General features: G+C 39.7%; 2 protein-coding genes across 3 annotated transcripts; both read left to right on the forward strand.

Annotated features, from left to right (window-relative positions):
* The first annotated feature begins 11,789 nt into the window (after window positions 1–11,789).
* Window positions 11,790–89,560, forward strand: LOC131007651 (G-type lectin S-receptor-like serine/threonine-protein kinase At4g27290). 2 transcript variants are annotated; one of them, XM_057934567.1, is made up of 8 exons: window positions 11,790–13,207; window positions 13,272–13,406; window positions 13,506–13,630; window positions 13,720–13,930; window positions 14,038–14,275; window positions 14,354–14,504; window positions 14,624–14,732; window positions 89,426–89,560. In XM_057934567.1, coding segments are annotated over exons 1-8 (2,376 nt in total). In that variant the 5' UTR covers window positions 11,790–11,802; the 3' UTR covers window positions 89,428–89,560. The 2 variants fall into 2 exon arrangements, with proteins under 2 accessions (XP_057790550.1, XP_057790549.1); XM_057934566.1 differs by lacking the exon at window positions 89,426–89,560 and having other exon boundaries at window positions 11,791–13,207; window positions 14,624–15,164.
* LOC131007671 (G-type lectin S-receptor-like serine/threonine-protein kinase At4g27290) lies at window positions 86,168–89,850 on the forward strand. The gene is made up of 7 exons (XM_057934603.1): window positions 86,168–87,983; window positions 88,048–88,182; window positions 88,282–88,406; window positions 88,496–88,706; window positions 88,814–89,051; window positions 89,130–89,280; window positions 89,400–89,850. The coding sequence occupies exons 1-7, from the start codon at window positions 86,702–86,704 to the stop codon at window positions 89,694–89,696; spliced, it is 2,439 nt and encodes an 812-aa protein (XP_057790586.1). The 5' UTR covers window positions 86,168–86,701; the 3' UTR covers window positions 89,697–89,850.
* The last annotated feature ends 17,198 nt before the right edge of the window (window positions 89,851–107,048 follow it).

Consider the following 107,048-nt stretch of genomic DNA (forward strand, 5'->3'; position numbering starts at 1 on the left):
AATCCTAGATTTGTTTCCACTAATTTAGAGATTCTCATTCTCCAAAAAATAATCCTAGATTTGATTCCATTAATTTAGAGATTCTGCTAAAATAATCCTAGATTTGTTTCCACATATATATTTTATTTTTTCGATTATTATTTCTTATTTTTCAAATTTTATGTTAATTTTATTTGTTTCCACTAATTTATTTTCAAATAATTAAAAAAAACATTTCGACGTTGATTTAAAAAAAATCGAAATACAAAAAGATTCTCCTAAAATAATCCTAGATTTGTTTCCACATATATTTTATTTTTCGATTATTATTTTTTATTTTTTGAATTTGATGTTAATTTTATTTGTTTCCACTAATTTATTTTCCAATAATTAAAAAAATATTTCGAAGATGATTTTAACAAAATTGAAATACAAGAAAAAGGTTTTTGGGAAATTTGAACCTGAGACCTCAATAATATGTGAGTGATTCTTTACCACCTTGTCCAGTAGTGTCAACCGCAGTAGTCAATGGTTAGAAATAAAAATAAAATGAATCATACGATGGGACATCGAAAAATAAAATAACATATACTTGAATCAAATGTATTATTATAAAGAGGTAAACACGATATAATAATAAGAAAATTGAACTAGTGTGAGTAATGAAGTCGAAATAATTATAGTCAATAAAATACAGTTGAATGATATAATAGAAAACATTAGTGAAGTTGAAAAAAAAAATTGTGAATACAATGGGACATCGCTCTGAAAACTATATAACATATACTTGACGACAATGTATTATAATATAGTATTGAAGTCGATTTGATAATAATAAAATGAACTACTATAGTGTAAATAATGAAGTCGAAATAATTATACACAATGAAATAAAGTTTAATTAGTTAATTGAAATAAATTAGTAAATTTGAAAAAAAAAATCATACGATTGGATTTTGCTCGGAAAACTACATAACATATACTTGAAGACAATGTATTATAATATAGTGTTGAAGTCGAAATAATTAAACTCAACGTTCATCAAATTTAATTATATAATTGAAATAAGGGTTAAGTATCAATTTCCCCTCTATCGATGGCGTCCCTATCGCGTATAGCACCCTATAGTCAGGGTAAGTGCTGCTTACTACCTCAACGTGGCAAAATCGAAGCAAATTTCCCCCCGCTACTTAACGAACGTTAACGCCGTTAGAACAAAATATTTTTTCTTCTCTCTCTCTCTCAATTCCGGCCAAATCTCTCTGCGACGCCGGAATCAAACCCAAACTCAACTGCAGCATGTAGTTTCCGGCCATATCTCCCTCCACCCTCCACCTCTTTGTCGCTGCCTCAATTTAATAACACCGACACACACATCCTCGCAAACTCACCTATGTTCTCAATATTTGTGAAATCACAGCAAAAAAAAAATCAGATCTCCTTCTCAGTTTTGCACCTCCCGTGGATGCTCCAGCGTAGCCTCCATCATCTGCTTCAGCCGGAGAGTAGCAGCAAAATCCATACGTCGCTGTCGCGCGTTCTCTCCCTCTCTGAGCCGACACTTGCAGCCCTTATTCACCACCACGAACCATCGCGCGGTCCATCTGCGGTTTCGCACATGTTCTCCACCAACCCCCTCATTCTACCGCTTCAAATCAAATTAATTTGCCAATCAAAGGCCCGTAAAACAGAGCGAATAATGTCTCATCATCCTCTCATCTTGGTGGTGAAAATTTTCTGGCCAAACTCAACTGTAGCATGTGTGTTTGAGGGAGGAAGGAGGTGGCGAATTTCGAGGGTTTCCGGGGCGGGAGAGGAGGGGAGAAGCTGCTGGGTTTGGAGCTGGAAGAGAAGAGGGCTTTGATTGCGACGGAGGCAGAGGATGGGAGGCGGGAGAAGAAGGGGGTGTTGGAGGAGGAGTTATCGACGACGGTCGACGGTCCTACACCGGAGGAATGCCGCGGCGGCAAATTTAGAGGAGGGGACGGACGGATTTTCAGAGAGAGAGAGAGATAGGCCCCACCATAATTAAAAATAAAAAAAATATTTTTTTTTCTAATGGCGTTAACGTCCATTAAGTAGCGGGGGGGGGGGGGGATTTGCTTCGATTTTGCCACGTTGAGGTGGTAAGCAGCACTTACCTTGACTATAGGGTGCTATACGCGATAGGGACGCCATCGATAGGGGAAAAATTGGTACTTAACCCTTGAAATAAATTAGTGAAGTTGAAAACAAAAATAAAGTATACTCAATCATACGTAGGGATTTTGCTCGGAAACTGTATAACAAATACTTGAAGACAATGTATTATAATAAAGTATTGCAATCGATATGATAATAAGAATAATTCTACTCAATTAAATAAAGTTGAATTAATTAATGAAATAAATTAGTGAATTTGAAAAAAAAAATTGAAATAAAATGAATCATACGATGGGATTTTGCTCGGAAAACTATATAACATATACTTTATTTGAATGTATTATAATAAATTATTGTAATCGATATGATAATAGCAAAATGAACTACTATTGTGTGAGTAACGAAGTCGAAATAATTATACTCAATGAAATAAAGTTGAATTAATTAATTGAAATAAATTAGTGAATTTGAAAAAAAATTTAATAAATTGAATCACACGATGGGATTTTGCTCGGAACATATACGTTATTTGAATGTATTATAATAAAGTATTATAATCGATATGATAATAACAAAATGAACTACTATTGCGTGAGTAACGAAGTCGAAATAATTACACTCAATGAAATAAAGTTGAATTAATTAATTGAAATAAATTGGTGAATTTAAAAGAAAAAAAAATGGTGAATACGATGGGACATCGCTCGGAAAACTATATAACATATACTTGAAGACAATGTATTATAATATAGTATTCAATGTATTATAATATAGTATTGAAGTCAATTTGATAATAAGAAAATGAACTACTATAGTGTAAATAATGAAGTCGAAATAATTATACTCAATAAAATAAATTTGAATTAATTATTTGAAATAAATTCGTGAATTTGAAAAAAAAATGGTGAATACAATGGGACATTCGCTCGAAAAACTATATAACATATACTTGAAGACAATGTATTATAATATAGTATTGTAGTCGATTTGATAATAACAAAATGAACTGCTATAGTTTAAATAATGAAGTCGAAATAATTATACTCAATGAAATAAGTTTTAATTAATTAATTGAAATAAATTAGTGAATTTGAAAAAAAAAATGAATCATTGAGTATAATTATTTCAACTTCGTTACTCACACAATAGTAGTTTATTTTCTTATCATCAAATCGATTACAACACTTTATTATAATACATTGTCTTTGTAATACCCCGTTTTTCCCTAGCTAAGTTTAGAGTAATTTTGAACTTAGAAGTTAAGATGATTCGCACTGGATAAAGAAAATAATTTATTTTAAAATTCCAACAAAATAGTTTACAAAGAGCTTTTATAAAATTTTATTATTTAAATTCTTATACATTGCATATTTATTTAAATTGAGTATTTAAGCATACACGAGCTATTTATTGAGCTAAACCCTGAAAGATTATTCCAGTTCTAATAATCCAAAGCACAAATATTTAATTTGTCAAATCATTTCCTCAATTTCCTCTCACTCAACCCTTACCATCACCTCCTTACTTTCCACCCACTATAAAAAAAGAGGCGTATAATTAAAGAAAAAGGCGCATAAATTAAAATGTTAATATAAGCAAAGTGTTAGCTAAATCCTTCGACCGCATATTCCTTGGAGCAAGTTCAGAGTCTATCGAGCAAGACAGATGAACTAGAACCCAAGTACAAATGATGGTACAATCATCTCTGTAAGGATTTGTTCCTAACACATATTATTCTCATTCTTGACATTTTGTGACAAACAAATATTAGTATGAGATGTAGATGAATATGAAATAACATATATTAAAGTAAAGAAATGGATATGAGATGCAGAAAATATGAAATTTGAATATATTTAATACACATTTTAAAATGTGAATAGTTTGCAACTGCCCAACATAAATACCTCAAAAAAGCTCCTTTTTTTTTGATGAAATTACATTATAAATAATACAAACCACCTAGTGGTTATTATGGACGAGAGTATTCGAACCTGTGACCTCTTGGACAACAGACAACCACCTCAACCACTAGGTCATCCCAAGGTGACAAACAAAAAAAAAAGCTCTCTTTTGTTTTACTTATATGTAGATCACCTACACTGTACTACTCATGCTAGAAAGAAACACTGCGTTTCAAAAGTACGGAGGAAATATTTTTTTATCCCAATTTGAGGTGGATTCGTGTAAGATCGTTATGTTAATAGCAGCTAGTTTTGCTTCCATGTGATGTATGAAAGACATTATTTTTTTAGCAATAAGTATTACTATAAAATATTTATATATTTAAAATTCAATTATTTATTAATATTATATAAATATTAAAAAAATTATGTTGTACAATATATGGATATGAACCATTACCTGTTCTTTCAAATAAAAATGATCATGGATGTTGTTAAAGTAGGACATGTAAGTGTTTGAAATGATGTTTCTTATTGAAACTTCATGATTTAAACATTATATCACCAAAAAAATCGATATATGCATAATCATTATCACTTGTTACATCTGTAATACCTAAATTTACTAAATATTTTATTTACATTTACCGAACATGTGTGATCGATCATTTTATACAAAATTATATTATTACATATTTAATTCAAAAAAATATATATATATGTAAGAGCATCAACAACAGATCTCTCAAAATTTTACTCCTAAAAATACTCCTAAAGTCTTCCCGAAATTATTTTTAACCTCTATTTTACAATTGCACACAACAGCTTTCCTATTTTTCATTATCTATTTTATAAATTTAGGATAAGATTTAGGGGGGTGTAAATTTAGGATTAAATTTGAGGGGGTGTAAATTTTTTTGTGGGCCCAACTTAATATATGTGATCTGTTGGATGATCATATTCTCTCACTTTTTATTATTTTAGCTAAAATTTAAAGTTATGATTACTTTTGAGAGATCTGCTGTGGATGCTCTATAACTATTAACTATAAAACATTTAAGAGATTAAAAATAACTAATGCAATAAATTATAATGATATGTTGTTATAATTAGTTTATTGGGATTATAATTGATACACAATCATAATGATTATGATTAATCTTAAATTTGAAATGTTTTACCTATGTTGATTAAATATTCAAGAATAAATAAATAAATATCTTAAAATTTATTTTTAATCATAAATCTTATCAATATAAATATTTTAATAATATTATAAATATTTATTAAACAATTTATTTACATATTATCCATATGACTAACAAATATAAAATTTTTAAAAGATAAAAAATTAACCAATATATTAATTGGGGCAACATGAAAAGTTACAATAAAAAATATTCATACAATTTGAAACAGATGAAATTAAAATAAACTAATTTTCTTTTTCTAAAAATAATAAGATGATTTTGACGAAAAAACATACTATTTGCGTAAATGGTTTGTGCAATTGTTCTTTTATATATAGGTAATGGGAGTACTATTTAAAAATAGAAAAAGTTAAATTTTTTTGTAGGTATCTCAAAAGAGGGACACTTACATGAGCGCGCGCGGATCCTTCCACTGACCCGACCCGGATCCGGGTAAATATGTATATTAAAAAAAAAAAAGGTTACAACGGCTTTACTATATTATAATCGTTTAATGAAATAAATAACAATAGTGCACCTGGATCAGTTGGTTTAGGCACTACCTTGTAATCCGCTAGGTCTTGGGTTCGAAACCCATCAGGAGCGAAATTTTGAATTTTTTTTTGTAGTTTCTTTTTATAATACTTGTAGTTTCTTTCTTTCTATTTAAAGGTTTCATTTAGTAAGAAAAATAGTATCATTTGTTCTTTTGTTCTATATTAAGGGTTTCATTTAGTTTGAAAATTAGTATCATTTGTTCTATATTAAAGGTTTCATTTAGTAAGAAAAATAGTATCATTTGTTCTTTTGTTCTATATTAAAGGTTTCATTTAGTAAGAATAGTATCATTTGTTCTATAATATTTCAAATGAGACATGTAAATGTCACTATAAATGACACTAAACCCTAAACATTATGACACTATGAAATGACACTACAAGATTTCAAATGACACTACAAGATTTCAAATGAAACTTCAACAATTAAAATGACACTATAAGAATTCAAATGATACTATGACATTTCAAAGATACTTCGAATGACGCTATGACATTTCAAATAACACTATGACATTTCAAATGACATTATAACAATTCAAAATGACACTATAAAATTTCAAATGACACTACAAGATTTAAAAATAACACTATGACATTCAAATGACACTACAAGATTTTAAATGACACTATGACATTTCGAATGACACTACAAGATTTCAAATGACACTATGTCATTTCAAATGACACTTCAACAATTCAAATGACACTAGAAAATTTCAAATGATACTACAAGATTTCAAATGACACTATGACATTATTCCATTTCAAATGACACTTCAACAATTCAAATGACACTATGACATTTCAAATGAAACTTCAAAAATTGAATGACACTACAAGATTTCAAATAACACTATGACATTTCAAATGACACTATGACATTTCAAAGGATACTACAAGATTTCAAATGACACTATAAAATTTTAAATGACACGACACGACTTAGTTATACAAATGACACTATAATATTTTAAATGACACTTTTTTGATATTCAAATAACACTACGTATAATTGACACTATAGCATTATAATTGACACCACAATATTATAAATGACACCACAATATTATAGTGTCTTCTGAAATCTTGTAGTGTCATTTGAAATGTTATAATGTCATTTGATATTTTATAGTTTCTTTTGAAATGTTAAAGTGTCATTTTAAATGTTATAGTGTCATTTCAAATATTATAGTGTCATTTTAAATGTTATATTGTCATTTGAAATCTAGTAGTGTCATTCAAATTATTAAAGTGTCATTTGAAATCTTGTATTGTTATTCAAAATGTTAAATTGTCATTTGAAATCTTGCAGTGCATTTCGAAATCTTTTAGTGTCATTCGAAATGTTTATGTGTCATTCTAAATCTTAAAGTGTCATTTCAAATGTTATAATGTCTTTTTAAATGTTAAAGTGTCTTTTGAGATCTAATAGTGTCATTCGAAATGTCTAAGTGTCATTCTAATTCTTAGTGTCATTTCAAATGTTATAGTGTCTTTTGAAATATTAAAGTCTCTTTTAAAGTCTCTTTTATGTCGGAGTAGTGTGAAATATTATAGTGTATTTTAAAACATTAAAGTGTCATTTGAAATATTGTAATGTCTTTTGAAATCTTAGAGTGTCATTCGAAATGTTAAAGTGTCATTTTAAATGTTATAGTGCCATTTGAAATATAGTAGTGTCATTTAATATTTTATAGTTTCTTTTGAAATGTCAAAGTGTCATTTAAAATGTTATAATATTATTTGATATTTTATAGTTTCTTTTGAAATGTTATAGTGTCATTTCAAATATTGTAGTGTTATTTCAAATGTTATAGTGTCATTTGAAATCTAGTAGTGTCATTCGAAATGTCTTAAGTGTCATTCTAAATCTTAAAGTGTCTTTTGAAATGTTAAAGTGTCTTTTGAAATCTTGCAGTGTCATTCGAAATGTCTAAGTGCTATTCTAAATCATAAAGTGTCATTTCAAATGTTAAAGTGTCTGTTGAAAGCTTGTAGTGTCATTTTTATGTTGTAGTAGTGTCATTTGAAATGTTATAGTGTCATTTGAAATATAGTAGTATCATTTGATATTTTATAGTTTCTTTTGAAATGTTAAGTGTCATATTGTCATTTCAAATATTGTAGTATCATTTCAAATGTTATAGTGTCATTTGAAATCTAGTAGTGTCATTCAAATTATTAAAGCGTCATTCTAAATCTTAAAGTGTCATATTAAATGTCATTTAAAATGTTATAGTATCAATTTCAAAATCACATAGTGTCAATTTAATGTATTAATAGTGCCACTTGACAAGTAGTGCCATTTATATTTACGAATAGTGCCAATTATAGAAAATGTCATTTACAATGTTATAGTGTCAATTATTATTAGTTTCATTTGTATATTTGAATAGTGTCAATTATAGCAATTGTCATTTGCAAGGTTATAGTGTCGTGTCACTTAACAATTAATATAGTTTCATTTTGAATAAATGATAGTGTCATTCTTACAAGTAGTGCCATTTATATATTTTAAAAGTGTTTTTCACTAAGTTAAACAGTGTCATTTTTGTATTATTTAAAATGTCATTTCAACATAAATGCCTAAAACCAAAGCTGCTATGATTAATATCATACAGAAATCACATAATCAAACCCAAGAGTTCACTTTTGCATCAAGAAAGGAAATGGTTTTACCAACATTACTCCCTAATTATTAGTGCCTTCTCAACACGAATACATTTGAACCAGCGAAGGAATCTACACCAGTTGTTGAAATCTCTATAGAGATACATAATTGGAACTACGAATCAATGATTTTGATCAAAACAATAGCAAAACCAGCCCTTCAACTTTGCTCCACAAGAACAAGAACATAAGACGAAACAAATAAAAGTGCAATTAAACTTGCAATGCCCCTAAGAGCCACCAGAGAAATCCAACATTATACATTAGCTTAACTTTAAACATTAGCCATGAATCCACAAAAGAACACAAAGAAGATTCCCTCCAATTACTAAAATCAACAGTTATGCTGCGTTCTAACACCCCACTTGAACCCCTCAAGACATAAAAATCACAGTGAATGGTGTCGTTGTGACCGAACCTCTCTCTGCTGCGAATGGTGCTTCAGAGTTTCCATACTTGTTATCTTCCTTACCTTGGCTTTCTTTTTCTTCACTTGGGGCCAAAGCCTCATGAATAATACTCCTGCTTAAATCATCTCTTGATCATGCCCATCAATAAACCTCATTTGAATGTAGTTTGTAGAATTAGAATTCCTATTGTAGCAGTAGGAAGTTTGAACTTAGCTTTTGAGGAGAGCGGAGCGACACTTCCTTGAGAACGGCAGTCTGCCCTGATGGGTTTCGGAACAAGGAGCGGCGGACCATCGGATTGTGAGCAGAGATTCAGTGAGGTAAGATGAAAGGAGAAGAGGATGCCGGATTTCAGAGGCGGCGACAACCAGCCTCATCGGAATGTCAAAGCCGAGGGATGAAGAGCTAATACAACAGATGGGTGGCAGCTATGGTTGTTGTCGAAAAACGAGGGAGGCCGAGATCTGGAGCTTTGGGTTCGGGCGGCGCTGCTCTTTGAAACCCGGACAGCGGCTGTCAGACTAGGGCGGCGGCAGGAATCGAAGAGAACTTGGAGGGTTAGGGCTCGACCCGCCTTCGCTGAAATTGAGAGAGGATTTCAGAGATAGTGAGACATAGACGAACGAAACGTCGTCGGGGATGAAGGCGACAGCCCTGACTCGCCGGAGAAGGGATGCGGCAGCGGCGACTCCAAAAAGGATCTAGGGCTCAATTTGTGATTATATGTTTTCTGAATGTGAGGAGAAACACGTAAGGAGTGAGATGAAGGAGAGGAAGGGCCTGCGACGAGGCGCACCTCGCCGGACGAAGCCACGGCGGCTGATGCCCCTGAAGAGAGAAGAGGCGGAAGGAGTGGAAGAGAGAGAAAATAAGAGAGAGAGACAGAGACAGAGAGGTGAGAACTGAGAAGTGAAGCGGTCCTGCCCAAAAAAAGCGGAATTCTTTACTTTTTTAATTTACAAAATGGGTCAAAAGACCCATTGTAGAGCGGGTCGGGCGCGCGCATATGGTGAGCGCAAATTTATAACAGCGCTCATTTAAGTTTTTGTGATCTCAAAATTGCAAAAGTAGACTGTTTTTACGAATAATGCGAATATTTTTTATCACTAAATTCACAGTATCTCTTTATTTCTCTTACCCTGTTCGTGAATCGTGAGGCATAAGAAACATGTTGGTAATTGGTAAAAGAAAATGATGCAGGACCTAAGTTTCTTTGCTGGAAAGCGATGCAGGATCTAAGTATCCGAAAATGATGAACCTCCCGATAATGAAAGTCGTCTTCAATTCCGGCGCAACCGTAGGTTTCGTCGTTGACCACCTTAGTCTATTGTACGCCTAATTGTTGTCAAAAAGCCTGAACCACCACGGCTACTAACTCGATTCTCTGTAACGCCGGTGATAGTGATGGAGGTATCAATTTTGATGTAGGTGGTGGTGACACCGTGGAGACGGTGGAGCACCGACAGAGATGAGAGAGAGAGAGAGCCGGGAGCTTCACCGAAAGGGGGAGGTTTTTATTTTGGGGTTAATGCCCATAAATTCCATAACTATTTGTGTTTTCGCGTTTTGCATTAGTTTTAAAATTTCTGCCACAGTATATCCCAACTAAGCATTCGAGCGATTTTTGCATTCTATGTAGTTTTCCGGCAAAATTGAAGCTGACTTGGCAGCCGGACTTATCTATGTGTCATTTAATTCCGATAATCAAAGCGACGTCATTTTGCCTCATGTTTAATTGAAATTACTAATCACGAAACGACTTCGTTTCGTCTTCTTCACACGTTTCTCTGTTTTCGCGGCCTCCGCGCTCTCCAGAACACTCCCGATCAACTCCAACCCTAATTTCCTTGCTGCATCTGCCATGATTTCCAAGACCCAGGGCTTGTTCTCGCATAATTCCAGAAGCGTACTATCCTCAACACACGTGGTACACCACGGGAGGCCGACGATTTCTTTCCATTCTGCCTTCAGTTTCGACCTCCACCCATGGATGGTTGTCAATCGGCGGAATGTCGGAGAAGAACTACAAAACACTCATGCTGGCCCGACTCGGCCTGAGTCAAGGCAATTCAGACTCGGCTAGATCTAGTGAGGCTGGGAAACGGAGAAGCTGGAGGGGCCGGTTGATTGACGGCTCGGGTACACGACGGTGGCTCTGCTGCTGTTCATCCGAGGGCAGGGGTGCTCCATTGGGTGGCTTCTCGTCGGAGTTTAGAGGGGAGATAAAGGGGGCGGCACTACCGCTCGAGATACGAGCGACGATGGTCGGGGTTCAGCAATGGAGAGCTAGAACGGAGGGGTGGCAAGGGTTAGGCGGCGGTGGCGGCTCTATGGCTATGCGGTCGCCGGTAATTGAAGGAGAATGGTGGAATTTGGGGATCTAGGATTTTCTTTTGGGGCTGGGAGAGAAATGGAGGTTGAGGGTGACGATCTCGCTGGAGAGAGAGCGGTCGAATGGTGACTCGGCCGACAGCTTCTCGCCGGAAGGGAAGACCCGGCCGACAGCTTCTCCCCCGAAGGGAAGCCACATCCTTTTGAGGGTTTTGGAAGCCACATCATTTAATAAATAAATAAATAATCCATGTAATGGACACGTCAACCAATTTAAGCCACGTGGACTTTATTTCATCTTGTCATCAAAAAATTTGACACATAGATTAAGTTAAGTCGCCAGAATTCTTCGCCGGATGCAAAAACCGCTCGGATGCTTAGTTGAGATATACTATGGCAGAAATTTTGAAACTGATGCAAAACGCGAAAACGCATATAGTTATAGGATTTAGCGGTATTTACCCCCTTTTATTTTTAAGGTGGAACTTATTTTTATTTTTTTAGGTGGAATTTTTTTTGAAAAAAAGTCGAAAATAGTGAGAAAAACGATAATTACCCGAAAAAGAGATTAGGTGACGAAGGTTGGACTAGAAAGAAAACAAATCTGGTAAGATATATGTCACCCAAAAAGTCTCCTTTCAATTTGATTCCTCTTTCACTTCCCAAATCTTTTCATCGTAAAATTCGACCTCATCTTTCTCAACCACACAAAACATTTTTACGATCAGCGATTACGATGGCGTCTTCCCTTATCACGGCAATCCTCTGCTGCTCTTTGGTTCACTCCATCGCCCTTTTCAAATTAACCTCAGCAGCAGATGATTCACTTCTCCACAACCAAAAGATTGCTATTGGGCAGACTTTGGTCTCTGACACCCAAGTCTTTGAGCTCGGATTTTTCCAACCTGGAAAATCGACGAATGTATTCTTAGGAATTTGGTACAAAGCCACGCCCGACATTGTAGTTTGGGTTGCAAACAGAAACAATCCCATCACTGATTCACAAGGAGTCGTCTTCGCCGTTGCTGAAAACGGCAATCTCCTTATAAGCAGAGATGGAAGCATTATCTGGTCGGCGAATCCATCGACGGCGGCATCGCGTCCAGCTGTACGCCTCCTCGATACCGGAAACCTGGTTGTCGTGGATGAGACGGCGGAGGAAGGCCACTACTTATGGCAGAGTTTCGATTTCCCAACTGACACGTGGCTATCAGGTATGAAGATCGTCGATGATAAAGACGCCGGTGTTGCCACGAACTTGACTTCATGGAGAGATTGGGACGATCCTTCGCCCGGAGATTTCGTGTTCAAGATCGAGAACCATGGGTTAGCTGAGATAGTGATTTTCAGCGGCATTAGGAAAAGATTTCGAACTGGGAAGTGGAATGGCATCTATTTCAGTGGTATCCCTCGCTTTCGCAGTACTCTCCCGAGAGTTGAACTCATCTTCAAAGAAGAGAGGCTGATGATGTCTATGTCGAGGCCTTATCACAGCTCCATTATCACCAGAGCATCAATAGACGCGTCTGGCACGGTCCACCGCTATATCATGAATCCCAGAAAGGATAAGTGGAATCCTGTGTTCACGTTTCCACGAGACATCTGCGACGAGTATGCCAACTGCGGCCCCAACGCCATCTGCACGATTGAGAAAGCACAAAGATGCGAGTGTTTCAGAGGATTTTCCCCCAAGTTTCAGATCGATTGGGAGCTTCAAGATTGGTCTGGTGGATGTGGTAGAGTTAGGGCATTGAATTGCGAGAGTGGAGATGGTTTTGTAGAGATTAGAGGTGTGAAGCATCCTGATACGTTGAGATACTGGTTGAATATTAGCATGAGCCTTGAGCAGTGCAAAGCTGAGTGCTTGAAAAACTGCGACTGCTCCGCGTGTGCTAATCCTTACATAACTGATGGAGGCAGAGGGTGCTTGATGTGGTTTGGGGATCTCCTTGATACCAGAGAGCTTTCTGCAGCAGATAGCCTGCAGAATATCTATATTCGCGTGCCACTTTCAGAACTAGGTAAGTTCCTTTGCTCGAATTTTGAAATTAATGTTATATCTGCCTTGACTTTTGTTGCCTATAGATTTTAGCTCTAATCTGGAGGAGGAGAAGAAGAAAGGGCATATAAATTTAATACTAATATCCATTGCTACTGGAGTCATTGTCTCGAGTTTTATCAATGGAGGTATAGTTTTACTGACAAGATGGAAGAAGCAAGGTAACAATAATGACTTGTGTAAATCTGTTATAATGTTCACAACACAAAATCAGGCAGAGCCTGAGGCATTGAGTTCCTTCGTCTTTTCGTGCTTCACAGGGGTAAAGAGGAATAACGAGGATATAGAATTGCCTTTGATCAAAATGGCAACTATTCTGGAAGCAACAAACAGTTTCTCCGAAGAGAACGTGATAGGAGTAGGAGGTTTTGGTCCTGTTTATAAGGTAACATTCCTTGACACATTGCTCAAGTTGTGCATTATTGCCTCTACTTCAGCAGATATCCTTAATCCTATATTGTGATGCATAAGCAGGGAAATCTGTCATCAGGAGAAGAAGTCGCAGTCAAAAGATTGTCGAAAACTTCTAGACAGGGTGTTGAAGAGTTCAAGAATGAAGTCAACTTGATCGCCAAACTTCAACATAGAAACCTCGTCAGACTCCTTGGTTGTTGCATTGAACGAGAGGAAATGGTGCTAATATATGAATACCTACAGAATAAGAGCTTGGATAATTTTGTTTTTGGTGCTGGCCAAATATATTCCTATCCTTTTGTTTGTTTAAATCCAATAAATTTATCCTACCATAAATTTGAAGTGTCTCATGATGATAAAGTATTGGATCATGTGCAGATCTGGATCGAAGGACACTTCTGACATGGCCTAAGCGCTTCGACATTATCATGGGAATCGCAAGGGGACTGCTTTATCTTCACCATGATTCCAGGTTAAAGATTATCCATCGGGATCTAAAGACAAGTAACATTTTACTAGATGCAAGTCTAAATCCGAAAATATCAGACTTTGGCTTAGCAAGAACATTTGAAGAGGATCAATCTCTATCTAGAACTAAGAGAGTTGTTGGAACATAGTATGTTTTCTTTCATCTTATCAAAGCACACTGCTATTTTCCATGGTGGCCTAACTAATGAGTCATATTTTTATGCAGCGGCTATATGGCTCCGGAATATGCATTTCATGGGAAATTCTCAGTGAAGTCTGATATCTATAGTCTTGGAGTAGTACTACTAGAGATAATAAGTGGGAAAAGGAACAGAGAATTTAAGCACAACGATGATCATCACAGCCTCCTAGGCCATGTACTCCTCTTGGCTACATATTTGTTAGCTATATTGGTTGATAATTGTGATATGAAAAAGTGTTTTTCAGTATAAACTGAGAAAAATCTGATGAACTTATCCGGTGGCAATTGGTGCAGGCATGGCTGCTATGGAAAGAGAAGAGGATTATGGAAATGATGGACGATTGTTTGAAGGAAACATGTGTTGAATCCCAAGTAAAGAGATGCATACATGTGGGGTTATTATGTGTTCAAAATTTAGCAGAGGATAGACCGATCATGCCATCGGTGGTTTTAATGTTAGCAACTGATGGAGCAATCTTGCCTGAACCTAATGAGCCTGGATATTTCATTGAAGGAAGTCGAGGTTGTAAATCACCTAGTATCAAGTCCGAGGATGGAACGGTTAGCATTACCGAGTTGGAGGGCAGATGAGGATATTGCTACAAATGCATTTGAGCTCCTAGACCATTCGAACTGGAACTTGTACATTGAGGCATTGTGTTCAAAATGAGAATCAATATTGGAGATGTAAGATATATGCTTCTTCACGAGTACAACTGTAGAAATATTGCGACATGATTTTCTGGTTTGAATGAGAAAATTGAAAATATTGAAGAACGAGAAAGATGAGAAGCTATGTGAGTTTCTTGACTACTATGTCATACTTTGAGCATCATCTCCAACTATCCTTATTTCCACATGCAACTTGTTTTGTATGGACAACTGAGTTTTTAGTGAAATAATTACAACTTACATGGCTAAGAATATGAGGAGCAACAAGCTTCACATTTTCATCGATATATATGGGCACTGAAATATGCTCATAAAGTTGGTTTAAAATTAAATTCGGAAAAGCAACCTCATGTGAAGTAACAATATCTATCAACAAATTCCTTTACAATTTATGTTATTGTTCCAACTCCTATCTAAAACTCACAGCTATAAATCTCCTCCATCATCTAATTCAAAATTTCTTGCTAAGCCCAAGTCTGAAATTGTTGGGTTTAATTCCGGTCTAGTAAAATATTGCTCAACTTGAAATCCCTGCCTATAATCTTTAATCTTGAATCATGATGGAGATATAGCATTAGCAGCCCCCTTGAAATTCCCATGATGATGTGAAAAGTGTCCTTCGCTGCTGATCTACACATGATCAAGTATGTGAATATATATCAAAATATTTGGTTGGATAAAATAGTAAAAAGGATTAATGAAATGCACCAAAGACAAAATAATCCAGGCTTTTATTCAGTAGATATTCATATAGCAGCCTTTTCTCTTCTCTTTCGTCTTGCAACTAAAATAATACCTACATCGATTAAAGCCTAAAACAACAACTCCAGAAGCAATTGATTTCACACGCCCTTTCTTCCCCTCCTCCAAATTGGTGCTTCAAGCTTAGACCAAAACTCACTAGGAACTAGACAAGCTCGGAGAATGTCATCTGATTCGTCATTGGCAGTAGATTTCGTACTCTCTTTCGAGGAAATATATAAGTCTATTGCAATACTTCATGCACATGTATTAATCACTTCCTTGTTGAATCATAAGCAATCTCAACATATTCAAATTAACACACACATTATGCCTAAATCACAAGTTCCTAGTATATGATATAGCCTATCTATGACATGTATGCATTTCTGTTTAGTACTCATGTTTAATTTCACATAATGTAAGCTGGTTTAAAACAAATTTATCCAGTACCAAACAATTAGCAAGCGAATGTAGAAGTTCTGCCTCCATTAGTGCAGCTGCATTCAACCAACACTGCAGCATATGAGGATACCTCTAAACCTCATGAAAACCATCTCCACTCTCGAGCAGTCGCATCTGATTGGCTTGTCCACACTCGTCTTTACCGCAGGAACAAACCAGATGAGTCTATCATCAAAATCATCCTCTCTTCTCTGAACAGTACCATATAAGGATGGAAGAAATGGGTTGGGATCTGTGGACCAGAAAAGAAAATCCCATTCCACTTGCCTCTTCTTCTCTCCTTTGAAATCTTCAGGTGAAGAGTCATCACTATTTCTCCGTGTAATAATACAGAGCTTATCATACTAAAAATAGAATATTGTAAGAAAACATTTAGATGTGTTCTCTTTCGTTGTAAGTTTATCATCAGAAAATAAGGGAAAAAATTTATCACATTTTAGTAGTTTGGTGAAAAAATATATGAAAATATTATGAAGAGAGAGAAAAAATAGAGAAAAATAAACGGTGGAGAGAGAAAAAGAGAAATATAGAGAGAGATGAGTTAAATTATACTCCATCTGTCCACAAAAAAGAGTCTATACTTACTCCTTTTTTTTTAGGGGAAAGACAAATTATATTAAATCATGATGAACAATATCTAGAAGTCAAGACGGAAAGTCCGACTTTCAGATCATTACATCAGAAGACCTTGCGGCAAAATTCACAACACTATGAGTTGCGAGTTGAGATGGAGATGGTAAATTGATTTTGATGTTGAGATGAAAGATGAGAGATAGAGTCGAGATAGTGATTGAGAATCACTATAAAGAGGATTTAGCTAGAGTGACGATTAGAGTGATGATGAGTGATGATCCGTTAATGTGATAATTTTGTGAGTTTTGTTTGACGTTATGTGATTTATTTACGTGTGTACTTATTTTTGAGTCAGTGTGATTTTCGAAAATTAGCATACATGATTTTAAAATACCGCCGCACACATTCCTACACTCACCACCGATTTATTTTAATCTTTTTCCCACATGGGGATAATTGGCGATGAGACTTGCTGCTAAGGGGGAGACAAGGCACTATTCAAGCATTTAATGCTACTTATCTTAAGGGAATAAGAATCTTGTTAAAACCAAAGAGTTTCTCTCTCTTTCCGTCATTCTCATCATTTTCGGCCTTCAGCTTCTTCTCCCCCCCTCACGCCATTCCTTCTCTCCTCCATTGGAGACTAAGCTCAAGCTTCTAAAGACGTATCTACGATGAAATACTCCACTAAATCTAGCCCCTAAACACTTTCTACTCTTGGTTCGAGAAGATTAGTGGAGTTTGATGCTTGAAGAATAGAGAGAAAATTCCCTTTTTCTCGAAACTACCTGAGTAAGTGTTTGAATCATTTGGGATCTAGACTTTATTATGTGAAATATGTGTATAGAAGGATGATGAAGCATGAGAAACTCCCCCTCCACCATTTTCTTTACTTTCGAAAATTAGGGTTCATGCCCTTTAAAAACCTTTCTGGTTCTTTTCTAAAATTGGGGTGAGAAATACGTTTTATGTGATGATTTGAAGTGATTAAGGTGTATTTTGTAAAACTGAGTCTTGAGATATGAGTTTTTGAAAAACCAGTTTGATGTAAGAGTTTGGGAAAAATCTGAGGTTATGTTTTGAATGACGATTTGATGATGAGCATGAATATATGAAAGGATTAACGTGATGTTGATGAATTAGTGTTTAAAATGAGTTTTGAGCTGATCATGATGTAGAGTGTGAGTATTTTTGATGTTTGAGAGTGTTTGATGATTTCTGGGAATGAAAAAGTTGATGAGTTTTTCGAGTTGCTCTTGATTGCATCGTTCTGTCTTGAGCCTTGCTCTACTCAGCCGAGAGTTCATTTCCCCGCTGGCATGCCAGAGAAATCGTTTCCCCGCGGGCATGCCAGAGAGTTCATTTTCCCGCTGCTCTGCCAGCGAGTTGATTCCTCTGAAATCGATTCCTCTGAAATTGATTCCTTTGAGTCGATTCCTCTGACGATCGATTCCTCTGACGATCGATTCCTCTGACGATCGATTCCTCTGATGTCTGATTCCTCTGACGACGAATCCTCTGACGATCGAGTCCTCTGATGTTTGTTTCCTCTGACGTTCACCATTCCTCTGGCGACAGAGAGTTCATGATTTCGCTGCCTTGGCAAGTTGATTCCTCTGCCCTGGCGAGTATTTTCCGCAGTACTGCCAAGCTGCTCCGCTCCGTTCTGCTGAGCTTTTCCACCTTGACCACCGAGCATCTCTCTGCTCTGGTCTCCGAGTCAAACTTATGATTGATTGTTTGTGATATGTTTATATGTGAAGTTGCATGCTTATGTGATTGTGCATGCCGATGTGCTTATTTGCTTTGAGTATGGTCCGAGTTGAGAGTTAAGTCGAGAGTAAGACGTGGGAATCCTTAGAAGTCGAGTATGCCTAGGGATTTAGTTTTACTGAGTAAATAGACGTTGAGTGAGAAGTTATTGTTGAGACGAGATTGGATTTCATCAGTATTGAGTACTAACTAAGGTTGTTTTATCACATGAACCTTCGTGATGATGTTGATGATTTATGAAGACCCGAGCAAGACGAAGAAGTAAGTCCCCTGTTCCTATCCCAGCTTAAGCGAAGGACTCCAGGTGGGCATTATTTTGAGTATACAGTTTAAGAGCTTTTCTAAACTGTTTTAAATGATGATGAGATTATAAGATGTTTTGATGTTTTGAGATAAATGATGTTTATGAACTGTTTGACTTGCCAAAATTTTGATGATAAGTTTGTATGTTACCCTCTACTGATGAGACGAATTCGGTCATGCCACAAGCGGGATTTTGTGCACAGATGTGACTGTGAGCCGCCTTCGGGTCGGCCGGTCACGGTACTTGAGAGGGAGGCCTACTTCTCAGTATCGATAATAATGATGATGTTGTAGACGTGGTACATACATGATGAATATTTTGACTGCAGTCATTTCTTTATGATGATATGATGTTTAAAACTGCATGCACAGATTCTTTGATGCTAAGCTTATTTCTGTGTATTGCTGATGTTGTGGCAAGCTTCAAACATATAGCTCTAAGAGCGCCTTTGATGTTTTCCGGCGTTTGCCCACTGAGTATTATTACTCACGCCCTGCATATATTTCTAAATGTGCAGGCTAAGCAACAGAGCGAGATTGGACTGGTGCTGGTGGGGATGGTTTCACCAATGAAGTTCTCCTTGATTGTTTTCCCTCGATGTTAGAGTCTTAAGGATGTTGATAAAACCTTAGTGAAATGTTACAATGTTTTTCTTGAATCAAGCAATATACTCACGGTTATGTGTCTCCATACATATAATCGGTTCGCCTTTTGCTGCGATACTCTGCATTTTATGCTTCCTGATGAAAAATGAGCTATACCCGTTTTATTTTTGTTCGGGAAATTTCTGATAATTAGAAAGTTATGACGATGTTGACGATTTTACCCTTGGGTTCATGTGTGATGATTTTCTTAACACCTTTGATGCGAGCTTCCGCTTGATGGTTGACTTATACGTCTTATCTTCTATTCTTTTAAAAATAGTCGTATCGATACTCGTACCCCGCTATTACTAGCATTGGGAAACGGGCTGTGACATGAACAAAAGCCTCGTAGCTAGTTTCCGGGGTTCTTAGCTTATAGGCTGGCTCTTGCTGCGTCTGCCGTTTCTCTGGCTGTTGGTTTCGCTGTGGTTTTTGTTCTTCTTGTCTGGGTTTTCTGTTTCGGGGTCTGGGGCCGGTTTTCTAGGGGCGATGGTTTGGTCGGAGCCTCTGAGGTTTACTGTCGCAACCCGACATCTAGCCAGTGATAGCGTAGATTGGGTATCGATACGACTAATAAAAAGATATGGTAGAACAAAGGAATCTGAAAGACTCGTCAAGCGGAAGCTACTAATAATTCAAGTTAAAAAAATATAATATCATCAATCTTAAAAGAAACATTATCAGCTTCATTCATTCAAATGTATCAAGGTTCTAGTCAACATAAACAAAGGGAGTATAGCTAAATAGTTACAATGATTCATATTGTTCAGGGTAGCACAGCATAGCGTGATCAGACTATATGTATGAAGACATATAGCTGAGAGTAACAATCCTAATTAAGTTTCAAGAACGTAGTCTTCAACTATTCGCACAACCGTATAGAAGTAAAATACGGTACTCAAAAGGGTCGTCTATGAACAACAGCCCTCCAACGATTCCCCAATCTCTCTCCTTGCTCATCCTGCACATTTAGAAATACATGCAGGGCTGAGTATAAATACTCAGTGGACATAAGCCGAAAATAAACAATCTCGCTCTTAGAGCTATACATTTAACTTGCCATTTATACATCACACAGGGGTTTTTCTTTAAAAGAACCTGTGTAAGCAATTGATAATTTATAAGCATCATAAAGTAATGAAAGATAGACTGCAGTCATAAATACTTAGCATGTAGTACCCCTTCTACAACTCATCATCATCATCATGGTACTGAGAAGTAGGCCTCCTTCTCAAGCACCGTAACCGGCCGACCAGACAGTCGGCTCACAGTCATTTCTGACCGGCCAACCCGGTATACAGCTCACGGTTACCTCCGTGTACACAATCCCGCCTTTGGCAGGACCCGAAATCGTCTTATCTCATCAGTAGAGGGTAACGTACAGGCTTGTCGTCATCAAAATTCGGCAAGTTAATTAGTTCAAACATCAATTTATCTCAAAACATCTTAAAAACTTATAGACATCATCATAATCATCATTTTAAAAAGCCAGTAATAGGAGTATTAGAAAGTAATGCCCACCTGGAAATCTTAGCTTTGGTACTAGTACTTCGGAGAAATCCTACTTATGCCCTTGACTCGCGTCTTCAGATATCATCGTTGGCATAGACGATCATGTAATAAAATAAACGTCAATTAGACAAATCCTCACTAGGTTTATTATTGTTATCTAAGTAGTAGTCTTCCTTTGCTCCCTTGTAACTAATCACTCTTCGTAACAAAACTCTCTTATAATAAATTCTAAATATTCATCATTTTTATTTCCAATGCATCACCAAATTTTAAGTCTAATTAGTTCATTAAGGAACGACTCCTAAATACTCAAACCCATCTATCAATCACATACTAAAGTTGTGAGGTTATAACACATTCTTTAACAAATATCTGATAATTCGCATAATGCTTAATGACTTCACCATGTGGTTAAATCTCTCAAGAGAACCGAATTTGGTTAAGTATATTTATCTCGGAAAAGTATTACATCTATATACATATATAAACATATATATATACTCCATTAGCCTTTTTATGAATTACTAAGGTGTATAGTTATCACCATTAACACATGCAATTTACTAGATCAAAGTAGGTGTAATTAGTGAAAGACCATACTTGACTTCATATACTCTGTCCCAACTTCAAGTAATAAACTGCTTTACCTCGGAACTCTCCTGGGTTTGGGACTCATATCATTTGAAACCTCTTAACGTCTAGTTTCATTTAAAAAAAAGTAGGTTGCAAAACTCTATGTGGTTTAGGAGATATGATCAGTTTCCTACAGTCTACCATATTCGACAGTTTTGTGCAACTGAAAGTTTTGATTTTAGAAAAATAGTAGATCTTGTCAAAAAGACTTAAACTTTTATGGGTAGCTAGATAACATGTTCATCTTGTTCATATAAAAATATAGAAACCATAAACGCATGAAAAACGACTGGAAAAGTGATTCTAGTATCTGTTTCTTTCACACTTTCGGTAGACAGTTGCAGTTGGAGACTCATAATTTAAAAGATTATCAGACGATGTTCAAATGACCTCAAATTTTACATGAACGTTCCTAACACTTATATATGTTTACCATAAAATTTTCAAGATTTTTGGGTATCAAAAACCCCATCGAAAACAATCAAGTCAGTAGCTTAAAAGCTAGCCAATTAACTCATCAACTAGTCCATCCTAAACGTATAGCCAAGCATACTCTATTTTCTTGTCAACCCAATTCATTATAATAATTATCAACAATTTCTAATCATCATTTTAATCCATCAACAATCATAACTTCAATCTCATAGGCTCATTTCATACTCAAATCCTCACTCTCTTCATGAATCTTATCTTCCAATCATCACACAACCTAACACCTTTATATACCATATCTTAAAATCAAAACATGCTTTTCATTCAATGACCAACAAATAACATCTTAATAGCATGCATATACTTTCCATCTTAAAGTTAGAAGACGACAAAAATTTTAAAAGACTTCCAACCCTAGTAATCTTCGAAAATTACCAATCTTAGATTAAGAGTTGTTTTCATGCTTTGATCCTCCATTTTCATGCTCATAAAGCTTAGATATAAGTAAATTCATGTGTTTAGAAGCTTACTCTATGAGTTTGAAGAGAAAAGTATATAGCTCCTCCTTCTTGGAACCAAGCTTTCAATCACAATCTAGCTTTTGATTAATGGAGATATTGATGTTTCATGCTTGATTTTAGAGCTTTCTATGGTGTAGAATTGATCTATGGAGCTTTGGTTATGCCCAACAATGGAAGGTGTTGATGGAGAAAGAGAGAGAAAAGTGAGATGAAAGGGACGGCTGCTATGGTGAGGATGAAAGAGAAAGGTGTTATACATATATATATATATAACCCCATTTACTTAGCCATCAAGTATTGGATAAATAACACATGCTTAATTATCCACTTGCATAAAATATCTTATCCGTTAACAAAGTTTATCCACTTGCTTTGACTCCTCTCTCTCTAAAGTAGGTTCTGCACCAGAGCAGAGAAATGCTCGCCAAAGGAATGCATTCTCTGTCTGGGTAGAGGGATGGCTTCCCCTCTGTTTGGGCAGACGAATGGCAGAGGAAATGGCTTCCCCTCTGTCTGGCAGAGGAATGACTTCCCCTCTGTTTGGGCAGACGAATGGCAGAGGAATGGCTTCCCCTCTGTCTGGCAGAGGAATGACTTCCCCTCTGTTTGGGCAGACGAAGGCAGAGGAATGGCTTCCCCTCTGTCTGGCAGAAGAATGACTTCCCCTCTGTTTGGGCAGACGAAGGCAGAGGAATGGCTTCCCCTCTGTCTGGCAGAGGAATGACTTCCCCTCTGTTTGGGCAGACGAAGGCAGAGGAATGGCTTCCCCTCTGTCTGGCAGAGGAATGACTTCCCCTCTGTTTGGGCAGACGAAGGCAGAGGAATGGCTTCCCCTCTGTCTGGCAGAGGAATGACTTCCCCTCTGTTTGGGCAGACGAAGGCAGAGGAATGGCTTCCCCTCTGTCTGGCAGAGGAATGACTTCCCCTCTGTTTGGGCAGACGAAGGCAGAGGAATGGTCTCACCTATGGCATTCCAAAGGAATGGCCTCACCTATGGCATTCCAGAGGAATGGCCTCACCTATGGCAATTCCATAGGAATCGCCTCACCTATGGCATTCCAGAGCCTGCATCCCGAGCAGAGCTCGCAAGCCATAGCAAACTCCTAGGCCAAAACAGAACTCCAAGGCCAGAACTCGGCTAACATACTATCAAAAGAAAAGACATCTTTAACCTCATCCTCGTTCAACCATCATCTCTATACATCTTTCATCTCTATACATCTTTATTTCCTCAAAGTATTTCATTCACTAGTTCTTCATTGAAAACATAATAGTTCAACTTATTAAAAATCTTATCTCATCAATAACTTATTTTTATATCTCAGTGCTCTTAAACATAAATCTCAAAATATTTAAAAAGAGGAAAATGTGGGGTGTTACATCCTACCCCCCTAAAAAAAAATTTCGTCCCGAAATTTACGTTATTTACCTTCGGGAAAAAGCTCGGGGTACTTCTCCTTCATCTTCTGCTCAAGTTCCCATGTTGCTTCTTCTTGGCCATGGTGTCTCCATTGGATTTTCACCAAAGCAATTGATTTGTTTCGCAACTGCTGTATCTTCCTATCCAAAATAACTTCTGGCCTCTCCTCATAGCTCAAGTCCGGTTCTAGGCATACTTCTTCTTGGTGAATGACGTGTTTTGGATCAAACACGTACTTCCTCAGTTGAGATACATGAAAAACGTCGTGGACGTTTGCAAAGTGTGGTGGCAACGCAAGTCTGTAAGCAACGGGGCCTACTTTCTCTAGTATATCATACGGTCCTATGTATCTTGGTTTGAGCTTTCCCTTCACACCGAATCGATGCACTCCTCGAGATGGGAAAACTTTCAGAAAAACTTTATTTCCCACATCGAAATGAATCTCCGTTCTTCTAGTATCTGCGTAGGACTTTTGACGATCTTGGGCCTCCTTGATTCTCTGACGAATCTGTCGCACAGTAGAAATCATTTCTTCTACTGCTTCAGGTCCAAGTACCTTTCTTTCTCCTACTTCGTCCCAATAGAGCGGAGATCTACACTTCTTCCCATACAAGGCTTCATATGGCGCCATGTTAATAGTTGACTGGAAACTATTATTATAAGCAAACTCAATTAAGGGCAAAACTTGTTCCCATTGGGTCCCTTTGTCTAGCACAACAGTTCGGATCATATATTCCAGAACTTGTATAGTCCTTTTAGATTGTCCGTCTGTTTGAGGATGAAAAGCTGTACTAAAATTCAATTTAGTACCCAACTCCTTCTGCATGCTTATCCAAAACCGTGAGGTAAATTTGGAATCTCTGTCGGATGTGATCGTCAACGGTACTCCATGCAGTCGTACTATCTCTCGAACATAGATCTGAGCTAGCTTGTCAGATCCATAAGTAATCGAGATAGGTACAAAATGGGCACTCTTTGTCAATCTATCAACAACTACCCAAATGGCTGTGTTACCTCTTTTCGACTTTGGCAACCCAGTGACAAAATCCATAGCTATGTGATCCCACTTCCACTCGGGAATCTCTAATGGGTGTAGTTTGCCATAGGGTCTTTGGTGTAGTGCTTTTACTTGTTGACATGCCAAACATTTTTCTACGAAAACTGCTATCTCTCTCTTCATTCCTTCCCACCAAAACCGAGTTTTCAGATCTTGGTACATCTTCGTGCTTCCTGGGTGTGCGGTGTAGGGAGTGTCATGAGCTTCGCTCAAAATTTCATTCTTCAACTCATCTTTATCAGGAACACACAATCTTCTTTCGTATAAGATGGCATTGTCTGCCGCTTCTTGATAACTTTCATTTTCTCAGTTCGAATCTTCACACGCAATTTCTCCATTTTCTCATCTTCTCGCTGCGCCGCGATAATCTTTGATCGCAAATCCGGTGCAATACTCAATGTGGCCAATACAACCTCTGTCGTTTGTGGTGGTAATATAACTTCTATTTTCATCCTCTCAAATTCTTTTATCAAGTCCTTTTCCTGGGTAAGGAGAAATCCCAATTCTACTTGATTACTTCTACTCAAAGCGTCAGCTACAACATTAGCCTTCCCAGGGTAATAATTTATCCCACAATCATAGTCTTTTACTAACTCGAGCCATCTTCTCTGTCGCATATTGAGATCCTTTTGCTCGAAGAAATATTTGAGACTCTTGTGATCGGTGTATATTTCACACCGTACTCCATAAAGATGATGTCTCCATATCTTCAATGCGTGCACCACTGCTGCTAATTCTAAATCATGCGTTGGATAATTCATCTCGTGTGGTCTAAGTTGTCGTGATGCATAAGCTATCACTTTTCCATCTTGCATAAGTACACATCCTAGACCATTCTTTGACGCATCCGTGTAGACAGCGTACTCTTTATCTGCCCTTGGAACAGCTAGCACTGGAGCAGTGGTGAGTCTCTTCTTCAATTCCTGGAAACTTCGCTCACACGTGTCAGTCCACTCATACTTGACATCCTTCTTTAGCATGTGCGTTATTGGCTTAGCTATTTTTGAAAGCCCTCAATGAATCTTCGGTAATAACCTGCTAACCCTAGAAAACTGCGTATTTCATGCTGCGTAGTTGGTGATTTCCACTCTTGTACAGCTTGTACTTTTGTTGGATCTACCTCAATTCCCCTTGCAGAAACGATATGGCCCAGAAAATTGACTTCCTTAAGCCAAAACTCACATTTGCTAAACTTGGCGTAAAGTTTCTCAGTTCGCAACTTTTCTAACACGATCCTTAGATGTTCTTCATGTTCCTGTTTACTTCTCGAGTAAATCAAGATATCATCGATGAAGACCACCACGAACTTATCTAAGTATTCGTGGAAAACACGGTTCATGAGGTCCATGAACACGGCAGGGGCATTCGTTAGTCCAAAAGGCATCACTATAAACTCATAGTGTCCATATCTTGTACGAAATGCCGTTTTCAGAATATCCTCTGACCGTATTTTCAATTGATGGTATCCCGATCTTAAATCAATCTTTGAAAAAGTTTTCGCTCCCTGTAGTTGGTCGAACAGGTCATCTATCCGGGGCAACGGATACTTGTTTTTCAGCGTCACCTTATTCAACTCACGATAATCGATGCATAACCTCAAGCTGCCATCTTTTTTCTTGACAAAAAGAACTGGTGCTCCCCATGGGGAAACACTGGGTCGAATGAAACCCATGTCCAACAATTCTTGCAATTGCAGCTTCAACTCCTGTAACTCTGCCGGTGCCATTCTATAAGGTGCTTTTGATATCGGTGCGGCTCCGTGCTCAAGGTCGATCGTGAACTCGAGTTGTCGATCAGGTGGTAATCCTAGCAAGGCTTCAGGAAAAACGTCTTGGTACTCCCGCACGACTGATACATCGTCGATGTTTGCCTTGGATTCCTTGTTTTGATTTAAGTATACAACGTAAGCAGTTGTATCATTCCTTTCCAAAAGCTTTTTGGCTTGTAGCGCTGAGATGATTGGCGTCTTTTTCCATTTCCTCTCAATGCCAATAAAAGAGGTAGACTCTTGGCCGGGAGGTTGAAATGATATGCGTCTATCCTTGCATTGTATCATCGCGTGGTTTTCCTCTAACCAATCCATTCCCAATATGATGTCCAAATGCTACATAGGCATTACCCTCAGGTTTCTAGCCTTAAGCTGTATTGATCCCAACTTAAATTCTAAGTTAGGACACACACGTGAAACCGTAAAAGTTCTGCCTATGGGAGTGGTTACCCTTAGATGTTGTGGAGCAGGTTCTACGTTCAGTTCTAACGTATCCACACACGGAATGGAGATAAAAGAATGCGAAGCTCCAGTATCAAATAATATTACTATGGGTACTCCTTTTAACTCACCCATACCTGCTAAATTTCCTTGATTCCCATCCTTTGCTTTCTGATCAATGGCAAACACTCTCTGGTGATGTCGCTGATTCGCCTGCGGGGCTAGAGGTCGTCTTCCCGCCTGATGTGGTCGGTAAGCTTGTTGTTGGCGCTGTGGTGGCGGTAACGGTAGATGTCCTTCCATAGCCCTAAGCTGTGGCTGGAACTGTTTTGGTCGCCCTCCGCCTCCACTTTGCTGACGATTGGGACATTGATTAGAATAATGTCCTGCCCTTCCACACGTATAGCAGTTGTTCGTTCCGATCTTGCATTCTCCCAAATGTAGCTTGTTACATTTCGGACAAGGTGGTATCCCTCGAGGTCCTTGTGGTGTTGCCGGAGGTCCAGCATAAGGTCGCTTATCTCTGTTTTAAAAAAGTGGTGGTACATTCTGGTACTGCCATGGCTTTTTAAATTCTTGACTTCGGTCTTCCCATTTCCTCTTTCCTTTCTGTCCCTGTCCTGAAAAAGGTTGATTTCCCCTTTGAGGGTTCGGGTTCCACTGAGGCACATGAATTTGATTCGTCTTTTCTGGCTGCATTGCCAGTTCCATATCCAATGCTCGATTTAAAGCTTCAGCATATGACAGCGCACTCTGACTTGCCAAGACAACTCGTATCTCTTGTTTTAGTCCAGAGCAAAACAGCTCTGACATCTTCTCGTCCGTATCTACTCGATATGGTGCATATCGAGCCAAATCACAAAACAGACGATCGTACTCAGCGACTGTTTTGTTTCCCTGCCTCAGATTTACAAATTCCGTTTCCTTCTTCTTTCGATAGCTTCGCGGCACATATTTTTCACACAGCGCTATCTTAAATTGCTCCCAAGTTAGAGCAGCCATTTGTTCTGGGGTCATGGTTTTCTGCTTCGCTTCCCACCAGAAATCCGCTGACCCTTTAAGCTGATACGACATACACATAAGACGCTCGAGATCATCACATCGCAGAAATCTAAAGATTCGCTCCATACTCCTTATCCATTCTTCAGTTTCCGCAGGATCTCCAGACCCATTAAAGGTAGGTGGATTTTGCCTCAAAAAGAGTTCTTCTATTCTTCTTTCTGGCTGTGGAGGGGGTGGTGGTGGCGTAGGTTCTCGTTGTTCCTCCTCTTCTTCTTCTTGATTTCTATATCTTCTTCTTGGCGGCATTCTTAAAAAGAAAAACATACATCAGCTTTTAAAACTAGTTTTTTTCTAAATCACCAATCTTAGGGTTCTTACTCAACATCATATTACTTCTATAACATTACATCTCTTAGTGGAAACCTCTTTTTGTATTTATCATCATAATATGAAAACATAAAACAAAACTCTTATTTATAAAAGACCCTCGGGTCATCATCATATATATATGAAAATTGCCTCTTACGAGGACTTTTACAAAATGGGATATATACAGCAAAAAGTCCCTAATACATACTATGACGCTCCATCAAAATGGTCGTCATACGTACTAGGCATCTATATATGTCAGATACTGAAGATACTGATATACTCACTATACTATGCATCTCTATCTATATACATCTATCTACATATAAGCATCTCCATCCCATCATCATATGTAGCTACTCTCACTCAAACCCATCCAGTCCCACCAAAGCCGTCTCCTGATACTCTACTTCCTGCATCATCTACTGTCATATCCCCACTGGGCTCAACCTCCTCATCCTCCATAGGCTCAGTCTCCTCACTATCACCATCATCCTCTGTCTCATCCTCAACATCTGTGTCTACCATCGGATAACAAACAGGTGGCTCCGGAATAGGCTCCCATACATCGACTCCATCAACAGTGGTCCGACGCCGTAGTGGTCGGGTCTGTCCATGCCCCACTGTCATCTCTGGCGTCTCCTCGTCTGGGTCCTCATCATCACTATCAATCGGAATCGGACGAGACGGTCCCTCCTGTGCATCTCTGGATGGTGGGTATAGAATAGGATGCATGTAAAGCTGAAACTCAAAGGTGCCAGGCTCAGGTAGAGGAGTAACCCTCGGATAAGGGTCAAAAGGCACATACTCGGTCCAAGGCATCAGAGATGGAATAGGTGGTATAATCTCTGTAGGAGGTAATAACAATGGCGCTGTCGCTGGGGCCGGCTCCCAAGGAGGCAGATCATCACTGGGAAAGGGTATCAGCGTCAAGTAATGAAATGGGTCAAAATCCATATATGGCGATCCAGTCTGCAGAATACCCGACTCCGGAACAGCAGAATCCGGGACAATAGGCTCAAAAGCAATGGCCTCATCAGGCACAAATGGCTCTGGAATATATGGAACCTCATTAGATGGGGGTGCAGGTATAATCGGGAAAGGATCTGTCGGAGGAGGGGGTGCATCATATAGTGGTGATGGGGGATCATCAAACACAAAGTAACGGTGACTAATCGTCGCTACAAAACCCCTAAAATCTGCACGCTCGAATCGTCCATACTCATCCCTAACGACACACTGTGGCACCAGTGAAGCCGCCCAATCCTGCCATCCAGGTGGTAACAGTGGAATCAAAATGGTGATAGCTGTTGCTTCATCAATCCCATATGCGGTAGTCTCTAGCCATCGTCTATGGTAGTGTGCTACAAACTCACCCAACGTGTCACCCTCCTGCGGCCTAATATCTCGGAACCATCGACACATCATCTCTTCTAAATGTCGTTGCATCCTGAAATAAAATTTTTAACTTCTATCACATCAAGGATAAAGAACTTACTTGATATATCTCAAACAATGACATACTCAATCTCGCTTGGTACGGTGGTGCATTGGCTATTCTAGCCTCAATATTTCTCCATTTATTCCAAAACCACTGGCTCACATCATATTCCATCACCTCAAGCAGTTCCATCCATCAAAACATTACATATCTCATTAGTTCATCACTATCAATATTCATATTCGACATAAAAGCAGTACAATAATAACTCTTACCTCGATAAGCCGGAGGAGATGGGGCGCTGAGGTGTTGTTTTAGACTTACTCTCAATCTTACTTTCACTCTAGCCTAAGGATTCAAGGTAGGCTAGACTCAATCTCAAGGTAGGATTTAGTCTCATGAGTAAATGAGATCATAAGATTTACTCAACTTAAGGATAGTTGAAACCAATCATTTGACTCAATCGAGAAATTTTAACTCAATTAAAGAGTTTGAACTTAATCAAGAATGAAACTCAGAGCAGAAAACCTGGCTCTGATACCACTCTGTCGCAGCCCGACATCTAGCCAGTGATAGCGTAGATTGGGTATCGATACGACTAATAAAAAGATAGGGTAGAACAAAGGAATCTGAAAGACTCGTCAAGCGGAAGCTACTAATAATTCAAGTTAAAAAAATATAATATCATCAATCTTAAAAGAAACATTATCAGCTTCATTCATTCAAATGTATCAAGGTTCTAGTCAACATAAACAAAGGGAGTATAGCTAAATAGTTACAATGATTCATATTGTTCAGGGTAGCACAGCATAGCGTGATCAGACTATATGTATGAAGACATATAGCTGAGAGTAACAATCCTAATTAAGTTTCAAGAACGTAGTCTTCAACTATTCGCACAACCGTATAGAAGTAAAATACGGTACTCAAAAGGGTCGTCTATGAACAACAGCCCTCCAGCGATTCCCCAATCTCTCTCCTTGCTCATCCTGCACATTTAGAAATACATGTAGGGCTGAGTATAAATACTCAGTGGACATAAGCCGAAAATAAACAATCTCGCTCTTAGAGCTATACATTTAACTTGCCATTTATACATCACACAGGGGTTTTTCTTTAAAAGAACCTGTGTAAGCAATTGATAATTTATAAGCATCATAAAGTAATGAAAGATAGACTGCAGTCATAAATACTTAGCATGTAGTACCCCTTCTACAACTCATCATCATCATCATGGTACTGAGAAGTAGGCCTCCTTCTCAAGCACCGTAACCGGCCGACCAGACAGTCGGCTCACAGTCATTTCTGACCGGCCAACCCGGTATACAGCTCACGGTTACCTCCGTGTACACAATCCCGCCTTTGGCAGGACCCGAAATCGTCTTATCTCATCAGTAGAGGGTAACGTACAGGCTTGTCGTCATCAAAATTCGGCAAGTTAATTAGTTCAAACATCAATTTATCTCAAAACATCTTAAAAACTTATAGACATCATCATAATCATCATTTTAAAAAGCCAGTAATAGGAGTATTAGAAAGTAATGCCCACCTGAAAATCTTAGCTTTGGTACTAGTACTTCGGAGAAATCCTACTTATGCCCTTGACTCGCGTCTTCAGATATCATCGTTGGCATAGACGATCATGTAATAAAATAAACGTCAATTAGACAAATCCTCACTAGGTTTATTATTCTTATCTAAGTAGTAGTCTTCCTTTGCTCCCTTGTAACTAATCACTCTTCGTAACAAAACTCTCTTATAATAAATTCTAAATATTCATCATTTTTATTTCCAATGCATCACCAAATTTTAAGTCTAATTAGTTCATTAAGGAACGACTCCTAAATACTCAAACCCATCTATCAATCACATACTAAAGTTGTGAGGTTATAACATATTCTTTAACAAATATCTGATAATTCGCATAATGCTTAATGACTTCACCATGTGGTTAAATCTCTCAAGAGAACCAAATTTGGTTAAGTATATTTATCTCGGAAAAGTATTACATCTATATACATATATAAACATATATATATACTCCATTAGCCTTTTTATGAATTACTAAGGTGTATAGTTATCACCATTAACACATGCAATTTACTAGATCAAAGTAGGTGTAATTAGTGAAAGACCATACTTGACTTCATATACTCTGTCCCAACTTCAAGTAATAAACTGCTTTACCTCGGAACTCTCCTGTGTTTGGGACTCATATCATTTGAAACCTCTTAACGTCTAGTTTCATTTAAAAAAAAGTAGGTTGCAAAACGCTATGTGGTTTAGGAGATATGATCATTTTCCTACAGTCTACCATATTCGACAGTTTTGTGCAACTGAAAGTTTTGATTTTAGAAAAATAGTAGATCTTGTCAAAAAGACTTAAACTTTTATGGGTAGCTAGATAAGATGTTCATCTGTTTCATATAAAAATATAGAAACCATAAACTCATGAAAAACTACTGAAAAAGTGATTCTAGTATCTGTTTCTTTCACACTTTCGGTAGACAGTTGCAGTTGGAGACTCATAATTTAAAAGATTATCAGACGATGTTCAAATGACCTCAAATTTTACATGAACGTTCCTAGCACTTATATATGTTTACCATAAAATTTTCAAGATTTTTGGGTATCAAAAACCCCATCGAAAACAATCAAGTCAGTAGCTTAAAAGCTAGCCAATTAACTCATCAACTAGTCCATCCTAAACGTATAGCCAAGCATACTCTATTTTCTTGTCAACCCAATTCATTATAATAATTATCAACCATTTCTAATCATCATTTTAATCCATCAACAATCATAACTTCAATCTCATAGGCTCATTTCATACTCAAATCCTCACTCTCTTCATGAATCTTATCTTCCAATCATCACACAACCTAACACCTTTATATACCATATCTTAAAATCAAAACATGCTTTTCATTCAATGACCAACAAATAACATCTTAATAGCATGCATATACTTTCCATCTTAAAGTTAGAAGACGACAAAAATTTTAAAAGACTTCCAACCCTAGTAATCTTCGAAAATTACCAATCTTAGATTAAGAGTTGTTTTCATGCTTTGATCCTCCATTTTCATGCTCATAAAGCTTAGATATAAGTAAATTCATGTGTTTAGAAGCTTACTCTATGAGTTTGAAGAGAAAAGTATATAGCTCCTCCTTCTTGGAACCAAGCTTTCAATCACAATCTAGCTTTTGATTAATGGAGATATTGATGTTTCATGCTTGATTTTAGAGCTTTCTATAGTGTAGAATTGATCTATGGAGCTTTGGTTATGCCCAACAATGGAAGGTGTTGATGGAGAAAGAGAGAGAAAAGTGAGATGAAAGGGACGGCTGCTATGGTGAGGATGAAAGAGAAAGGTGTTATACATATATATATATAACCCCATTTACTTAGCCATCAAGTATTGGATAAATAACACATGCTTAATTATCCACTTGCATAAAATATCTTATCCGTTAACAAAGTTTATCCACTTGCTTTGACTCCTCTCTCTCTAAAGTAGGTTCTGCACCAGAGCAGAGAAATGCTCGCCAAAGGAATGCATTCTATGTCTGGGCAGAGGGATGGCTTCCCCTCTGTTTGGGCAGACGAATGGCAGAGGAAATGGCTTACCCTCTGTCTGGCAGAGGAATGACTTCCCCTCTGTTTGGGCAGACGAATGGCAGAGGAATGGCTTCCCCTCTGTCTGGCAGAGGAATGACTTCCCCTCTGTTTGGGCAGACGAAGGCAGAGGAATGGCTTCCCCTCTGTCTGGCAGAGGAATGACTTCCCCTCTGTTTGGGCAGACGAAGGCAGAGGAATGGCTTCCCCTCTGTCTGGCAGAGGAATGACTTCCCCTCTGTTTGGGAAGACGAAGGCAGAGGAATGGCTTCCCCTCTGTCTGGCAGAGGAATGACTTCCCCTCTGTTTGGGCAGACGAAGGCAGAGGAATGGCTTCCCCTCTGTCTGACAGAGGAATGACTTCCCCTCTGTTTGGGCAGACGAAGGCAGAGGAATGGCTTCCCCTCTGTCTGGCAGATGAATGACTTCCCCTCTGTTTGGGCAGACGAAGGCAGAGGAATGGCTTCCCCTCTGTCTGGCAGAGGAATGACTTCCCCTCTGTTTGGGCAGACGAAGGCAGAGGAATGGTATCACCTATGGCATTCCAGAGGAATGGCCTCACCTATGGCATTCCAGAGGAATGGCCTCACCTATGGCAATTCCATAGGAATCGCCTCACCTATGGCATTCCAGAGCCCGCATCCCGAGCAGAGCTCGCAAGCCATAGCAAACTCCTAGGCCAAAACAGAACTCCAAGGCCAGAACTCGGCTAACATACTATCAAAAGAAAAGACATCTTTAACCTCATCCTCGTTCAACCATCATCTCTATACATCTTTCATCTCTATACATCTTTATTTCCTCAAAGTATTTCATTCACTAGTTCTTCATTGAAAACATAATAGTTCAACTTATTAAAAATCTTATCTCATCAATAACTTATTTTTATATCTCAGTGCTCTTAAACATAAATCTCAAAATATTTAAAAAGAGGAAAATGCGGGGTGTTACATTTACCCTTCCGTCGCTGCCGGTCTTGTTCTTTGTTGTTTTTCGTTTTGTTTTTGTTCGTTCGTTAGAGTTCTCTCTTCTGAGGCTCTTCCCTTAGTTTGCGTCTGTGCTCTCAAGGGTTTCGAATTTTCTTTTTTAATAAAATTTCTATTTCAGCAGAACAAATTAAAGCCTCATATAAATCAACATGTATAGCCAACAATGACTCAGAATAAGCAAACAAAGGCGAGAAATCATGTTTCATGCACAATCCAATATCCAATAAAAGTGCATGAAGTTCTCCCATAAGTGTCGTTTTCGTACGACCCAGACGCCGAGCCACCGCCGATTTCACAGATACTAGCCAATCTCTAACAATAAAGCCCAGACAGACAAAGAGTCTCATTTAACTTTTGAACAATCACATTATACTTTTTCTCCTACATTTACTATAAATTATACTTTTATTTCATTTTTTTAACTAATAATGTACTCCCTCCGTCCCGCGAAGCGTGACCTACTTTCCTTTTTGGGTTGTCCCACGAAGCTTGACCTGTTTCTAAAAATAGTAAAAGATTTACCCTTTATTCACCTTTTCACTTTTTCACCTACCACACTTAACACACAATATACCAATTTCTTAATTCCCGTGCCGAAAAGAAATGGGTCACGCTTCATGGGACGGAGGGAGTACTTTTATTCTTTTTTTTTGTACTAATACTACCCATACAAATTGTACATTTATTAAACTGCGATTTTATTAAAAAAAAATGGGCTTTATTTATTCTACTTACAACAACTTTATTAAATTTTGGGCTCTATTTCATGGACAGAGGAATATAAATTTGAGTGGATTTTGAAAATAACAATTTTGGAATAGTAAATTTAAAAATTGGCCACTAAAAAAAAAAAAAACAGCCACACTTACCTTTTTACCCTTGCATATAAATTTTTTAAAATTATCCGCAAATTCACAACCAGTCGAATTCATACCTAGGGATGGCAGTGGATCTTGGACCCGGTCCAGATCCGTGGATCCAGATCCGTTTTTCGGATCTGGATCTTAATTTTTGGACCCGACGGATCTGGATCTCAGTTTTGAAAACGGATCTGGATCTGGATCTTGAAATTTTAGATCCGGATCCGACCCAGATCCAACCCATGGATCCATTTTATTTTAAATATATTTTTTATATTTTATATTTACTTTACTAATAATATTAACTAAATTAAAAATAATAAATAAATTATATTCAAAAGAATAAAAACTAAAAGTAATTAGATAAAAGAATTTTGTGTTATATTTTTCATGATGGAAATTAGATGTTGTTGATTTTGTGATTTTTTTTAATTTAATTTAAAAATAGTAGATCCATGGATCTGGACCTGTGGACCCACGGATCTGACGGATCTGGATCTAGATCCAAAATTTTCAGATCCACGGATCTGGATCTGGTATATGAAAACGGATCTGGATCTGGTATTGGCCAGACCCGGTCCAGATCCGGCCCGTTGCCATCCCTATTCATACCTAGCATTAATTTTAATTGTGCATTCAAATATTAAAACTCGAATTCACAACTGAATAGCTAGTGTTGGTTTTGAATGCAAGTTTTAAAGTTTGAATTCACAACTAAAAATTGTGTAAGTCGTGAATTCAAGTTCTAAAGTTTGAATTCACAACTAGAAATATTGTTAGTCGTAAATTTAAGGCTTAAAAACTCAAATTCACGACTAGCATTATTTGTAGTTGTGAATCCAAATGTTAAAATCTGAATTCACTACCAGCAATAGAGTTGGTTGTGAATTCGAGCTTTAAAACTCGAATTCACAATAACACTAGCAATTCAGTTGTGAATTCATCAATCTGATTGTGAATTCTACTTTTAAAACTCGAATTCACAACTAAAACAACTAGTTGTGAATTAAAACTTTTAAACTCGAATTCACAACCAACATTAATGATTTTGTTGTGAATTCATCGAGTTGGTTGGGAATTCTAATTTTAGCTGTGAATGGATAGATATGGTTGTAAATTTAAGAACATTTAATTGTGAAGTCATAGATCTAGTTGTGAATTTAAGAACATTAAGTTGTGAATTCATAGATATGATTGTGAATTTAATAACATTAATAAATAGATGAGGGTGAGGGACCACTATTCGGAAGCTTGAACAGATTTCTGACAATTTCTGTTACATTGAGCCTTTCTTCTTGTTTGTCTGAGAAGTCCGGGGTTGTGAACACATAGATTTCGGAGAAGAGTTCACCGGAATCAATGAATTTCAGATTCTGATAAAATTGTCGAACAACGTCGACGAGAAGATAGTCAGCTTCCTTGGTCACGAAGGTCTTCCACTGATGTCAAATCAGTATCTCTTCTACTTTAGGATGCTCTGATTTCCTTTCGAGTAATGGATAATCCACTGACTGGTCGTATCTGACTCCTTTTGTGAGGCAATCGTCCTTCTGGGCATCAGACTTCTTTCCGTCGGATTTAGACATCCTGTGAATCTGCAGAAAGAGAGTTTTCGAATGGAGAGAGTTCTCACAGTTGATGGCTGTGGAAGATGGTTAGCAGAAATGCGAGAGAGAAGGTGAAAGTGTGATGATTAGAGGAGAGTGATAGACGTGAGTAGTGGAGACAATGTGCAGGACGTGGTGACTGATGAGGAGTGATATGTGCAGAGTAGGGAAATGATGCAAATCAGAGGAATCGGCCCCACCAGCGGAACGAGTATGGCAGAAGAAGCGCACTCGTCAGAGGAATCATTCTCACCAGAGGGATCCTATCCACCAGAGACATCTCACCCACCAGAGGAATGGCTCTTGCCAGAGGAATCATGTTCGCCAGAGGAGTCACCCTCGCTAGAGAAGTCATCTCCACCAGAGGAACTACATCCGGCAGAGAAGCTGTTCTCGCCAGAGGAATGCTCTTCAACAGCGGAATCACTGGAAAGTGCGGGGAAGTCTTCCGCGTGAAGGCAAAGTTACCATTCTACCCTCAAACACGCAAGGCGGATGCACCACAGACGAATTTACCGTTTTACCCTTCATTTGTAATCTATAAATAGGACATACGTGCTCTCTTGTACACTACGTTATCTCTCATTTTCGAATACAGCAGCAAATTCTCTCTTGTGTTCTAGCATTCCAATTGTTTTCTTCGTCTTCTTCAGCTAATCAAACTAGGTACCATGGGATCTTCTGATGCTCACCGCACCTTGGAGAAGGAGTTCGACTCCGCTGCTCTTACCACTGAGGTGCCTACCTCACTGTTCAACAACCTGCAGGGCAACACCACCTTCACTGTGCCACCAGGTTTTCCGGCTATCCCAGCCACTCCGCTGACAGGGTTAACGGGTACTTTCCAGAGATCTGCTCTGGTGACACCAGGATCAGACATACCAGGATTGGTCCCCACATCTGGTGGTGGGCAACTCAACTTTGGGCTGACGGAACAGATGCTGGCGCTGCTTCACTACTCTGCCGTGCGTCAGGCACTGGGGACTCTCCTGTTGTCCACTGCCCCCGCTGTAACTCCCTTGGTAGGAGCGACCAATCTGCAGGGCATTGAGGCCCCACCCCCTGCAGCTCAGGAGGCGAACAATCCGATAATCAACAAACAGGCTGCGGAAATTGGGGAACTACAGAAACTACCCACCGAGAGGGCACAAGAAAGAAGGCCAGAGGGGAGCCGAGCTCGGCTCAATAGCGTTGTCATGAAGGAGAGGGTGGACGAGTCTGATAGTCAGTCCATCTCCCCCGTGTTTGAGGAGGAGAGGCCGAGGGAGAAAGAGAGACTGAAGGACCAGGTGTCGCAATTGAAACACCAGCTGGAAGATCTGGAAGAATCACTGAGGGAGAAATCCCGGAGGGACGATAGAGGACAGAGGTCAGGGAAATCGAACAGAGCAGAGAAGTCATATAGGGCAGAGAGGTCCCATCGTTCAGAGAAATCACGCTATGTAGAGAGGTCAGAGGAACGGGAGCTGGAATATTCTACTGGCAAGCCAGGACACAGGGTTCACAAGCGTCACGCCCAAGACGCATCAAAGGAAAGAAGGGAGCATGGTAGACATAAGGAGGATAAAAGGGCCAAAACGTCGAGGTTCCATCCCATCAACAACCGCAGTCCTTTCTCCGACGATATTCTAGCAGATACTCTACCCAGAAGCTACAAGCCTATTTCTCTGGATTATGATGGCACCACTGATCCAGAAGTCCACCTCAATCGGTTCGAGGGGTTGGTCACACTGCATATGTATACTGAGGGCATCAAGTGCCACATCTTCTCCACTACTCTCACTGGACCAGCTCAGCTATGGTTCGGAACGCTTGCCCCCAATTCTATTTACTCTTTTGAGGATTTACAGACCCGCTTCTTACGTCAGTTCGCAAGCTCGCGAAGGGTGGGGAAGTCAGCTCTGTCGCTGATGGATATCAAACAGGACCAAAATGAAACACTGAGAGAATATACTGCCAGATTTAACTTAGCCGCTCTGGAGGTGCCAGAGGCGGAATCACAAATCAAAAATTGTGCCTATGTCAGAGGGCTCAGGCCGGGGATTTTCTTTGATGAACTACAGATTCGACCAGCAAAGGATTTTGACGATATTATGGCCAGGTTGCCAGGCTATTTACAGTTGGAGGACGCCAGGATGGCGAGAAAAGCGGAAAACGATAAACATAAAGCCAAAAGAGCTGAGGAAGCACCAGAAAGACAGCGACACCAGGACAGAGCACCGTTCAGAGGGTTGCCTCCGAGGGTACTGCCACCTCAGGGAGGAATGCCGCCCCATTAACAGCGTACTGTGAATGAGGTCACGCGATTTACTGAGTACACGCCTTTGAACAAACCACAGGAGGAAATCTTCCATTTGATAAAAAACCAACCGTTCTTCCGGGCACCAGGGACTTACCGGGATGGGCCGCCGCAGGAGGGGCCCAACAATAAGTTGTGCGAGTATCACAATGCCTTTGGACATTATACCAAATTTTGTGGCCATCTTAAACACCAGTTGGAACTACTGGTTCGTCAGGGAAATCTTGATCAGTTCATTGACAGAGGAAATGAGGGCCAGAGGCGGAATGATCAGAGGGATCATAGGGACCAGAGGGATCATCGGGATCAAAGGGATCAGAGAAATAACCGGGATCAGCGACAAGAACAAGGGAATAATAGGGATCGCAGACCTGATGACAATCGGGATAACCGCAGGGAAGAACTAGAAAGACAAGCACCTCCTCCCCCGTATAGGAGAGAAGTTCATATGATTTGCGGAGAAAACGGGACGCCCACGTCAAATAGGGCTAAGAAACAAGTTGTGAGAGCAGTAAAAACAGGATACTATCCTAAAAGGGTCATGGAGATCACAAGCGCGACAGAAGAGCCAACGATCACCTTTGGGGCAGAGGATCTACGTACACTAATGTACCCGCACGATGATGCACTAGTTATTATGGCAGACATTGCCGGCTGTATCGTTCACCGTGTCTTCGTAGACTCGGGTAGCGCGGTGAACATCTTATATTGGGAGTGCCTTCAAAACATGGGAATCGACGTTCATATTGAGCCAACAAATGCCCTCTTGTTTGGGTTTGGGAGAGAAATGGTCATGCCTTTGGGTTATGTGGAGTTACCGTTAAATCTCGGCACTACAGCTGCTAATAGCAAAACTAGGATGGTGCGGTTCTTGGTGGTTGATATGCCAAAGCCCTCCTACAATGTAATACTCGGTCGGCCTGCCCTGATGGCATTCAGAGCAGTGATCTCTATGTTTCACTTGAAAATGAAATTCCCCATCGAGGGGGGAGGAGTGGGAGAAGTTTGTGGTGATCAAACAGCATCAAAAGCCTGCCACGTACAAATGCTTACACACTCAGCGGGGCAGAAAAGGGAAAGAGTGACAGAGGGATCGGATACGCGGAAGAGGGAAAAAGTGGGCGAAGTGCATGCCCCGGCAGAGGAACGCCAGGAATTGGCGGATTTATTGAAAGACAGAGACAGTTCAGAAAAAACCGCGCTGGTGTCCACCAGTGATGTTTGCAACATGATCGAATTGTTCCCAGGGAAAGAGGGTTTTCAGACCAAAATTGGGTCTTCCATGAGTGATCAAGTCAGAGACGAGCTCATTAATTGCTTGCGCCGAAATGCGGATGTGTTCGCATTTAGTACCGCCGATCTCAAGGGAATAGATAGAGGGTTGGCAGAGCATTGCCTCAACGTGGATCCTAAAGCTAAGCCAGTAAAATAGAGAACACGGAATTTTGGGGCCGAGAAGGACGCTCAGAAATACCTGAAGAATTAAGAAGAATTCGCAGATTCGTATCTGAACAGACCAGTCAGCTTCAAGCCTTCGTTTGAAGCCTCAAACGTCCTCAAATCGTATTTCGCCCAGAAATATGACTTCTTCGTCTTCGAGAGAGCTTTCCGTGGCCGCCTGATTCGTCTGAATCTGAGTTCTGTGGAGGAAGTTATGGCCGTTTTACGGAGACTGCCAGAACTTGATTTCCTGCGAAAATCTGACTCCAGCTCAGATCTTCTGAACTGTATCCCGCTCAGCTTTCACCGTTGGATGGACAACGATCTATGAAAGTCCCAAGAGAGAATGCTCCACACGTTTTCCTGCGCCTCCCACAGCTCTCAAAACCCTAATTTTTATCAGTCTGTTTTCCTGAGAGCTGACAGCTGTATTTAATAGAATTAAATACGTGTGGGACGCTTGGAATCTGTAATAGGCGTTCCTTCTCTCCTTCTAGGGCTAGGAGACTTTGGGCCAGTCCAGGGACCAGATACAAGGAATAAAGATGGGCCTCAAATAAATTAATTATCTATGGTCAGCCCAGACCATAATTAATTTATAAATATCAGTTCATTCCACTAGAGAACTGATATTGACTTACCCCTTTATTGCCGGTGATGAGTCGGGGGCTTGTATTTAGACTTATTAAATCTTCGTATTTAAAATATCCGACATCCATTAATTAATTAGAGCTCTGACAGCTTAAATTAATTAATCTCTTTATAAATCCTTAAGCAGTACCACTCAAACTTTATTATTGCGCCTGAACTTAATCAACCTGCAGGGTTTAGCGCAATAAACCTTATTGAGCTCCTTAAGGGGATGTCATTATCCTATACCGGATACGGGTACTAATACAGATAATCAAATATCATATATTAACCGCTATCACCCAAGATACAGAGTACTCGAGTTAGTATATAACTTTCACCCATAGTAAGTCAAAGTGATATACGAATTAACATATATATCTGAATACTTATTAGTATTAAGATCTTATAAGTCACCGAGATCTTGATTCTTCACTTAAGTCAGATAGAAGAATACATCTCAACTGTGGTCCTATCAATACGTAATGACGTACCAGTATAGACAAGTAGCCAAGACAAACTACTTCCATCTATACTGCAGCCTAAACCAATAACTTGTCCTAGAGTTATTTCGGCTGTGATCATATTATATCTCTTAAGGTTATTCCAATTATATGGTCTTCTGTGATCTACAACACACCATATAATCTACTTATATAGAGATAAAGAACATACATATGCAATCATGAACACAATCAGATAGGAGATTAAATAGTGAACTTAGGAAACATTGTATACAAGCATAAAACGTTCTTGCTTTCAGTATACAAATCCAACAATCTCCCACTTATACTAAAGCAAACTTTTAGTATACAATGCCTTATAACCTTATAACCTTGATCACAAAGATGTATACTATACCTCCTTAGTCTTTCATCTGAAACTGTTCGGATAACCATTACTTTATGTCTTGACAATAGCTCCATATTGTCGCCAATTAGGAGGATATTATCTACATAAAATGCAAGATAAACCACATCACTGATGACACGAGAGTGATTGACACGAGATGCTTTTCTTCCTCCCTCACGTAACCTTCAGGTTGTTGCACATGGATGTCCTTACCTTTTCCAAGGTAATGTATATGACATCCATTTGCCAGGCCTCGATGGTTTAAGTGAGCTGCTATGGGTAAAATGCTCCGAATGTTCTGAGCATGGCACTGGCGAAAATATCATCATAACCTATACCCTTACACTGGGCATAACCTTTCGCCACCAGTCTAGCTTCGGAAGCTACGACCTTGCTCATTCGGGCCTGTCATTATCTTGTATACTCACTTTCAACCTAAAGCTTTACTGCCTCCTGGTAGCAAGATTTTCTAGTATACAACCATATTCTTAATGGATTGCTCCATTGAGGCGTGCCAGGAATCTACATTCTCGCCTTCCACTAATTCCATGTAGATATCTGGGTCGATTATCTTATATTCACTACCAGGGACTGAATCCAAAGATCTTCCCAAGAACATAAATCGATCGGGTTGTCCCACAACCCTCCCACTACAATGGATCTGTGGTGGCACATGTGTGTCAACAGTGCGTACAGTGTCTTGTGGTACAAAACTCTTGCACACTTGGCTTGGGTGATGGAATCGCCTGTCTGATGTTTTCAATTTCTTGAATCACACTATCTGACTTGGATTAGTAATTATTCTCATAGTCCACTTCTAAGAATCGTGTGTCATTGCTAATAACCACCTTCTGATTCTTTAGGACTAATTGCAAAGATGCATAACTCATCATCGGACATATTTTTTCAAGAGTGACCTATTTCTTCTCTCCACCACACCATCTTATATAGGGATTACACGGTGTAGTAAACTGGGTTGGAATCCCAAACACTGACAATGAATCAGAAAAGATCATTCCTAACACATTATTGGCCCTTTATCCCCTTGTCATGAATGACCCGGTCTCCATCTTTTCCTCTATACAGGATTCGCAGGTTCCAAATGGTACAACTTGGATTGAATCCAATGTACTATTTAGACACGAGCCTTTGGATCCTGTTAAGATAGATGTAACCTAATCTAGGGTATCAATATATGTGTAAGATCCTCATGAGAGATTAGCCTTAACTTTTCTCTTTCTTTTGTTCGATGACGTAAACGCAATATAAAGGTATTTTGTAGACAAGTTATAGTATGTAGAGAGATGTTCAAAATACCAGAATAGACAACTTTGTCATTTCTTATGATAGAAACACCACTATCAAAATGACATGTGATCCATCTATTCAAAATTTTGAAACATGATAAGGAACTCTAAAAAACTAAACTATGTCTTTAGAACTTAAAGACAAGTCTCCAATTGCAACAACTGCGACTCTAGTCACGTTGCCTATGAAGACAATCATCTCATCACTTTTCAGCTTCCTTGTCAGCCTAAAAGCCATGCAAGGTGCAACAATCATTATCAGTTTCTCTCGTTATCCACTACTCACAACTGAGTAGAAAACGAGCTGACATGTCTCAGTTACTATAGCAAGTGAAGTACCTTAACCCTTTGCCTTGAGTATTGAAAGAAGAAATCTCCAATACTCAATCTTATCACACCACTACTCCCACTATTTCCCTTGTTTTTCTTGCCCCTTGGACCCTTCTTCTTCCCGTCATTCGACGAAGAAGATGGCTCTCCTTTGGCAATAACAAGTGCTTGCACATCTCTTTCCCACAACTTCCTTAGCCGTAACTAGAGCATTCAACAACTCAAAAAGAGTATTATCTTTCTTGCTCATAATAGCGTTGAGGCGGAAGTTCTTAATTAAAAGACTTGGGAAGAGAGTTCAGGATAATATCGACTTTTGCCTCACCGTCGATACTCCCACTGAGCAAGTCAAGTCCGTCAAGAATTGCATGACATGCTCGTGCACTGAGCTGTGCTCACTCATAAAAATAACAAGATTACTCTCATCAAATTTAAATGAGCAGCTCAGTCTGACTCTCCGAACACTTTCTTGAGATTCAGCATGATGCTAATAGCATCGTCCATGCCCTGATGTTGGAACTACAAGGTTTGTGACATTATACTCATAATATAGCATATAGCCACATTATTCGTCTTATGCCACCTTTTATGTAATTCCTTTTTCTCATCAGTTGACTCATTGTTCGGACCATAAGAACTTGGAGTAGTAGGCAACACAAAAATTGTGTTTAGTTTGTGATAAAGATAAAAATCCAAAACTGCGTTTCCATTTTATATATGTGGACCGGTTAAAAGACTTTGTGCAAGAAAAAATAAACAGTAAGAGACATAGACATATCTGAAAGTAATGAACATAAAGCACATAATTCGTAACAATAATATTGTAACCTTTTGATAAAACAATATTAATGAAACCTCCAACTGCCCAAGGAATCTCACGAGTAAGCCACGTTCGTGTGGACGTTTACACATGAACCCCTCAACCAGACTATTTACCTAGTCATTTAATTTCCATCCATGTCAACTTAACCTTTTGACAAAGGAAATTAATAGTTGGCACCTTAACTAGACCATATCATTTTCAAGAAGGGACTCCGTTGGGGAGTTGTACATTGTACTTGAAATGATATCTAAGCAATGACCACAATTTAACCTTGATGATTAAATTCTCGAAATTAGCATACTCACTAGGACCATACCGCTTTCAATTTAATCTCTTGGTTATCTTATTTAAAATCCATCCTCTAAAGTACTTATGAAAATCATACGTGTAAGCCACGTTCGTGTGGACGTTTACCACATAACTCCCACTACTTAAATGGATTTAACTATTTTTAATAGAAATCTCAACTTAACAAACTTGTGAAATCAAATATGAAGTAAGCCACGTTCGTGTGGTCGTTTACTCATATTCTCAATCACTTTGTCTTGAGACCGCATGTGGAGGTCTACATAATTTTAAGAATAAAAATTATTAAGTAATAACCACAATCTAACTTTGAAATTAAATTCTTGAATTTGACATACTCACTAGGACCATGCCACATTCAATTTAATTTCTTAGTTATCTTATTTAAAATCCATCCTCTAAAGTACTTATGAAAATTACACGAGTAAGCCACGTTCGTGTGGACGTTTACCGCATAACTCCCACTACTTAAATGGATTTAAATATTTTTAACAGAAATCTCAACTTAACAAACTTGTGAAATCAAATATGAAGTAAGCCACGTTCGTGTGGTCGTTTACTCATATTCTCAATCACTTTGTCTTGAGACCGTTTGTGGAAATCTAAATAATTTTTAATCATCTATAAAATTATAAGCTTAGTCTTTTTTCTTTCAAAAGGTTTGATCATGCTCAACACATAATCCTAAACATGCTCGCAGAATTCTAAAACATGCTTAAGAAAACGATAAACCTAGCATGCTTGTCTAAGCGCAGTTAATAAACACATATTAACAAGCAAAACAAAAACAGCATGCAAAGAGCATAAAATATTAACACCACGACATGCAAAGAACAGAATTAAAACAATAAAGTTCTTCGTGACCCATTCGTGGAATCCCATATTTCTAATCTATTACAAAGAACAGAAAAGAAATAAAAACAAAAACAAAACTGGCCCGAACATCTCCTATCAAGCCCGTGTAGGAAAAAAGGGTTTGGGCCCCCTAGGGTTTGACGAAACTCGCGCCACCTAGGGTTTGGGATCCCCTAGGCGCCGCCGCCGCCCACACCTCGACAGCAGTCAGACGGGCGCAGCAGCAGCAGCAGCCCCGGCGCCGCAGCCCTCGGCGCGAGCAGCAACAGCCCGGCGCGGCTTCCCTCGGCACGGCAGCAGCCTCCTCGGCGTCCAGCAACAGCCCGCAGCGTCCAGCAACAGCCGCACAGCAGCAGCAGCGGCACGGCAACTTCGGCTCCTGGTCGCGGCAACCTCGGCAGATCCGGCGCGAGGACAGCAGCAACAGCAGCAGCGGCCGCGGCGCTCCTGCCGGGCGCGCAGCGCGTAAAACGCGCACGCGCAGCCCTCGGCGCGCACAACCCCTGCTCGCCGCCTATCCTCCCTAGCCCTACCTTACCTGACCAGCCTCGGTAGCCCACGGCGTGCAGCAGACAAAGGGCAGCAGCGGTGGCACGGCAGCGCTCGACCGGGCGCGAAGCGCTCAGTGCGCAAGAGCGTGCGCGCGCGCAGCCCTCAGCATGCGCAGCCACCACCACTCCTTAGTCCAACCGCAGCCATCCAGCCCGGGAGTTTGTGCGCGCGCCGTGGCGCACGGGGCTCGTTGAGTGCGCAGCCCTTCGTGCCCTCGGCGCCCACCGCCTCCCGGCACTCCAACCTCCGTTCATTCGATGTTGATTCGTCGTCGTCCTCATCTCGTTCCCCAGTTTTACAGATTACAAAGGAAAAATAAATACAATTTGAAGAACCTAATCTAACCACGGATTTTCTCGCGGTGAAAAACGATTACAACGTCAAACGACGTATCCCACGAATCAACAAGCCACGAAGAACAACAGCAGTAAAAACAACGCACATTATTAATCGTACATAAATTAATAATAGAGCCAAGAAATTAATCCTGGGCTCTGATACCAATTGAAGGAATATTAAACTGAATTAACGTTCCGCTTTGCCCGATGATCGTTTCTTGGTTATTATTAATTTATCATACAACGATTAATCCTAACAAGCTCCTATGAATTTAACAGCTGCACGTTGATTCAGTTTAATATTCCTTCACGCTGCAATCAGAGAGCAGGTCCAAGGGCTGTTGGAAGCAGGGCACATTGAGGAGGTGCAATATCCAGAATGGATCTCGAATGCTGTGATGGTACCAAAGAAAACAAACACTTGGAGGATGTGTGTGGACTTCAGAGACTTGAACGCTGCTTGCCCAAAGGATCACTATCCTCTGCCGAGGATTGACCAGCTGGTGGATGCCACTTCGGGATGCGCCTTACTGTCTATGATGGACGCGTATCAGGGATACCATCAAGTTAAAATGAACAGAGGAGACGTTGCCAAAACGGTCTTTGCCGTCTGTTGCGGGGTTTACGGCTGGAGGAGTATGCCGTTTGGCTTGAAAAATGCGGGAGCCACGTATCAGCGGATGATGGAAAAAGTCTTCAAGGAACAGCTTTCCAAAAATATCTCAGTGTATGTGGATGACATGCTCGTGCGGAGTATCAGGGCAGAGGACCATGTATCTGACTTGGAAGAAATCTTTACTATTGTCAGAAAACACCGGCTCATGTTGAATCCAGCAAAATGCACTTTTGGGGTCACAACATGCAAATTCTTGGGCTACAAGGTTACCCCTGCAGGGATCGAGGTTAACGCAGAGAAGATCAAGGCCATCATGGAAATGACACCACCCAGAGGGATCAAGGAAGTGCAGACTCTGAATGGGCGCATCACTGCCCTGAGCAGATTTATCTCACGGTCGGCAGAGCGCAGTATGCCGTTTTTCAAAATCCTAAGGAAGGAAACTAAATTCTTGTGGACAGCGGAATGCCGAGCGGCATTTGAGGATCTCAAAGTGTATCTAGCGAAGCTACCGACTCTGACCAAGCCGATCCCGGGAGAAACATTGTATCTGTACATAGCAGTGGGGGAAGATGCAATCAGCTCTATGCTTATCAGAGAGGAGGGAAGTCACCAGAAACCCATCTACTTCGTCAGTCGAATCATCCAGGGTCCTGAATTGAATTACACAGAGATAGAGAAGGCCGCTCTGGCAGTCATGGTCACGGCAAGAAAGTTGAGGCCTTACTTTTTATCACATCGGGTAGTGGTGCGCACTGCCCTACCTTTTAGACATGTGTTGGGGCGGCCGGATTTGTCGGGAAGAATGGTCAAATGGGCTGTGGAGTTGGGGGAATATGATGTGGAGTACGAGCCAAGAACGGCGATCAAAGCACAAGCTTTAGCGGATTTCATACAAGAAACAACTCGCCGTCCTTTGCCAGAGTTTTGGGTTGCTTTCGTGGACGGATCAGTAACGAAGGAAGGATGTGGAATTGGGGTGTACATCACTTCCCCAGGTTATGGGATATACTAGTTCGCCATCAAATTCACGTGCCGGTTGTCCAACAATGAGGCTGAATATGAGGCTGTGGTCAGAGGGGCGCATATTCTGTCCGAACTCAAGGCCGAATGTGTCATCATCAAGACAGACTCCCAGTTGGTAGCTCAACAGTTGTCAGGGGCCTATAGTGTCAGAGATCAGCGGATGAAAGCGTATCATTGCAAGATCAGCGAGTTGAAAGAAAAGTTCATGGAATTTAAGATTGAGCAAATTTCCCGGGAGGAAAACACAAAAGCGGACTTATTGGCACGCATGGCCAGTGCAGTAGAGCAGACGTGGAGCGATGAGATTATTTTACTCTGTGATACCAGAGAGGTGGGGACTTCACAGGTCTTCTCCGTAGAGATCAGAGACGACTGGCGGGCTCCAATTATACACTTCCTTAAGACAGGGGAGCGGTTGAACAGAGAAACTAATCAGAGGGCCCGATACAAAAATTATTGCTTGCTTAATGACCAACTCTACAAACGATCCTTTACTCAGCCTTTACTAAAATGCTTATCTCCAGAGGAAGCTAACTTTGCTTTAAACGAAGTTCATGCAGGTTGCTGTGGTGGTCACACGGGATTCCGGGACCTTGTTCGCAAAATCATTCGGGCAGGGTTCTACTGGCCTAACATCAACAAAGACGCCAGAGAGTTCGTCCGCAAGTGTGAGGCTTACCAGAGACACGCCGGGAGAATCAACATTCCAGGGGAGCCTATGGGCGTTATGTACGCTGCATGTCCATTCGACAAGTGGGGTATCGACATAGTGGGGAAGCTGCCCACGGCACCAGGGGGCAAATGCTTTCTGCTTGTAGCGGTGGACTACTTCTCTAAGTGGGTCGAGGCTGAGGCTGTGGGGAAAATCGATGAGGTGACTGTGGAGCGCTTCATTTGGCGGAATATATGCTGCAGATTTGGCGTGCCCAGGATCATCGTGTCGGACAACGGAACCCAGTTTACTGGGCAGAGGATTGCGGATTTCTGTGATCGGATAGACATCACCCAACGATTCGTCTCGGTGGCTCATCCACAAGCGAACGGACAAGTGGAGTTGGCCAACATGACAATATGCGAAGTGATTAAGAAGAGGCTGAATCAAAGTAGAGGCAAATGGGTCGAGGAGTTAGACACTGTACTTTGGGCTTACCGCACTAGCCCAAAGACAGCCACAGGCGAAGCACCATTCACTTTGGTGTATGGATCTAATGCGGTGATACTAGCGGAGGCAAGGTTGGAGTCATATCGGATTACAACCTACAACACTGAGCACAATGCCGAACTCCGCCGAGCAGAGTTGGATTTGGTGGAAGCACAGAGGGATGAAGCCCGGATTCGAGCGGCAAAGTACAAGAGTATTATCAAGGCAGGATACGACAAGAGGGTCAGAGCAAGAAAATTATCCAAGGGCGACCTGGTCCTTAAGCGAGCGGATGCATTAAAGGCAGTGGGCAAGTTCGAAGCTAATTGGAAAGGCCCGTTCATCATCACAGAGGTCTTGGGTGGAGGAGCGTACATATTGTCGGATCCAGACGGCAGAGCTCTCCCTAGACCGTGGAATATCAACACTCTCAAAAAGTTCTATGTATAACTGCTACTCAGCAGAAATGATGAAATTGTAGAGGGATGCGTGGTTCTAGGGAATTTCCCGGTTTTGTCTCGTGCATTTTTCATTATCATTTTTTCACATTGCATATTTTACTTAACATGTTCATGCAGAAGCATTGCACATGTCACCAGACGGGGGAGTAGGGTGTATACCCGTAATCCCCAATTTACAAATTCAAAATTGCTTCTAAGCAAGTAAAGGGAAAGCAGATGGATCATGCTGCCACCAGAGCAGAGGGATGCTATCGTAAGCCGCGAAAGTTGGTCGTGCCATCCGGGCCTTCCATGCTCCGTGCAGAGCTTGCATTTAACCGTAAGCCACGAAAGTTGGTTGCACCCCCCGGGTCTTCCATGCTCCGTGCAGGGGGATCTTTTAATCGTAAGCCGCGAAAGTTGGTCGTGCCATCCGGGCCTTCCATGCTCCGCGCAGAGGGTTACTACTTAATCGTAAGCCGCGAAAGTTGGTTGCGCAGGCCAGGCCCCCATGCTCCGCGCAGAGGTTGCACATAATCGTAAGCCACGAAAGTTGGTTGCACCCCCCGGGTCCTCCATGCTCCGTGCAGAGGTTGCATTTAACCGTAAGCCACGAAAGTTGGTTGCACCCCCCGGGTCTTCCATGCTCCGTGCAAGGGGTTCTTTTAATCGTAAGCCGCGAAAGTTGGTCGTGCCATCCGGGCCTTCCATGCTCCGCGCAGAGGGTTATTACTTAATCGTAAGCCGCGAAAGTTGGTTGTGCCGACCAGGCCCTCCATGCTCCACGCAGAGGTTGCACATAATCGTAAGCCACGAAAGTTGGTTACACCCCCCGGGTCCTCCATGCTCCGTGCAGAGGTTGCATTTAACCGTAAGCCACGAAAGTTGGTTGCACCCCCCGGGTCTTCCATGCTCCGTGCAGGGGGTTCTTTTAATCGTAAGCCGCGAAAGTTGGTCGTGCCATCCGGGCCTTCCATGCTCCGCGCAGAGGGTTACTACTTAATCGTAAGCCGCGAAAGTTGGTTGTGCCGGCCAGGCCCTCCATGCTCCGCGCAGAGGTTGCACATAATCGTAAGCCACGAAAGTTGGTTGCACCCCCCGGGTCCTCCATGCTCCGTGCAGAGGTTGCATTTAACCGTAAGCCACGAAAGTTGGTTGCACCCCCCGGGTCTTCCATGCTCCGTGCAGGGGGTTCTTTTAATCGTAAGCCGCGAAAGTTGGTCGTGCCATCCGGGCCTTCCATGCTCCGTGCAGAGGGTTACTACTTAATCGTAAGCCGCGAAAGTTGGTTGCGCCGGCCAGGCCCTCCATGCTCCGCGCAGAGGTTGCACATAATCGTAAGCCACGAAAGTTGGTTGCACCCCCCGGGTCCTCCATGCTCCGTGCAGAGGTTGCACTTAACCGTAAGCCACGAAAGTTGGTTGCACCCCCTGGGTCTTCCATGCTCCGTGCAGGGGGTTCTTTTAATCGTAAGCCGCGAAAGTTGGTTGCACCCCCCGGGTCTTCCATGCTCCGCGCAGAGTGCTCAGAGCTTGGATGGGAAGCAGCAAAGGAATGCTTGGATGAGAAGCAGCAGCAAAATCCTCGCCAGAGGAGTCAGCAAAATCCTCGCCAGAGGAGTCAGCCAATATCCTCGCCAGTGGAGTCAGCAAAATCCTCGCCAGAGGAGTCAGCAAAATCCTCGCCAGAGGAATCAGCCAATATCCTCGCCAGAAGGGTCAGCAAAATCCTCGCCAGAGGAGTCAGCAAAATCTTCGCCAGAGGAGTCAGCCAATATCCTCGCCAGAGGAGTCAACAAAATCCTCGCCAGAGGAGTCAACAAAATCCTCGCCAGAGGAGTTAGCCAAAATCCTCACCAGAGGAGTCAACAAAATCCTCGCCAGAGGAGTCAGCCAAAATCCTCGTCAGAGGAGTCACTCAAATTTCAACAAAGACAGAAATCAACATCAACACCAAAAATATATACCACAGTTGGGGATCCGGGAAAGCAAACTCAACATCAGCGGGCAACAAAAATAACACAAAATACGAAGGATAGCAGAAGCAGCACAGAAATCTAAAAGGCAAGACAAATGATGAAGTAATTCTATTCAAAAGAAAATGCCAAAGAGATAAGCTGTACATCGAACATCAGAGGTAAGTACCAAGTTTTTAGAAATTAAAAAGTTACAAGAATGTTTGCCGAGTCAAAAGGGAAATTAAAGCCATCAAGCGGGAGGGACAGAGGAATCTTGAGCATGAGCAGAGGAAGCGGGAGCGGAGGCAGAAGAAACCAGAGGAGGGACAACACCTGCAGAAACCTGGCCAGAAGGGGTTCCCTCTGCAAACACCGGCAGCATGCCAGGTTCCTTCGCCTTAGGAAGACGGGCTTCCACATCCAACAGCTTCACAGCTTCTTGCACGTATGATTTCTCATCTCTGTACAGGACAAAAAGTTGATCCACTGCGGAGGAGGAGGAAGCAGACTCTTCAAAGGCCGAGGCCGCCAGATCAGAGGGCAGGGGAGGCGCCATGCTGTATTGAGAAAATTTCCGGGTGCTGTTGCCAGTAGGATCCCGTAGCCGGTTCACGAAGCCTACCAGGGAAGCAGAGAAGGCAGGCATATACATGGGAGCAGAGGGCAACGAGTCAGACCCAACCCCAAAGGCAAAATAAGGAAGGGCCTTCTTCAGCACTAGATACCACCACCTCGGCTTCCCCGGGGAATTCTCAGGGATCCCCATCAGCTTGTTTATGTCCTCATCCTTGAGGTTCTCCATCAAGGCTCGCAGATCCAGGGTAGCAAGCTGCTCCGGAGACGCCCCCGCCATCTCTAACGCCTTCGTGGCGGATTGCTTTATCACGTAAGCAAAGAGGGTCCCGAAGTCTTCCAGATACTCGGGAGTCTGCTTGAAGGCCTCCAAGGTGCCCTCCAACATCACCCCCAGGAAGTGTTGGCCTTGTGGAGATAAAAAATACTCCAGACGTTGATCTCGCGCCCCTAGGACATAAGCACGGTTCTGAGCCTCCACAAGTGTTTTCCTCCAGCCACGCCTGGCCTCCCTGTAGTCTTTTTCGTACCCCGCCTTGAATCTGATAAGACTCTCATGACTCTCCCTCGTCACCCTTGCCAGTTCGGAGGCCAGGGACGACTTTTCCACCTCTACTTGGGCCAGCTTGGCCTTCAACTCAGCAATTTCCGCCTCAGCTCCGCTCAGACATTCCACTACCTCGGCGACGTCGTCATCACGCTTGGCTACTGCAGCCTGCTCTTTCTCTCTCTCTTTCTCCAACACATCATAATCGTGGATGCGCTGGATAGCTCCCCAGAGCCGAGATTCCACCTGCAAGGAAATAGAATGGATCATGTCAGAACAAAGAAGTAATCTTCACCAAAGGAATGATTTTCTTCAGAGAAATGGGTTCCACCAGAACAGTCAAGAGGTTAATAACTTAAATTTTTAGATAAGAATACAAGCTGCAAGGTACCTGAAGAGCCAACTGGCCAAGCTGACTTGCCAGAGCCCCTCGTGTCAAGTTCTCTACTTTCTCCTTGTCCTTCGAGTGGACACGAGAAGACAAGGCATCAATAAACCCCTGCCCCGACAAACTCGAAATCGGGCCAGGAATAGTATCCTCTGACTCATCAACAGGGGGGACCACAGCCTTGCCCTTGCCCTTTCCCCCAGCAGAAGGGAGGACTTTCGAACCACCAGCAGACTTCTTTGCTGGATCCGCGGACTTGCTGGCCTTCTTCAGGCTCTCTTGTCTCTCCTTCTCACCCACAGAGATCAGGGAGCCCCTTTTCATCTTCTTTGTGGACCCGGGAGTGGCAACCTCGGGGACCGAGTCGGGAGAGGCAGCTTCATCAGTAATGTCCACAACTTGGACATCTTTTCCACCAACACCAGATGCGTCACCAGTACTGGGGCGTCGGTGCCTATGAATAAGGCCACCAACATCAACCTCCTCCGGGCTGAATGTGCGCAAGGCCTCCGTGTCTTTCTCTGGGACCTCTACCATAGGGAGAGTGGTAACCATCTCGGACCCAGTTGGTTGCTCCGTCGGGCCCGTTCGGGAAGCAGAGCCCCCCGAGCCGTGTTCCCCGCTGCGAGCGGGAGAAGCGACATCCAAATTGACCCCGCACTGTTTCCTCCAAGACATGTCTGCAAATAAAAATTCTACACTATTAGAAGCCGGGTAACAAAAGCTAATATATTTTCTAACTCATATTTTTTACCTATTGATTTCTTTGGATATAGGGGAAATAGGCCATTATATGCCAGAGCCGAATTGTTCTCGGCAAGATATCTACAAGGGAGGGGCTCGGCGTTGTTCATGATGTTAAGGTGGGCTATGACACTTAGATCAAATGCGGTGGGGACATCGGGAGTGGCGGGTTTATAGGTGGTCCGCGGGTTATGCCATTCCAGTTCCAAGGCACCATAATCGCGCCAGGAACCAACAAGGGTGCGCACGTAATAGTAGTTAAATAAAAAAATTTTGTCAAAGGAATTTAAGGAAGAAATGAAGGTAGTGGGATATTTCTGAAGACCGGCAAAGCTATACAGAGGACTGCCCTGCATACGAAGAGACTGGGTCTGACAAAACAATTTGGCAGTGTCTCCGACACCATGGGCGCGGCATAGAATGTGGAAAGCGTATAGTCGCCGGATGGCAGAGGGGGTGACTTGGTAAAAAGGGATACGGTAAAGGTTGCAAACACTGACTAAAAGGGCAGGGGGAGGAAGCCGCAGACCAGCGTCTATCTGGGCTTGCCAGACGGCTATTGTTTTGTGGTCACGAAGTTGTTCCGGGGGTTTCGAGGCTTTAGAGAAGGCCTCGAATCTTAAGCCTTCAGGGCAACGACACTTGCTCCTCATCTTTTCCATCGCCGCGAAGCTAAGACGAGATTCGGGAATAGGTTTAGGGGGCCGGGGCGCTTTTTTAGTTCTCTTCTTAGGCCCAGAGGGACTCGGAGTAGCCTGAGAACCATGCGAGACGGAGGGGGAAGGAAGGTTTTCAAGACCCTGAGGCTGGGGGGATGAAGATGAAGAATCTCGGGGAGAGGGCGACCGCGAGAGCTGGGGAGCGGAAGTGGAGGCCATTGTCGGAAATTTTAATCCTAGGGTTTCTAGCACGCTCAATCAGAGCACCAACAATTACACCACTACGCTACGACTAATCACAAATATTGGGAGAGGAAGGTACGCGAATTACCTAGGTCAAAGAAAGATTGACTGTAAATACCGGAACGAAATGGTCGCTGGAAGTACGCCGGAACAGGAGGGAGGATCGCCGGAAATTGTAGATGAAGGAGTTCGGAAAAATTGGAGAAGAGGAATAGTGGAAAGTAAAAGTTCAAAACTGAATATGTAACGTACGCGGGCAACCATCAGTATACGGGATGAACGACACGTGACCCTAAAAAACAATCGACGGTCGAGGATTTCTACGGGGAGACGAAAAGACGCGAAGGCTGAAAAAGTAACCTCGGGATACGGAAAAAGCACTGTAGAAGAGACGGGCATTTAATGCTGGTGACGTCATCCACGCGGGCGAATCCTCTGACTAGTTGCACCGTTCCAGAGCGAACTAGTCAGACCAGAGGGGGGAGTAGCAAAAATGCCAGAGAACAATTTACAGGGCTTACCTTTACCTTCTTACAATATTAGAATTCTCATGCCTTCATGATTTGCAGGGACCAAGGAAAACAGCACAGCGCTAGCTTTAACAATACTTCGCTGGTTAAACATGAAGAAAACCCAGTTCAACCAGACTAGAGGGGGGAGTGGTTGATGAGGAGTGATATGTGCAAAGTAGGGAAATGATGCAAATCAGAGGAATCGGCCCCACCAGCGGAACGAGTATGGCAGAAGAAGCGCACTCGTCAGAGGAATCATTCTCACCAGAGGGATCCTATCCACCAGAGACATCTCACCCACCAGAGGAATGGCTCTTGCCAGAGGAATCATGTTCGCCAGAGGAGTCACCCTCGCTAGAGAAGTCATCTCCACCAGAGGAACTACATCCGGCAGAGAAGCTGTTCTCGCCAGAGGAATGCTCTTCAACAGCGGAATCACTAGAAAGTGCGGGGAAGTCTTCCGCGTGAAGGCAAAGTTACCATTCTACCCTCAAACACGCAAGGCGCATGCACCACAGACGAATTTACCGTTTTACCCTTCATTTGTAATCTATAAATAGGACATACGTGCTCTCTTGTACACTACGTTATCTCTCATTTTCGAATACAGCAGCAAATTCTCTCTTGTGTTCTAACATTCCAATTGTTTTCTTCGTCTTCTTCAGCTAATCAAACTAGGTATAACTTACAATTATCACTTTAGCTTAGGTGTTGGTTTCTAGTTTCACCAGTGACGAAGTGTGATCGTGGAAGATGGACTGTTGTTAGGGAAATTGAAAAGACATTGGCGGTTTGAAATCCGCGCGCCAAATCGTATTTAATGAATTTTGAAGTCCGTAATTAATGCCCGTCAGAAAAATACCTTAAAATAAGAGATTCAAAATGATGAAAAATATTTGACGCAATCTTTTAATCATGAAAAATAGGCGGCGAATAATTTATGCAATGATTTGAAAAGATAAGTCCAAAAGAGGTATTATGATTTATACACGTTCATCAATAAGTCATGGTCACCAATCTATAATAAGGCACAATTCATCTTATTCTCTCATCAGTCATGGTAAATGCTAATTCGAACAGGTTCCCAACAATCAGTCAGAAAAAAAAAATTAATAACTGATATAGACTAAACATCGTTCCCCCTAGATTTGATAATCAGTAATCATCATAACAAATGACTAAAGTGATTGGAAAGAAGAGAACCAAGGATAAGCAAGGATAAAGCAGTTTAATTCCATCAATAGTTGCGAAATGCAAAGTAAGACTGAACAAACGGAAGTTGACAAAACAATTCTAGAACATCATTTACAAATATGAATTTTAAAAATAGTTGATATTCTTGACCTTCTTTTGTCCTTAGTTGATGCGAAGTTTCTTGCTTTATCTCTCTTGAGGACTTCTATTTGACTCTTCATCTTTCTTTCCTTTTCCCTTCTTGTCTTCTTCTTGCTTCTCGTTGTGGCGAGATTCAAGCACAGCGCTGGATTTGGTCTGAATTCCCAATTGTTGTTGAAGATGCATGACAATAGATTCGAGAAAGGCCAGTTTCACTTTGAGCTCATAAGTCGCCTCTTCTTAAATGATCAGCCTTTCATCCAACATCTGAATTTCTTCATCAGTGAGAGGCCTTGCTGATTTTTGATCTTCATCCGCTGAGTCTTCATTCCTTGTGTCGGAGGGAGCTGTCTGACGAGGTGGAGACTTAGGATGAGCTTCAGCATCATTAATGTGATCTTCCTTGAGAAGAGCTTTGGAGATTAGATATTGCCTGAAGTTGGGAGACCAGTCATGGATTGCGTTCCAGAGATTTGTGACTTTAAATTTTTCAAAGACACTGTTCTCTAGAGCTTCTATTTCAGCATTCGTAAGAACTTCGTCAATTTCCTGAAACTGAGATCTGGGCATTGTTTTGATGAAGATGAAGAAGAAGTAGCTGACGAGGTCTTGAAACTCTTCAGCATGCTTGGTTGGCATGATTAAGGGAAAGGTGGTTGTGACACAGTGTTGAGCCAGAAGAGTCACATAATTATTGAGAAGAGCAAGCGGAGTCACTGAAGATGAGGATGCAGCATTAAGATCAGCAGGCTCTGCAAACTTGACCTTCTTGTTGAAACCGTCAAGGCAGTACTGGAAGAATCCTCTAAGAGGAGGAATTATTTCTTCTGTATGATCTCTATCTTTGTCAGCTGCTTGAGATTCCTTCGGCTGTCGTTCTTCTTGACGTTGTGGAGGAACAGTGGATGATGGCGATTGTTGATGAGAGGTTTCGGTGTCTGGAATTTGTACATCCTCTGAAATCTTTTGTGCAACTTCTTCAGAAATCTCATTGAGTGGTTGTTGAGGAAAGTCAAGTAAGATCTTGACTGGAGATGATGAACTGTCAAGGTTTCTTTTGACTGAACCTCGAGTTCTGTAGTGAGCCTCTGCTGTAGAACCAGGGATTTCACTAACCAGGCTGGAAATCCCTTTAGTTGAGCTCTTATGTCCTTCAAAGAGATGGATTGATGAAGGCACTTGAGTGGTGTTCTTCCATAAACATTGAATTCCTTTCGTGCTGTGAAGGATCAATGATGAAACTCTTGTTCCTTGACGAAGATGTCGAGAGGAATGAGTCTCCTTCTTTTCTTCAGCCAGGATTTGAAGATAGGTCCTTTCCCAGTTAAATTGGCCTTCTTGAAGTAGAGCGATCAGTACCAATTTGTGTGGTCTTGAGAGATGACCAGGCGATCCAAGAATGCCAAACCAACATTTCTTGATCATTTTGGCAATTGGTCTGAGATGGGGATGCAGTCTTGACATGCTCAAGACGTCTGTGATGTTGAGATCGGAGGACGCATCATTCATCAGTGTATCTCTCATGAGATCTGTGGCTTCTTCATCAGTGAAGACTAGAGCTGGTTCTTCTGCTGGAAGATTGAACAGTTCCCTTGCTGCTCGAGAGACGTTGATAGTGAACTTCGTTGATTCTGAGAAATCTTCGTTGGTGAAGATATTGATGTCTGTTGTGAAGTCACCAGTCGCTTCATCAGTCTGGACGTTGTCATAGAATTCTCTGATGATCTGTTCGTCGAGAAGGAATTCTGGCGAGCTTTGAATAAACCTTGTCCATCCATGGCGTTCCAAGATCTCATTAATCTTGACATATTCAGTGAGACTCTGAAGAGCCTCGGATGTGACGATGGACTCGTAACATACTGCTTGTTGAGAGACGGATTTTGTGGATCTTGCCATGTGTAGATTTTGAAATGAGAGGTTTCTGCAAAAATCTCGAAAATGTTTTCACAGAGATTGAACTGTGAATTTCACGGTGAGTTGAGAAGAGAAAACACACTTAATAGTTTTGATACAAAAGATTTCTCAGAGATAGAGTAAATCTTTTTCAGAAGATGAAACGATTTTCAAAGAGAATATGGAAGATCGTGCACTAGGCGGTTTCAATGAACTTTTAAAATCCGTGCAAATGGAGACGTGGCGCGTGGATCAATCCGCTTGTTAGTAAAAAGGGCGGGATCGTGCAAACGTGTGACATCCATAATTAGGCAAAATTTCTACGTGTGATTTAAAAGAAAATTAAGATATAAGAATCATGACACATCAGCCTAGAAACAGTTTTCAGTCGAGAGAAGCAAAGGAACTCAATCATTAAAACATATAAACTTGTTGAGAGAAACTTACACATTGACCAATACTTGATTAGTCGTTGACTACTGTGGAAGTTCCCCCTTAAATAGATGACTGGTTCTTCTTCAGCTACTTCGTTGTCGACTATTGCTGCACGTACTTCTCTTGTTTCATCTTTCTTCTTAATTGAAGTGTTCCTTCATGAATCACTTCTTCAAATACTTCTGACGTCCTTTTGAAGTCTATCTCTGTTTCTTCAAGACGTGGCAGAAGTTCTTGTTTCTGAGACTGAAGGAGTTTTAGTCTGTTGGTCAGTCTGCGCTCTTGAACACTTCTCCGATCAGCTTCGTCTTCGTCTGAGACATAGCGCATGACTATCCTTCGAGCATCTTGCACATAGAGAATCTCTCTGATGATCGGTCTGTGCTCCCTAAGGAGATTTTCAAATCTCATTCTTAGGTCTTGATACTCTTGTCGAACTTGATCACATCTGCAAGTTCCTTCTGACTGTGAGTGGATTGAATTCTGGTTTTCTTCTGGAAAGATGAGTCTGTCGTCGTGGTTAGAATCCAATGACCCAATCTCAAGTCCGTTGACTCCTCGAAAGAATGTATGGATATAATCGTTGGAGGAGTCTTTCTTGATCTTGTTCATGATAAAAAGAAAAGAAGACACACAGGGTGCAAGAAACAAAACACAGAACATGCAAACTCAAGAAAAATCTCGAGAAGAATTTGATCAACGAAGATTACCCTCAGAAGGATCTAGTTCAGTTAGAACCAAATCAGAAACAGAATGTTCTTGCGAACAACCTGCTCTGATACCAATTGTTAGGTCCGGAGGGTCTCGAATAGGTGTATGGGGGGGAGGGAAAACACCTATAGGCTATTTTTATGAAAATCAGAGGGATCTCAAGAAAGAGATCAAAACGAAACTTTACACGCAAACTTAGACGCCTGTTAACTGAAAAGAGTTTTGACCAAACAGGGTTGACGATTGATACTGAAATACTCTTCAGTAATGAGTTATCAGTTAAGTCACTGGAACTTAACTGATGCACGTTAAGGTTTCAGTCGAGTTTGCTAAAACAAAGATGTTATAAATCTTCCTGACTATCAGATGATAGATCAGTCAGACTGATAACATACGCAACGAAAATAACTTTGTTTCGTAATAGCCTTTGTTGAGCACGTTGTTAGTCTTAGGTGTCTCTTTGCATTTTATCAGTATTCAGTTTATCAAATGTAAGAACACAAGTAGAAAGGTAAAACTAAAAGCTGTAAATAACACAGAGAGTTTTACGTGGTTCGGAAAACACTTCCTACATCCACGGTCGGTTGATCAGACCAACAACTTCACTCTGCAAGTTCTTACGGGTGCACTGCAAACATATCTGTGTCCTTAGCCGGGTGCACACAACCGAATCAACAGAAGATCCATTTTTCAGTACCAACACTTCACTCGTGTTGGATTTCTCACTCCTAGCACGAACTGGCACTAGAATCTTACGGAGTTAGAGTACCTTCCTGAACTCCTTTACAACTCAAACACTCGATTCTATCGGTCGAATGGAGGTTTGAAATCTTGCCAACTAATCTTCAAAGAACAAGTTCTTTGAAGTTAGTTTTGACCTAGGCTCTGGGTAAGCAAGGGTTTGCCTAAGGTCTAAGAGAATGTATGTAATCAGCAGTGACTGATTTTTGGCTTTGGTATTCTCTTTTTCATTCAAGCTTTGGAGAAGTTAAGCTTTGGATGCGAAACAATTTTGGCAGAGTTTCAGCTTATGTTGTTGAATCGGTGAAGATTGAAGTGATCCTCGAGCACTATTTATAGGAGAGGTCTTGAATAGATCCGTTGGCGGAGAACGCCTTCAAGATTTCTTCCGTTGGAGAGCTTTTTGAATTTGGGCTGAGGCTTCAATCTTCGAGGTTCCTTATTTGGTGGGAACGACTATATTGAAGAGCAGGAGATGCGACGTCTCTGATAAAGTAGCCACCAAATAGGAATGACCTCTGCAGAGTGGGATGATCCTGAAATCTCTGCATTTAATGCGGCTGTACTTTTGGAGTATGTGGCTTCCTTTGAACGTTGGAGGTTCAGTCCGAGGAAGAATGTTTAACTGATACTTGACTTTAGTATCAGTCCGCTGAATCCACGTGGCATGCATTAAGTAATAAGTTCCGGACTGATTCTTCAACTGATACTTCAGTTGGTAACTTCAGTCTTCAGTCCTTCAGTCTTCAGTCTTCAGAACAACAAACTAAACTAGAAAAGAACTCTAACACTTGAGTTCGAACAGTTCTAGTCTATTACAATCAAGGCCTATGAATTTTGGTATCATCAAAATAAGGATTAGGATATTCCATTAAGTTCCCAACAATAAATAAATTTCATTGAAACATTATATTTATATGTTGGATTATTTTATTAAGCATAACATAAAGATACATTTAATTCTTTTGTGGAAGTATCACATCTCCTTAATACTAAACAAACGTTTACTTTTTCTCTTTGGTTTACCACTGTATATAAATTTAGTGGCATTTGCACATCAATTTTGAAATATGAATTAAAATTATCCAATTATTGTATTTTTTTTATTTTGCATATTCGCTTATTTTTTTGGTCAAATTTTGTGCTGAAATACTATATGAAATCCTACGTACCATATTTGTCGATTACTAATACAATGTTAATTTGGGCATATTAAAACAATGTCATTTATGTTTAAAATTAGCATCTAACTAAATAAATTAAGAATCGAAGTATTAGATTGAGAGAAAGTGAGATGAATGAAGCTGATGAGAGAAAATGACAAGAAGTAATCCAAGAAATCAAAGTAATATATAGAAACTTTTTTTGCTGCAACAAATTTGATTAGATATAAGGATTAGGAGAAAACGAAAATAAGAATGAAAATAATTTTAGGATTTTTTAATTGTCTAATAGCCTGAAACGGCGTTGTTTCCATCCAACTGGCATTGTATCTATTTTACCACACGATTATATTTATGTCAAGCTGGGATTATATGAAAAATAGAATTTCAAAAATAATTTTTTTTATGATTGTGAATGAAGGTATTTAATAATAATAATAATAATAATAATAATAATAATGTGTGATGTCAATTGCCATTATAAGTAATTTAAATAGTTTACAAATAATTATAAATATACACGTTTATATACCATGTTCAAAATTATAATCAATAAAATTTTATAAACTTTGAAATTATACCTTTTTAGCAAAAAAAAATGATTTTAGAAATGTATTTAAATAAGTATGTTTGAAGGAGAAAGCTAAAGCAAAATGATATATTTCATTTTTATTATGATTTGTTTTTGGCATCAAATAATTATTCAATTCTTTTATTAGTATTGATAACACTCATGTTTTCATGGTTTTTAGTATTCATATGATGTCAATTTTATAGGGAATTGAGTGTTGGATGATTGTTTTGTGCTTAATTTGCTTTATCTTGTGAAATATGTTACTTGGTCGTACTTTGATGATTTTTCAAGAAATATGGAGTTCGAATTTGGACCAATGGTCTTAATAAAAGTTGAACATTGTCTCGATACTAGTTCGTAGGCGCAAACGGTTCGCAAATCCGAGTTCAGACGAGGAAGATATGGCCGAAACAAGAAAGTCGCGCGCAGCAGTGAATAGTGTCCGACGGGAATTTCCGAATTTTCAGGATTTTCGGATTTTATCAGTATTTTCGAGCTCTGTACTGTATTTATCCCCTGTGCCTAGGTCTTCTTTTGACCTATTAAGGGTTCCCAACTTTGCTTTTTCAGTTCCCAATTTTTATTTTTGAGTCCCAGCTTTAGTTTTTCAGTTCCCAACTTTATTTTTGAGTTCCCAGCTTTACTATTTCAATTTCATAGCTTTAGAATTTATTTCTTTCCAGTTTTTACTGCTTGGATTGGATTTCCACAAGATTGAAGATTCAAGCTGCCACAATTGTTCTACTTTCGGTTTTTATATAATTCAGTTTTTCTAATTGTGTTCTTTTTAATTATGTTTATGCTTTCTTTTATTATGTCTGGCTAGTTTCGTTTAGCTGATTCTAGAGTTTGTAAATAATTGATTGAATTTATGTGATTTAATTGTTAATACCTTTGTGCCTTCCAGTTTATGATTCATAATTCCTGGTGCTTGTTTTCTTGTGAATTATCTGATCAATAGTTTCCATGTTTAGCTATTCGGTTTGAGACCTAGCGGAGATAACCGTTTAGCGGATTCATGAATGTATGATATGATTTTAACCTTGAGACCTAGCGGAGATAGGTGGATCATAGGGAGCTATTATTAGGAGCTATTGGGAGTTAGTAGATTTTCTTGAGACCTAACGGAGATTGAGAATTTACTAATCTACGATCGTTGCTGCTCTAGCGAGAGTAATTGATTAATTAAGTGATCTCTCATCATAACTGGATTAAACTGGTACATAGGATTAATAGATTTATTGCGTAGATTTAGTTAATGAATTTACTACCCTAGGATCAGTTGTCTTTTAATACTTGTTTTTCTACGTGCTTTTATTTGTTGCTAGTTGAGTTTAGTGTTAATCAAACCTTCCTACTTTCTGTTGCCTGTCTACTGTTATAGTTTGTCTAGGGGATAGCTAGGATGATTTCGGGTTTTCAGTCCCTGAGGATACGATACTCGATTACTTGTTTCTTGCTACAATCACCTGTGTTAGTTGCAGTCATTTTTGTTGCTAAGAAATTAGTGATCAATTTTTTGGCGCCGTTGCCGGGAACTGATTAGAAGTTTCTTTAATATTTCCGATAGGACTTAGTAGTACTTCAGGCGTTTACTATTTCTTTTTATTTTTATTTTTCTAATTCTCGTTTTTTTTTCAGGCACTGCATACGATGGCTACTGATGAACAAATTCGTGCTCTACAGGAGCAGCTGCAACAGCTGTTGGACGCTCAAGCTGCTAAAGATGCTCAGAATCAGCCTCCGATTGCAGAGATGCTCGTTCCTCAGTATGAGAATCAAGAACCTCCCCGTATTAATGCCAATAATTTCGAGCTTAAGACTGGTTTGATCACAATGGTCCAACAGAGTCAATATGGAGGACACGCTATAGAGGATCCTTTTGCGCATCTGGCCCAATTTCTGGAGCTTTGCAGCACTATAAAGATGAATGGAGTATATGATGATATTATCCGTCTTCGTCTTTTCCCTTTCTCACTGCGGGATAAAGCGAAGTCGTGGTATCTGGTGAAGCTCAACATTCAAACCTAGATCTAAGTGAAACGGAGAAAGAGATCGGATTAACCTGTAGAGCGATATGAGAGAAAAACTAGCTTTAAACTTGTAGATGAATTCCTTAAAGTATTTTTGCGCGTGTATTACGATGGATTACAAGGAGTATTTATAGAGTTACATTAAGGCGAGGGGCAAAAGGGACTTTACAGGTCATTCACGCGCTCCACATGCGATGTGTGTGAATGATTTTCTATTTACTAACAACCTTTTCTAACTAATCCGTAGCTTTGTGTTGAGCACGTGGTCCTTCCGATCTCGACGCTGGTTACCTCCATTTCTTCGTCTGCGCTGAGTTTATCAGAACAAGCCTTTGTCTGTGCTGACTTTAGTCGGGATGGAGCTTTGTCTGCGCTGACTTTATCAGAACAAACCTTTGTCTGTGCTGACTTTAGTCGGGACAGAGCTTTGTCTGCGCTGACTTTAGTCGGGACGGGGCTTTGTCTGCACTGCCCTTTATATAGGGTGTAATTGCACCCTTCGCGTGTGTTGTCTTTTCTTATCCACGCAGCTCCTTTAGTCCTTATTCCCATTGGAGATGTTTCTTTCTTTGAGTCTTCTCCGAGTGTTGCCTTGAGGCCGTGCTGTCTCTTTTAGTCTGCATAGTCTTTGGTCTGTGCAGCTTACTTGCCTTGACCATTGTGTGATGCAACTATGTTCTTTGAACCAAGTATGTTTAGCAGCTGAATCGGATCTCTTCTAGTCTGCGTAGGCTTCAGTCTGCACCGCTGACTCGATGTTTCTGGCATAGGATGGCTGATGAGATCCTTACTCCTCATCAGCTACTCCCCCTAGTCTATGAAAAGAATTTTTTTGAATTTTCATAGCTGCACTAGGCTTTTGATGTTTTCCCATCAGCGCAGGGTTTTTTCTTTCAATGATGCCTCCTCATTTAATGACTGACACATTCGATGTTCCCCGTACGTGTCTTTTCGCAGCCCCCAATTCAATCTGAGCCCTCCGTTCCCAACCGCCATTTTGCAATGCAATCTGGACCCTCACTTTTCTGCACGCGTATTAGCCATAATGATTTCCCCCTCTCTCGTCCTTTTAAATTCTCTTCCTCTATAAATATTTGCTACCTTCTTCTTTCTTTCTTTTTCTTTTTCCCTCACGTTCCTCTGCATTTTATCCTTGTTCCGGTTTCTTTTCCTTGTTCGCCGATTGCTCCTCTTCCCCTCCTCGCTTTCCCCATCGCTAGGTCTAACCAGGTACCCATTCTTTTCTCCCTCTGATTTATCGTACTTTACTCTTTTTCCCAGCGATCTTTTCATCATCCCCCTTTCCCGCTTCGTACTTCTTTCACTTTCAAAATTCTGTGTTATCCATGGCTGCCGCGGGGTCCAAACTTACCCAATCTGCCCTAGATATCCGGTCTATAAAGACGATAAGGGATGTTCTTCGCATCGACATCGCCGATCCGGACTTTAAAGTCCGGATCCAAAACTCGGCTGATCCTGATTCCGATATGCCTGATACTCGTCGGGGTATTAACCCTAACGTTATTCAGGTCTGGTTGCATCAACTTGATGCGGGATTGCGAATCCCTCCCTCCCCCTTCTTGATTGATGTTTGTAATCGGTATGGTAATCCTTTTTTCCAGCTTTCTCCCTCCTCTATTCGTCGAGCCCACTTGTTGAACATAGTCTGCGCCGCTAACAATTACCCTTACAACGCCGCCCTATTTCATAAGACCCATGTTTTAAAATGGACCAGGTCCCATTATAATTTTACTTCCAAGTCCGGGGGCCATATGGCTTTCATGAAAAAATTGACCTCCTTGGACAAAAAATTTCACGACAAATATTTCTTCGTCCAAACCCGTCATGGCTCTTGGCCAGATATTATCGGTGCTGATGCCCAAATTCAATGGCATCGTACCAAACATCTTTCCCCTTCCAATTCCGAACGTGTTACTGATCTTGAAGACAGCCTTCTAAAACAATTGGCTGAGGCCCGCAATCGTAATGTTTTGAGGGTAAAGGAACTAGTGACTAGGAATTCTGTCCTGGCCGGCGCAGGATTATTCTCCCGCTATCCCTTATCCCCCGCGGGTATTGAGTGTGTTGTTGGTGTTTAATATTAATATTTGTTCTGTTCTACATCCGTATCTACTCTTTTTTCTTTGAAATATGTTTCTGATGTGTTTTTCATGTTGGTTAATCTGTGTTAGGTATGGATTCGTGGAAAACACCGTCACACGGTGTCATTGCCAGCTTTAACTTTGTTTAATCAGGAGCTAATCCATCAGCCCCAGCTGCGCAGACTGTTGGCAGCACCGCTCAAGCCATTGCCGCGGGGTCTTCCGCCTCCCGTCGGCCCCCACTCAGTCCATTCCAGCTTCGCGATGAGGAACTGGACGATGAAGATACAAAAGAAAGCGGCCCCTTGATTCATAGAAAGCGAAAGGGTACTCCGACTAAGAAGCAACCTCAACAAAAGAAGAAGAAGAAGAAGGCAGCGACGCCGGCGACGCAGCCAGAAACCTTTGAATTGCTCTCGGAGGATGCCACCTCTTCCGGAGTGGGCATCGCCCCTCGTGCCCTTGCGGATCTGACCGGCGAAGAGTGTCGGTCTCAAATGATCGCCCAGATCGCTCCGTCTGACCTCCAAGCCCGGGAATCCTTGAGCCGCCAGCAAATGGCTGACAACCTTGTGTTGACGATTGAAACGGTAAAATGTCGTTATTTACTCTCTTTGCGGTGTTTTTGACGGATGTTCCCTTAGTTTCTTTTCTACATTGTCTGCGCAGGCCAGGGTTGAGTGTCTGGCTCTTTCTCGAAGTCTTCTTCGTGCAGAGGGCGAGGTCCAGGCTAAGGACAAGGAGTTCCTGGCGGCGCTGGCCAGGTGTACTCATGCTGAAGAGAAATCTCGCTGTTTGCGAGAGGAGAATGAGAGATTGAAAGCCGAGAGGCTGTCCGTTCACGCGGAGTTGGCCCGGGTTCGAGAAGAGCTAGCGCGTGCCAACCATGAGAAAGAAGAAGAACTTGCTGCGGTCACTCAGGATTGTTCGAAGAAGTTGTCTGCCCTCCAGCAGCAGGTTGTGTCCAAGGAGAACGAGGCCTTCCGGCGCGGAACCGAACAATATCGGCTGCGCTATTTTCTTTCTTCGGAGGGTCATGCGTTCCTGCGCATCATGCTGATGGAGACCATCAATGCGTTCCTCCGCACCCCTGAGCTGCTGAATGCGGCCGCTCCGGCGTTGCAATGGCTTGTTAAGGAATCAACTCAGGTCACTCTTGACTTGATACAGGCCTCTCCCGAGCAACGAGCCTTATGCGAGGATGATGCGGTGCTGAATGCCATCGACTCGAGTGGTCTCGGTGGGATTCTGGGCATTGATGCAAACGCACCGAGAACTCCGAAGTGGTGGTTCCCGATTGTAGACAAGGCAATTAGCCTGTTTGTGACCGGCCATGGCGCTGACCCCTTGTCGGCGCAGCCTTTCGTGAGAACCCCTTACCTGGACCTTATCCGTCCTCGTATTCGATCGATTCGGGGTAAGTTCCCCGGAGGTGGGGTGTTCTATGCACCGGCTCCCGTAATTGAAGCGGCGCCGACATTCGGAGCTCATGATCCTGGGCAGCATGGACCTTCTGGTGGTGATGGCAGCAGTGGTGCGGATGAGGAGATGCAGATGGAAGATCCCCCAACTCCGACCCCCAATCCCTATGCCTTGACGTATTTCTGTTTTTGTAAAAACTTTGTGTATCCGTACTGAAACCTTTGTAACGAAGCTTGGAATAACCTGTTTATCTTTCGTATGGATCTTTCCTTTCTGATATTTTCCCATTCTTGATAGTTGTTCGTTATTTCGCACTATGTTTTCGCAAATATTGTTTGTTATTTATAAGCTCTTTGTTGCTGTTGTAAGATGATGTTCTTTGAGTCAGATTACCCTTCAAATGATAGCTAGGGTCGTTGTTTTAATTGATGTCGTGCGCCCCTGTGTACGTTAGAATATTTGAACCCGCAGTTCAACCATGGGAACTTCGGCTGATTACTTAGGCACCGTGTTCATCTGCGCAGACTTGGGATATTGGTCTGCGCCGCCTGGAGACTCGGATCATCGTGGTTTAGGAATTGCAGTTAATTCCTTAGTCGCTACTATTGGTACCTTCATAATGCAGTTAATGCCTTAGACTTTGCAATTCACGCCTTGGATCGTGCGGTTAATACCCTCGTCATGCAATTTATGCATTGGATTGTGCAATTAATGCCCTCGTCGTGCAATTTATACCTTGAATTGTGCAATTAATGCCCTCGTCGTGCAATTTATACCTTGGATTGTGCAATTAATGCCATCGTCGTGCAATTTATGCCTTGAATTGTGAAATTAATGCCCTCGTCGTGCAATTTATGCCTTGGATTGTGCAATTAATGCCCTCGTCGTGCAATTTATGCCTTGAATTGTGCAATTAATGCCCTCGTCGTGCAATTTATGCCTTGGATCGTGCGATTAATGCCCTCGTCGTGCAATTTATGCCTTGTATGTTGCAGTTGATGCCCTTGTCTGCGCCATCTCTATGACTTGGTTTGAAAATTTTCAAACCGCCAGTTTTCGGTTTGGAAAAAACGGTGCGGTTTATAAACCGAACCGAACTGAAATTTTTAATATATTATTATAATATATTATATATTTTATAAATAATTAATATTAATAATATTAGAATTTTCAAACCCTATTCTCATTTCTAAATTCTAATGCAGCCCTAGCCGCCTCTGACCTTTCCCCCCATTGCAATTCAAGTTTCAATTTCTAGGGCTCCCTCCCACTTCCCGCCGGGCCGCCGCAGCGCCACCGCCACCCCACCCCATTCTGGCAGAAGCCGACTGCCATCCCCACCAACAATCGCCGACCCAAGATCCCTGCCGGCGCCGCCTCTTCGTCCAGTAGAGTTTCCCGCTACGCCCAGGTCCCAGCAGTCGCGAGACTCACGATCGCCCAGCCGTCCCGCGACGCCGTCGCCTAGGCCTGACCGAGCCTCGCCGCCCCACGTCGTCGCCCAAGCCTACCTTGCCGTCGGCCCGTCGTCCTTGCCTTGCAACCTCGGTCAGTCCCTCTTATAATTTTTGCATTATTTGTTATGTATAGCTAAAGTTATAGTAGTTATTCAAATTTGTTGTGTATGGCTGAAATTGGTTGTGTATGGTATGGCTGAAATTTATTCAAAATAGATATAATCCTCCATTTGTTGTGTATGGCTGAAAGTTTTGCAATAGATATTAGTATTACTCATTAAGCTTAGTAGTGGCAGTGGCTGAATTTGTTGTGTATGGCTGAATTTTACTCATTAAGCTTAGTAGTGGCAGTGGCTGAATTTGTATGTGGCTTATTTTCATAGATGGCGGACTCAAGTTCTAAAGAAAAGCCACCACAAACGAGTGGACCTGCAGAGCCTCAAGCTGAGACGGGTGATGAATCAACAACGAACACAAACAAGGGGACTATGAACAAATGTTCTGATGTTTGGCCTCACTTCACCATCTTTTATGACAGGCTTAAAAGAAAAGCAAAGTGAAATTATTGTGGTATGCCTTACATGTCCGAGTCTAAAAAGCATGGCACTTCTACTCTAAGGAATCATCTTAATATTTGTAAGAAGCATCCTGCTAGTGTAGACTTAAAGCAATCCCAATTATCTTTGCAAACAATACATGAAGGGGATGGTTGTGTTGAGGGTAGCCTCACGGCTTGGAGGTTTGATCAAGAGTTTTGTAGAAAGAAATTGGCTTCAATGATAATTAAAGATGAATTGCCCTTTAGGCATGTCGAGGGGGAAGGGTTTATTGAGTTTGTTGCTTCTCTACAGCCAAAATTTAAAATCCCATCATGTTGGACTGTGTCAAGGGATTGCCAACAACTCTTTTTAGATGAAAAATTGAAACTAGGGGAGTTTTAAAAAAAAACAGGTCAAAGTGTGAGTATTACCACTGATACATGGACTTCTCTGCAGCATTTGAATTACATGTGCATCACTGCTCACTTTGTTGATAATGAGTGGAAATATCATAAGAAGATAATTAATTTCTGCACAATTGAAAGTCATAGAGGTGAGGAATTGGGTAGACAATTAGATGGTTGTCTTCGTGAATGGGGAATTTCAAGAGTTGTTTCAATCACAGTGGATAATGCCTCTTCAAATGATACTTGCATTCAATATTTGAAAGGAAGATTGAGTTCTAGGGGTGCTACATTTGTTAAGGGGAAATATTTGCATATGAGGTGCATTGCTCATGTTATTGCTTTGATTGTGAAAGATGGTTTGAAAGAAGTCAATCCATCAATTGAAAAAGTTAGAGATGCAGTTAAGTTTATTAAACAATCTCCCGCTAGAATTAAACGGTTCAAAGAATGTTGTGTGGCTGAAAATATTGAATGCAAAAGTATGTTGTGTCTTGATGTGTGCACTAGATGGAATTCCACTTATTTGATGTTAAGTGTTGCATATAATTTTGTTAAAGCTTTTGAGCGCTTTGAGTTGGAAGATCCATATTATCGAGTTGACCTTCCCAATGGTTCCCCAAATAGTGGTGATTGGGCAAATGTTAAAAGAATGATTGATCTTTTGTCCACTTTCTATCATCTTACTATAAGGATTTCGGGGTCTTTGTATGTTACCTCGAATAAGTTTTATGATGAGATTAGTAGGGTGAAGTTGTTGTTGAAAAAATGGATGACACATAATGAACAAGATGTTGTTGAAATGGGTGTCAAAATGATGGCAAAGGCTGAGAAGTATTGGGGAGATCCATTGAAAATGAACAAACTTATATATGTGGCCGTTGTTGTAGATCCAAATTATAAGTTTGAGTTCATTGAATATGCACTTGTTGGGGAGTATGGGGATGAAATTGGCAACAAGATGGCCAAAGGTGTGATGGATTCCACAAAAGAGCTTTTTGATGCTTACAAAGAGAAATATCAATCTCGAGGTGATACATCATCAAGCAATATTTGTGAGAATGTTGAATCTTCTACTATCAATGTGGATTCTTTCATTGAAGCGGAGAGCATGGGTGATAGATTCAAAAAACAAAAGATGCAACAAAATGGTTGATAACACTCATGTTTCCATGGTTTTAGTGTTCATATGATGTCAATTTTATAGGAAACTGAGTGTTGGATGATTGTTTTATGCTTAATTTGCTTTATCTTTCGAAACATGATTCTTACTCGAACTTTGAAGGAAATTTCAGGTTTATTGCGTTCGAATTTGGAAAACTTATCTGACATAGAAGTTGTAGATCGTCTCGATACAAGTTCGTGAGCACAAATGGATCATAAATCGGAGCTCCGACGAGAAAGTTATGACCAAAACAAGAAAGTCGCGCGCAGCAGCGAAACAGCGGCGACCGGGCGGAGACCGCCGGGAAGCCCGCCGAGTTTTTGGCGCCAGCGGCGTCCGCGCGGTGAGCGCCGTCCGATCGCCGCCAGACCGCCACGCCTCCGTATTTTTGCGTTTTTTATGCATTTTTCAAGTCCTTTTCGAGCTCAAACTCTGTATTTTACCCTGGTACTATAAATAGGTCTTCTTTTGACCTATTTTGGGTTCCTTTTTCAGTTCCAAACTTTTATTTTTCAATTTCATAGCTTTAGAATTTATTGTTTTCCAGTTTTTACTGCTTGGATTGGATTTCCACAAGATTGAAGATTCAAGCTGCTACAATCTTTCTTATTTAGTTTTTATATAATTTAGTTTTTACAATTGCTTTCTTTTTAATTATGTTTATGCTTTCTTTTATTATGTCTGGCTAGTTTCCTCTAGCTGATTCTAGGGTTTGTAAATAGTTGATTGAATTTATGTGATTTATTTGTTAATACCTTTGTGCCTTCCAGTTTATGATTCATAATTCTTGGTGCTTAATTTCTTGTGAATTATCTGATCAATAGTTTGCATGTTTAGCTATTCGGTTTGAGACCTAGCGGAGATAACTGTTTAGCGGATTCAGGAATGTATGATATGATTTTAACCTTGAGACCTAGCGGAGATAGGTGGATTATAGGGAGCTATTCTTAGGAGCTATTGGGAGTTAGTAGATTCTCTTGAGACCTAACGGAGAAAGATAATTTACTAATCTACGATCGTTGCTGCTCTAGCGAGAGTAATTGATTAATTAAGTGATCTCTCATCATAGCTGGATTAAACTGGTACATAGGATTAATAGATTAATTGCATAGATTTAGTTAATGAATTTACTACCCTAGGATCAGTTGTCTTTTAATATTCGAATTTTCCTACGTGTTTTTAATTATTGTTAATTGCGTTTTAGTATAAGTTAATTAAACCTTCCTGCTTTCGTTTACCTGCATACTGTGAGAGTCTGTTTAGGAAATAGCTAAAGTAGTTTCATTGTGTCAGTCCCTGTGGATACGATACTTGGTTACCAATTTGTGCTACAATTGCACCGTGTTAGTTGCGGTAATTTGTTGCTAATAAAATAGTGATCAACTTTTTGGCGCCGTTGTCGGGGACTGTTCAGAAGTTGCTTTAATATTTTCGATAGGACTTTATAGTACTGTAGGTTTTTTTTGTTTTTTATTTTTCTTTTCTGACTGTTAAAAGGTGTGTTTCTGTAGGTTGCGTATGAACACTAGATCTCACGGAAATCCTCTTTTTGAGTTTGACCCTGAAATCAACAAGACCTTGCGCAATCTTAAGAAGCAGAACAATCAAGTTGAGACAGAAACGATGGCTACTCCTGAGAAAATCCAAATTCAAATGCGAGCTCTGCAAGAGCAATTGAAGAAGCTGATTGATAAATCGGAGGCTGAAGAGACTCAGAAGCAACCAGCCATCAATGAAGCATTCATACCTCAGTATGTGTACCAGGAGCCCCCACGAGTGAACGTAAACAACTTTGAGCTGAAAACAGGTTTGATCACGATGGTCCAACAGAGCCAATATGGTGGACAAGCGATCGAAGACCCTAATGCGCACCTGGCGCATTTCCTGGAGCTGTGTAGCACGGTGAAGATGAATGGTGTCCCCGATGACATTATCCGTCTTCGTCTTTTTCCCTTCTCACTGCGGGATAAGGCGAAGTCGTGGTATCATACGCTGCAGCTGGGAGATAATATCATGTGGGAAGATTTGGCTCATGCATTCCTACGCAAGTTTCATCCGTCTGGCCTTACATTGAAATTGAAGATGGACATCGTGCAATTTCAACAGAACGAGGGAGAAAAGCTAGCGGAGACTAGGGAGCGGTATCAGGAGAAGCTCAGAAAGTGCCCAAGCCATGGATTTGATGAAGGCACGCTCGTGATAATGTTCTACAATGCTTGCGGGGAACGTACAAGGATGAACATGGATACAGCTGCAGGTGGCTCTCTACTTCAAAAAAGTAGTTCTGAAGCATGGAGCATTATTGATAGTATGGCTTCTACTAGCTACCAATGGTCATCTGAGCGAATACAATTGAAGAAGGTTGCAGCTGCGTCCAGTTCTGATCCTATGGCAGCAATGGTTACTCAACAGGCATCGTTGGCTACGCATCAGGCAGCGATGGCTACACAGCTGGCATAATTGACTACAAAAATTGGTGAGTTGAATGTTGGACGTCATGAGCAAGTTGTGATAGACCCGTCAGGATTGGAAGATGTCAATTATGTGAATGGCAGAAATTATGAGAATTTCCAGCGAGGACAGCCAGGAATGTATGGCAGAGGTCAACAATTTCAGCAGGGTCAGCAGCAGTTCCAGCCAAGAGCACGCCCGCATCCTAACCTTTCTTACGGCAATCCGAACAATGCTTTGCAACCTCCACCGGGATTTTCTGTGTCTAGCGGAGGAGTTATAAATGAGCAAAAAAAGGTATCGCTGGAGGATATGATGCAGCAAATGTTAACAGAGATGTCTAGCATGAAGACAACTGTTAATACAAGGATGACAATTTTGGAGTCTCAAGTGGGTCAAATTGGAAATAATTTTTCAGCACTGTCCAAGCAAGTGCAGATATTGGAGACTTAAGTTGGTCAGATGGCCAACCAAGCAGCTGCGCAGAACAAGCCAGGCCAATTACCTAGCAACACTCAGTTCAATCCGAAGAGCCAATATCAACAACCTCAGCAATGTCATTCCATCCGGGTGGTTGATAATTCAGTTGAGGATGAAGAGCAGCGGAATCATCCAGAGCAGCGGGACGGCAAGGATGGCAAGGAAAAAAATGTAGAGATTATGGAGGATGATGACCTGGAGACGATTGTGTGCGATTCGCCGCCTACTTCTAAGGTATCATCGAATACCTCTACTGTTAAGAAGCCTAATCCTACTCCTACGTTTCCCAGGCCAGAGTACAGCCTGTAGCACCTTTCCCTCTTCCATTCCCGAGGCCAAGATTAGATGAGCAAAGCTCCAAATTTTTGGAGACATTTAAGAAGTTGGCTGTGAATATTCCTTTCGTGGAGATCTTGAGAAACAAGCCAAATGAGGTGCAAATTGTGAAGGCTGTGATGGAAAAGAAGAGTGCATTCAATGAATTTGAGGAGGTGCTCGCAGTGAAGGAGTATCAGTGGCCTCCTAAGAGAGAAGATTCGGGCAGCTTCAATATTCCTGTGAAGATTGGAAAGTCATTGTTTGAGAAAGTGATGTGTGACACCGGAGCAAGCATAAATGTCATGCCTCTCAAAGTTTATAGGAAGTTGAAGTTGGGGGATTTGAAGCCAACCAACAAGACAATTCAGCTTATTGATAAGTCTTGCTCTAAACCTCTAGGAGTTGCGGAAGATGTGCTTGTGAAGGTGAGTGATTTTTTCTTCCCAGTCGACTTTGTAGTGTTGGATATTCCGGAGGATCCAAAGATGCATTTGCTGTTAGGGAGACCTTTCCTTGCCACATGTGCAGCAAAGCTAGATATGCAAAGGGGGACGATGACATTGGGAGCCTATGGGAAAACTGTGATTTTCAAGAAACCTCCACCAAAGGAAGTTCCCCAGAATGAAGTGATAAATTTGGCTGACAGTTTTCTAGCAAATTCGGAGGATGAAGAGGTTGAGAAGAATGAGCTGCCCAAGTATGAAGCCAAGAAAAAAACTCCAAAACCAAAAGAAGTTCTGACTTTTGAGATGTGTTTGTTTTTGGAGCATGATGGGGGGTCTTTGAAAACCCATACCCCCAAGAAGAAGAAAGTGAAATTCCGGATTTTTTGGAACAAGAATGAGAAGGGGGCAATGCTTGTGGAGGATGTCCGAGCCAAGAGAAGTGTTTTGGTGGAGAGGGCACCCAAGAGTAGAAAAGCTTTCCAATGGTTAGAGTGTTGTTTCCGACCTCCATGAGTTTTTGAGGTATCGTCGAGCTCTAGACGTTAAATTAAGCACTTGTTGGGAGATAACCCAACCGTTTTTGTTTTGTTTTTCTTTCTTTTAATTTTGTTTTGTTTCTTTTTGTTTTGTTGTTTTGTTTGGGGTTTTAGTGCAGTGTTGAGCTTGGAAGATGAGGGAACTCGCGCTTTATTCATACCACCACCATGGAGCATATTTTTCTGTGAGTAGTGACACACATATCATCATCCCTCCAAACTTATTTTCGAACTTATGTTCTGTAATAAGTTTGGGGGAGGGGGATGAGAATAGATATGTGTATCACTTTTATCTTTTTGTTGGCTTTATTGTTTTATCCTGCTTGGTTGGTGGTGTGTGTTTGTTCTGTTTTTGAGATGATTATTGCTCCATTAGATTTCTGGTGAGATGCCAATGATGATTTCTGTGAAAAAAAATTGAATTTGATTTTCTTTGATGATTTAAGCATAATTGGAACTAATTTGCATAATTCTAGAGTGATTTTGACCTTGAATTTTAGACGTTGAATAAACCTGTGAGGATTTGAGTCATAACTGTTTATCATACACAGTTTATTCTTTGTTGTGAGTTTTGTCATGCATATGTAGTGATCTTCTAGAACTTGTCATGGTTTCTGTGTCGAGGTTGTTGTTGTGCCCAGGATTAGGAGATGATTTTAGGCTATCTTTTGTTAGCCAAATTATTTTCCCAAACACTGTCCTTAAAAAAATTATCCTTTGTTATCCACTTTGAGCCTAATTAGCTTTTATTCTTTAGCTGGATAATAGGGGGTGATGTAGTATATGGGAATCTTTGTGTGGTGAATATCATAGTGGTTCATGAAAAAGAAGGGATGATATTATGATACTATTTACTCTTATAACCTCTAGAAAAGTTGTGGAAAGAAAAGAAAAAAAAAAGAAGAAGAAAAAAAAAAAAAAAAAAAGAGAAAAAAAAGTATAAAGTCGAGTGTATATTGAGATATTTGTTTGAAAATCGACTTTGTGTGTTGGAAATAAATAGAGAGCATAAAAGAGTGTTTAGTTCTGTTTTGTGATGATTAAATCCCTTGAGTTGTGTTGATTATGGTGATATAGTTGGATGGAAGATGGAATTTATTCCATGCTTGATTAGTGAAGCTATAAGGTTGGTGTTCTTGATCTATTTGAGTCACTTAGCCTATATTTCCCTACCTTAACCAATGTCCCTACATTATAACCCGAATAAAAAGACCTTTTTGATCTTAGTCCTGGCACACTATTAGCGATGGAGATTGTAGACGATTGGCAAGCCTATGGTAAGAGATCTGCATTGTATTGAATTTCGATGAGAGTATACACGTCCTATTCCATCAAATTGAGAGTTGAGTGATACACATACCTTGTGAGATTCAATTGTTTGGAATGTCAAGGTTGATTTTGCTATAGGTTGTGTTTATTGGTGAATTTTGTTCTTAATTATTGAGGATTTGAGAATTCCATTATTCTTTATTATTCGGAGGCATTGATGAACTAGATTTCTTACCCACTCGTGTTATTGATTTTATTCTTCCCATTATTCGAGGACGAACAATGGCTTAAGTTTGGGAGAGTTGATAACACTCATGTTTCCATGGTTTTAGTGTTCATATGATGTCAATTTTATAGGAAACTGAGTGTTGGATGATTGTTTTATGCTTAATTTGCTTTATCTTTCGAAACATGATTCTTACTCGAACTTTGAAGAAAATTTCAGGTTTATTGAGTTCGAATTTGGAAAACTTATCTGAAATAGAAGTTGTAGATCGTCTCGATACAAGTTCGTGAGTGCAAACGGATCATAAATCGGAGTTCGGACGAGAAAGTTATGACCAAAACAAGAAAGTCGCGCGCAGCAGCGAAACAGCGGCGACCCCGCGGCGACCGGGCGGCGACCGCCGCCCGAAGAAGGATTTTTGGGAAGGAGCTGGCGACCGGGCGGCGACCGCCGGGCAGCCCGCCGAGTTTTCGGCGCCAGCGGCGTCCGCGCGGTGAGCGCCGTCCGATCGCCGCCAGACCGCCGCGCCTCCGTATTTTTGCATTTTTTAAGCGTTTTTCAAGTCCTTTTCGAGCTCAAACTCTGTATTTTACCCTGGTACTATAAATAGGTCTTCTTTTGACCTATTTTGGGTTCCTTTTTCAGTTCCAAACTTTTATTTTTCAATTTCATAGCTTTAGAATTTATTGTTTTCCAGTTTTTGCTGCTTGGATTGGATTTCCACAAGATTGAAGATTCAAGCTGCTACAATCTTTCTTATTTAGTTTTTATATAATTTAGTTTTTACAATTGCTTTCTTTTTAATTATGTTTATGCTTTCTTTTATTATGTCTGGCTAGTTTCCTTTAGCTGATTCTAGGGTTTGTAAATAGTTGATTGAATTTATGTGATTTATTTGTTAATACCTTTGTGCCTTCCAGTTTATGATTCATAATTTCTGGTGCTTAATTTCTTGTGAATTATCTGATCAATAGTTTGCATGTTTAGCTATTCGGTTTGAGACCTAGCGGAGATAACTGTTTAGCGGATTCAGGAATGTATGATATGATTTTAACCTTGAGACCTAGCGGAGATAGGTGGATCATAGGGAGCTATTCTTAGGAGCTATTGGGAGTTAGTAGATTCTCTTGAGACCTAACGGAGAAAGATAATTTACTAATCTACGATCGTTGCTGCTCTAGCGAGAGTAATTGATTAATTAAGTGATCTCTCATCATAGCTGGATTAAACTGGTACATAGGATTAATAGATTAATTGCATAGATTTAGTTAATGAATTTACTACCCTAGGATCAGTTGTCTTTTAATATTCGAATTTTTCTACGTGTTTTTAATTATTGTTAATTGCGTTTTAGTATAAGTTAATTAAACCTTCCTGCTTTCGTTTACCTGCATACTGTGAGAGTCTGTTTAGGAAATAGCTAAAGCAGTTTCGTTGTGTCAGTCCCTGTGGATACGATACTTGGTTACCAATTTGTGCTACAATTGCACCGTGTTAGTTGCGGTAATTTGTTGCTAATAAAATAGTGATCAACTTTTTGGCGCCGTTGCCGGGGACTGTTCAGAAGTTGCTTTAATATTTTCGATAGGACTTTATAGTACTGTAGGTTTTTTTTGTTTTTTATTTTTCTTTTCTGACTGCTAAAAGGTGTGTTTCTGTAGGTTGCGTATGAACACTAGATCTCACGGAAATCCTCTTTTTGAGTTTGACCCTGAAATCAACAAGACCTTGCGCAATCTTAAGAAGCAGAACAATCAAGTTGAGACAGAAACGATGGCTACTCCTGAGCAAATCCAAATTCAAATGCGAGCTCTGCAAGAGCAATTGAAGAAGCTGATTGATAAATCGGAGGCTGAAGAGACTCAGAAGCAACCAGCCATCAATGAAGCATTCATACCTCAGTATGTGTACCAGGAGCCCCCACGAGTGAACGTAAACAACTTTGAGCTGAAAACAGGTTTGATCACGATGGTCCAACAGAGCCAATATGGTGGACAAGCGATCGAAGACCCTAATGCGCACCTGGCGCATTTCCTGGAGCTGTGTAGCACGGTGAAGATGAATGGTGTCCCCGATGACATTATCCGTCTTCGTCTTTTTCCCTTCTCACTGCGGGATAAGGCGAAGTCGTGGTATCATACGCTGCAGCTGGGAGATAATATCATGTGGGAAGATTTGGCTCATGCATTCCTACGCAAGTTTCATCCGCCTGGCCTTACATTGAAATTGAAGATGGACATCGTGCAATTTCAACAGAACGAGGGAGAAAAGCTAGCGGAGACTTGGGAGCGGTATCAGGAGAAGCTCAGAAAGTGCCCAAGCCATGGATTTGATGAAGGCACGCTCGTGATAATGTTCTACAATGCTTGCGGGGAACGTACAAGGATGCACATTGAAAAAAAAATAAAAAATTCCGAAAAAAATAAAAAAAACTATTAAATTAAAAAATATTTGAAGTTAGATATTGTAAAATTATAATTAAAATATTATATATATTATATTATATATAAAAAAAAGCCGAATTATTAAAAAAACCGAAATTTAAAAAAAAATCAAAAATTCCGAAAAAAAAAATAGTATTAAATTAAAAAAATATTTGAAGTTAGATATTATAAAATTATAATTAAAATATTATATATATATATTAATATAATTCGATTTTTCGGTTTTGTTCGGTTTTAAAAAATCCGAATCGAACCGAACCGAAAAATCAAAATTTTATGAAAAAATAAACCGAACCGAACCGAAAAACCGAAAAAACCGAACCATATTTTAAAATTTCGGTTTGGATAGGTTCGGTTATTCGATTTCGGATTTTTTGCTCACCCCTAGTTGGGACCACCACTTTGGACTCCATGGAAGTAGAGGGGTGAAGATTGAAGATAATGAACAAGAAGACATGTCTATGATTCTTGTTATCTTGCTTATTATGTTATTTATGTTTTGGAATTGTAATTTGATACACTTCGTCTTTTATTTTGTTGTGGACTTGTAGTTGTGTGTGTGGATTATATTTGTGGCGAACAATAGGTATGCATTTTGTGGACTTTTAAGTATGCATTTTGTTGAATTTATGCATTTTAAGGGCTACCAAATATTGCTACCAGGTTTTTGAATAAAAATAAAATAAAAAATTGGAACGGTTTTAGGCCAAACCGAACCGAACCTAACCGAAAATTTATGGTTCGGTTTGGTTCGGTTTTTTCAAGTAAAACGGTTTGGTTCGGTTTGAAATTTTAGTTGGCGGTTTGGGTTCGGGTTGGTCAAAACGGTTCGGTTTCAACCCAACCCGCCCGAATGCTCACCCCTACTGGCAGATACATAGGAGAGGTATCAAGAGAAGTTGAGAAAGTGTCTGAGCCACGGATTTGATGAAGGCACGCTCATTATCATGTTCTACAATGCTTGTGGAGAGCGTACAAGAATGCATTTGGACACAGCTGCAGGAGGTTCTCTGCTTCAGAAAGGCAGTTCCGAGGCGTGGAGCATCATTGAGAGTATGGCTGCTACGAGTTTTCAATGGCCATCAGAGAGAGTACAATTGAAAAGGGTGGCAGCTGCTTCCAGCTTTGATCCTATGGCAGCGATGGTTACACAGCAGGAAGTGATTGCTTACGCAGCTGCCAGAGCTGACTACTAAGATTAATGCTTTGACCATTGGAAATCAGGAGCAAGCTGTGAGAGATCCCATATGCATAGAAGACGTAAATTTTGTCAATGGCCAAAACTATGGAAATTTTCAGAAGGTACAGCCAGGAATGTACAACAGAGGGCAGCAGTTTCAGCAGCAGTATCAACCAGGAGGGCGCCCACACCCAAATCTAGCCTATAACAATCCCAACAATGCTTTGCAACCTCCACCGAGATTTTATGTGTCTAGTGGAGGAGTCATCAATGAGCCGAAGAAGGATTCACTAGAGGAGATGATGAAGCAAGTGTTGGTGAAGGTGACCGGGATGGAGGCAAACTCGACAAACATGGGGACCAAAATTTCCAACATAGAGCAAAATTTTTCAGCGTTGTCTAAGCAGGTGCAGATGTTGGAGACTCAAGTTGGTCAGATGGCTAACCAAGCAGCTGCACGGCACAAGCAAGGCCAATTTCCTAGCAACACTCAGTTCAATCCGAAGAGCCAACATCAACAACCTCAGCAAAATCAGCAATGTCATTCCATCCGAGTGGTTGATAATTCAGTTGAGGATGAAGGTATTTCTGTTTCTCCCCCTCTTCCATTCCCGAGGCCAAGATTAGATGAGCGAAGCTCCAAATTTTTGGAGACTTTTAAGAAGTTGGCTGTGAATATTCCTTCCGTGGAGATCTTAAGAAACAAGCCAAATGAGGTGCAAATTGTGAAGGCTGTGATGGAAAAGAATAGTGCATTCAATGAATTTGAGGAGGTGCTCGCAGTGAAGGAGTATCAGTTGCCTCCAAAGAGAGAAGATCCGGACAGCTTCAATATTCCTGTGAAGATTGGAAAGTCATTGTTTGAGAAAGTGATGTGTGACACCGGAGCAAGCATAAATGTCATGCCTCTCAAAGTTTATAGGAAGTTGCAGCTGGGGGATTTGAAGCCAACCAACAAGACAATTCAGCTTATTGATAAGTCTTGCTCTAAACCTGTAGGAGTTGCGGAAGATGTGCTTGTGAAGGTGAGTGATTTTTTCTTCCCAGTCGACTTTTTAGTGTTGGATATTCCGGAGGATCCAAAGATGCCTTTGCTGTTAGGGAGGCATTTCCTTGCCACTTGTGGAGCAAAGCTAGATATGCTAAGGGGGACGATGACATTGGGAGCCTATGGGGAAACAATGATTTTCAAGAAACCCCCAACAAAGGAAGTTCCCCAGAATGAAGTGATTAATTTGGCTGACAGTTTTCTAGCAAATTCGGAGGATGAAGAGGTTGAGAAGAATGAGCTGCCCAAGTATGAAGTCAAGAAAAAAACTCCAAAGCCAAAAGAAGTTCTGAATTTTGAGATGTGTTTGTTTTTGGAGCATGATGGGGGGTCATTGAAAACCCAAACCCCAAGAAGAAGAAAGTGAAATTCTAGATTTTTCGGAACAAGAATGAGAAGGGGGCAATGCTTGTGGAGGATGTCCGAGCCAAGAGAAGTGTTTTTGTGGAGAGGGCACCCAAGAGTAGAAAAGTTTTTCAATGGTTAGAGTGCTGTTTCCGACCTCCATGAATTTTTGAGGTATCGTCGAGCTCTAGACGTTAAATTAAGCACTTGTTGGGAGGTAACCCAACCGTTTTTTTTGTTTTGTTTTCCTTTCGTTTAGTTTCTTTTTGTTTCTTTGTTTTCTTCGTTTTGGGGTTTTAGTGCAGTGTTGAGCTTGGAAGATGCGGGAACTCGCACCTTGTTCATACCACCACCATGGAGCATGTGTTTCTGTGAGTAGTGACACACATATCATCATCCCTCCAAACTTATTTTTGAACTTATGTTCTGTAATAAGTTTGGGGGAGGGGGTGAGAGTAGATATGTGTATCACTTTTATCTTTTTGTTAGCTTTATTGTTTTATCCTGCTTGGTTGGTGGTGTGTGATTGTTTTTTAGATAATTATTGCTCCATTAGATTTTTAGTGAGATGCCTATGATGATTTCTTGTGAAAATTCGTGATTTTCAATTTTTCTTGATGATTTGAGCATGATTTGAACTAATTTACATGATGGAAAAGTTTTATTAGCCTTGACTTTTGACGTTGAATAAATCTGTGAGAATTTGAGCCATAATTGTATATCAGACACAGTTTATTCTTTTTTGTGAGTTTTGTCATGCATGTGGTGATCTTCTAAAACTTGTCATGGTTTCTGTGTTGAGGTTGCTGTTGTGCCCAAGATTAGGAGATGATTTTAGGCCATCTTTTGTTAGCCAAAATTTTTCCCAAACACTGTCCTTGAAAAATTTATCCTTCGTTATCCACTTTGAGCCTTTTTAGCTTTTATTCTCTAGCCGGATGATTGGGGGTGATGTAGTATATATAGGAATCTTTGTGTGGTGAATATCATAGTGGGTTGTGAAAAAAAAAAGGGATAATATTGTATTATTATTTACTCTTATGAGCTCTAGAAAAGTTGTGAAAAAAATAATAGAAAAAGTGTGAAGTCGAGCATTTATTGAGAAATTTGTTAGAAAATCGATTTTGTGTGTTGGAAATAAATGGATAGTATAAAAAAGTGTTTAGTTTTGTATTGTGATGACTAAATCCCTTGAATTGTGCTGTTTATGGTGATATAGTTGGGTGGGAGATGAAATTTATTCCATACTTGATTTGTGAAGTTATAAGGTTGGTGTTCTTAATTATTTATTGAGTCACTTAGCCTATATTTTCCCTACCTTAACCAATGTCCTTACATTATAACCCAAAGAAAAAGACCTTTTTGATTTTAGTCCTGGCACACTTTTAGCGATGGAGATTGTAGACGATTAGCAAGCCTATGGTAAGAGATCTGCATTGCATTGAATTCGATGAGAGCATACACGTCATATTCCATCAAATTGAGAGTTGAGTGATACACATACCTTGTGAGATTCAATTGTTTGGAATGTCAAGGTTGATTTTGCTATAGGTTATATTTATTGGTTTTTGAGCTTAATTATTGAGGATTTGAGAATTATATCATTTTTTATCTTTCGAAGGCATCGATGAGCTAGATTTCTTACCCATTCGTGTTATTGATTGTGTTCTTCTCATTATTCGAGGACGAACAATGGCTTAAGTTTGGGGGAGTTGATAACACTCATGTTTTCATGGTTTTAGTATTCATATGATGTCAATTTTATAGAGAATTGAGTGTTGGATGATTGTTTTGTGCTTAATTTGTTTTATCTTGTGAAATATGTTACTTGGTCGTACTTTGATGATTTTTACAGAAATATGGAGTTCGAATTTGGACAAATGGTCTTAATGAAAGTTGTAGATCGTCTCGATACGAGTTCGTAGGCGCAAAAGGTTCGCAAATCCGAGTTCAGACAAGGAAGATATGGCCGAAACAAGAAAGTCGCGCGCAGTAGTGAATAGTGTCCGACGAGAATTTCCGAATTTTTGGGATTTTGCAGGATTTTCGGATTTTATCAGTATTTTCGAGCTCTGTCCTTTATTTATCCCGTGTGCCTATATATAGGTCTTCTTTTGACCTATTCAGGGTTCCCAACTTTACTTTTTCAGTTCCCAATTTTTATTTTTCAGTCCCAGCTTTAGTTTTTCAGTTCCCAACTTTATTTTTCAGTTCCCAGCTTTACTTTTTCAATTTCATAGCTTTAGAATTTATTTCTTTCCAGTTTTTACTGCTTGGATTGGATTTCCATAAGATTGAAGATTTAAGCTGCCACAATTGTTCTACTTTCGGTTTTTATATAATTCAGTTTTTCTAATTGTGTTCTTTTTAATTATGTTTATGCTTTCTTTTATTATGTCTGGCTAGTTTCGTTTAGCTGATTCTAGAGTTTGTAAATAATTGATTGAATTTATGTGATTTATTTGTTAATACCTTTGTGCCTTCTAGTTTATGATTCATAATTCCTGGTGCTTGTTTTCTTGTGAATTATCTGATCAATAATTTGCATGTTTAGCTATTCGGTTTGAGACCTAGCGGAGATAACCGTTTAGCGGATTCATGAATGTATGATATGATTTTAACGGAGATAGGTGGATCATAGGGAGCTATTATTAGGAGCTATTGAGAGTTAGTAGATTTTTTTGAGACCTAACGGAGATTGAGAATTTACTAATCTACGATCGTTGCTGCTCTAGCGAGAGTAATTGATTAATTAAGTGATCTCTCATCATAACTGGATTAAACTGGTACATAGGATTAATAGATTTATTGCGTAGATTTAGTTAATGAATTTACTACCCTAGGATCAGTTGTCTTTTAATATTTGTTTTTCTACGTGCTTTTATTTGTTGCTAGTTGAGTTTAGTGTTAATCAAACCTTCATACTTTCTGTTGCATGTCTACTGTTATAGTTTGTCTAAGGGATAGCTAGGGTGATTTCGGTTTTTCAGTCCCTGAGGATACGATACTCGATTACTTGTTGCTTGCTACAATCACTTGTGTTAGTTGCAGTCATTTTTGTTGCTAAGAAATTAGTGATCAAGTATTCTAAAAAATTCTAATAATATAATTTATTTTCCTACTGATCAATTGAGGCTTTTCTAATAAGACGACATAGATAATGAGCTAACTTAGAAAAAAATAATTTTATGCATGATTAGCTCATATTTTAAAAATATATATTGTGATGTGAATACTTTTTTATTATTATTATTATTTCTTCGTTTCTTTTAATTTGAATGATGTGTTTATCCTATAATTTTAGGGAAGAAAACAAAGTTTTTCATCAAATAGGTGGAAAATTAAAAATGATACTTTTGAAAATTATAAAATAAAATTAAGGATATTTATTGAGTAATTGATGTAGATTATTTTATTTTTTAAGAAAAAATAATTTACATTTACTTATATTCTAATTATATTAATATATTTTTTTATTTGATACATCATTTAATTTTTTTTATATATAAATTAACATGGTTAAATAAAGAAATTTAAAAGTCGTGCCCCAGGAGATTCGAACTCAAGACCTTCGATTTTAGACATTAATCCCTAATCGCATAGCCCATACACACACTACATCGTTTAATTTTGATGCAAAGATATATTCGTCGTCGCACGGACGAGTACTATGGTAAAAGAAAATGACGCGGGACCTAAGTTTCTTTCGTGGAAAACGATGCAGGATCTAAGTATCCGAAAATGATGAACCTCCCGATAATGAAAGTGTCTTCAATTCCGGCGCAACCGTAGGTTTCGTCGTTGACCACCTTAGTCTATTGCACGCCTAATTGTTGTCAAAAAACCTGAACCGCCACGGCTACTAACTTCGATTCTCTGCAACGCCGGTGATAGTGGTGGAGATGGGCGTATCAATTTTGATGTTGTATGATGTAGGTGGTGGTGACACCGTGGAGACGGTGGAGCACTCACAGAGATGCGAGAGAGAGAGCCGGGAGCGGGAGCTTCACCGAAAGGGGGAGGGTTTTTTTTTTTGAATAAAAAAGTCGAAAATAGTGAGAAAAACGATAATTGCGCAGAAGAGAGATTAGGTGACGATGGATTGGACTAGTAAGAACCCAAAAAGTCTCCTTTCAATTTGATTCCTCTTTCACTTCCCAAATCTTTTCTCCTTAAAATTAATTCGACCTCATCTTTCTCCATCATACAAAACATTTTTACGATCAGCGATTAAAATGGCGCCTTCCCTTATCACGGCAATCCTATGCTGCTCTTTGGTTCACTCCATCGCCCTTTTCAAATTAACCTCAGCAGCAGATGATTCACTTCTCCACAACCAAAAGATTGCTATTGGGCAGACTTTGGTCTCTGAAACCCAAGTCTTTGAGCTCGGATTTTTCCAACCTGGAAAATCGACGAATGTATTCTTAGGAATTTGGTACAAAGCCACGCCCGACATTGTAGTTTGGGTTGCAAACAGAAACAATCCCATCACTGATTCACAAGGAGTCGTCTTCGCCGTTGCTGAAAACGGCACTCTCCTTATAAGCAGAGGTGGAAGCATTATCTGGTCGGCGAATCCATCGACGGCGGCATCGCGTCCAGCTGTACGCCTCCTCGATACCGGAAACCTGGTTGTCGTGGACGAGACGGCGGAGGAAGGCCACTACTTATGGCAGAGTTTCGATTTCCCAACTGACACGTGGCTATCAGGTATGAAGATCGTCGATGATAACGACGCCGGTGTTGCCACGAACTTGACTTCATGGAGAGATTGGGACGATCCTTCGCCCGGAGATTTCGTGTTGAAGATCGAGAACCATGGGTTGGCTGAGATAGTGATTTTCAGCGGCATTAGGAAAAGATTTCGAACTGGGAAGTGGAATGGCATCTATTTCAGTGGTATCCCTCGCTTTCGCAGTGTTCTCCCGAGAGTTGAACTCATCTTCAAAGAAGAGAGGCTGATATCTATGTCGAGGCCTTATCACAGCTCCATTATCACCAGAGCATCAATAGACGCGTCTGGCACGGTCCACCGCTATATCATGAATCCCAGAAAGGATAAGTGGAATCCTGTGTTCACGTTTCCACGAGACATCTGCGACGAGTATGCCAACTGCGGCCCCAACGCCATCTGCACGGTTGAGAAAGCACAAAGATGCGAGTGTTTCAGAGGATTTTCCCCCAAGTTTCAGATCGATTGGGAGCTTCGAGATTGGTCTGGTGGATGTGGTAGAGTTAGGGCATTGAATTGCGAGAGTGGAGATGGTTTTGTAGAGATTAGAGGTGTGAAGCATCCTGATATGCTGAGATACTGGTTGAATATTAGCGTGAGCCTTGAGCAGTGCAAAGCTGAGTGCTTGAAAAACTGCGACTGCTCCGCGTGTGCTAATCCTTACATAACTGATGGAGGCAGAGGGTGCTTGATGTGGTTTGGGGATCTCCTTGATACCAGAGAGCTTTCTGCAGCAGATAGCTTGCAGAATATCTATATTCGCGTGCCACTTTCAGAACTAGGTAAGTTCCTTTGCTCGTATTTTGAAGTTAATGTTATATCTGCCTTGACTTTTGTTGCCTAAAGAATTTAGCTCTAATCTGGAGGAGGAGAAGAAGAAAGGGCATATAAATTTAATGCTAATATCCATTGCTACTGGAGTCATTGTCTCGAGTTTTATCAATGGAGGTATAGTTTTACTGACAAAATGGAAGAAGCAAGGTAACAATAATGACTTGTGTAAATCTGTTATAATGTTCACAACACGAAATCAGGCAGAGCCTGAGGCATTGAGTTCCTTCGTCTTTTCGTGCTTCACAGGGGTAAAGAGGAATAACGAGGATATAGAATTACCTTTGATCAAAATGGCAACTATTCTGGAGGCAACAAACAGTTTCTCCGAAGAGAACGTGATAGGAGTAGGAGGTTTTGGTCCTGTTTATAAGGTAACATTCCTTGACACATTGCTCAAGTTGTGCATTATTGCCTCTACTTCAGCAGATATCCTTAATCCTATATTGTGCTGCATAAGCAGGGAATTCTGTCATCAGGAGAAGAAGTCGCAGTCAAAAGATTGTCGAAAACTTCTAGACAAGGTGTTGAAGAGTTCAAGAATGAAGTCATCTTGATCGCCAAACTTCAACATAGAAACCTAGTCAGACTCCTCGGTTGTTGCATTGAAGGAGAGGAAATGGTGCTAATATATGAATACCTACAGAATAAGAGCTTGGATAATTTTGTTTTTGGTGCTGGCAGAATATATTCCTATCCTTTTGTTTGTTTAAATCCAATAAATTTATCCTACCATATATTTGAAGGGTCTGATAATGATGAAGTATTGGATCATGTGCAGATCTGGATCGAAGGACACTTCTGACATGGCCTAACCACTTCGACATTATCATGGGAATCGCAAGGGGACTGCTTTATCTTCACCATGATTCCAGGTTAAAGATTATCCATCGGGATCTAAAGACAAGTAACATTTTACTAGATGCAAGTCTAAATCCGAAAATATCAGACTTTGGCTTAGCAAGAACATTTGAAGAGGATCAATCTCTATCTAGAACTAAGAGAGTTGTTGGAACATAGTATGTTTTCTTTCATCTCATCAAAGCACACTGCTATTTTCCATGGCGGCCTAACTAATGAGTCATATTTTTATGCAGCGGTTATATGGCTCCAGAATATGCATTTCGTGGGAAATTCTCAGTGAAGTCTGATATCTATAGTCTTGGAGTAGTGCTACTAGAGATAATAAGTGGGAAAAGGAACAGAGAATTTAAGCACAACGATGATCATCACAGCCTCCTAGGCCATGTACTCCTCTTGGCTACGTATTTGTTAGCTATATTGGTTGATAATTGTGATATGAAAAAGTGTTTTTCAGTATAAACTGAGAAAAATCTGATGAACTTATCCGGTGGCAATTGGTGCAGGCATGGCTGCTGTGGAAAGAGAAGAGGATTATGGAAATGATGGACGATTGTTTGAAGGGAACATGTGTTGAATCCCAAGTGAAGAGATGCATACATGTGGGGTTATTATGTGTTCAAAATTTAGCAGAGGATAGACCGATCATGCCATCGGTGGTTTTAATGTTAGCAACTGATGGAGCAATCTTGCCTGAACCTAATGAGCCTGGATATTTCATTGAAAGAAGTCGAAGTTGTAAATCGCCTAGTATCAAGTCCGAGGATGGAACGGTTACCATTACCGACTTGGAGGGCAGATGAGGAGATTGCTACATATGACTTGGTTCGAACTGGAACTTGTAGTTCAAAATGAGAGTCAATATTGGAGATGTAAGATATATGCTTCTTCACGAGTAAAACTGTAGAAATATTGCCACATGATTTTGCTGGTTTGAATGAGAAAATTAAAAATATTGTCCTTTTGTAGAATGAGAAGCTATGTGAGCATGATCTCCAACTATCCTTATTTCCACATTCGACTTGTTTTGTATGGACAAGTGAGTTTTTAGTGAAATAAATAATACTTACATGGCTAAGAATATGAGGAGCAACAAGCTTCACATTTTCATCGAATCAAATTAGATATATGGGCATTGAAATATGCTCATAAAGTTTGGTACACTCCAATCATGGTTTAAAATTAAATTCGGAAAAGCAACCTCATGTGAAGTAACAATATCTATCAACAATTTCCTTTACAATTTATGTTATTGTTCCAAGTCCTATCTAAAACTCACAGCTATAAATCTCCTCCATCATCTGGCCTCCAAGTCAGTAATTCAAAATTTCTTGCTCTGAAATTGTTGGGTTTAATTCCGGTCTAGTAAAATATTGCTCAACTCCTATAATCTTTAATCTTGAACCATGATGGAGATATAGCAGCCCCCTTGAAATTCCCATGATGATGTGAAAAGTGTCCTTCGCTGCGGATCTACACATGATCAAGTATGTGAATATCAAAATATTTGGTTGGATAAAATAGTAAAAGGATTAATGAAATGCACCAAAGGCAAAATAATCCAGGCTTTTATTCAGTAGGTATTCACTTCTCTTTCGTCTTGCAACTAAAATAATACCTACATTGATGAAGCTCCAGAAGCAATTGATATCATTATTGATTCCACACGCCCTTTCTTCCCCTCCTCCAAATTGGTGCTTCAAGCATAGAGCAAAACTCACTAGGAACTAGACAAGCTCGGAGAATGTCATCTGATTCGTCATTTGCAGTAGATTTCATACTCTCTTTCGAGGAAATATATAAGTCTATTGCAATATCACTTCCTTATTGAATCATAAGCAATCTCAACATATTCAAATTAACACACACATTATGCGTAAATCACAAGTTCCTATAGCCTATCTATGACATGTATGCATTTCTGTTTAGTACTCATGTTTAATTTGACATAATGTAAGTTGGTTTCAAACAAATTTATCCAGTTCCAAAAAATTAGCAAGCGAATGTAGAAGTTCTGCCTCCATTACCAACACTGCAGCATATGAGGATACCTCTAAACCTCATGAAAACCACCTCCACTCTCGAGCAGTCGCATCTCATTGGCTTGTCCACACTCGTCTTTACCGCAGGAACAAACCAGATGAGTCTATCATCAAAATCATCTCTTCTCTGAACAGTACCATATATGGATGGAAGAAATGGGTTGGGATCTGTGGACCGGAAAAGAAAATCCCATTCCACTTGCCTCTTCTTCTCTCCTTTGAAATCTTCAGGTGAAGAGTCATCACTATTTCTCCGTGTAATAATACAGAGCTTATCATACTAAAAATACAATATTGTAAGAAAACATTTAGATGTGTTCTCTTTCGTTGTAAGTTTATCATCAGAAAATAAGGGAAAAAATTTATCACATTTTAGTAGTTTGGTGAAAAAATATATGAAAATATTATGAAGAGAGAGAAAAAATAGAGAAAAATAAACGGTGGAGAGAGAAAAAGAGAAATATAGAGAGAGATGAGTTAAATTGTATTCCCTCTGTCCACAAAAAAGAGTCCATACTTACCCCTTTTTTTTAGGGGAAAGACAAATTATATTAAATCATGATGAACAATATCTAGAAGTCAAGACGGAAAGTCCGACTTTCAGATCATTACATCAGAAGACATAATTCACAAGACTATGAGTTGCGCCATTGGCCTCACGCCTAACATGGCGAAAATCTAAAACACAATACTCCTTGGCATGAACAAAAGCCTCATATAAATCATCACAGAGCGAATACGTTCCTCTGATCGAGTCCGAAACAACATGAATAGCCAACAATGAGTCAGAATAAGCAAACAAAGGCGAGAAATCATGTTTCATGCAGAATCCAATATCCAATAAAAGTGCATGAAGTTCTCTCATAAGTGTCGTTTTCGTACGACCCACACGCCGAGCCACTGCCGCTTTCACAGATACCAGCCAATCTCTAACAATAAAGCCCACACCGACAAAGAGTCTCATTTAACTTTTGAACAATGACATTATACTTTTTCTCCTACACTTACTATAAATTATACTTTTATTTCATGTTTTTTAACTAATAATGTACTTTTATTCTTTCTTTCTTTTTGTACTAATACTACCCATACAAATTGTACATTTATTCTACTTACAACAACTTTATTAAATTTTGGACTCTATTTCATGGACGGAGGAATATAAATTTGAGTGAATTTTGAAAATAACAATTTTGAAATAGTAAATTTAAAAATTGGCCACTAAAAACAAAAAAAAATGGCCACACTTACTTTTTTACCCTTGCATATAAATTTTTTAAAATTATCCGCAAATTCACAACCAGTCGAATTCACAACTAGCATTAATTTTAATTGTGAATTCAAACGTTAAAACTCGAATTCACAACTGAATAGCTAGTGTTGGTTGTGAATGCAAGTTTTAAAGTTTGAATTCACAACTAAAAATAGTGTAAGTCGTGAATTCAAGTTTTAAAGTTTGAATTCACAACTAAAAATATTGTTAGTCTTGAATTTAAGGTTTAAAAACTCAAATTCACGACTAGCGTTATTTGTAGTTGTGAATTCAAATCAACCAGCAATAGAGTTGGTTGTGAATTTGAGCTTTAAAACTCGAATTCACAGTAACACTAGCAATTCAATTGTGAATTCATCAATCTGATTTGTGAATTAAAATTTTTAAACTCGAATTCACAACCAACATTAATAATTTTGTTGTGAATTCATCGAGTTGATTGTGAATTTTAGTTGTGAATGGATAGATATGGTTGTAAATTCAAGAATATTTAATTGTGAAGTCAAAGATCTAATTGTGAATTTAAGAACATTAAGTTGTGAATTCATAGATATGATTGTGAATTTAAGAACATTAGTAAATCGATTTCAGAGTACATGAGAGAGAGAAAGAGAGAGGGATAGAGAGGAGAGAGAGAGAGAGAATCTCATCTCATTTTCCTCAACTAACTCCATTCCCCCAAAACTTTATTGAAATCACTCTACTTAATTTCCCTAATTTCCTCAACCACTCCGCTCAAGATTTGGAGATTGCGTCCTGCTCCGATTCTGCAATTTGGAGAAAGCAATTTATCTCTTCTTGTTCTCTCTCTCAAGATCTACTTGGCCTCTTGCTCCGATTTGGAAATTGTGTCCTGCTCCGATTCTACAGAAAGTCGAGATCGTACTTGCTCTGATTTTAAGTTCACCAGATGACGTGCAGGAAGTCGTACCTACTCCGGTTCTACTCGCTATTCGCAGATCTCGCCGATGAGATCGTGCCGGTGGCGGTGGACACGGAGGAGAGAGAGAGAGAGAGAGAGAGAGAGAAAGAGAGATTTGGTGTGGCTAATTTTTTATTTTTAATGTTAGGGGCGGTTTAAATTTACTATAAGAAATAGGCTAGTTTGATATATTAACTCTATAAATTTTGAGGATAAAATTAAAAGATTATAAAAAGGGTTAATTGCCGCTAAATTCAAAAGCTTTTAAAAAATTCGCGATATTCTCACCAACTTCAAAATCGGCGTATGAATACATGAATTGAAAATTTGTTCTTAATGTTCCCAAAATTAAAAAATCCGGCGAGATGACATGGCAAATACCTATGACATGTCAATTTCATTCCAAATCAGCTATACATGTCATTGTTTTAATTTTTTAATAATTTTATTTATTTATAATTAATTTAAAAAAAATAAAAATCATCTACCCCCTTCCCCAACCCCCCGACCACCACCTCCCCAAACCTCCGGCGCCACCTCCCAAACTCGCCCGGCCTGCAGACACCCCCCCAACCTACCTCCTTCCCCAAACCTTCGCCTTCTCCATCTACCCCCATCCCCAAACACAGCAGTGTTTGGTGGGTATGTTTTTTAAAAATTGGGGCTCCCTTTGAAACCAGAACACCCGTCGCCGAGCTCTGGACGCCGGTCACCCTCTGAAACCAGAACACCCCATTGCCGTCGAGCTCTGGACGCCGGTCACGCTCTGAAACTTCGACGACACTCCGGTCGCTGCCTCCCTCCTTGGTCACTCTTCTATCTCTCTCTCTTCTTCCTTTCTATTCTCTCAAATCGCCGCCTCCCAAATAACGATTTCCAAAATCGCGCCACCACTACCACCACTCCGCCCTCCTCCACCTCCAAGACCACCGCAATTCCCTCCCACCACCCACTACCTCCAAGTGCTACGTCACCCTCTTCATCTCCTCTCGCCGCCACCGCGCCCTTCCATCCCACGAAAACGACGCAGCATCCACCAGATTTACATCAAAAAATTAAAAAAATTCCATCCCACGCTTTTTGCAGGTGGGCCGCCGACTTTCTCCCACCCCCAAATCGAAACTCTAGGACCCGCGATTTGCAGAGCGGCGGTGGGTGGCTTTCTGCTGTTGCGCCGCCGGCTTTCTCCATCCCCAAATCGAAACCCTAGGACCTAGAATCAGGCAAGAGATGAGAGATAGATTGTTGTTGTGCGAGAGATTTCGATTTGTTGGTGTGCGAGATGATTGACGATTGTTGGTGTGCGAGCTCCAAAATTTTGCAAATTTTCCGGCGAGGAAGGTGAGAGAGAGAGAGATTGAGGATTTCTGCAATTTTTTATTTTTTTAAATTATTGTTGGAAATCAAAACGACGTCGTATTATTTTAAAAGAAACGACGTCGTTTTCTTGCACCGCCGGCTATGCCACGCTGTATTTACGGTAGTCCACGTCACCTTCAATTTGGGGGTTTTTTCTTATTTTGGGAACATTAAGAACGAATTCTCAATTCATGTATTCATACGCCGATTTTGAAGTTGGTGAGAATATCGCGAATTTTTTAAAAGCTTTTGAATTTAGCGGCAATTAACCCTTATAAAAATATGCAATATGAAAAATATTATCATATCTATAACTTGTGATAATATTATCATGAATTGGAGTGAAAATGTGGGAAATTTTCCAATAAAATAACGTGTGAAAAGAGTTGAAAAAGAGAAAATATATGAATTCCAACATTTTTCATCAAAAAGAACGCACCCTTATAGTTAATAGGCTTCACTTTACTTTAACTTGTCTAGTGAAAAAGACCAAATGATGTTTCATTAATACAACAGTAGGATGAGCTTATGAAAAAGGTTTGTGCCCATCAAGTATGAGCTGCATTATTCTAATTTGAAGATTGTATAGAATGATTATAATCCTGTCAAGGGGAGTTTACTTTTCATAATTGATAAAATAGATGATTGAGGGCGTGTTTGGTTTTGAGTTTTACAGCATATTAGTTAAGTTAATACATAGTAGTAAAGAATTTGGTATTCTATAACACTTATGCGGACGGCCCTGCGATATGTGAAGGCCCTGAGCTAAAAATTCGGATTACCCAGGATAATTAATACCGCCTCCCCCCTCGGATTACACAGGATAATTAATACGGCCCTGCAATTATGTTCATTTTTAAGCTTATCTAACCTAGAAATATGGATACAAAACGAAAATCATGATTAATTAACCATAATAGCAAACAACCAACCAATATTAATAACACATATTTATCCACACTAATAATCTAGTTTACTAACTATACTGACTAATCTCTTACCCAAAATCAAACACGCCCTGAGTATTTTTATCCTCAAGAGTAGGATTACTCTAATCTCATCTTTTCGATGGGATAAGAATCAAGCAAAACTAGCTTAAATGATAAAAATAATCAAAGACTTTGAGATATCCAAAGTTTCAATCCAACAAAGTAAACAAGGGATTAGTCTTACTATTTTACGAATATTTATTATGACTTATTGCGAGTATTTATTGTGAACTTCCGCATTTTAGATGGAACAGAAATCACTCAAAGCGGAAGTGGGGGAAGGTAGATATAGAATAGAACAATTTTAAAGCCAGTGTGACCATTAAAGCAGTCCAGGTAAAACTCAAGAAATGCTGATGATGGAATAGAATGATGATTTTTATCTTCATTCTATTCTTTTACTTAATATATTTTTTCTCTTTTCTAAAATCATCATTCCTTTGATCTATCATAATATTGGTCATTCCATTTCATTCCTTTAAAAAAAAAAAAAAAAAAAAACTTCATTCCCTTTCATTCTTAATCCTTCTAAATTTAGTTGACATGTGTATTTGTATGAAACATATACCAGCTTCATCAATACTATTATCATCATCATTATTATTATTATTGTTATTATTAATATTATTTTTTAATTCATATTTTACTCAAATTTTTTAAAATTCTGACATGTCCTTGCAACTTAATTGCAAGTTTCTATTTGATGTGAAAAAACTTTGCATGCAGTTCAACTATATACGAAATTGATGAGGAGTAAGGATCTCATACGAACATATATGAGTTTATATGATTAAACTAACAGCACAAGCTTGTAATGACCACAAAGTAATAAGCCAAAGCACAGGAGTCTCGAAAATAATGAGCCTGCGCAGCCTCGAAGCTGAGCATCCTGCACTGCCTTCAGGACGATCGACCAAGCTATATTGAGGAGATACCTGCGCAACCTTGAGGACAAGAGACCAAGCTATGTTAAGGTGCCGCCTGCGCAGACTGCCACACAGCACTATCACCAACAAGAAACCTATCCGGGGATTAAAGGAAGGACAACATCATGTCACGAGCTCCAAACACAAAAGAGGAGAATCAAGAGAGACGATGCCTGCGCAGGGGAGCACGACACCAGACTGCGCTGTCATGAAGAGCACGCAGCATTTGTAAAGCTGCAAAGTTAGTTAGTAAAGAATATTTCTCCGATAATGACCTAGGCACATACTCTAGCATGTGGAGTACGTGGATTAGAGTAGAAAGTTTAATGTACCCTTTGCCCCTGTAAATTCCTATAAACACTCATTGTAACTTTCTTCACAAGTTGAGTTCCACGAAATACAAAATAGTGTTCTGAAGTTTTCTGGAATTTTTCTACAAGTTTTTCACTAGTTTTCCGCGGTCTCTTTGACAACACAGGTGATTCTCGTCGTTTAAATAATGTTTAGATTAGGTGTTGGTGTGAGGCTTCACCAACTGGCGCCGTTTGTGGGAAACTGTGGGGCTATGGCGTGAGTTACATGATATTTGCTGGGTTTTTGTTCTTTATGTTTTTGGTGGATCTCAAGTGTTATGAGTTGAATCTGGGTGGAAGGGTGAAATTGTGGCTTAAATCCTTAGACGTGCTTTTAAATCTGTTCATTGTGGTTACCCTGCATGAGTCATAGAGTGTATTCTGGGTTTTTACTCTTCATGTTCTTAGTGGATTTGGAATTTACCTCTTTGATTCAAGAAAGATACTCATCTATATAGCATCGTATAGTAATTTTCTTATAACACTTATCTTTATTTTGCATTTGGAATTATATAAAATAATAACAGTTAGTATATGCTTTGTTAAATAAATTACTTAAGTATTTGAAATTAGATAATTACCTTGGTGACTTCTCAAGAACTTCTTCATTGTATTTTTTGCGTATTGTACTTTCACTATTTTGGGAGAACGATGTCTTGCAATTTTTAAGTGAATGATACAATATTGATGCTTTATTTTCTAACTTTGTGAAAAATTCTCAAAGGATTCTTATTTATGTCGGTGCACAACCTACCAAGAAAACAACTTGCGTAATTCACTTAGCATTTGAATTGTTATTGCCATATTCATACAATCAAAATTGATTTTTATTAGCTTATGACAAATCACTTTTTTTGCTGCTTTTTTGAAAGTGGACCATTCTATATATCATTGACCGTCAAGAAATATTAGAAAGTAGTTGCCCTTCTAAAATGATTCAACAGTAATTTTTCATAATATCTTTCTTCTTCAAAAATGGATCGGAGCATTCTATATCATGGAGAAATATTAGAAAGTTGTTGCTCTCCGAACATGATTCAACTATAATTTTTCATATTATTTCTCCTCTAATCAAACTTATTGTACTGATACATCTAATAATAGTGACTTTCTTGCTTTATTTCCAAGATTTGTGTTTCTTATTTCTATGCAAATTCCTTGTAAATATATTTCTTATCTTTGTCACTTGTAGGCTTGTAGCACACATATAGAGACCAGGCTTAATGCGGCTAAAAGCAGGAGCGCGGGCCGAAAGGCGAGCCGGGCAGATGATCGAACCGCAATGCTAATCTAAAAATTTTAATTAAATAATTAAATAAATGTCGGGCAGGAGATCAGGCCACATCACTAGTTTAATTTTTTTTAACTAAATAATTAAATAAATACTTAAATTGAGGATTGAACCCAAGAACTCTAACTCTAAGACTAGTTACTTATCTATTGTATCAATAAATTTTTATTGATTTTTAATACAAACTTTAGGGGTTATTGCCGGAAAATACATATAGTTTGTCAATTTTCTGGTTTATAACATGACCTTATAATTTGACCAGAAAATACATCAATTTTCAATTTAATCATAATTATAACATGAGTTTATAGTCTGACCAGAAAATACACCAAGTTTCAATTTATTATCAATTATAACATGACCTTATTTAGATTATTTTTCATCATAGATGTATTAATATTTATTGTATTCATATTAAATTGTTATGTATAAAATATTGTTAATTGATTGATTAATTAATTTTTATAAAAATTAAGTTAGATGATTAATTATTTTATAATAATTATTTCATTATATATATATATATATATATATATATGTATTTTTAAACCATCAATATAATATCTTGATATATATATATATATATATATATGCATTTGTGATTTTAATATTCTATTAATATATTCCATATATAATAAGTATTTATTTATTTAAATTATGAAATTATAAAATATTAGGACCGATAAATAATTTAGGTACATATATAATAGAAACTATGTTAAAAAGTAAATAATATTATATATTATTTACATATAGATGTATATTTATCAAATATATATGTATATATATAGTATATTGTGAGATGAAAAGAAAATTAAAAATATTTAATATTAAACTTTGATATTATTCCAGGCTGTTGATGATTACTACTTTGATGGAATTTGGCATTTCACTGAAGACTTTGTTGTTCGGTTCCCGGATTTGGTGGTGGATATGCTTCTCATCCCGATTGGTGATGAGGAAGATGCGCGTTTTTGGAAGCCGTCTGCTACGGGAAAAGTCACCTCGGCCTTAGCCTATGCTGAAGTCAGTCCGTCTTTTTTCAAAGTTCGTTCGGGGTCGTGGCCTGGGAGCGATTCATTCCGGATCGCAGATCTATGATATGCTGGAGAATCATCCACTTCAAAATGCCAACGTTGGATAGCCTTAGCAGAAGGGGGATTCAGGGCCCCAATCGTTGTATTTGATGCGGTAAGGCTGAGGAGAATTTGACGCATCTTTTTTGGGAGTGCCCTGGTATTCGATCCTCTTGGATGGAAATTCTGACTTGTTTGATAAACAAGATTTGGAGAGGAGCTCGGATATTCACTCCTTCTTAGTTTCCTCATGGAATGTGGAGTTTAGTCCCTTGGTGTCGGCTTTTTGGAGAGCAGCGATTATTAATATGGTGTGGAAAATTTGGGACTGCCGCAACCAAGCCACCTTTAATGAGAAGGAGTTTCATCCTAAGATGATTTTGAGTTTCCTTAAAGTCTCCTTCAAAGAGATAGATTCTCAGTTTTCTAGACTTGGTCACTCCAATAACACTTGGAATGACTATCTTATTCTTCGTTGCATTGGTGTGGCGACTCGGGCTAGGCCACCTCCGATGATGATCGAGGTTCATTGGTGGCCACCAGTGGGCAGCTGGATTAAAGTGAACACGGACGGCTCGGCCACGGGTGCTCCGGGCCTTATCGCTGCAGGCGGGGTGTTTAGGGATAATTGGGGCTGGGTTCGTGGTTGCTTCCACGTTAAAGGGGGCAAGGGTTTTGCTTTTGAGGCTGAACTCCTAGCGGTTATTCATGCTATTGACATTGCTCACCATCGGGGTTGGAGGCAGCTCTGGCTCGAAGCTGATTCGACTTATATAGTCCGCCTTCTTCAGACTCGGTCGATTGATGTGCCTTGGCGCTTCCTGGCGGCTTGGAAGAATTCTTTAAGGCTCCTTGACAACTTTCGTTTTCAAGTTTCACATATTTATCGGGAAGGCAACAAGCGGGCTGATTTGATGGCCAACTTGGATCGTAATGAAGATTGGTGGCCTTACGCCTTGGAGGAGATTAAAAATGCGGTTTCACTTGATATGTCAACGCATAGCACCGTTCGTGTTAAGCTATGCAGCCCGAACAGAGTCATGCCAGAGCACAGCTGATGCGAATGCCAGAGCAGAGCACACGGTCCAGAGCAGAGCAGAATAGATAGCCAGAGCAGCGCTAACTTCCAGAGACAACGCAAAGAAAATCCAGAGTAGAGCTATGTTCCGGATCTGGCTGAAGTCCAGGGCAGATCTAAACGGTCCAGAGCATAGCAGAACTGATAGCCAGAGCAGAGCTAATTTCCAGAGCCAGAGCAGAGCTATGTGCCAAAGCTGTCTGAGGTCCAGAGCAGGGCTAAGTTCCAGAGCTGGCTTGTTCCAGAGATGGCGGTCCAGAGTCCAGAGCAGAGCAGAACTGATAGCCAAAGCAGAGCAAATTTCCAGAGACAAAGCAGAGCAAATTTTCAGAGACAGAGCAGAGCAAATTTCCATAGACAGAGCAGAGCAAATCCACAGCAGAGCTATGGGTCAGAGCTGGCTTTTTCTAAAGATGGCGATCCAAAGCAGAGTAGGCTACGCTGTCAGTACACAAAGCAGCTCTGCGTGTCGGAGGGCTCGTTCAGGGCTGGTTTTTGGTAGGCAGAAGGGATGTTTACGGCGACGGCGTAGAACCGGCCGTGTAACCTCTCTTTCTGCTTATTATGGGTTGTCCCTTTGGTCTGTTCGTTTAAGGAGTGTCAGTTTCTGGCGACGGCATCTCACCGGCCGAAACTGTTGCTTCTTCTCTCTTCGGGGAGTTTGGTCTGTTTGCGCTGGCCTTCTGGCTCTCGTTTGGCTTGGTTGTGGGTTCGCGGGAGTGCTTATGGCGACGACGTATAACCGGCCGTAAGCCTCCCATTTCTGTTGGTTGGTTTTTGTTTTGGGCTTTTGGCGACGGCGTCTCACCGGCCTTTTGCCTCTCTTTTCTCTTTGCTTGGTTTTCGTTGTGGGCATTTGGCGACGGCGTCTCACCGGCCTTTTGCCTACTGTGTTGTTTTGGTTTTTGTGTTGGTTTTATTGGCTTGAGCCGAGTTTGTTTGGGGACGATGGTTAGGCCGGAGTTCCTGAAACTTTCCCTTCCGCTCTTCCTTTTCTTGTCTTTTTCTTTGGTCATCTAGACGGGTACTCTTTTTCCTTCTTACGGTTTTTCCCTTTGGGTTTTCCGTAGGAAGGTTTTAATGAGGCTCGGCCCTTAGTCTGCTTTCTTGTGCTTTCAAGGGTTCTAAGTTTTTTCTGTTTTTTCCTTTTTATATATAACTGCAGTTCAATAATTAACTTTGATATTATTATACTAAATTAATTACAAGGTCATGTTATAATTGAGAATAAATTGAAACTTGATGTATTTTATGGTCAGACTATAAAGTCATGTTATAATTGCGATTAAATTGAAAATTGATGTATTTTCTAGTCAAATTATAAGGTCTTGTTATAAACCAGAAAATTGACAAACTATATGTATTTTCTGGCAATAACCCCCAAACTTTATTATATAAAGTCTTATTTAATTATATTAAAAGTCTCATTTTCGAATAAAATCTTATTTGCTCTCAGAAAAGTCTTATTTGCTCTTCAGAAAAGCCTTATTTAATTTTGTGAAAACAAAATACTTATATTCAAGCAAAAGTTTCATTTATGAATAAAAAGTCTTTAAGTCTTATTTGCTATTAAGAAAAATCTTATTTGATTTCAAGAAAAAATCTTATTTGATTTAATGAAAAATATTACTCCCCCCGTCCCCCAAACAATTTCCTCTCTTTCTATTTTGGACCGTCCTCAAAATATTTTTCTGACCTACTTTTGGACATAATTGCATTCACTATTATTCTTACAATTTTCACTTTTTGTGAGACCTATTCTCTACTCATCAAATACACAACTAACTTTTATTAAAACTCGTGCCACCCTTTCTTAGGAAGATGTTGGGGGGACGGAGGGAGTAGTTATATTCAAGCAAGTTTCATTTACAAATAAAAAGTCAAGTCTTATTTGATATTAAAATGGGGCGAAGGGAGTACAAAAATATATTAAAATTGAGCTATTGCCAGTGGGTTTAGAACCCAAATTCAATGGGAAGAAAACATTGCGCTCTATCTATTGCGCCATAACCTCACTTTTGGTTTCCTTTATGCAAAGTTTTTGCTATATACGTTGTTTCACGCGACTAGTGTCATATATGAAACCAATTGCATACAAGTATTTGTGTTTCCTGATCTTAGGTTGTGTTACAGGCTACAATATATTTATTTGGAAGATGAATTGTAAGTTGATAATTGCTTGAAAAATGTCTTTCAAAAAGACTCATAAATTCTCCATATTGCAAGATACCCAACATACATCTTGGAATTGTTTAATTTCATCAATTTGATTGGGCTCATTGTATTAGTTTGTATAAATTGCAATTATATCATGTGCCTTATAGATATATTAATTTGTACAAATATTTAACAATTATGATACCATACCTCGCATTGATATGATAATTTTATCTGGACAATTAATAGATGTTCATTGTATGGTACGAATTGTCTAAGTCTGCATACTGAACACATATAGTTGATTCATTTTTCTTCTTCTATGAATGGAATATCCATCTTTGCCTTATCATGTGCTTTTACAATATGGTGACATTTGCATTTTCATTTCATCGTACAAGGATTATTTGAATTGTCCTATCCAGAAGGACCATGCATCATACGTTTTTTTTTACCAATTCAAATAATTCAAAAATAGTTATTGATCAAAAAGTTAGACATTCACAAAACTTTTCTATTCCGCTTTTCGTATTCAACTAACAGCATATGAGCATATGATAAACTTTAAAAAAAAATTCAACCACATCAACGCGTGCATCTACATGAAAAAAGAAGGTATGAGTTCGATTGAGATGGTAACACCGAAATTGAATTTGATTTCGGTTCCGTTAAGCCAGAGATTGTCAATCGACGATCATTCTTTTTTGGAGAAATTATGTTGATCAATTTCAACCATTTCCATTAGTTCTTCACTGAACCGACATATGCCCATCTTCGTTGAGGTAAATATTTTGAAATGCGTTGACTTAATTAGGGTAGATAGACAAAAAAAATTTGTCCATGTTCATACAAAAAGCAAGAGAAAGTTTGAGATTAAGTGGAAAAAAATGTGGAAGGGAGAAAATATGGTGTTAAAAAGTTACCGTTAAAACTTTACTTTCATATAATATATAAATTCTTTCTTCCTCAATATTAACAATATAATATATTTTTTAACTCACTAAGTGTTAGGTCCCGGAAGGTCTAGAATAGGTGTATGGGGGGTGGGGAATATACCTATAGGCCATTTTTCAAACAACAAGCATAACCTTTTGACTATAGAAGGAGTCAAGGAAAACTTTGATTGCAAAGGTTGAAGACTGATACTGAATCTCTCTTCAGTAAAGAGATATCAGTTAAGTCGAAGACTTTAACTGATATGAGCAAGGCTTCAGTCTTAGTTATAAAACAGAGGAGTGTTATGAATCTTACTGACTATCTGAAGATTAATCAGTTAGACTAATAACACTGGCAGCGAAAAACTTATCTTTTAAAATAGCCTTTGTGATTAACACGTTGTCAAGATTTTAGTTTCACTTTGCAATTAATCAGTTTTAGTTAACAAAGATTTTGTGCACATATAAGAAAGTAAGAACTGAAAGAACGACAAAGGGATTTTTACGTGGTTCGGAATCCAATTCCTACGTCCACGGTCAGTTGATCACACTGACAAACACTCTGGGCTTATGCTTACGGGTGCACAGCAAACCTTGAATTGAAAGTACACTTTTCAGTACTAACACACTGGGTTGGATTTCTCAATCACTTAGCATACACTGGGTACTAAGATCTCTTTGGAGTTAGAACACTGGTCTGAACTCCACACTACTCAAACACTTTTTTCGCTCAGTTGAAAGGAGGTTCGAAAACTACCAACTAGATCACAGAGAACAAACTCTCGGTAATCAGTAACTTAGGCTTTGGAAAAACAGTATTTGCCTAAGGTTCTAAGAGAATATATGTAATCAGTAGTAGACTGATTTTGGCTTTAGGATTCTCTTCTTCGATTCAAACTTTTGAAGGCTTTGATTGGCTGAGTGGCAATTTCGGCAGCGTTTCAGCTTGTGTATTTGAATCGATGAAGATTGAAGTGATCCTCGAGCTCTATTTATAGGAGAGGTCTTGAATAGATCCGTTGGCGGAGATGGTCTTCAAGAATTCATCCGTTGGAGAGAAATTCGAACTTGGCTGAAGCTTCAATCTTCGAGGTTCCTTGTTTGGTGAGAAACGGCTATTCTGGTACAAGAGAGAAGACGTCTCTGAAAAGTTTACCACCAAAAAGGAATGCTCTGCAGAGAAAGGACAATCCTTAAAATCTCTACATTTAATGCGGCTGTACTTTGAGTGCGTGGCTTCCTTTTAACGTTGGAGTTTCAGTCCGAGGAAGAATGTCAACTGATACTTGACTTTAGTATCAGTCATAACTGATTCTTCAGTTGAGAAACTCGCTTAGTCAAATATCAGTATTTGACTATGCCTTTAATCGCGAACATCAGTCGAGTTCTTCAGTCTTCAGTCTTTAGTCTTTCGTTCTTCATTCTTCATTCCTCTAGTCTTCAGTCTTCAGTCTTCAGAACACTAACTAAACTAGAAGGAGAACTCCAACACTTGAGTTTGAAAGGTTCTAGTCTATTACAAAGAAAACCTAAGGATTTTGGTATCATCAAAACAAGGGCTAGGATATTTCATTAAGTTCCCAACACTAAGGTCTGATTTCTAAAGTTTATTAACATCATTTTTTTTCCTCCTCTTCATTCAAAAACTCTCATTTCTTTCTCTCACTTCAAACGTATTAATATTATCATGCATCTTCATCTTTCTCACTTTCTTATCTCATTTGGCAAGGTAATCGTTTAGTCATATTATATTTTCATTAGTTTATATCAATAATTTTAAATAGAAAGTATTGTTAGTGATTTTATTTCAAAACATGCAAACATAGCAACAATTTTTAAGTTGACACAATAGTTTTAATTTCTCTATTATGAAATTTGTTTTTATATTTATATATTTTTTTAATCTATTAATAAACAATCTATTTTAAGAACTTACAGAGGGCCATGTTATCTTTATTCCACCTTTGATCATAATATTCTGAATTGCTCGGTTGATAAGATATTTTTCTTTTAATTTGTTGATTGGAATTCGAGTCACCATAATAATATTCTAAGTTATACACAATAAAATAATATTTGAGACTCCTCAATCCCCACTAAGAAATATTTGAGATATATATAATATCATACTTGACGATTCTCACCTTGAGAGTTTTGGCACCTTTTCCCCTGCTAATTTATGGCATATTTGGTTTCAATGTTTTAGGAGTCCTTTTTTAAATGTTTGGGGCAAACCTCATCAATAGTTAGAAGTGGTCTTCGATACAACTAGATGTACCGTACAATCGGATTACACCTTGATTTGCATCTTGGCTTGTACTATGACTCGAATCCGTATTCTGATTCGAACCGTGTAAATGACATTATTCGGTTATACAAATGGTATTGCCTGTAATTGACATTATTTGATTATACAAATGACACTATAACATTGTAATGACACTGTGTATAATTGATACTATAAGATTGTAAATGACATTATAATATTTTAAATGACTCTATATAATTGAAAATGACACTATAACATTTTAAAATGTTACAGTGTGATTTATATAACCGAATAATGTCAATTATATGCAGTGTTATTTGAATAACCGAATAGTGTCATTTACACGATTTGGGTCAGGATGCAGATCAGAATCTGAGTGTGGATTAACCCGTTTGTGTGGTACACCTGATTGTACCCAAGTTTTTGTATAATAGCTATATCCTCTTAACTATTCTTCGTCGATACGTTTGGTTCAATTATTCCATTGACTTGTTTGGATCAATTTTCTTGATCAAATTTGTCTTAACTGCTTAATCAAATGCTCAATTGACTAGAAGATAATCTCTCATATAAAATAATCATAAGAAGATAAATATTTACAAGAGCCCAAAATATGGGCGTTTTACACAGACATTGTCAAGTTTTAGTGTGACGTATTTTAAGGGCGGGCATAATCACACATTTGTTAGTGTGCGAGTCAATGCGTCCACTTATATGATGTGATATCACATTATCGAATTGAATAAGGTAATTATTAGTATTTTTTATGAATATATTATTTACTTAAAATGTGTTTACTTTGATTGTAAAATTTGCATTGAAAAATGATGAATAAGAAAAGACGAGAAAATATTATTTTTTTTCTCTTTTTTTATCATATGTTTACTAGAGATTAAAAGATGAAAAAATATTGAAAAAGATTTTCACACCCTCATCGTAAAATAATTATCCAACATTAAAGAGAAAATGAGTAAAAAAGAGTTGCTCGAGAAAATATTACACCTTGCTCCGAGAAAATTTTTCATCATAGTAAACATGTGAAAATAATGAAAAATATATTTTTCTCTCATTTTCTATCAAAGTAAATGCATTCTTAATGAATTGTTACAATATACTCATCTGTTGTTTATTTAAATTGAAGGTGTTCAACATAAGTCGGTTTATTCTAACACAGTCATTAAATTTTGTATTTTCGAATTTTTTATATTAAGATGCTTGAGTTCGAAGGTGATTATCATATGGAACCAGTAAGAATTTGATGCAAAACACGTCGTTTTGACTTTTGAGCTTGATAAAGCATAAGAATTGTGCTTAGATGTAGCCTAATATGCAATGCAAGTACAATATTTTAATGTAATTGATACCACATCAATCTGACAGTAGTATTAACTCGGTATTTTATACTACCACTAATTTTTCAAGCGATTTATTAGTTTTATTTTAAAGTCAGATTTAGAATGAAGATTTTAAATACACAGATAAATT

Source organism: Salvia miltiorrhiza, chromosome 2 (assembly GCF_028751815.1).
Source record: "Salvia miltiorrhiza cultivar Shanhuang (shh) chromosome 2, IMPLAD_Smil_shh, whole genome shotgun sequence".
In the NCBI taxonomy this organism is placed as follows: domain Eukaryota; kingdom Viridiplantae; phylum Streptophyta; class Magnoliopsida; order Lamiales; family Lamiaceae; genus Salvia; species Salvia miltiorrhiza.

Coding starts and splice junctions, on each gene's coding strand:
- LOC131007651 (XM_057934566.1), top strand. CDS start 11,803: ATGTCACCCAAAAAGTCTCCTTTCAATTTGATTCCTCTTTCACTTCCC. Junction 13,208..13,271: donor CGTGCCACTTTCAGAACTAG/GTAAGTTCCTTT, acceptor TGTTGCCTATAG/ATTTTAGCTCTAATCTGGAG. Junction 13,931..14,037: donor CTTGGATAATTTTGTTTTTG/GTGCTGGCCAAA, acceptor GATCATGTGCAG/ATCTGGATCGAAGGACACTT.
- LOC131007671 (XM_057934603.1), top strand. CDS start 86,702: ATGGCGCCTTCCCTTATCACGGCAATCCTATGCTGCTCTTTGGTTCAC. Junction 88,407..88,495: donor GTTTTGGTCCTGTTTATAAG/GTAACATTCCTT, acceptor CTGCATAAGCAG/GGAATTCTGTCATCAGGAGA. Junction 88,707..88,813: donor CTTGGATAATTTTGTTTTTG/GTGCTGGCAGAA, acceptor GATCATGTGCAG/ATCTGGATCGAAGGACACTT.